Raw genomic sequence first — 121896 nt, 5'->3', positions numbered from 1 at the left:
AGCTAGACAGCCAGATACGTAGGTTGTATGTGCAATCTCTATACACATGCATATGCCCACATATGTCTTAACTGACATCCATATAAATGTATGGTAAGTATGTCTGTGCGTGTGTTGACCTACAAATGAATGTGTATGAGTGCACACACTCAGACCAGATGTAGCATGAACATTTTCAACCTGTTCGTATGTGGTCAAACTTGTGGAAGCTGCTGCCATTGCTCCACCTGTACGCTCAGGTGCATACCACTCCTTTTTTGTCTATGAGAACACCCTGTGTGTGCTCTGTGGGAAATACATTCCAGAGGATGCTGCTTGTGGTGAAACGCTTAAGCGGTTATTTGCCTGCTTCTTTGACTCCAAGTCTTTTTCCCATTCGCACAAACCTGGAGATGCAAACTTATTTGACCCTGTCAATCACAAAACAGCTCAGAGGTGCTTTTCTGAAAATACACAATATCTGCAGTTTATTTTTCAGTTTGGTATGAGGGGCAGGGGTTGTTCAAGCACAGGCTTTTTTCTTAGACATGCATCCCATGGACGACTCAGGGCAGAGAGTCTCTAGTCCTTCACCAGCCGGTAGATGTGATGCTGGGCACCATGGTCACTAGTTGACACCTCAAAAACATATGCTATGCACAGCAAGGTCTCCTGTGTGTCCCTGTTTGTCACAACCTAGACAGAAAAGGAGAAGAAGCTGAGATGGCAACTGCTGTTCCTCTGCTTACATATTCCAACACATTTAACATAGGGCAAAAAGTCCGTAACAGGCAAAGAACAGAGAAGTACAGAACGATACACAGCTCAGCCACCGCAACCCTCAGTCTGTGTGCCCACACACCCAAGAAAAACACTTTCACAGCATTGGGACTACAATGCAGTGAAGAGACAAGGAGGTGCGCAGAGTCCACTGTGAAGAAAAGAAAGCTGTGACCAAGCAATGACCACCTAAGTGGAAGCAGGTCCACTAGGTCCTCTATTCCTCACCCCCTGGTGTTGCAGATTTCAGCAGAGAGAAGGTGCTTCACAGAAAATCTGTTTTTGCTCTGTTTGTTGGGTATAGACAGGCCACCTGTGGTACATCCACTCCTGCTTACGTATCTGTTGATGTATCACAGCCGTAAACAGTTCTTTCCCTCCATCTGCTCCTGCTTGTCAGTGGCAGACACAGACCAGAGGATTATAGAGTATAACTCATTTCACAGGAGACTTATAGGTTTGACTCCATTACGCCTCCCATTCCATACACTGTAGATGTTGGGAGAAGGATGGCTGCTACACCCATGCATTCTTACAGAAGCTCCTTTTTTTCCATTTCTTTTTCTATGGGCCTTCAGGAACCTTAGCTTCTCTCCAATATGACTCAGTGTCACCAAGCATGGTGATGAACAGTGTTGTCCTAGTTTCAGAAGCGTGCACTGCCTACACTACACGGCAGGGACAAGCGAAATGTTGCACCCAGAGCTCCTAGCTCCTTCCCTCTCTCTGTCACTGCACAACTTTGCACATTCTTGTCATCTGAGTTTGTGCTATAGCTAAAGCTTCAAGCCGTTCTCCCCTGCTGGAGGAGATACATTTTTATCAGCAGTAGCACCAGCTCAATTACAGAAGAAAAACATACCAGCTGGAGGCTTGAACTGTACCAAAGCCCAACTGTTCTTGTGAAAACAGAAATAAAATAGCGGTTTTCAAACTTGCTTATTAATTTTAGCAGCCTGATTTTGGTCTATTCTGTTTTCTTTTCTTACTTCTTGATTGGGTTTGCAGCTGAACTAACCCTTCTTTCTTCTGCAGGCCATTGTGCGTTATACACATCCAGGTGTGGCAAGGCACCACAGCCTTTTCTGGAAAATGGGCTGTGAAATCTTGGAGGGCTAGATCCAGAGCAACGTGCAAAGCAAGATAAATCATGCTTGTGAGATTAGGGGTATCTAAGCTCATGAAAGGGTCTAGAAAAAAATGTAATCAGACTTGCCTCAGAAGTTGGTAGTGGGGACTGAGGACTAGCAGCACCCCTTGCATTAAGCATGATCATTTTTCAGCTCCCCCGTGGGGAGCGGGGGGTGGAAGATGCTCAGTCTGCTGCTCAGGGAGCAGGACTGCAAGGCAATACGTAAAAGGCTGTGCCAGTACCCACATGAGACATGCCTCTCTGTGACAGGAGGTAAGGGAAGGACATGAGATTACTCAAAACATAAAGCTCCAGAGGAAGTATAACTATATGACAACTTTGTTCGTAAAATTTATAGCAAGCGCGGGCCTGACTGAGGAATGAAACACACAGAAAGTAGTTACAGTGTTCTTCAGTATGGATTACAGCACACAGGCCTTCCACCTCTCTGCCCCTGCCTCCTTCATGCTTTTGCTCATCTAAAAAACCTCTTAGCATTTATACTCCTCTTTTCTTCCAGATGCTAAAGATCTCAGTATAAACATGAAAGAGTAAAGCCCTGTGAGGTATACTATTAACCTTGTGTTTTACAGCTGAGGTACCTGAGCCACAGAGCAGTGAAATGAGTTGCCTGAAGTCCCTCAAGATCTCTAGAGAATGGAATGAAGACCACTTGATTTCCATTCTTTCATACAGCTGCTAGCATCTCTTCTGCTTACCCAACCTCAGGTTCTTTGGGCAAAGATCTGTGACGCATCTTGTAGAGGCGAGCACAGAACTCAGTCCATTAGGAAAATCCACCTTTTAAGCTGTCTGTCCTCTTCCCAAATTTCGGCTGCATCCGAGCCTGTAAACGCTCCTGGTATGACATATAGACACTAATGCAAATCTAGTTGCTGTAAGCCGTGTCGTATTGCCCTACCTAGAGGTTGCAGTGATTCATGAAGGTGTCATAGAGCTTCCCCCAACATGCCCCTTCCTTTATGTGCCTCCGTATTCTTTCCAGGTTCAGGAGGATGGTCCTGAGGAAAAAAACTTTTTTTTTTTTTTTTTTTTTTTTTTTTTTCTCCCTCTTACCTGGCCAGTGGAGAACTCTTCCCATGACAAAATTAACAGTGCCACTTAACAGTGCTCTTGGTTTTTTTTACCTTGCAAAAAGGGCCAGGGCACAGAATGGACCCCAACATTTGTCCAATAGTGGAATGAGCATTTCCTTCACTGACTTTTGCATCCTTCTCCTTCCTTTATCTCTCTGCCTCATGAGTTCTCCCTTTATCTTTCTTTTTTTCTCTCTTACTCACGTCTCTCAAATTCTTCTGCTGCTTCTCTGCATGAGTTACTATCTCTAGAGCTCCATAAATGGTCTTGATGAGCAAGACACGCGAGAGATACCAAGTTCAATTACATGCTGAGCTGTAAAAGGAGATCTGCTTTGACTCACAACAGTGAACTCCTGTATGGGGCTCACATGTTTCCAAGCTCCAACGAAAACAGTTGAAAGTCCCACCTGTAAGATAGTAAAGTTCTCCAGCACACTGTTCATCATATACTTCTCAGGAAGGTGCTTGAGTTTATGAATGAAGTTTATCATGTATTCACAGAGAGGGGAACGGTGAATACGATAGGAATAGTGTCCATTTTCGTAGCGTGCATACTCTGTCTGCAATGCAAAACACAAAAGGGGCACATGGGATAATGTTGTCACATTAGTAGCATTAATCACATAAAGGGATTCAGAACAGAAAAATTACAATGGCATTTTCAAGTCATTTTTCTAACAGTAATGAGCTGATTAATCATTCTTCTACAGTACTTCGCACCAAGGTCAGTCTCCTTGAGCCCTCTAATTTCTTCAGCTTGATTTTTTTTTACTTTAGAGCAGTGGGTTCCAGCTTACAAGCAGCAAACTGCCAAGGAGCTGTGAAAGGTAACTAAGAGGAGCAGACCAATTGTCAGCTATACTACGGTCTGCAACGCTACTGGAAAAATATTAGGTGTGAATAAACTGAACAAGTTAAAACTACTGCTTTAGCAAGACCAGGAAGCTCCTAGTAATGATGGTAATCATATGCTCAGGATACTTCACAGCTGGAAAGGACTAACGCCTTCTGGTACCTGTGAGAGAAAGAATGTAGTATCTCTGCTCCCCCTTAGGAGACGGTCTGGCCAGTGTTGCACAGAGGGATTTATTTTGTTCACATTCACATCTTAGCTGCTGTATATTTCATCTGCCTTTGAACAGAAGCTGAGGCTGGATTCTATCATTTCACAGCAGACCCTTAATTGCCTGTTACCTCCTTTCACCACCAAAAGCTTGGTTTCCTTTCATGTGCACCATGACACCTTTCTTTGGCCTATCTATCCCATCATGCAAATACACAACCAAACTTCAGGCATGTCTGTCATATGACTGGAGACGAGTCTTGGGGAAGGATGTAACTTGAACTGACTGCTGACAGGAGAACGACTGGTGTTCTGCACGCAGGCACCCCTCCTGCACCTAAAGGCTCCTTGAGAAAGAGAGCAGCAGGAAACAGGTCAGAGCAGCTCTCTTTGCAGCTGAATGTGGCATCAGAATTTCTTCGTTCTCAGATACATGCATAATTATGCAGCTCCAGGGTTGCTCAAGATGTAAGTGTACAAGCACTAAATAAAGCCCCACAAAACCATAAGACTATAGCCTGTAAATTATCACAGTCTATTAATTAATAGCTGTAGTCTATAAATGATCTGTTTAAAAACACTGATGAGAGTGAGGTGTTGCCTATTTGTCTTCACCTTTCTGGACTACAAAACAAGGGTCCAGGTTTCCTAGCTTTTCTTTGCTCCCCAAAAAAACCCCGAGAATCACCAGAGCTGAGAGTCTTACATATTCACATGTCTTCAGAAACTGAGATTTAAGGAAACAATAGCAAACACTACCGGATCTTTAATGAAGTCCTGAGACAAGGCCATTTTGCAGGCTGGAGCAATCTTATACTGTGTATCTCAGAAATAATAATCTATGGCATCCATCTCCCTGACAACAAGCATGGGATATATTTTGCCTTGAGATATATGCAGGATGCAAATACTTGAAGAGACAAAACAGCAGCCAGAGAGAACCTTGCACCCAGGTGTCTGCTCCCTACCTCCACTTTCTCCACCACCTGCTTTCCAAAGGAACACACTTTGGTGGAACAGGTAATGACCATGTTTTCTGGGCTCTCATATTGGCTGGAAACGCCATAGAAAGACCTGGATTCATCTTCAATATTGGTGTTCAAATCAGCCTGCCAAAAAAAAGGGGGAAGAAAAATAGATGGTTATCAATAGGTGGTTGTGGTATTTTTTCACCATTACCTTGCATAGCCAAGATTGTAAGGCACCGGAGTATCCAGAGCTCCTTAAGCAGATGAATGCGCGTCAAGCAAGCAGTGAAATCTGAAGATTATGCACTAAAAACCAGTTCCCGCTTCAGAAAATGGTGGTGGGGATTTGCATATACATTGGGGAAATCTGGTGGAATATCCTCTTAACATTAAAAACATGACACAGCCCCTTGCCTCAGCCGATATTTACCGTAACTGCACAGTGCCAGTACAGCATGGAGGTACTCACAAAGCATGTGGAGAGCAGACAGGAGGGCACTGTAGAGACAGAGCAATGCAACAGACAGGCTAGACGGAGCTGCCTCACTAAGGTGGAAAAATAAAGGTACAGCAACTGTAATAAAGCTTTTCCACGCTGAATTCATAGGTAAGGGGAAAGAGACAGAGCAGAGAGAAGGCGTGTGTGAGTACACACACGCATTAGGCTCGGGTACTATGCTATGAAGAATGTAAGTAGACAGGATTGCAATGTAAGGAATATAGGTTGCTGATGGATCCAGCCCAGTTCCATGTGAATACAAACCCATCTCCATTAGCAGCCACAGTTTTCAAATGTGGGTGCCTAAGGTTGGCCAACTGAAGCCTCACGTTGGGACGCAACTCCTAAAACTCCTGGTTGTCTGAAGTTCCCACCAGGGGTCATTCAAACCCCGCGCAGAAAAAGAAGAGGTGGCTGCCTTAAGCTCGAAAACACAACAGGGGTGTGGGAATGCCCAGCTCAGCTTCCTCCCTTTCAAAACTAAAAGGGTAGAGCTGCTCTGTACTCCACAAGCCCAGGTGCTAGCTTACATCAGCAGAAAAGCCATGACCAGTTCCCATAGGCTACTTCAGACTATTGCATTCTTCCTGCTGAACTGAGGGAAACAGGAAACTGAACAAAGCATATTCCTGCTATAGTGGATACGGTGTGAGTAGGACTGCATTAGATGCCATTCCAGCATGGTTTTCTTAGCCGATGTCAGGGAAAGTTTTTTATTCGAGATCTAGAGCAGCGCTTGGGACAAGCAATGCTAGCCTTGGAACTGGACCACTCAATATTGAATCCCCCTTTTCTTTGCCATACAAAACACCTGTCTCTGCCATGGGATAATACTGTTAGCTTACTTCTCTTAAGTAGCAATTTCACAAGAGGTTTAAGTCAACCTAGAAAGTGCCAGTCCAGCCTTCTCTCCATCCGTAGCCATACAAGCTTGCTGCTGCCTTTGTGCCACCATTAGCCATTGCACGACTCTGTGGTTAGCCAGATGAGAGAGCTGATCCCATCCAAGACAAATTTTATTGTGGTTTTGGTGAGTTAGTTTTCAGTCAGACAAGAAAGCTCACTTGGATCTCCACAAAGCTGCAGGGGCTGGAAGAGGTGAGAGCACACACAAAAGCTGAGGGCACAAAGACTGCCTACTTTGATGGCAACACATGCTCAGGTTGGCTTGAGCCTCTTGGGAAAATGCACCTCCAAGTTGTAGTTTGATAACACCAGGCTGGTCCTGACACCAAGAGAGAGCAGTCTCACTGTCCCAGAGCAGTTTGTGCCTCCCCATTCCTCCTGTACTGACACAGATGTTTCTGTAGCTGTACTACAAGACTCGCTGAGGAATTGCTCAGCTGGTTCTCGGTGGGATTGGCTCCCTGACCTGATTCAGAAGCACTTGTGTGTGTTCAGACAAAAAACATGTGTTGGGAGGATGGGCAGCAATAGGGAAACCAGAAGGCAGGATTGCTGCTTCTAGTGAATTCTGGGTTTGAGTAACTACAGCTGTAACTAGGAACCTGCTAGAAGCCACACTTTGTTGTCGTTCTTTCAAGTTGAAAAGTTTTTCCCCTGGAGAGTTAGGCTGAGCCATCTCTGTACCACAACACTCACCAGCACCTCCCATTGCACAGAGCTGTTGTCACAGAAGAATTCATCATTTTGCCAACAGCGATGCCAAAAGCACTAGCAGGAAAAGCAGCTGTGTAATAATGTGCAGTGTTTCCATTCAATCCAGTTCCCATGGCTGTTAACTTGCCACTTGAGGTGTGTGAAGGAGGACGTGGTAAAGGACATAAAATAAACCATCCTCCCGTTTGTTTCAGAAAATTCAGTTCCATTTTCCACTTAGCACAACACTCGGGCATTGCTGCCACTGTGCCATTGTGCACACATACTTCCACCTAGAGAAAAACTACCATCTGCATTAAATGATGCCACAGAAGATCCAAGCAAACGAACCAATAACATCCAATTACCATGATTTTTTTAATACTACAAACTCAGAAGCAAGTGAAAGACAGATTTAGGGTAGGTTTTTCATGAAGTACAGTGGGCAGTGCATCTCCTGGGCTATCTCCTAGACTAGCAGTTGTAGCATTCAGATAATTCTAGCGGGACAAAGATTCAGTCCAGGCAAGATGACAGAATGCTCCAATGTTCACATCATTACTGGCAGCATTAGGGATGGACATACAGCTTTCACTCTGCCCTTAAGGGACAGCATAACAGCATGATATTTAAATACATGACCACTCCTCAAAATGACTGTGTTGTTTCACACAGTTTCTACAAAAATCCTTAACAGTTGTAACATTTTCACCACAGATTATGGATGAAAGATCCATTTGTCAGAATGGCTTGCCTTCTCTACGACTCCTCCTCTTAAGCAGAATCCCTCCCTCTGAATTAGTCACAGATCTTCAACCCTTGTGAATATGCTTGGCCCTACATGCATACTACATTCATACCAATTTACACCAGCTGTGCACTCATACCTCTATGTTTTCCTAAATTTGTCATCTCCTGCATACTATATATTCAAGAGCATCCTCTGATTTATCAGGAGATAGTCATACAAAGCCGGCAATTATTTTATTCTCATGTTTGCTCCTCCTCAGAAATAGCTTCACAAAACAATTTATCCAGCTGAATAGGTTCCTGATTTCTCTTAACAACTTATCCCTTTTTGCCCCTATAGTTTTCTGCCTCCTCACTGAGTTGAAAACAAATTTGGACACACATGTTAAAATATATGAGTAAACCAATTTGGATTTAAAACTTCTTTAAAAATTATTTTACATCATTCACATTTACACCACTGAGGTAGTGATAACTTTTGCACACGACTTGGAAACAACAGCTGGAGGAAGATTGGAAGCTTTTACATTGTCATGACCATCTAAATGACTGTAACGCAGTGTTATGATCTGACGGTTTGTCTATACCGGAGTAGCATATGTAGGCAAATCCAGGCTACTTTAACCTGACAGCACAGGTATTAATAGGAACAAGGCACAGGCATTACAGACTTAATAATAATTCATGTTGCCAAGTGAATTATTATGGTCATGCTGAAGTCCTTGCTATCAAATTTTCCCCGCTATAGCTATGCAGCTACTTTGTTTGCCCCACAAATGGACATGTATTAGAGAGTAGCAATGCTACTCTGTTTGGGTTTAGTTTTTTATTGAGTTACTGTAATAGTCATTTACATGTCAATGCAACTAACTGTATTGTTTATTTGACCCATACTCCAGCTGTCTGAATAAACATTAATTCCTTCCCCTCTCCAAAGAGGAACTAGACCAGGAGTCCTTCACAATATTGTTCAGCTATTTCCCTTGGGGGTGATAAACACAATGTATGGACCCAGTTCCGCTTTTCCAAAGAAATTGTCCCACTGAGTCAAAAGAACAAAGGGTCAAGGCTACTGAAGCTTGGTTGGATCACTGCTACATAAACATAGCAGAGGTTCTCACTGCAGAACCAGGCAAACATTTTCAGGGTCTCACTAGTAAAGTTAAGGTTACACTCCCCTGAACACTTAATGGCAAATTAAGAAATAAGTGCAGTCAATATGAGGCAAAGGAGAAAGGTGCTAGTTCCACTTCATGAGAAAAGCTTCACTAGCCCTAAGAAGCCACTCTAGGGTGCCTCCACAATTTGGCAAGTCTCCCGTCAAAAGAGCAGACTAGAATTTCACAGCTAGTTAACATCTAATTAATCAACATTAAACTATTTGGCAGTAGGCAAAATTACGGTAACACTGTTTGAATTAAGCAGTCATTGCCATTCACTAACATTATGTGCAATCAGGTTCCTGGAAGCCCTGCTGCAGTGAAGCAATGGGGTCATGTTGGAACTCCCTGACATTTACACTGCACTTTTTATTCGAAAGTATGTCCCATATTATGGGCTAGGACTGTCAGACATGTCTTAGGGTGGTCAGTCAACAAGAGCTGTGCACCACCTCCTGTCACCTCTGAAAATCTCAGCCCATAAACATACATACATGGAATTTCAGCAGCTCCAGGGAATGACACTAGCAGCTAGCTGAGGGCTCCAGTTCACATTTGCAGGACAATGGAGCTGCAGCACCTCAGACAGATACTGCTGGCCTTACAGTTACAGCTTATTTTCTTACTTAAAGCTGCTGGTTCCCATCCTCTCGTGGAAGTTACTGCCCCCATACCAGAGATTATTTAGCACACACATATCTGCTCTTGAATTATTTGCAATCTGGTTTGTTCATGTCAACTGAAAATGGCAATGGTGTACATGAATACGAGACCAAAGAACTGCTCAGGAGTGGAACTCCAACCTGTTCGCTTTCCCCGCTATGGAGATAGATTACCTCCTGAAGGGAGACAAGGCAGAAAATTGAGGAAGAACACTGTTAGCTGCCATAGCCAAATTAACTTCTAAACATCAACTGGACAGTGAGGTAAATCACTAATGGTTGCAGTTATGCTTCCCAGGACTGCACCAGGACAAAATCATACTGCACATCATGGGGTCTCTAATGACCAAAAGAGCTACTGCTTTTAACTTAACATCTAAAAATGCTACGGCCTCCATATCTAGATTCCTATGAGCTCCTCAAAACACCTAGACCACACTGCGGCTTTAGGGAAAGGACTCTTTCTTTCTCTTCACTGTCTGAGTTTCCTTCTCTAAAGAAAACCTTGTGCCAAAGCACACCCAATCCCAGGGTGAGCAGCCAAGGTGAGCAGAGAAAGGTCTGCTTTACTCTGTCCACTACTTTCCAACTCTCAAAGATACAAGGGAATAATAGTGACTATGACTTAAAGGAAATTCATCTCCCCAGCACTTCATCAAGTAGGAAGGCTAGTCTTCACTTTATAGTCCGGGAATGCATGGACTTGTTGAATACGTAACTGAATGCGATTCTGACCTGGAGACTAGAGCCTAGGTGCCTCAGGTCCTCACTGGCAAATGTACTAGTATGTCCAACAACAAGTGAGATAACTCTTGAATACGTTCCTTACCCTAGCCTAGGCAGGCAAAGGAGTCATAGTCAGGATTTAGGAAAGTCCATAGTCAGCAGGCTGAGTTGCCTTGCCCCCCAGGCTCCTACTAGCCACATGGCCTTAAATGCCATGAGAAACTACAGCTTGCAGATATCTTGCACTCAGGTCCCACGTGGTCCATGGAAAGGCATATGCTGAACAATTCTTCAAGAGCAGTCCAAAACTTGTGCTACTGCAGCTTCAGCCTCCAAGAAAGGGAGAAGGGGAGAGTTTCTGAGCTAACCAAAGATAGCAGAAGGCCTTGCCAGCAGTACGGGGAGCTGCAACTTAGCTAGCCCCCCAGGATTGTGTTATTTTGACACCTAGCAGACAGATTCCTCAGCAATTCAGTCTTTCAATCTGCTTTTTGCTGTCAACAATCTCTATACTGTTGAACACTGCGGGGAGTAACTTTGGTGAAAGAAGTGCCATTGACAGAGTCTCCTTACATAAGGTAGCAACTGGTAGGAGGTGGTACTGGTGACTGCAGGTGAAATTAATGGGCTGTCAGATCCATTCTAGGAAAAAATGTGCAAAGATCATAAAAATCTCTGTTGCTAGCTGCTGTCTTGTTTGCTGCCTCAGAAGAGGTGCCAAGGACAGAATGGACATGGAGACCAAATTACCATCTCCTTGCTCTCCAAGCAGTTTTTCCCAGGTCAGGCTTGAAAGCATACAGTGGGCAGGGCAGGGTGCCGAGGAGAATTTGCGCGGCTGCTGTTTTGACTGGATTTGCTTGGGACAGGAGAGAAGCCAAGTGCAGGACAGCGGTCTCCAGCCCACCCCTTCAGCCCCTTCCACAAAACTATAATTCACTTACTAGAAAGAAAACACTCAGTGATTTCACTGGTTCAGCTTGCCTATCACCACGGAGAAGAAATTAATACATATATTCATCATTTGCAGGATAGGTCTCCCAAACAATTCTCCTGATCCACCCCTCTGCAGATGGCTGCTCTGGACAAAGTACTGCCTGTCCTGAATTCCCAGTTTGTAATTTTTCTTCTATCTTCCACCCAGAGTCTCACAACTTCTGAAAGCTTTAAGATGCAAGTGCACCATCCTACTAATGTGCAAAGCCCTGAAAACGCCTCTTCCCCAAACTATTAATAACGATGCATATAGGAGGAGTTCATGGGGAGAACCAAGTAACAGGTGGTAGAGATAATATTACACTGGAAAAGAGCAGAGCTGCCACTGCCCATGTGTTGGGAGGCTAATGTCTCACATTCATTGTCGTGTGGTAGAATGCACTTGGAGCACTGAGAAATGTCACACAGATGTCATACACAACCTGCCAATCCAAGTCAAAGAATTAGTTCATTGTACCAAACTCCCAATGCCAATATCAAGGAAGAATTGCAAACACTGCCTATGTTTCAAAACCATAAACTTTTAACTCTTAGCTGTGGTGCAAGTAATTTAAAGCACCATTGAACAAACATGAACATCTCTTTCTCAGTCACACTAGGTCCTAAGTGCTGTCAGTGATGTCAAGAAACCCCAACCCTGGTGTTTAAAGTCAGGCGTCTGGTGCACAACAGATCATCTGGTATAGTCAATGCTTAGTACAGTAATGGCAGGTTCCTGCCTCAGGTTCTTCAAGCTTAAAACTACATATATACAAAACTGACTTATTCAATGCCTTGATTTTTTAAGTCTTTGTCACCTGCAACCACCACTTCAATTCAGAACCTTTGAAAATTCAATCATATCTTCATGTCTCAAAACACCCCTTCAAGTATTTAACTCTACTCACCAAGTTTAAGGTTATTGGTAATTTGCTTTTGGATAATACTTTTATCCTAAAATGATGCTACAAATTCAACAGTGTAGTTGAATTGCTTTATCCAACATATCTTTGGACATCAACAGTATATTTGTATAGCTGTCCAGAGCCATCAGGCATCAAAATGAAAAAGCACCCTAGCATATACTGTTACAGAGGTATAAAAATGCAGAAGGGCATAAAAATCTCAGCTGAAATCTAGTTTTCTTCTGTTAAACTTTTTTTAAATCACATTGCCTTATCTGTGAGAAGTGTTTGCGGGGGGGTGGGGAGCGTTGCACTACACTACACTACATCTATTGCAATACACCAAACTTAGGAATTCCCACAACACATGTTAGCACAGGGCATTACAGGCATGGCTCACATGCTGTGTTTAAGTATAAGACTGCATTACCACAATATTTCAGGCACATTGAATACAAAGTTTTGCAACAATAAGGTTTGGAGTTTCCTCAAAAAAGTCCAAATTTTCTGGAGCAAAAGGTTTTTTTGAACTGCTTTAGTTAATATTGCCTTAGAGATCCTAGCTGAAATCTTACAAGAGGATTAACATAAGTACTCCTGTGAAACATAGCGCAAATCATAAAAGTGCCCCAATCCTTTCTTATCCAGAATATGACATGAGGAATGGTGTTTTCATCCCTGCTACTGTTTACACTGAGAAACAAATACAAGACCAAATGATTCACTTAAAAGCCTTAGAAGCCTCCATTCAATCAATGACTTGACTTGTAAACTTTGCTTATTTGTAAGTGACAGCCTGTAATGTTTCCACCAATAAAACCTGATGTTAACTCCAGATGGGATTCAACAATGCAAAGCTACCAAAAAAAATATAAAAAAATCAGAAAGTCAAAATATTAAACCAAGCCCAGAAATATCACTGTCATTATAAGTGTACAGATGCACAGCCCCAGGACAGCATGTATACGTTGGTGTAAAGGTGTTTCAAATCCTATGTCACATCTCTTTATGCAAGCCGAATTTCAGTGAGTTGATACCCTTTGGACACCAGACACCTCACGTGGACCCAGACAGAGTCCAACTTAATGACATCCCACCCCGTAAATCCTTCAAAAGCCTAACTTAGGTTGGTCTGACATGATACATAGGCCACACTTACCCTTCTGATATTAAAACCCAAACACACACAATCCCCAAACCCAACCCTACAAGCGCAAATGCACACTAACAGTTTCGATAAATAAAATCACAGTTGCACTAGATCACAATTCCATTATGATTTCTCTCTCCTTAATTCAAGGAATTCAGTGTTTTATTCTCTCTGCGTAACATCTCCCTCTAAGCTCTTCCTTTTGGGTCCTGAAACTCCCAAAGCACTTCAGAGTGACAGCACACAGGAGCCAGTGCTCTTCACCAGGATGTGAATTCTTTCCCGAGATCCCCACCCCACAGCAGGAAGCAGATCTCGCAGCTCCTACTTTTCCAAGGACCATTTCTTAGAAGCTATCCCCTCTTCCTCTTTTTCCATTCTTTTGTCACATCAGCCTTCTGTTTCCTTTTCCAGACAGTTCTTAGGGCAATCAATACCCAGCTTTTGTCAAAGGATACCCTTCTCAGCAAGGTGCTGCTGTCACTCCCAAGTATTTCTTTTCCACCCGGAACAGGGCTGCTCTTTTACGTTTTGTTTCAACTTTCCCCAACAGGCTTTGTTGTACCCTGACAGAGGCGAATCCCATGAGAAGCCTAGCTCAGTAGCACACAGTCTGCAGGTAGTAAAATTATGTGTCTCCAAGAATCGCCAGCAACTAACTAACTCTAAGCACCAGACACTTGAACAGCAGACTCCCAGCCAACATTCTCCAACTTAGTTCTGGAAAGGCTAGCCTTGGGACAGCTGGGAAGTTGCACCTCAAGGCACTTAGGTGAACTCCTCCTGAAAGCACCAGTTGAGAGGCTTTCTACTGCCAGTTTGTAGGAAGAGTAAGAGATATGAAAGCTCATTTCTCATCATCTCACTCCTGACCTGGGGTTGAATTATAAGTGGTAAACTCAAAGTGAAAGGCTCCAAATCCCATTACACATTCCCTCAGCCATCTAGTGTGCAACGGCCCCAAGCTGCTATTATTTTTAATCTTGTAATACCTCTGACAATATCGATCACCAAAACTATTTTGTTTGTACCCTGAAGCACAATGGCACAGTTTTTGCAAATTTCAGCTAACTCACAAAAATCCAAATTGAGTGAGGAGGCTTTTGCCAGACTGATTTTGCCAACTTACCAGAAGTCATTTCAGTAATATATTATCAGCATAATCCAATTTCATTATATGTCTCTCTTATCTTTTGTCTGTCCTTGTGCCTCCAGTAAATATGCATCTGTAAATTATTAGTACTCGGATAACACAAAATGCAGCTAATGAGATAGGAGAAGAGATGGAAAAATGTTGCCTCTGACTGAGAAGTTACTCAACACCAAGAAAAGTGAACACACATAAGAGTACACAGAGAATAATTTCCTCTGAATTCTTCTCTTATACATAAATAAAAAAGGGCCCAAGTCACCAGTAGCAAATAAAATCTCCAGACGCTAGTCAAGAACAACTCTACAGATGACACTGTGAAAGATACATCTTGCTCCAGGCCAGAATGAGTGCTTTGTGCAGTCAAGAAAAGATCTCCAGTGACAGTCGTGGCTGTATTAAGTTGCCTGCACAGGGAAAATTTGTTGGGAGGCAGCAGTCTTTTAACAGCTCGCAAGGCCACTGCTTTTAAAGTGAGAACTCCATAGCAAATAGGTACCCTACAAAGGGTCCTTCCCTTACCCAGAATTTGACAAGGAAGAAGGCGTTAGCTGGCCCCCTTTCAAAGAGCTCCTTCAGGCCCCCTTTTTTCTCAGGGAACTTGTCATAGATCTGCCGGATATCCACTGCCTCGAGGTAGGGGTCATTGTAGCTGGGGCTTGACTGCCCAATGTGCACAAACAGGTGTTTGTTATACTGCAAGAAGAGGAAAAACATGGAATTAGGAAATCGTTCAGTACTGTTCAGAACATACTCAACATTCATGGTTCTTATACAGAAGACTACAGGAAGTCAGATTTGATAGCATTTTCTAAAAACGGCAGAAGTATTAGCAGAAATACCTCTGCTAATACCAGCTCATGCTGTTCTCTTTCCTATCAATACAACCATGCTTCTTGCTTCTTCTGAAACATTATTATGGGGTTTTTTCCTATATTTACTCCTAAAACATTGCCTCATGCTACTGCTATATAGTCTGAAATAACCTGAGATACAGTGTTACCTGTCGCAGGTCACTCAGTCAAACATCAACCCTCTTGTCCTATGAAGAGCTGCCTGAAATCCCATAGCAAGGTACCAGCCAAATACTATCATCTTTTCTGAACTTTCCTATCTCAGACAGAGGAAATATAACTGGCCCGTCACCAATGTATGTCTCAAGATGCAGTATCACAAGGATTAGTGAGACAGGCAAATATTACTACTCCTGCTTTATAGCACCTATGAAACCATGGAAATACATTGATAAAAATTCATCCCAGTTGCCCCCAGATTTAAGTTCCCAGCACACCAGAGAAATATGTGGCTTCGTGTGATCTTACCATCATCTGATTCTGGGTCTATCCTCCAAGGCTGAACGGGACAGATAGAATAGCCCGGCAGGGGCTGTACCACTGTCTTATCACCTCAGTGCCTTGAGCTCTGGTATGTGAACATCCATGAGCCTGGAAAGGGAGGCCAGAAGCACATGGCACAGAGCTGGCTATATCGCTATAGGCAATTCCATCCTCTAAGAGAAGGATATCTTATGTTTCCCCAAGATGGCTTTCTATTCTCAGAGCAATGAAGCAAGTATTTCCACACACATATAGTAGTATAACATATCCATGATGAACAGGAGCTACCTGAAGACCAAAAATTAATGAGGGGTGGAAGTCAGGTGTGTATCTTACTGTATCTTGGTCTTGTTGTTGTTCCAAGAATGCAGAGAATTCTAACATCCAAAGTTTGGAGCTAGCAACCCTTCGTCCTTGCCAAGCTGGTGCTGATGGGGAAGGTGAGAGGCCAGTAGGAGACTCAAACCCTAAGCACACAGGATTTATATAACAAAATTTAGAAAGAGAAAAGTTGGAAATAGTTTTCCAGTAGAGCACCTGCTGTCAAAGCTGACTAATTACATTTTCTTATGACTTCAGTCATCATGCAAAAATATCATTCACAAGGTCCTCACTCTACCTGTGCTCTAAATGGCACTGTCAGGGTTGGTAATGATGTAAAGACAATCTACCTGTTTTTGACACCAGAGAAAACACGTTCGGCAACTTTAGGAGGACCTAGATTGAGCCGTAAATGAGCAGTGAAATAAACTGCTTTAGTATCACAATGAAGCATCACCATTAACCTCTCAAAATGGGGAGACTGAGAAGAAAAAGACATTTGTTGTTCCACTTAATGAGAAACTGGAAAGGTAATCATGTTATGATGGAAAATAGTGTTCTAGTACATGCAGCATGGTGGAAGAACAGTAGAGATACATAAACTTTTATTTTCTGCTGAGCCAGGAGGAAAAGAAACCCCCAAACAACTGACCTAAAACAGGAATTTATTTTTTTTAAATAAAACAAAATTAAAAAGCTTCAGCTCTCTCATTAAAAGGATGGGAACGAGTGATAAGGGGAAATCATACAAAAATTAATTTGGGGTTCACTGCAATGTTTCAATAGGTAAAAATATTTTTTAAAATATTTTTTAATCTTCTTAAATTGTTGGCTATTTTTGAAGTTGGAATATAATTTCAAAGCAAGGAACTACATTTCCTTACCTACCTGGTAATGGCAGTGGAGGCTGTACAGCATAAGGTTGTTGAGAAAAAGGTTTCACGCTACGGAAGTACACAAAGAGAGATGGTTAACAAAAAAACAAACCAAAACAAACCAAAAAAGGGTTCTTGACCAACTGTTTGTGCAAATTAGATGAAGTTATTTCTCCTGAGGGACAAAGCGGCCTAAGTGTCTTTGGGAAATTATCTTTCGGTGTGGGCAAGGGAGTGTCATGGAGAAAAATTCAAAAAACAGTAAGGGGCCTATACTGGACTGAATAAGATTTCCCTGCAGGTGGGTCAGGAGGCTCTCTCTGCAGACTTGTTATCAAGAGATCCTTATCAGCCTGTTAATACACTGCTGCCCATCCATTTATCCTTTCCTTTCAACCACAGATAGATTTAAATTTATGCAAGTGGATATACGTCTGGTCTGGATACCTCTGAAGACTTTTAGGCCCGGATTCAGAGATGTTCAACACCCACAACTGAACCTAGGTTTCAAGACAGCTCAGCTCCATTTTAACACCACTGTAAGAAAAATCAGGATCTGGAGACATAATCTGACATCAGGAGTGGCAGATACTTCAAGCTTCTAAAAGAAGCTCTCATATTGATGCTTCCTCATTTACTGTCAAGCTAAAGGCATAAAATCTACTTTTTATTTCTCCTAGGATGGCTTCCATTCTTTTACTAGCCATTTTTTCCCACAAGATATTTTAATAGCATCTGTTCCCTGATCTGCTCCACAAACATTAGCCATAGCACCAGAAGAGAGCAGGAAAACATGGCTTGGGTGGAGAACATACACCCTTCCAGCTGCTAGTCCTTAAATTGGCTTAAATTGCTCCTGTTAGGTTACGTGATTGATAAAAAGCGTGTCTCCATACAAACAAAAGGAGCACAGAGGAACAATGGCAGGTGGAACAACCTGAATAATACCCTGACACAACTACACCCAGGGCCATCCCTGGTGAACTGGTGATCAGCCCATCAAAGGCTCACCTCCCCCCTGGGGCAGGGGAGCCCCAGTAAGCCATCAGAGAAACAGAGCCCCTGCCCCAGCCCCTCCCAGGGCTGTCCCACAGGAGCCATCAGCCCCACCGTCCAGGTGTGACACCGACCCAGTGAGCCAGCTAGGGAGGCTTACAAACCAGTCACCTTACAAATTCAGGGGGTTACTGCCTAGACCGTATGGGACATCTTATGGAATGCAAGGGAAGAGCATTTTAGGACTGCACAAGAGCAGTTTAGGGGATATTTAGGGAGAATATGGCGATAAAAGGTGCCAGTCATGTGTAAGAAGGTCAGTACAGTTATCCGTCCCCGCCCTGCATCTTGTCGGTGCAGCCTGTCCTATCTCCTCACTAAATTCGACTTCTACTTGTTTTCCTGCATGAGGAGCTCTCAGTTCTGCGTGTGTGTGTTTGTTTCTGGAGTGCCAGCAGCAAGCGGGGTGTGATCGCTAGCGCATATCAAGCTAGACTAACCAGCAAGTAGGCGGTTTGGGAGCCAGCCATGTGTCTCCAGGGTTAAGGATGCTTTCCGAGGGACCGAGAGGTTCAGGCCAAATGACAAAGGGACTGTGGAGTCTGGAAGTCGACTGAAAGATGAGGAAAGTGAAGATCCAGCTACTGGGTGGACTGTGTATCTAAGCCCAGTTACTGGAGAGATTTACTCTGTGTGTGTTTGTGCACGCGCGTGTGAGGCCTGCACCAGCAACTAGAGCGGGGCTGTAGCCTCAGGGGCTCACCTGCCTAGGTGCCAGCACACCGGCAGACACGGGATCCATCCCTGGGCAGCTACTGGGTGGATCTGCAGTGCACGAGGGTTTCCTACTGGGTGGATCTGCAGCACACGAGGTTTCCCACTAACGCACCTTCACCCTCAGCAGCCAGAGAGGGGTACAGGATGAGGCTACTGGTGCCGTTTGTATTTGTGCAAGTGCCGAGTGTTGTCTGTCTTTGCTGTTCTGTATGGCCAGCTGTGTGCATATGTGTGTACGTGCAATGTATGTATGCATATTTGTGTGTGTGCCTACTGGGAATAGATGCTCAGCCTCGCTACTGGTTGAACCTGGGAGCACAAAGCTGCAGCAGCCTTGCCTCCATCAGGCTGCTAGATTCAGCAGCTCCCTAAAATAACCCATATTAGGCTGCTTGAGTCACGGGACACAGTAAAGGAGTGTAATCCATCTTGAAGGTACCATACAAAGACACAGGGTTTTATCTATTTAAGATTCTCTCATGACTCTCAGTTTGTCTTCAACTGTGGGCCTTAAGTTTCAGATCCATGGACAGGGAATCTGTCTGAGAGCAAAGACTACGTTATCTTAGCATTTTATAAATCTTGTAATAGCTAATGGTGTTCCTCGGGCAGCATAGTGGAAGCAGCAGAAGCACCTCCTTTGGATGCTCACATGAAGGAATACTCACTCTTGGGAAGATCCGGCTTGGCCTGGCAAAGCTCCTTGCCAAAACTGCAAAAGAACAACATACAGGCAAAAGTCACCACTCTTAGGACAGAGATGAAAAGCAAGGCTTGCTCCTTTCTGAGGAAAGAAACTGCAAGCTCACAGACTTCTAACAATGTCACTGAGTTATATCTCTTCTTTCTACAGTCCTGGTTTCATCTTTGTGGAGGTGCTGACAACACACTACTACTAGTGACATACAAGCGACTGGCCCAACGGTGTTTTTTAATGTTAAATACTATGAATGCACCTTGTGCCTCCGTCTCCAAAGCTTTAATGATGCTCCCTCTCCTGGAGGGACCATTTTCCCCAGGAGAGCTGCAGGGCAGTATTTTGGCAGAAATCAATGCTCAGCAAAAGCTCACTAGGCCCTGCTCAATGGTTGGGGGATGCTGACAGGCCTCGTCTCTTAAGGATTTTATATACGGGCCATCAGTGTGTGATCTAAGCACTCGGGATGAGCTTGGGAATGATAAGCTTGAGAAAGGGTCAGGATGGCCCAAACGGTTTTAATTCAACAAGATCCTGGACTAAGAAAGTGATACCTACACCTACAAATATTTCAGGCAGCTGAAAACCCAAAGGATCTGATTGTTCTCTCACTTGTGTCACTTAAAAAAAAAGCATATAGTGAAACTTTATTGTTTTACATCAGTGTTAGCAAAGCATCAGACCCAAACAGTTGAACCACATGACAGATTTGTTCTACAAAGACAATGCCTTTTGGCCCACTCTTTCTGATGTTCCCGGGATTTTCCTCAGCAGGTCTCAACACCCTTTCAAATACTCAAGTGTCTTCAGCCCAACTGCACCAAGACTCTGATTCACTCACCCCAGAAACTGCAGGATAGGCTGGTCGTGGGAGACCAGGCAAGGCCATTTTACTATGGAAGGCAGTTGCAGAGATAATCTGTGCAGATGACATTGTAGCCATACTCTGCATGGCTTTATCTTTAGCTGCCTGATCCTACGGGCAAGAGGAGAGACAGAAAAACCAGAATTATTATAACGATAAAGAACTTGCCTGGTCTAATGCTGCATAACCAGGATTCTTATCAGCTTCTTTGTAGGGAACAAGCACCTCTGAAAACCTGAGCAGCAGACTCACCAGTAACTGTCCTAAAAACTCTTCAAAGCATGTAAGTCTTTCACCCATTGCTGTAGCTTCAGATGTGACTAATCATCCTTTCTGAAATGCTGGGATCACTGGCTTAGAGACTGCTAAGTATTTATTCTTTCTGTCTGAAGGCTTTCAGCTGCACAGCTGAAATGTTTTGTAACGGAAAGTACAACCCTAATTGACTCTTGTGTTTTAATGATTGATAAGAATATTCAATGGGAACGACTCTTGCTTATGGGTTTTTTTAACCCTGTAAAAAGAAGCTCACAAAAGGAGTTTGTCATCATAACTGCAAAAAGACTACCTCAATCTGGGACTGCATTAGTCTCAGGTAGAAATGATCATTTTATTCTCATCCCTGGGGAAACAGGAAATCTTAATAATCTCTCAGGGCACATATGCAAGGATGTACCTCTTTTTATTTTAACAGGGCTGTGGAATTGCACACATTTTTACAGGCAATGACAGTGCAACAACTAGGGGGTCTGATGTATGATTAAGACAAATAGCATTCTTCATTTCTTCTTCCAAGGAATACACAGACAACCAGAAGTACTTCCTCACATTCTGCCTTTCCTCCTATATCCCCTACAATTAAACTCCATCCTTCAAACACTCCACATTTATCTGTGACATTGTAATTATAATAGCAATGCACAGATGAATTCACGACTTGGAGAAACTGCTGAAAGAGGTAAGCTCTTACTGTCATCTTCAGGAATTCTCACTTCCCGCTTGCATTCATTGAACTGCAGTAAGCTCTCACCCTTGGGTCTCCATTCTCTCTAACTCCTCCACTTTCTCTAAGGTTTTCTAATGTTTCAAAGCCCAGGAATCCTGACGTGTCTAACACAAAAACATTTGGAGGAGGCATAACAAAAGCTCCAGAATAAATGATAACATTTAAGTGGAATGATCAGTAGGAATGGGCAACACTTACGTATCTTCTTTTTTACAGTATCTGTGACTCCTGTTAGTACCATTCAAGTAAATGGAGGGGAAACATTTTAATTGCTGAGAAAGTTCCTAATCTTCTCCAAAGCTATGGGAAAGTTTTTCAGAATCCAGTTTAAATGATGCTTTAGGGAATACTTTAACGATTACCTACAACATGTTTTAAGGGTAAGGATTCTTTTCTGTTTTTTCATGACATACATAAGGACCATTACCCAGTTGTCATTGCAGAACCAGATTTTTTTCCTCCCCTTACTTTCTCACTGGAAAAATCATATTTCTCTACCTGAGTTTATACATGAGTTTATGGGGAAGAAGCATTTACTTGTGGAAGTATTAAAGTAATAAAAAGAAATGAACAATTAAGAAAAGTTTTTATCTGTTAATCCCTGTTGTGTTTTTCTGTTTTGTTTAAATGCCTGACAGACTGCTGGAAAAAGCACGTTTTTGTAAAAGACATCTCCTTCCTCTTTCAGCTAACAGTTCTGTATTCATTTGTATCATGTTTCCAGTTAAAAAAAAAAAAAAAGGCAACAAAAACTTTTACCAAACATTTTCAATGTTTGTATTTTCTTTTATTATTCTCAAAATGAATAATAATACCACCACAATTTTCCTGTTTTTTCCTTAGTACAGGTGATACCTGTTAGCCACCCAGGACATGGAAAACTACTGACTTCTGGGAAGAGATTTGTCTCCAAGCTTTACCCTACCTCGATCTGTTATAGCCACAGTGCACACTTAGAGAAGACACCCCAATTTGTGTGGAGACAGTAGTATTTTAGTAATCACTCTGAAAAGTCAGCGTGTAGCTGCTCTGATCTCTAAGATACAAATATGAAAACGTATATTCTCTACGGAAAATGAACACTGATAGAAGAGCACACAGCTATCAGCAGGAACTTGGAAGAAGGGCAGCAGCTTTTGCGATTTCATTTCCTTGCTCTATGAAAATGACTAGCAAAAGCAAAGAAGTAAATGAGTTGAATCAGTGCTACAGACTTGCCTCTGCAGGCAGAAAGGAACAGTCTGCTACTGGGGAACGGTTCACTGCAGGCAGCTGGGCAGAGCTCACAGCATGGCCTGGGGTGGTGTAAAAGGAGAACAACCAATGGCTCCGTGGAGCTCCCCGAGACACCTTCGTTCCCAGAGAACAAAACCGGCCAGCTCCTGTGTGCTAAGTGGAAACAGGCTCGGCTGACTGGCTTTTCAATCATGCCAAATCCCAGAGCTGTGACATGCAAGGAACGGAATCAAGGTTACAGATATAAGAAGCAGTAAATCTTTTAACACCCCGGGCAGTTGTTGTTTCCTACTCGCTCTAACTTGTCTCTCAAGCAGGCCTCCACCTGAATTGACCACTTAACAACACCACAGGTTTCAAGCTTAGGCAGCCCTACCCAGAAGCGCTGAATTAGATAGATAGAATTAGAAGTGGCTCCTTCTCTTTATCAGAGCAGCTGGAAACACAACAGGCTAATGACAGACACACCATTTTCTAAAAAGGAGCTGGGGGTGGGATGTGGGGGATGCAGTCATGACTTAGAGGTAATCACTGTTTGCAATAGAGTTGCATGCACTCCAGCTCCGGTCAAGACGGAGTGCCAACAGTTCACTCACAGACAGTCTGCTTCTCCTGGTGCCCAGCGAGGAGTTGCCCAGACAGCCAAGAGGAAGCACATACTAAGAGCCATCCACTCAACAGTCAGGGCTGGATTGGGCTGTCAAGATCCTCACCATCACCTGAAGCACGGAAGATCAGGGAAGCAAACACACTTCCCTCCAGATCACTTATTGCCGTACCAAATCGGGAAGGTCAGCATGCACCTTCCTCCTCCGGCTGTCTCAGTGATACGTAACAAGGACCGGACCTCGCATCCTGCTCGGCAAGCCCTTCCTGGATGGCTCACATTCTAACAGGGGATACCCTCTTGTGCAACTGTCACCATAAACTTGATCTTCTTGACATTTCTGGCAATTCAGTCTGAGCACATGAACCATCTCCCTGCTTCAAATCTGAGTGGAAATAAATGTCAAGAGGTACCAGTCCATTAGCATGATCTTACAGCTCTTCCTATGGAAAGGAAAACACAGATTTGCTTAAGCTAGTAGTCAACCATGTTCTTTCTCATTAGCCCAGGCCTCTTCAAATCAGGTCTGAATTAATCAAGGGGCAAAGTCTATTCAGCTGGCACCATTTTACCTGAGAAGATGCCAGCTGTCTTTGTTGCTTCCTCTTAATGGTTATGCCAACTCAGAACACTTCCCACAGACAACTCCACATCACTACCACACGTGGAGGTGGAACTAGCACTGCAGTAACTGTAAGGCTACCCTTTCCCAAGGTCACTACAACACCAGAGACTGATTACTGGTCAGCATTTGTAACCATAAACCCCTCCTTCTCAGTGAAACACTCTTTGCAACTCCCAAGTCTAAGGGTCTTTCAGACTTGGATGACAGCAGCATAAACCAGAGGTAGAAATCAGACACATAAAATGTAAAGTTATTGTTTCTTTATTCTTTAAATAGAGTTGCTCCAGACGTCACAGAGCTACAACAATACAAGTAAGTGTTTGCACGACACTTCCTGGGAAGTACCTTTTCCTCCCCAGCTTACTACAGTTCAGTGGCTAATCTCATCCATTTTTAAGGCTATTCAAAGAGGGAATGGATGAGGGAATGGCTGACTCAGGGGGCTTGTGTGATATGTTAAAGGATACCCATCATACCTTGAGCTTGGCTTGAATCTCTCTAGCTTTCCGCCTTGCCAGGACCTGGATGTGACTAGATACCTGCATTGAAAGACAAAAATCCATCTTGATTCCAGTGGAGTACTTGGTAGCTGCTTGCAGAAGTAAACATACTTTAGGCACGTTGTGCAATAGGGAGTTATTTAGGGTTGGGGGAGAGGTGGCTGAGGTAGCAATGAGATGCTTTTCTGAACATAACTTAAGTGTCATGAAGTGAGGTGGGGGACCAGCAAAGATGGGCCATTTAAGGCCTTTTCCAATTCAAATGGCTTTATCAAGCCAGAGACCTCCTCTAAAACTAAAGAGCCCATCCTTAAATCTGAGAGTTCTCGTCTCTTTGCCCCCCCATCTTGGTCTCCTCTTGTGAGAAGGGAAACCCATGTTCCATATCCCTGGCCACTACATAATGACTCTCAGAACTTCCCCATATCTAATGTGGGCCAAAACGCATCATAGAATAATTTGGGCTAGAAGGAACTTCTGGATGTTATCCACCAACCCCTGACCCAAAGCAGGTCTAGGTTGCTCAGTGCTTTGTCCAGCACAGCCTGGACTATCATTCCCAAATTACAAAGATTCCTTTTTCATCCCATGCACCAGGCATTTTCAAAATCACCATTGGTGTCCATCTGTCTGGGCTGAACAAGGAATCTTCATATGGAGGACCACTGATGTCCACCAAAACGTTCATTAGTAGACCAAACAAATAAAATCACACAGTAGAAAAATTTGCGTGTCACAATGTGGTTGGGAGACATGAGCATTATAATCCTACTGTAAAATGCCTGAGCTGACTCTTCCTGTCATCCTTATTAACCAGCTCAGCACAACAATGTCTTTCCAGCAAAGCCAGAAATTAATAGCAAGTGAACAGCAAGTGAGTTGTTCTCATAACACCTCATCATGTCTAGTGATAGAAAGAAGCTAATGTTTACAGGGAAAACTTTACACTTACCTGTTTCCTTGTGCGTGTTTTCCCTGTTCTCAGCTTAATATAGCGTGCAATCAGCTCATTTCGGCCTGGAACAGAGAAATAATGCAAATACAAGTTTAGAAAGCTATGACCCCAGGGAAAAGATGCACAATGGAATTATCTATCTATAGCGATCAGCAGTGGGATGACACTGTCACACTATTTTCTATCTTAGAAAAGTACTTGTTAGTTCACACAGTAGAGGTCTGAGTTTCAGGAGCAGAACTTTGGGCTGCAAATTCTATTTCCCAGCTTGCATCTGTATAGCTTAAAACTACCAATAAAAAGGAGAATCATATGCTTTGCTTAATAATTACATTACCATAGCGTGTAGAAGCTGTAAACAAGGATCAAGATAGCCAGTGCAAAGAAGGAAAGCCACTCACCCTAAAACATTCAGAAAGGCAAGAAGGAAGATCCAGGAAATAACAGGCCAGTCAGCCTCACCTCAATCCCTGGGAGGTGACGGAGCATGTAATCCTGGAAACCATTTCCAGATACATGAAGGACAAGAAGGGGATTGGAAGTAGTCCACATCAATTTACAAATGGGAAATCATACTTAACCAACCTGATAGTTTCTCCACGTGAAGTGACTAGCTTGGTGGATGAGTACAGAGCTGTATACGTTGGGACTCTAGTAAGGCTTTTGACTCCACCTCCCACAACATCCTCATACGCAACCTGATAAAGTATGGGTTAGATAGGGCGGACAAGGAGGTGGATTGAAAACTGGCTGAATGGATGGGGTCCTGCTTGACAACATGCTGACAACAAGCCAGCAATGCACTCCAGTGGCAAAGGCAGCCAACAGCATCCCAGGCTGCATTAGGAGGAATGTTGCCAGCAGGTCAAGGGAGGTGGATCCTTCATCTCTACTCAGCACTGCTGAGGCAACATCTGGAGTCCTGGGTCGAGTTCTGGGCTCCTCAGCACAAGAAAGTTGTGGACGTATGGGAGCGAGTCCAGCAAAAGGTCCACAAAAATGATTAAGGGGCTGGAGAATCTTTCATATGGGGAGAGGCTTAGACAGCTGGGACCGTTCAGCCTGGAGAAGACTCAAGGGGAGTTTTTATCAATGCATATAAATACATGACGGGAGGCTATGAAGAAGCGGGAGCCGGCCTCCTCTCAACAGTGCCCAGTGATAGGACAAGAAATAATGGGCTCAAACTAAAACACGTTAAATTCCATATGAAATCAAGAAAAATTTTAAAACAAAAACCAAAAAAACCCAAAGAAAACAAAAAAACCCCAAACCAACTCATTTACTGTAAAGGTAGTCAAACAGTGGCACAAGCTGCCCAGAAAGGTTGTAGACTCTCCATCCTTGGAGGATACTCAAAACCCAACTGGACACTACAATCCTGGGCAACCTGCTGTAGGTTACACTGCTTGAGCAGTAGGACCAGACTAGACAATATGAAGAGATCCCTTCCAACCTAAATGAGTCTGTCATTCTGTGAATCTAAGTACAAGAAAATAAACAACAATGGGGAAGTACATGGTAACAGTTACACAGAATTTATCAGTGGGACGTGATACAGTGAATTAGAAGTGCTTTCAGGCTCTTGCAGGCATCCTCAAAAAAGGAATATTCTTCAGAAGAGAGATAGAGAAGGAAGCTTAGCTTTGTGGAAGGGTACGGGGAGCTCCCATAAACAGGAAGGTGGGGCACTGGCTGGGAGAGGTGAAGGGATCTTTGTCCAATTATGGAACAAGCACACATTGCAGGCACTGAAGACAGTTACATTTTACGTCTTGATTTTAAGAGATGACAGCGAGATTATGCCCTTCAGGGCCAAGGGAAATGAAGACAAGCAGCTTTATGTTCAATGTGAGAGGAGAGGCCAGTGCAGAGATACAAAGAAACGATGGTCACGATGACAGATGAGGGAAATGGTATTAACAGTAACATGAATGAAATGGCTATGAAACGTGAAGCTACAGGGTCACTGGTACAGAATTTAAAATTGCTTGGAATGAGAGCACGAAACTGCAGAAGACTCGGGTCCAGGATTTAAAAACCAGGCAGAGAAGCAGAGAAGGCTGCGCTACTGACAGCTTCAGCAGTGAACAGGAGAAGCAAGTTTAGCCCCAATTCACAGTTAACACCACAGAACTGTTTGAGAGTGGACACCAAGACATGAGGCAGACTATGCACATTCCACACACTGGCTCCCACGTGTCACATCTAAGCAGACTTTATTCTCTTCCTGGAGATGGAGGAATAAAGAGCAGAAACAGAAAAGCAGCAGCTACACATCTGAACTCCAGGCTGATTCAAGGCAGAAAACATGACAGAAAGAGCAGGCTTGGCAAAATAATACGTTTGTGGTGACCACACTAGTAGTGACATAGTACCTCAATAAAAAGTTGGGTGTGGGAAGTGCAAGGCTGTGAGACATCTTATATGGCTGCAAGTGTTTGAGGAATGAAGCAGGAATAAACTGGGAAGCAAAGCCACAGCTCTTGTAAAGTGTATTTATAAGAAAACTATAAAACCCCAGTATTTGCTATGGAAAGATTATGGGCTGAATAGAGAACTTGTACATTAGGACATCAGAGACATCAAAAAAGCATGCAGTGAAAATAGATGTTAATATTTATTCCAGTAGTTTAATATTATATGAAAGAGTTATCACTTGTTTTTATTTTAAACCCCTGTTTAACTCAACCCTGAAAAAAAATGAATGCAAGGAAAGACTATGCTAGAGATTGACCACCGACCGTTTAGGGAAGAACTGGCAAAACTCCTAATTCCATCTGTTTCTGAAACAGAAGAATGTAAATGTCCATGACTGCATTTAGGCCATGTTCATGAAACATAACCGAAGCACACGTAGGGATGGGAAGGCATTTTACATTTACGTATCTTAATCTTTTCTTAATGGTGTCATTACAGAAGCTCTCCTTATTCCCCTGGGAGAAGAATCAGGACTGTAGCTGAGAAGAAAACAGCTCCAGCTCCTCTACACACAAATTAGAAACTATTTCTGTGCCAGAAACACAATGGCCATCTTGTAACCACTGACCTCTTCAGTTCCCACAGTTTCAGCATTAGCATGGTGACATATCCAGTAGAGTTTGATAGGAGCAGATGCTGTTATGCTACCTTCCACCTGGCTGCTTTTCCAACCAGTGTAACCATTTTTACAAAGCCGAGACCAATTACTAGCAACACATACCCACAACACCTTTTTCTAGTGCCAAGAATAATATTTATGGCTTTTCAAAGCCTCCATCTGTTGGACATGGATCCAAGTTGCAAGGTAAGAAGCAACTGAAGTGATTCTTCTCACACAGATGCCGGCACATAAGAAATTTCAGAAGCACAGTTTGACACACATCAGAAGTAGGAAACGTGCAGAACAAAACAAGGTGCTGAAACCCCATTAACTATAAAGAGACAAGAAGGAAAATTTGTATACACCAAGATGACCCTTTGAGGGGCAGGGGAAAGAGTTAATGGAAGAGAGAGGAAAAACCAGCCTTGAGAAGAAGTGGATGAAGAGAATTTCAGGCAAACTTTCAAAGGGTGCATATTGGGCTATAGCGACAATTTGCACAGATGGAAACTCTTTAGATACTGGCTCAAATATGGGTCATCCTTGCAAAACTAATTTTAATGGATTCTCAACCAGACATAATAAAAGTTTAGGAGCAAATTTAGCTTCGCTGTGTTCCCATGAAAGTCAAGAAATTATACAGACTGAGCAGCCTGACAGAGCACTATTCTGCTTCAGCAGTAGAGGACTGCAGGGGTAATCTATGTGAGAGGATGCCATGAACAGTCCCCTGCCAGTCACAGTTGATTCCAGCCGTCTCCAAAATGGATGAAAACAACGATCAATCAAAACCTCAACCAGTCAGAGCAGCACAAGCTACCTTTGCTCAAACATATTTTGGAAAGGGCAATAGCCACTAGGGGCAGGAGGCACAGGAGAAGACACACAAAAGGAACCACAAAAAGGAGACATGAGGAGGCACAGAAGGAGAAATGCAAGGTATGTAAAAAGACACATTTGGAGAAAAGGAAGGAGTAAAGGAGACGTGTGGTAGGGGACATTGATGGGGACGTGGCTGGAAAAGTACTCTTGGAAAGAGGTGTTCCATGGCAGAGGAGTACACTTTGAGGCAACTGGAGCCCATGGAGGACCCATGCTAGAGCAGGGACAACCCTGAAAGGACTGCAGCCCATCGAGAACCCATGCAAGAGCAGAGGAGAAGCAAGAAGCAAGGAGCACCTGAGGAAAAACACTAACAAGCAAGGACTTGCAGGAAGAAATCTTTACACAGTGACTCCAAACTCCTGTGCCATCCAGCACTCATCAAAGGGATTAGAAGGGACTGAGCGTTATAGAGAATAAAACATGGGAGGCCAAGACTAGGAAGCACGGAGGAGAGGTAATAAACTGTAGTTGAGCCTGGGAAAGTGGGAGGTGTTTCCCTAAGTGTTTGTTTAACTGTTCGTCTTTGACAACATCAGCAAAAATTGCAAAGCTCTCTCAGGCCATGTAATTCCCTGGAGAAGACTAGAGAGAGGGGAAACTGTTGTACAAAGTGCACATATTAGAAGCTGGTATAGAAATTCTCTAGAGAGAGCATTCAGGTGTGGATCCTCAAAATTTCCAGTTCTAGAATTCGCTTCCCACTTGCCACCACCTCTGATACAGTCTTCCTCTTCCAGAAGTGTGTCCCCACAGAGCCTGGGAAAAACAGAAAGGTGGCAGGGTATACTAAACTAATAAAGATACTTGTAGCAAACCCCCCGGATCACTCTACAAAGACATTAGCATCACAGGGATTACTAAATATAGAACTATGCAAATTGCCAAGCCTAGTAAAGTGCAGCAAGAACGTATTAAATTACCATGAATCAAAACTGCACGAGAAGCAAGTCTGAAATGTCTTTTGTTTTTCTTATCAGAAGTTAGATGTAAGCAGGTATTATGCAGCTGGAAGCCTGTAGGTTCTCAGCCTCTGGAAAGCACTTTCTTTGTTTCACAACCCTGGCTGCAGGGTCAGCAAAGACTAGCACTCCTCACTTGGCTGGAACAGGCAGCGCTGTCATAAACCGTCAGATGGTTCATTTTTTAGAGCCATGTAAAGTGTCCCTCAGTAATCTGATCATATGTTGTGTTCTTAGAATAACTCCCGCTGAGGCCTGCCACGGTCACCAGAACCTGCCAACAGTTGTGCCTCCTCTGTTGAAACTGCGCATTGGGTTTCATGAAGCTCTAGCCAACATACCAACTGCAGCACAGCACCCAAAAGCTCTTTATCCTCCCTGTAGCCTTCCCCTTGGAAGCATGGCATGAAAAAAACGGAGCAAAGAGATACTCTCTTATGTTCTTTACTTTTTGCTCCTAACAGATAAATTTCCAAGGGCATCAATTTAGTTCTCACTCAGTGTTACACTAAATTGCAAAATTTTGCATTCAGTAGTTATCCAGGAGGATGTTGCTAAAAAGTTAATAAAGAGGCTTTTTGATTCTCCATGCTACACCTGTGTGCCTTTCATTGTAAGAGGAGAGAATTACCTGCCTGTAAGGAAGGGGGGAAATCAAGGGAATTCCCACAGCCATAGAAAGCATTTCCCCGTCCTACCTCAAAGCTTCGTGCTGGCTTTCTGCTAGTAATGGTATATTACTGCTTGTGCAAGAGGCAGATAAAGCATCTCTTTAAGCCTTGTACTGCCTCGCACACCTGTTGCCAAAGAAAGCAGAAGAACCAAAAGCCTCTCTTCTGTGATGGGCGAGAGCAAAGAACTCGATGATTTCTGCAAAATCCTTCCAGTGGGAAACTGCGTGAAAGTATCTGCTTCTTGGTAGAGATACCTTTTCTGTACCCAACACAAACATACACACCTACCTGTGAAGTGCAGCAAAGATAAGAGAACTACAAAAGCAACTATCCAGCTGCATCCAGTGAAAGCTTAAGCAAAGCAAGGTCAAGGAAGCCATCTCAACTATCATTTCAATCTCTTTGTGTTACTTAATGATAGCTCCTCCGACATGGCTGTCTCCTGAACTTGCTACGCATTTAGTTAGCTGTTGATTACAATCAATGTAAACATAATGAACTGCGTGCATCAGACAGCATGACAAATAAATCTAGACACAAGAGGGAATTTAAGGACACCTCAGCTGTCCACCAAATGTCAATGTTTCTCTGTGCATACAAAGCAAAACTAACCGCCGAGCAAGCCTTACCAAAATGACACTTAAGGCAAAAGCAGTGTGTGTTATGTTCACATGTGCATATAGGACTAACTGCCACTGTGGTCTGCCCCAATCCATACCTCCCTGCACATCCTTACTTTCCATCTCTCATTCCACTGCTTCCTCCTCCCAGCTACACTAAATGCCTTCCTGGGCATCACCTTTTCCAGAAACAGGGCTGCATGTGTCAAAACTCACATTTTTGTCTTTCTGATGGCTAATCCCATCTTCTCATCAGGATGCACAGCACTCAACTCTTACTGAAATAATCCTTAACATTAGTTTTAATGCTGTTATTATTAGGCTCTCCCTTCATCACAAACCATCCTTTCTTACCAAAGGCTTGGTGAGAAGATTCTGCTTGCTTCCCAATTTCCCAGCCCAGTTTTTTCAAGGCAAGAGAAAATGCAGCACATGACCTTTCCTTCTCTGGCCTTGCTTCCCTTCATCCCTTTCTATCTTCCTTAACTTTTGGCAACTGTTAATGTTGTATCTTTCTTGATTACTTAGCATGCTTCCTTTCAACTTTAAAATCTTTTTCAGGAAACTTGTTTATGAAGTTTTAGACTTTAGCCTCCATCTCCTACAGGTCCTTCTCCCCCTCTTTCTGAGCTTTGTCTTGGTATACAACTTAAATAACACAGTGATGGTGTTCAGCGCCCAAACTCTTTCAAAGGCTTAATCCTTCTCTCCCTCCCTGTTTCAGCTCCTACTTTTACTACTGTCATGGTTTAACCCCAGCCAGCAGCTAAGCACCACACAGCCGCTCACTTACTCCCCCCAGCACCCATTGGGATGGGGGAGAGAATCAGGGGGAAAAAAAAAGTAAAACTCATGGGTTGAGATAAGAACAGTTTAATAGAACAGAAAAGAAGAAATGGTAACACTAATAAAATGACAAGAGTAATAATAAAAGGACTGGAATATGCAAGTGATGCACAATGCAATTGCTCACCACTCGCTGATCGATGCCCAGTTAGTTCCTGAGCAGCAATCCCCCCAGGCCAACTCCCCCCAGTTTATATAGTGGGCATGACATCCCATGGTATGGAATACCCCCTTGACCAGTTTGGGTCAGCTGCCCTGGCTGTGTCCCTTCCCAACTTCTTGTGCCCCTCCAGCCTTCTTGCTGGCTGGGCATCAGAAGCTTAAAAATCCTTGACTTTAGACTAAACATTACTTATCGACAACTGAAAACATCAGTGTGTTATCAACATTCTTCTCATACTTAACTCAAAAACATAGCACTGTACCAGCTACTAGGGAGACAATTAACTCTATCCCAGCCAAAACCAAGATAACTATTAAATTCCACTATGAGAGCTGAGGCTGTCCCCAAAGTCAATAAAAATTCTGCAATAACCATCTCCCTATTCATCCCTATCTTTCCACCTCTCCTTGGGAACTTCCACCCTCACTCCTCCACCATTAATCTCTAAACTCTGTTGTTTGCTCTTCACTGGTCTTCAGGTTTTGTTGGCACCTATGAACTAAACATACTGAGCAAGTAATTCAGCGTGGTGTCCTGTTTTTCCCATTTATCTGGACTGCAACTGTGGCAAATCCCTGTGGGAAGCAGCCCCAACAGCAGTGGACAATCTCAAGAGCAGCATGTTTATTTTTACTTAGGAGCTGGAGATAACCCTTTAAATGATACTTTAATAGCAATGAAGTTCACTCTGATCAAGCTCCTTTCGAGGCTTTTTTTAACAACCTGTATTTTTATTCCCAACTTCTACACTGAATCCAGAGAACTGTATTCAGGAGGCAATAAATGAACTTAATACACCACTATGACCACTATACTAGGATCGCTTCCCATGAAAAGAGACCATAGAAAACAATACTGCATTTTAGTGCACTGGCCTATCCTATGAAGACATCTCTCCCCTCACAAATGCAGAACTTCAGTGCTTAATAGGTTCAAGCTCCCATAGTTACACATACCAGAGAATTTTATATTCAGCTGTGAGAAGAAATTTTCCTTACTATGATCATTTATTCCATGCTTGAATTTGCTCAGTATTAACCTTCCACAAGAAGATTCCCTGAGCTCATGCAGTCCCTACAATAAGGGGATTTTGAGATGAAGACTCAAAGAAAGCTGAGCCAGTACTTCTGAAAAATATCAAAACAACCAGATCCCTGAAAAGACAAAGTGATAAGCACTACCACATCGTCAGCTTTTCCCCAACATACCCGTTTTCATCATTTGAGTGCTGAGCTTCTTCCTATTCTGAAATGAAAAAGAAGTTGAAGCTTTATTTGCCGGGCAGAATGTGCCAGTCAAGCACCTCACGTGGGGAAATGGCAGCCGAGTGACCAATCTGTCTGAGGTCAGAGAACTCGGTTGTCTCATTTGCTAACTGGTCTAACACTGAAACATCATCTTGCGTAAAAGGCCTTTTGCCGGGAAGGTTAGCATTTACTCCTCTCCTTTTCCACTGTGTAACCTAAATTCACAGCTAGAAAGCGTTATCCCCATTTAGAAACTGCTGTTTCTTGATGGCCAGTTTAAGATTCTTCATGCAAGGTACATGACTAAGGGATAATAATTACAGACCCTGCAGGTTTTGGGAAGCTTCTTATGGGTTCCAAACAAGGAGTGGAGATAAATGAAAAGTCAGTCACCGTGGGTGTAGTTACAGCAACAAATTCTTTATCAACAAAACAACCTGAAGAGGTTCCACTCTCCTCAGCTGGTCATTCCTCCTCCTGCAATATTCCATCAACTCCGTGTGCAGCTGTAGCAATTAAATTGCTGGAAGAAGGCGAGAGGGGGGGCAGGGGGGAAGGACTGAAATGTACCACTCTAAACTTATTAGCGAAAATTCAAAAATAAGCTCCCCCTCACTTGGATTTTGTTGTTGGTTTTGTTTTGCTTTTCCCAATCAGTTTATTTTTAATTGGATTGGTGAACTAGTTCATTTTGTGGCCACAGTAACCGCAGCACTGGCACAGCAGAGAGAACAGAGAAAGAATCAGGGCAGAACTTCTTAAACCAGTTTTGCCACCAGAGAAACTGTAGCCTGGAACTGTACTCCACCTAACCCTCTCCCATACAGAGGGTAAGAAAATGGGCAAGGCTCTTCCTGTGCTTGCATCATTTGTCTAAAGACTAGACAGAGTTAAAGTGCCTCCTAATTACTGCCCCAAAGGCATGTGGAATTATTCCTTGCAAAGATGAGCTTTTACTAAGGTACAACAAGGCATGCATGCAGCAATCCCTCCCCATCAACCTAATGGGAAGCTCCAGGCTACACAGCACTTCACCACCCCTCAGCCTTTAATACAGTTTTTCAGCGCATAAATTGAATGTCCTCATCAGCTGTGTTTTCCCACATTATCACCTCCGGCCATAGAAATATAAGATAATCCATCCAATAAGTACTCCTCCATATACACATTACAGGCTGCAATAGGAACAGAGCTGGGATTTGTTCTGATGCTTCCCAGAGTAAGACTGAGGTGAAACTTATAGAAATTGTTTAGATTCAGTTTGGCTGGGAAATCCCACAACCACACCAAAGCAGCTGCGTATAGTAATGAGTCCTTCATATGCCAGAGAGCATATCAGCTAACACCCAAACCAGCCAATACCCATCCTACATGGAAAGGCATGTCAAACTAAGAGCTTTCAGTCCCTGAGGACACCCGAGAATGACAACATTACACAGGCACAAACATACTTTATTCACTAAGGCCCAGGTTCAGAAAAACATGACTGTCGAGGGTAGCACTGAAACTAATGCTTAGCTGTAACAACATCTTCCAGTTCCCCAAGTCCAGGTTCTACATTACAGACCCAGATATCTACTAAATTCTTCCTTAGGTCAATAAACGTCTCATCTGCTTGTTTCAGTGACTTCCAATAGCTGCAGGGTATCTACCCTGAAAGCAACTCTCAGTAGCGCTGCAGTGATACTGCCTCAAAGGATAGCAAAAACTTCGGCACTTCTCCTCCTCCTCATTTTGTGGTCAGCTGCCTCTGCTGACACCAGTAGTACACCGTTTCTTGCAGATTTCTGCCCAAGTGCTAATCCTGTGCATGTGCCCAGACGACAGGCTGACCGAGTACTCAAAAGCTTCAGCTACCGCAGAAGCCGGAGCTGAAGGGGGCCCGTGAGATCCATGCAGCCACTTGCTGCGTGACCAGCACAGAACCATGCAGTTCTCAAGGCATCTGGCCTGGTCCGGCTTCGTCCTGTGAAGAGTTGTGACTGCTTCACTTGACACGTAAGACTACACCAGGACCCAGTCCCAGCCAACTGACTGAAAATTATGCAGCAGCTTCAAGGAAAGCAAAAGAATCCAGAGACTATTCTTGCATTATATGAATAAGTGAACACTGATTTTGTAAGTGGGATGGCTGCCAGTTCACCCATCTTCAGTTTTTGCCATTATAATTTAGAGTGCAGCCATTGTCCATGATTACCTTAAACCATCAAGTTATAGCTTCAGCTTAAACGAATGGCTGGCTACTGCTGAAAAAGTGGTTGCCTTTTTCCCCTAACTTCCTCTGGCGAGATCGTTCCAGGGGCCACTTCAACTCTCTAACCTGGCAGAAATCTGTCTGGCTCATTTTGCCCAAGTAGTTTGCTATCAGTTTAGCAATCTAAAATGGATCAGCAAGGAGTCTGCTGGAAACTGAAGTTAGCCTAAAGAGTGGGAGCACAGAACCAGGAGCAGAGCAGGGGAGCAAGGAAATGGGAGTAGCAACTCCCTCTTTTCTTCTGCAGGGAACTGTTAGGTCGTCTCACGGCTGCTGAAGGAAATAGACTCTTGGTCTCAACACAGAAGAGTTTTACACCATCCCAGCACTAGCAAAAATAGCTGTTAAAGATGTCATATTCTGTAACAGGTGAAAAGAGAATGTGGACAGAAAAGCCTAGCAGAATTGCAGGCTTCATAACTGAGTAGCTACCCAGGAACTGGTCTGGATAATGGCTGAATTCTGCCAAGCTCACAACATTTCCTTACAGCGGCTTGTGGTATTTCCCCCCTGCTCTCTTTCTGCTCCTAACACTGGAGCAATTCTGTTCCACATTCTTTAAACACCTGTTCCCTGACTGAGTTTACAGTGTAAGTCTGATAGAGAGCTGGGCAACCATGAGTCAGGCAGTGACAGGAGAGCAGGAACAAGAGGATGACAAAATTATTTAAGCTGCAGGGATACCTGAATATGCATATGGATCCAGAAGGAAATTTGCAAATATCTAGGTACTTCAACAACCTTCTAAATGAAAGCTGCTGTATCGAGAATTGTCAAATCACTTTCCTCCAATCTTAGCCATAAAGGATCAGACTAGACACAAACAGCTTAAGTAGAGCTGGCTTTGCCCCTGGGCACAGGAACAGATGAAATGACCTTTGAAGGTCCCTCCCAGCATCATTTTCTATGATTCTACAACTAAAGATGACCATGCAGTGTTCATATGCAGGAATGCTCATAATCCCCAGTCAAGGTTGAAGGCAACATTGTGCTAAATACCACACATGCACGTGTGTTTCCCTGTAATACTGTCACGCTTAGAAATAGGCGTCTGTCTACAGCACTTGCAGTCAACAACTTGGGTCATTCCTGTTGGGTTATCTCATCAAGCACTGGTTACACTCCTGGCACTCCAGTCCACAGACTCCAGTCTAAGCTCCTGAAAAGGGATTTGCAATTACTGTACAAATCGCACTCCAGAGGAAAGAAGTGTGATTCTAAAGGCACTTTACATGAAAAAGTTTCAGTGAAAACAGACTCATTTCCTGCTCAAGAAGCTGAAGAAGGAGCAAGACCGTGCCTGTACACGTGCACACAGTGAGCCTCAGAGAATTCGAAGGAGTACCCAGAAGATGGGTCACAAGTTCAAGGTGACAGCAATGAGGAACAGCTGCTGGCTCTACACCCTTCAGCAGCAGGTGTACCCAGGCCCCAGAGGTTTAAGTCAGCTCTGCCAGTGACCAACAGACTTACAAGACCATCTGTCTGGGCACAAACTGCACACAGCCTTCCCAGTTTTGCTGCCCAGATCCTCACCACACACAGACAATACAGGGCTTGTTATGGATTAGCTAATGAGCAACTGTTTAAACCAGTAGACAGTCCTAGTTCTCCTGTGCTCATTATCTGGATCCTACATGAATGAGAATACTGCCTCTTCTTTTAGCTGTAATAATGCCTTTTTTCTGATCAAGCAGCTTTCCTTCACTTTGGTGCACCTCTTAAGGTACTAGAACCTGAAAAGGTTATGTTGTCTTGTACTGGTTTTGCTTAACAGACGTATAGGGATACTTTAATAAAGTTTTGTTAAGTTATATTTCATACATGCCCTCCAGCAATAAGGCATGGCTTTGAAAGAGGCTTTAAAAGAGAGTTCATGTGATGATAGGTTTTGCTTACTTGCACTGTGGAAATAAGAAAGCTCCTTTTTTCCTATGCCAGGTCTCCACGCAATCTGCATATTGACACTTCTCAGCTCCCTCTGTGTATGTGCACCCCCTTGCTTGAGAAATGCTATCACCCTTCTCTACTCAATGTCTGACTAATCAACAGAAGACAAATTCTGAGAAAGCACTCCTAGTATTTATCTTGAAGTTTGCTGGTCCTGCTTCAGACCTAAGAAAGGGCCTCTGTGTCCCTCAGTCTAATAAACTTACTCATGTCACAAAACTACAGATAGTACACATCATAATACTAACACCTTTGACAAAAACCTGCAGATATTTACAGTGGAAAGCCACATTTGATTACCACCTAGTGCCCACTGGTCTCTGTTTCCTGTGTAAAATCGTAGCACATCTAATCTAGAATCCACCTCTCATTCATACAAAACACGTAATACACACGCGCCATTCCTTGGGACTAGTTTTACAAATACGTTCCTTATAGTTTTCACTGATACAATTTTAAAAGTCCCCAACAACAGTGTGTCCATTCTAAGTCCTTACAGAAGAGAGATCCCTCAGCACTGAGCACCATGCTGTCATGAAGCTTCTGCTGATATCCATCCTATATTCCTTCTTTCTCTCCCATTAATCCTAGTCATGCTCACATGTTCCACATAAAATCCCTCTCCCTCCTAAATGTTAACACCCTTCAAATATTTTTAGACTGTTATTATGTGTCCCCCCACCCTGCACCTTTCAGTCAACGCTTAGCCAAGCTATGTATATTTAGCTACTTTAATCTTTCCTCTTAAATCAGTCCCTTCAACTCCCAGAGCTCAATGTTAAGTCTGGTATGCTTGTTGCTCTTCTCAGAACTCACTCCATGTTTTTGAGATCTTTCTGGTAATGTGTTCACAAAAAACCTGTCCAGAAGAGAGCTTTACATGCACTTGTTTTAAAGAAAAAAGAAACCCAAGCCAGAGGACATTATTAATTTTCATTTTCCATGTCTGATTTTGTTCCCAGGTTTTGAATTCAGTCTCAAATTTTAAATATAAATAAACATTTAGTATATTTAAGAAAAGATTAGCAACTGGAAATATTTGGACCCAATTGTGAAAGAATGCAGTGTTTTTAAAAACTTAAAAACCCACTAAGGCTTTTTTACTAAACTTTTCAGAAAACAACTGGAAATGTGTAAAGGTATCCAGAAGCACAGCAGAAGCAAAACAATGACTTGCAACAAGGGAAAAGGCTGACAAATGAAACAGTCTCTCAGGTACAGGGCAGATGAGTAGATACAGCTACAAAGCATAGAGCTGGCTTACTAAACTAGAAATCAACTAAACTGTGTTATTTACAATGCAAAAAAATCAAAACAAATGCCTTGCTGACAATATACCACTACAGATCAACTCTATCTTGGAGAATTACTAAATGTTTGAAATTTAGAAATGAAAAAGTCAGAGGAAGAGCCAAAAGGGTGATGCAATGTTGATAATGAAGGAAGTTACTTGAACATGATGAAAGCTCTGCGGCTGCAGACATACATACATACACAGTGAGAAAAACATAATCCTACACAACATGCTTGATTTTAAGCCTGACAGATAAAAATGGGACTACAAAGCTGCTAAAAATCAAAAGGGACAGGCAAAAATATGTTGAAACAACAGAATAAAGCCCCCCAGAAGAAGCCACCAATAATTTTGATAACATGTAATGCACAATAAAACTGCTAATATATTACTGTTCAGTACTTGGCATGTTAAGGAAAGATGCCACAGCCAGTACTATTAACTCTATTAACTGCAACAGCAAGCAGTTTCCTGGTTGGTTGGCATTTCAAAAATGGTCAATTCCTTAATATTCAGGAAATGCTTGGAACTTGTGGAAAAATATTTCTTTTTATGTTTGCATGGGGAGAACACCAGTTAAACTGACATACAATTTAACATGAAGAACCACAAACTCAGCTTACAAAGGAGATAAAAGGAAAAATGTGACAAACTCCAGCAGAAGTTTAACCTGCTGCAAATGTCTCCAGAAATCTGGCTTCATCTAGTCAACAACAAAGAGCTAGAATACACAAAGCAAAGTTGAAAGCAGACTCAGCAAAACAAAACGTCCTTATCGAGCAACTCCAAAGACATCACACCTACCACCAGGAAGAGAGAGGAGGGAAAAGTCTGCATCCTGATCAATTGTCCATGAATCTAAGTTTTGTCTGTCTTCTAGTGTTTAAAATGGGAGATTCAATTTCGTTATCAAAACTGTGGGATAAAGGGCTGTTCTACGGTTCACTAAGTCACAATAATGGAAGGGATAGGAACTGCAGAAGTATCTCTCTGAGGGATATCACAGCTGAAATCCAAATTTTGCAATTACCTGGACCAGCCAGCTCAGTGTCAACTGAGCACATTCTCAGCATGTTCCAATTGCTTTGCCTGAAACATCATCAGGTGAGATGCTAAACTAGATATAGAAGAAAGCATCTGAAGACTGACACCTTGAAGGTTCTCATATTTGTAATAGCTGCCATGCTCCTCCCTCCCCTCAAGGACAAGAAGCGTTCATGAGCTGGGACAGGCAGTGTATGTTTTGTGCGTCTTTGGGTTTATTTGTTCAGTTTTACTTTTAGTGACTTTTTGAGGTCGGGGAAAACATTAACTGATAACATATCCCTTTGAGATCAAGGCAATATCCTGCAAAATCACCTAGTCACTTCAGAACAGGGGTGGGAGGGACCAGCTGTGACATGGTAGTTTTCGGCATCAGACTGACCTTTTCTGCAAGCTTAATTCATGTTGCAAGCTGAAGTCTTTGCAGTTCACTGCCTGCTCCAGGTTTTAACTAGTAACATGGCTAACTATCCTTCTTCTATCACTCAGCCTCTGAGCTTCAGACATCTTTGAGTATTTCCTATCAGTCATATCAGGGCTTTGACTCACAAGCTGATGGCACCAGCCTGGGAGATCGATGACGGCCCCAGCTGTCTGCCTCACCCTGCTCAGCACAGAAAAGCCTGAGTGTCCTGCTTTCAGCTGGGATAGTTAATTTTCTTCCTAGTAGCTAGTACAGTGCTATGTTTTGAGTTCGGTATGAGAAGAATGTTGATAACACACTGATGTTTTCAGTTGTCGCTAAGGAGTGTTTATACCAAGTCAAGGACCTTTCAGCTTCTGGTGCCCAGCCAGCAAGAAGGCTGGAGGGGCACAAGAAGTTGGGAGGGGACACAGCCAGGGCAGCTGACCCAAACTGGTCAAGGGGGTATTCCATACCATGGGATGTCATGCCCAGTATATAAACTGGGGGGAGTTGGCCTCGGGAGGGGATTGCTGCTCAGGAACTAACCGGGCATTGATCAGCGAGTGGCGAGCAATTGCATTGTGCATCACTTGTTTTGTATATTCCAATCCTTTTATTATAGTCATTTTATTATTGTTATCATTATCATTATTAGCTTCTTCTTTTCTGTCCTATTAAACTGTCTTTATCTCAACCCACGAGTTTTATTTTTATTTTTTTTCCCCAAATTCTCTCCCCCATCCCACTAGGCTGCAGTGGGGAGTGAGTGAGCGGCTGCACAGCACTTAGTGGCTGGCTGACTGCCTCCTACAGAACAGCAGCCTAACAAACAGCCACCAATTCTAGCTCCTCTTACAAAAAGGTGCTCCAAGCCAGATGTTTGTGCAGCAGAAGGGAACACTGGATGGCAAAGGCAGTAGCTAATTTCTTCCAAGTTCTTACATCCTCACTTGTAAATCAAGGCCCCAGCAGTGTTTTTTCAAAATAAGTATCACTTCGCTAGTTACTATTTTTTATTTATCTGTCCTCAGTAGCGTTGGGAGACCTGCTCTATTTAGCATCCCCATGCCAATCATACAAAGGTACTAAGCTTTTTTCCTCTCCTTTCTCTAGGCCAGTCCTGAAGATGCCAGGAGATACTGACCCTAACACAGAATTCTGTGATTGCTTGTTTGGTACAAATGCTACAGATATTATTTCTGGCATAGAAAAACATAGTTGGAAAATGTAAGAGACAGATTTGTAATACTGTACCCCTACAATATTCTAGCAGGCAACACTTCTAAGATTATCCTGCAGGACCTTTACTGGTACCAGAAGGCACCAGATCAGTAAGTTAGTGGTGCCCCAGACTCCCTGCTTCTCATGTCAACACAATGATTAGGAGAAAAGGTAGCACCCCCTATCAGACAAGACAGCTTTTTGTGCCTTAAGCAGGTGGTAAGCAGAGACTGCTGGAGAGGGCTTGTACAGTGAGGGCTTGTACCTGGAGCATTGCTGTGGTATGAGCTGATTCAGTCAGGATGCGCCTCCAGTAATGGAACACATCTTGGAGGGAAAAAGATAACAGAAGAAAAGAAGGCAGAAAAGGCGTCAATACACAGAGAAGAGCTCAGCTGACTTTCAGGTGAAGTGGGAATCACATCCACTCAGCAATCAGTGGAGGGTCATCTGAAGAGCTGTAAGCAGCAAGCTGACTCTGAAGAGGCTAGGGAACATGGGCACGAGGCCTGTGCGTAGGCTGAAACACACCTCTCTGTGTCATTTTAAATGTATTCAAACAAAACATTGCAAGTGCTTCATATTGGCTTGGTGCACTTTAGCTTGTTCAACATGTTTGCCAGTAAAAGCTACTAACCTGAAACTGCTAACAGGTTGCCTCACCACAGGTGAGAAGTACATAAAGTGGCCCATAGAAGAGATGCTGGGACGGGGAACGCCATGCCCAGCGGAGCAGTACCACACGAGCCGCTCCCCAGTGGGCAACAGTGAAAAGGTTCCCCTTTTGTCAGGGAAAGGGGCACAGCCCGTTCTCCCGACCACCTCGCCCCTGGTTCAGCGAGCTCTCTGCAAGCCAGCCACGGGACAGCCGAACCCCCGTCCCTCAGAGGCAGGGCCAGCTCCACAGCTTGTCCCCTTCCGTCAGCTGGCTCGTCAGCGGTGAAGATGAAATCAGGGACTATATTTATTCTCCCTGCCCGGTCATTTCTTTCTATAGATCCCAGGCTGGGCTCCGCTTCCTTGGCGTGGGTCCTGGAGACTAGTAAGCAAAGGAGGGCACAGCTCAGTGCCTCGGGTTCTGTCAGGGGCACATGGAACCCACCGGCCGCGCTGGGAACAGGTGCACCGAAGGCAAGCAGGGACACCGTCCCCTTTCGAGTAGGGGGGGAGGGCTTGCAGAAAAGCTCTCCGGTTCTTCTCCCACAGCCTTGCCTCAAGTTTTCACCCTGCAAGGGGGGTGTTTACCTGCTGCAGCTCACCGGTGCAGTTAACTAGAGACTTTCCACTAAACGCCAGACCATGCTGGGTCAGGCCCCAGGTCAGTCTCCTTGGTTGCTGTGGTGCATTCTACTTCCCTTTTACTTTTGCTCTCGCTCCTACTTCTTTTCTGGTCCATTTCACTTTCTGGTCTGACAGATTCACTCCAAAGCTGAAGTATTTCAGGGACTGTGCAGAATGACTAGTATACGAAGACAGTCTTAAAACACAACCGTAATTTTTCACCAGTAATTTTAAAAGGCACCTGTCATGAAAACTAGTGCAGACTTAACAGCAGCAAGGAGCATGTCACTAATCTATGCTTAATAACCACAGGGTGGATTTTCAAGTGATAGTTTAGTTTGAATAACATTTTAAGCAAGCCTTACTTCTGAAGGAAGCAGTCCTGTCCTCACCTCAACCACGGCTGCTCATTCCCACTCTCATCATCCCTTCTCTAAGTACCAGCACAAGCAGCTGTGCAGTGAAACAAATCAGGGGGCATATAATTTTGTCCCCGCTTTCCAGCTGTGTTAGTTTTAAGCTGGATCAGTTCCTTGGCTGGTTGCATAGCACAGCCCCAAAAATGTTTGTGCCAGCACAGAGCAGGAATTGATGTCTACATAAGAACACTGACACTTGCTGAGCCTCAGGGTGATCAGCCTTACTCAACATATACTGCTCTGTACAGATACAACGATCTACGTATCCAGTAAAACCATCCACTGTAGGTGAGGCTGTGTAAACGAGACCCCACCCAGGCCCCCCCTGTGAGAGCAATCTATTCCCTAGCTGGGGGAACAATGGCCCGATGGGTGGATGGAAACCTACAGAATGACTTGTGAAGTGCTCCATATGAAGCTTCAGGGCATGGTGCTCCCATGATGGGGCCTGCAAAGACACACGGATTCCAATGTAAAGAGAAAAAAAGCAAGCACTGACTGGGTAGGAAGAGGGCTGCCTTCCATAAGATGCTTACTAGTGCTTTGAGAAACAGTTGTTAACACCATGGGACTTTTAACCAAATATTGTGTGCTCTCAGCCTTTGCTTTGCTGTTTAGTCACAGAAGTACTTGGTGGCTTCTTCCAATAGTGAGCCACAGAATCCAACCCAGCCCAGCTTTTTTGTGAACAAAATCAAGAGAGAAATTTTAACTGTGGAATAGGTCAAAAGTCCAATTCAAAATCATGTCTACCACTTAAAAAGTTGACTTCTGCAGGCAGCTGCAAGCCAGTGCTTCTCTGCATTCAGGGCTGGGTAGCTAGCTAACTAGCTGAGAAGAACCCACAGGTGAGAGACACTCATGCCAGGGCTATAAGGCAGCAAACTACAATGAAAGGGAGCAGCCAGAGAAATCTGTTTTCTGCCCTTCTTAAGGTCTGAGAAGTGCAGCTAGTTAACAAACTGTAGGTGTTTGCACACCATCAGCAGAGCTGTTCAGGGTCTGAGCTTCTGCCCTTTACCACCAGAGACGCAGACCTTTTTTACCTGTTAGGGTAACAAGAACGATGGACACAGCAGCAAGAGATACCATAAAAGATAGACTTAGTCACACCATGAAGCCATTATATGATATCTACCCAAAGATTAGTTCAGTAGTATGCCCAGCTCTGGGATCTACCATATTGATGCTCCCTTGAAAAAGACATCTATAATTCTTTCTGATCTGTGAATGTTAAGATCTTCACTGATTTTCCTAAATAAACGACCAACTGTATCTGCTTGGGAACGCCCGAGAGAGAAGAGTTCATTCCGAACATCATTTGATACACGGCAAGCGGCCCGTGTTGTGATGCACCCTCTCTTTCTCCTTACCATACATCTTGCCTTCGTCTGACAAGATAATCTTCCGCCGTCCACATGGTGGGTAGATGGCTAGCGCTTCCTGGAAGCTCTGCTCAATGTCCGGACTCCACACACCCTCAGCGTCATTGTCAATGGGTTTGTCCAAGGCCTCGCTGCCCCCCGAGTCGTTGCTCCCCTCAGGGGAGGTGGGAGAACTCCACTCGTTGGAGGTAATGGTGCCAGCTAGAAACTCCAAGGTGCCACGTGGAGAAGCAGACTCGGAACCTGTGATGACAAACACATCCCACCTGTCAGTTAGAAATCCTCCTCTCTAGGAACATGAGGAGATACTAAAGGAAAAAAAACCAAACAACCAAACTTAAAAAACCTCAGTGAGGAGGGGTTTTACTTCAAGTTTACCTTAAATGGCAACTCAACCACGTGACTGATTTCTATTTATGTTGAGATGAAAACCTTTTCTACAAATCCTTCTGATAAAACAGTCTGCTCCCATATCTCTTTGGCTCATTAACTCTATCACTTCCCAGTTCTCCTCAGACGCTATGGCTTCTTGCCTGTGTCTGCCTCCTAATTTCTTTCTCCCTCTGCTGTCATTATCTGTGTAATTGTTATTTAACTTTCTGAAGCACACATACAGGGATTCAGTCTATGTGAAAGACTATACAAAATAAAGCAGTGATGAATTATCTAGTCATCACTGAGTACTGGGGTTGAAGTTTTCTTAGATACTGTTTCACTGGATCAAAGTTAGCAGTCAGTGTCATTTTTAACACTGACATTTCTTCTTCTCAAGGATCAGCTGTACTTCTAAAAAAGCAATTCCTGGAGCCAGACAGTTTAATGCAATGTCTCCCAAATCTCAGCGCTATATCCTGGCAGGAGCAGAAGGCACCATGAGTAAAAGGATAAAGGCACTAGGTTGCAGGTCAAGAATCCTAGGCACTTAGCCTGTTTCTACTGCTCATCTTCAGAACAACCTTGGGCAAATTCCTTCAGTTCTCTGTGCTTCTCTGCCCCCTCATCCTTTACCAGTCTCAGGCTACTAGATTTGCCACTGGGCAGGAGCAGAAATTCCTTTCTCATTGAACCTAAGCAGGCAGCTGCTAGCTCTTGAAAACTACAATTAATTATAGTCTACTTATAAACACCTACAGTAGAAGCTGAACTCATTGAGCAGAGCTGCTAAACACTCATTCAGAAAGCAGCCTCAGACCATACAGACAATTCCCAGTCAACTGTGCAGAAAACAAGTGGCTTCTAAAGACACAGACCATTCCCCTGCCTTAATCCCAAAGCTGTTTGCTTACCTTTTTAATAGTTTTGTTATCTGAGCTACAAAGAATGTTCACAAACCACCGTTTGAGAATCCAGCTAAACGAGAGAGTTCAAAACCTCCATGCCTACCACCACATTAAGCTGGGTAGCAAGAAAGTCAGAATAAGGCTTTTTTTGCAAGAACAACTAAATCATCAAACCTGTACTGAACAAGAGAGTAAGGAGAGAGCTCTGACATGCCAAGTCAGGCTAGCTCAGAAATATCACAGCAATAATACAAAGGAGGAAGGAGGAGAAATTTGGGCATGGTCTATGTCAAAAACTAGCTAGAATAAAATTTGTGCAGTTATGCCATGCCCTAGTTGGTAAATAGGAAAAGCAGGTCCATTCGTTCAACTTCAGAACTTCAAAAATGCAGGGCTCATGGCTCCAGAAACTCTTCTGACATCAACTTAAAAAACATTACATCATACACTGCTTTTCAAGTCTCTCTGGTTTCTTACCTCTTTGGATTTCATGTTTACAAAATCTTCTCCAAGACCATAATGACTAGATTTACTTTTTCTTTTTTTTTTTTTTAATAAAAGCTGAAATTCTTAAGAATTTTATCATTTTGAAAGCTGGAGTTGTAAAAGGAGTTGACAACAGTGGTTCTCAAAAGCTTTTGCTGCTCCTTAATGACTGTAGACAGCAGGAGATACCTATTTCACACATCCATAAGCCACCAAAAGCTCAGGAAACAAATAAGATAGTACTGGGCATTTGAATAATTTCTAGACACAGTATACTTCTTACACCACGGTGCAGCATTTTAACAAGCGGTTCACATAGACATTTAGAAAACCCAGCATATGACTTACTTCCTCTGAGAACGTTTGCAACACATGAACCACTGGAATGGCCTACTACTGCCCACCCATCCATTTCAGCCCCTACATTTGATTATTTCAATCCTCTTGACCCACGCTATACATTTTCAGAGCTCTAATGAACACAGGTAGAAAGAATAAAACGGGAGGCGAGGGTGGCAGAAAAGGGAACCCACACCTGGCCTTTAGTGCTAGGACAGACATCCCAAGCACACTGTGAATGGCACCAAAGCAGGCAATGTGACTTTAAGAGACCCTGAAATGAATGGTAAGAGTTGCTTCCCTCACCCAGCATCTATCACCAATACATCCCCTTTCACTGGCAGATGGTCAATAAAAAATTACACGGGTATTCAAGAGATTGCCTGGCTGGGGAAGCAGCATAGAGGAGTAAGCTTTCCACGCGGGGACTCCAACAGAGAAACAGAAGCTATCTGTTCCAGCTCTTCTTCTTTGGTATTTCCCCAAGCATCCCTAGTCCCTGGAGGCTGTCAAGACCCTCCGTATTTAATGCACATCAAAATCAACCCACAAACACAATGCACAGACTAGTTTCAACTTAGGCTGGCAGACTGAGAAATGGAGGGGTTCAGAAAGAAGCCTAAGGTGTGACAGCAAGGGTAGTCATCATACCACCTGCATTTGGAGCTGCAAGTCTCGTAACGGCCAGCAGGCCCCACAAAAAGTAAAAACAGACAGTAACTGCTCAACTGTATGACTCCCAAAGCCATGGTCACTGGAAGCTACAACCTCTGCTTTCAAGCCAAATCCCCTAGCAATGCATACCAGCAGAGAAAGTCATCTCCTAGGGAATGTATAGCCATCATAACCATAAAAAGCACCTACTTTGAATCCAGTTATTTTCATCTCCTTAATGTCCATGCAGACACAGATGAATACCTAGCAGATAATTTCAGCATGGCACACTCTTATGTTGGAAATATAGCAAATATATCTGAAGCGTAACGCCCCCCAACCCCTAGGAGTTGTTGCCTGATCATTTAATGTTTTACAAGGCTTCACATCTGCACCAAGCGCCTTTGGAGACAGAGGAAACTCTGGGTCCTTTCTGATCCAAGCTCCAGAATAAGTGGAGCAGAAAACATGCTGTATTCAGTACAATGTCAACTCCCAAGACTCTCTTCTCCAAACACGAAACAAAAAGTTGCGCCAACTTGAGCAGATGTGGACTTCCCTGAATATGCAAGTGACAAAGCAAGAGACAGAATACGTGAGCCTTATCTCATATTGGTCTAAATTAAAGGAGATGTGCAACATAAGAGCAATGAGAGAAGAAATTAAAATAAATAAATCTTGAAGTGACTAGATATTTTTTTTAATGCTTCTTACTTTTTGTGCCTTGACCAGCAATGTTAGTCCTATCCCAAGCTACAGCTAGGTCAGCAGGCACTGAAATGGGCTATCGTGGCCAACCCCAAGTTTTCTACACCTTGGGGCCTGATTCTGCTTTCCCTTCTTGGCACTAAAGCTATTCCTGAGGGATGATGAGAAAAGTGGAATTGTACAGACTATAAAATCAAGCATGTTTAGCCATCTCCAGCTGAAACCTCAGTAATCACCCAGACACTAACACAAACTGGCCTTCTTTTTGATAACTTCTGAAGAAATTCCATAGACTGAAATGACCGCAAAAATCCTTATAGCTCTTACGTCTCTCATTCTGTAAAATGCCAAGGGCTTAAAGGGCCTGCAAAGTTTTCTTATATAATGTCGCTTAAATAGTAAGCTCCATGTGCAATCCCAGGCAATACTCTGTGCTCAGAGGCAATAAAAACAGTGATGTATAGGGAGTCCTGGTCAGGTGCTATCTGGTCTGTGGGTCTCTTCTTTGGCTGAACACTTCAGACCTTCCATTTCCTGCACTGTTGATCTGAACTCTGAACTCAGTGGTGGCCAAAGTGGCTGTTGATTAAACTAAGCAAAGCAAACCATAGAGAAGCTGGGGACTAAACTCTACGGTAAATGGCTTTATTAGTATGGCAAGTTGAAAGACTGGCAGTGGAATCACTTCCCATCAAAAAAGCAATCTGGTCAAAACCAAAGCATTTTTCAGAAACGTGCTAATGTTCAATGTGTTATTTATAAGAAAGGTTTGAATAATACTTTAACAAAACACAAATGCTTCAGTTAGCATCTAGCTTTCAGTTTGCTTCTGGTTTCCCATTCAAGCAATAGTAACTATACACATACAGCTTGGTAACTTTAATGATGATTTGTATTACTGAATGTTCTAATATCACTAAATATTTTAGTACTTGCAAATTACTTTTTCTTCTCCTTTTTTTTTTTTTTTTTTTAAAAGTTCTGCCTGTGGAAGAGCTTGTAATCACAAAGCTTTCTTCTGACGTGGAGGGAATTTGATTCTGAAATCACTAAACAGACATCCCAATTCCAGGCACGCTCAGACAATTCCTTCCCCACCTGAATCCCCTTGCCAGGCACAGTTCGTAGGACCAGGAGTCAGAAGTTGTTGTCCATTTCCACAACAGGAATTTTTGCCAGAGGTCCCAGGCTTGGTGTTTGTTCTCTTCAGACTCCCCCAGTTTGAACTCAAGCTCCGCTCCTTGGCTCTCGTATTTCTGGTGTTGTACCTTACAGTTGTTCTTGTCCTGATCCCACTCTTATTTTACTGAGAGATGATTAACTACCTTTCTTCGTGGGGTCCAGTCATGGATTCTCTCCCAGGATCAAAAACACAAGCCCCTCACAGCACCTCTACCTCCTCACCACAAAATTGTCTCTATCCAAATACTGTTTCTTATTCACTCTTGGTCCCTGTTCTTCCTTCCGCATGGCCCATCTCTTAGTGAGTCACTCACAAAGGCAGGCTTTTGGGTCAGAGGAAAGCAAAACCATGGAGAAAGCACAAAAATCTTTCAGCTCCAGCAGCTTTGGTTTAATTGTTCTGATGCTGGTGATTTCAACACTAACGCTCTTTCCTTTCACACATGGTATCTCATTGAGATTCAGAAATCCTGCAGGGCCAGACAGCTGCCAAGAGCCCTTCAGCGGGGTCGCATTGACAGGGAGCACATCTTTAACAGGCTCCGTAGTCTGACACATCTGCTTTCTAATATCAATCCCTCAGTCATTACTGTTGGTAACAGCTCCCTCTTAAGCGTCTGTGGCAGCTGCTCAACACAAAATCATACTTTCCTGAGGATCTGAAAAATTGCAGCCAGCTGCCTCCAGTTGTTCAGTTTTCTTAGAGCTGCTCTGTCCAAAAGACACCCCCCCACACTCCATTGCCACCCCCTTTCCCTGCCGGAATCGGTACCGAACACCACACACGAACCAGAGCCGTCCCTGTCCGCTCACCCCGGCCAGGCGGGATCACCTGCCAGCACGGCTGTGCGGACCCTGACAGTGCGGTTCCACTCCTGCTTCCCAGCTGGCTGCACTCCGAACAAGTCACTTCACCTGACCAAAGGACGTCCCTTCATCCTTGGTCTCATTTAAGGGAACGGCAGGCTGTGGGGGCAGGGACTGCTTCCCATTACAGGTATTCCTTGATGTCATTGTAATGCAAAAAAAACAAAAAAAATCCAGTATTCGCTACTGTGGTAACATGAGCCAAATACTGCTACTATAGAGGATCTGAACCACAACATTTTAATATCTGACCAGCAGTCAAACAGAGAATTTCAACAAAGGAGGAGTTGGGCCAGCAGAGATGTCCTGCTGCTCAAACTATATCTTTAGATTAGTTTGTAACAATAAGAAAACCTGGAAACAGCAACAACCAGCTAGTTACTTCCATCCAGAACACACTAACAAATGAGCTTACACAATGCAGTCAAACCGGGAGATTTGGGTTTAGGAAAGCAACAGTTTGGAATACTACGAAACCTATTGCGCAAGGTATGACGGAAGATAGCATTCAAACTTACCAGAGGAAGAAGGCTGGGAAACTCTACAGGACACTACAATAATAGCTCAGTTCCTCTGAAAGAGAAGAATGAGTGCAATCAGTAGAGTAGCTCCAAGGGAGTACAACTCAAAAGACTGCAGGAAAAAAAACGTACTGGAAAGGGAAAAGGTGGGAAAGCAGCTATTCAACAATAACTAAGGTCTGTTAAAGCTTGCTGGCAAAAGAGGACAGAGATCACGAATGTGTCTAGAGAGTCTTTACAGAGCAAAATAAAGATGCAACTGTGGCAAGACCAGCTAGCACTGAACTGTATCTGGAAAGGGAACAGCACTTTTGCAGCAGCAGCCAGTTGCTCAGGCTCCTCAGAGGTCACGAAATCAGCCTGGAGCCAGAGCTGCTCTGAGTTTCAGCAGAAGACCAGGCAACAGCGGAGATGGGTGGGCGAAGTTCACCCAGCCTTTTGAGGGGGTTCCACTCAAGCACTCCCTAACAGCTCAGCCAAGTGGTGAGCCTGGCTACAATCTCACCTTCTGCCCTGGGCCTCCTGCAATCCCTGAGCAATGCCGGCTATTCCCTGTGAATATCCCTATCCACCCAGGACACCAGAGTAATGCTGCCTAATCCTGTGAATAAAACCAGTTAAGGTAAGTGTTCCTTGCTGTAGTTGAAGCAAAAGCTCTTAACAGGCAGCAGCACCAGGCAAAGAAGAAAGGAGAACTGAGATTTCCCTCTGTGTATCAGGCAAGGCAATATAATCATTACATCTACAGGCTGCATGGTGATATATTTGTCTCTGTCTCCCCACTGAACAAGACCGGTTTACAAAGGAACAAGCACTACTAGCCTCAGATTGTATCTAACATAAGCTTGGGCTCCAGCTGAAGGCTTATCACATTGCCTAGCACAAAATCAAGCTTGGTTTGCTTGCTACACTGAAACTGCCTGCAGCAGCTGCTGTTCAGAAGGCACCTGACTTCCTGAGCAAAGCAAAACAACACTCCTAAATTATGGCAGTAGCTAAGCTCTGGCTAAAACAGAGAGAGGATGTAGCGTCCAGCACAGTGATACAAATCAAAACAAGGAGAGATGAGAACTTCTATCAGTGCAGCCCTGGATAATGCAGTCAAACAGGATGCGATGAGATAAGGCTGTGTGTGGCCTTGCGCACCATCCAATCAGTTACAGCTGTGATAAAGGAAACAGAACACAGAGCCTTGCTGCCCTAAGGAGGGGAGGAGAAAAAAAATACACAGCCCAACAACAACAAAACCCACAGGCTGGTTCTGCTCCCACTAGCCTAGGGGTGGCCAACTTGGGGATCGATCCTGAGCCCACATACAGGCTACATCACAAGGCCACCAGCCTTGGACTGACAAAATGACGACTGCGTGATTTACATCTCAGCTGGGAGAGAAAAATGAGCCAGCAAGGGCAGCAGAGATTGACACTGCCAGGTTGCCCTGGGATTGAGCCACACACTGGGCTGGCCCCAGCCCCCAAACGAACAGTGCAATTCCTGGGGAGTCACCGTTATCTCCCATGCGGGAACTGTTCCCAGAGCTCCCATTCTCCCTGACTTTCCAAGACATGTGGCATGTGTTTCACAGCTTCCCAAAGAGATGAAGGTTGTGGCAGGGTGAAAATGGTTAGCCACTCTCGTGCTAGCAGCAGCGGTCACCAGGAGTCGCTCCCCTAACAAGCACGGAGCTGGTTAGAAAGCAATGAACCAGTAGGAAGTCCAATAATCATGTCCCTTTTCTATCGCAGAACCACCAGTAGTGATTTAAACGGGTTAGCTAACACAACTGTCCCTTCAAGTATAGACACGTGTAGATATTGACTGATTAAAATGACTCGGGTCTTACCAAACCAAGCTAGACACAGAAATAAATCATGCTTAGCATTTTCCCAAAGAGTATTATTCACTTCATCATTAAAGGATAGGGAACCTTTAATAGCAACCTAAAAAAAAGCCTTGCTCCTAAACCCACTGAAAAGTCAGTTGTCCTGAAACCCTTACCATCAGACTCAAAAGCCCCCATTTTACCTATGGCAAAAAACTATAGCACAAAGACCTAAGTGAACCACCCAATGACAAAATCAGACTGGGGACAAAATCCAGACAAGAATTTCAAGACAAGAAAAGGCGAACTTTAGAAGTGATTTGCGATTGCAAGTGGTGTAACTTCAGAAGCGCTCATGTTTAACACTGTCGGGAAATCAGGCATCTTTTGAGTCTTTCCTGACAAGTACCACAAAACCGAGAGACTCATAATGCCCATTTTATGATATCCAAATCATATTCTTATTTCCTAATCCTGCCTACTGTTCATGACATCTCTCAACCTCTTGTCTGGGACTCAAGGGTAGATGTTCCAAAAAAACCTCACAACTGCGACATACTTAGCTTCCCATGACACTAATGGCAGAATTTCACATGAACTCAGACAGGAGACAGATGTTTGCAAATCTCATCCAAAGCAGTGAAAACGTTTAGCTCCAAAACTACAGCCAGTCTCTAAGAAAAGAAATAGCTGAGTCTGGGCTAAGATACTTACAACAGAATAGACAGAAACCCTGACCACACAACCCACGAACACGGTCAGATTTCCACATCTGCAGTGCTTGCAGGTGGTCTGTGTTGCGGGCACGACCGGTCGGCCAGGGCTAAGCCCTTTACTAAAGCCTGAAGACAAAAGCAAACCACAAACAGGCAGAACACGTATATAAAATGGGACCTCAATTCAGTCAACCAATTAAGCATGTGTCTTGATTTTAGTAGTAGTTAGACGGGAGCTTAAAGATGTTCGGTACTTTTGATAAACCACTGCCCAAGTAAAGTAAAGAAAAGAGCAACCACGAAACATCTGCATCACAGGAACGAACCCTATTCAGGGCTACCAACCAAGCTGCACTCTCTTGGGGTATTCCGAAACCACCTCAGCCCAGTTTTGGAGTACATGCTCTACCTGGAACACGCAGCAGGTGAACATCCATTGCTTACAGCTAAGATGATCGTTTCTTGAGGGCTGACACTGCGGGAAGTCCAACAGATTTGTTCTTCTGTAAAAGAGCCTGAAATTTCCTAGCAGACAAATAGACGCCAGCCATTTTAGCTGGATTCCAGTTCTCCTACCAGCTTGATACAAGAGAGAGTAAAGCTGTCCTCAACTTGGACTAGCATAATTTTGAGCTCAAAACTCTTCCTTCTCAATTGTGGCATAAAGGCACTGTCATTTCCGAACTGCTGAACGTATTTCACAGAAAGCAAGTGAAAATCATGAGAATCTGTAAGTACAACCCCAACCCTCAAAAGCAGGAATCGCTAAGCAAAAAAAGAGAAAAAAGAAATGCCAAAAACCTGAAAAACACAGGTTAAACTTGCCCCCAGATATTACAGGAAAGCACAAACCTTCTGATTTATCTCTTTGCCCTTCCAGACCCTTCTCGCCAGGAAGGTCAACAGGTTATATACCTTCTGCTGGATTAATCTACAGGAGAACAAGGGCAGCTAGCCAAGCAAAACTAGATTCTTAAAGGGACACAGCCAACCACAGACTTGACTCCAGTTTTTAAAATGCGTTCTTACAAATAAAACCTGTGACCAAAAACAGTGGGAAAAGATGCTGCTCCTCTATTTTTCAGTTAGCTTACTGCATGGATGGAAACAGCAATTTACATCGTTTCCCCTGCAGAGTTATTTTCTTCTGTTCGCGTAGACCCTTCACAAACAAATGGGGGCGGGGAAGTAAATAGGATTTTATTTATTTATTTTTATAAAGATACATCAAAGACACAGTGAGTGTACTTGGAGAAGATCTTCTTATGCAAACCTCTCTTTCACACCTCTCTCTTTTTTTCTCCTAAGCTGACAAGATTTTCAAACCAAGAGAACCTCTCTAAATCCTGCTAGTCTGGTATCAGCAAGCTTTATTTCAAGGACCTGCTAGGGAGAAGTAGGTTCAGGTAAAATGAACATAAGACACATCAGCAAACCCCCCCTTTCCATTTCAATATACACAGGCTCAGTGCTCTCCTGACTTTTCCTCCTTCAGTTAACGCAGTCCTGGTTACAAGACACTAGACTTTGCCTGGACATCTGTCATCAATGGTAACCATACTGTTTGAAGGGCGGCACTTTGAGGACTATGCTAATTTATTTTCTCTTTGGCAACAGCAAAGCAGATGCTTTAAAGGCTTGTACCCAAGGCTCTGAAAGCCACTGGCACTCATGTCTCAGAAGTACAGCAAAGTAAAACACCTACCCTTTGGCAATCATATTCTAAGGAAGGTAAGAACAAGGTAATTATAAACCTACAACGGAACAGAAAAAAAGAGCCAGTGACTCAGCCAGTGGCACCGGGAACTGGAAAACGTGCCCCTCCCTAGCAGGAAAACATCTAATTCATGTGGTGTTAAAAACAAAGGGGAGTGACTGCATCATCTCCAGAAAAAGGAGGACCCAAGGGGCAGGAACAACAACAAACAACAACAAAAACCCACCAAAAAACCCAAATAACCCCCCCAAGAACCCAAAATACCACCTCCAAACCCCAGAGAACTCTTTCTAATCATCTAGTCTCAGCTCCATGCATGCAAATTCCTGACTTTTTACAAGGCTCTACAAAGGGACACGCTGGGCATTTATTTAGCATGGTGATGGGCATAATGCAGAAGTTGGGAAGAGAGGAGCATACGCTACTGTAAATCTTGATAAACTTGACTACTCTTCAAAGGAGGATAGAATTGCCGTGAAGTTAGGGAATGAAAAGAATACACCGCATGATGTAATAGGTTTAGATTTGGAATAGCATTTGCTACTCTCCAAGGAAATCATAGCTGAAAAATGACTTCAAATTGGCTTTGGAGAGTACTGCTCATGTTATTAGAAAATTGGCTAACGGCTTCAAAACAAAGTGTAATGATATATACCAATGGAACCAACAGGTACAGGGGGCATCTGCTGCGTTGATGCAGGGACCTTTGCCAGACCAGTTTTCTTTGACATCTTAATTCGAGATCTAAGACTGAATAAAGGGAATGTTAATGAAACTTGCAGGTGATACAGAATGAAGTTTACAAACAACAATGCATAGAAACAACTCGAAGGGAATCAGACAGCTCAAAAACAAACAAGAGAAGCAAGGGGGGACAAATAAGACTATGTGGAAAAAGTAACGCAAAGAAACTGAAGAAACAACAATGAAAAAACCAGAGGTAAATCAAGGAAAAAGCCCTGCCAGAACTAGGAGCGAAAGACATGCAAGAGTGAGAACGCTGAACAAGTGAGAGTTGTCTGCAAAGCAAATACTTCTACAAAATGACCAATGTAACTTTTGTCTGCCCGGGCTCAGATTATCACTTCAGGCAACAAAGGGAGATAAATCACCTCCAACCCGTGGAATATCAGATCTCATTCTGCAAAAGGAACACAAATAAATTGAAGAAAGTGAAGAGAAGAATATAAAAAACAACCATTAGACCTAGAATAATAGAAAAATATTAAAAGTTTAGCCTCATTAGTAGCTTGTAAGAACTTAGAAGGTGCAAATGCAGAGAGAGAGAGAAAGAGAATAAGCAATCATTTCACAGAAATACACACCAAGGCAAAAACTGTTGCGGTAAAAACTTTTCTGATCTTAAAGTACATTGGGTTATGGAAAAGTTGCCCAAGAAAATTACTGGAAGATCCATTACACAGCATTTATGGGAAGAAAAAAAAAAAAAAAAAAAGGCAACAAATGAACAAAGGACAAACCTGAGCCATAGGGAAGGTATAATAGATCTTTAGAAAAAGGTAATACTGAATTTTTGCTTTCTTAAGATACAGTTGTGGCCAGGTAAGACAGAAAATCATTTCGCCTGCACAGGAGCAACTGTAGACTCGGTCCAAGGAACTACTTAAGGTGGGAAAAGATGGCAATGCTGCTGAGAAAATATCCCCATTCTTCGCCCATTGCCCCCCCCCTCCAGTCATTGCACCCCCTTCTCCAGACACACCAGCATTTATGTGACCATATGATTAACCGGACTGGAGAACAGACGTGGCTGAAAACTAACTTGCTAAAAAAGAAAGTGTTACTTTTCACCTGGATCAGCCCCCTGGCCCAGGTCAGTAAACGGCAGTGCCGATACCCATGGCAGCGACAAAGGAAAGACGTGTGACGACTTAGTAGGAAAATGGACAGTATGAAGCTGTGCGGACAGGTTCTGCCTACAGCAGCGCCAGCCTAAGTCTTTGTGGACCCACCCCTTGAGTTAGGTTGTGACAGAACCAAGAGCTGAAAGTTATAATCCGAAAAAGACACGTAATACTAAGGAAGGAAAGCTGTGGATGAGTACAACGTCACTCCAAACAGATGCAAGCAGCATCTACTGGGAACGATACTTCTCAGCACCCTTCTCAAAACTCTACTTACTATATTCGAGTTCTGTGAAACAAATATGCGAGTAAGAAAACCAACAGCAACTGTGATTTTAAACCACAAGCAAGATTTGGTGCCATGGAGCCCTTTTTCTCCTCAGAGCTTGGCAGTATTTTCATACCATTTTCCCCACAGATGTTCTGTAATACACCAACATTAAAACACTCACCACAGTAATAACCGAAAATACTTCAAAGCAATCAGTAAAATTAATTAAAAAAAATCCAAAAGACGCAGCAGGAACCAAGACAGCGGAGAAATTCCTAACACCCACTCTCATGCACGCTAATTGCTCCCAAGATCACCTCGGAGAGGATATGAACAATGAGCTGATAGTCCAATTCAGAGATGATGGACTTGGTCGCATGCTCAAGTTTGAGGGAGCCATCCAGACCGGGATTTAGGAAAACCCCGTAAGGTGACTGCACCCACTGGCTGGCTGCCCTTGGCTCTGCCAACCCCGGTTCCAAAGAAAACCACCCAGTCCCTCAGCATCCAACAGCCCTAATAAAGAAGCCCCTCTGTATTCATTACAGCATGATCCAGCCTCTTGTCTGTCATGAGAAAAAGCTACCAAGACCAAAAGGTTTTAACTGCACAGGTGACAGCAGAGCAGCTTCAAGCCGGCCCCAGCACTTGTTTTATGCCCAGCCTGCTTTCCCCCTCGTTCTGTTCCTCTCGCTCCTCCCCGTTACTCTATGCCCTGTCCTGCTGCCCGCTTCCTTCTGGAGGAGGAGAACAATAAAACCTCTTACATCCACCCAGACAGATGGACAGACAGGTGAACGAATGCTCCACTCACTGTGCACAGAGACAGCGCGATCAAGTCTAGGAGAAGCCTATCTGTTCCGAGCAAAAGGAAACAAGAAAAAAACCCAAACCCCCAACCCCCAAATGTCCTTCCCTCCCACCCAGCCCCCTGCACTTGAAAAGTATTTTGCGTTGTTGTTTATTTGTAGAGGATTGGCAGAACTCAACCCTTAAGGTTAGAAAGTAACGAGAGCGTAACCCCAGGTTAAACGAAAACAAAACAAAAAAAATTGGTAGACTACTTGCGGTTAGTTTGGTTTCGTTCGGGGTTTTTTTGTTTGTTTTTTTAAACTTATATATGACCATTCACCATAAAGTACTTTACACAAGTCCTTAAAATACGTTGAGTGACACTCCTTCCCCCTTCTACAAAAAAAGACCCATCTTTAGCATCCCATGCAAGGAATTGTTCAAACGGCATTATCTACATAAGATAAAAGATTACTTGGGGAAGCATTTTGTTTGGTTTTGGTGCGTGTGTTTTTTGTTTTGGTTTGGTTTTGTCTTTTAATTTAAAACCTTTCCAGAGGCATGCCACCAAGACTCAACTGGAACTTCAGAATAACCGATCTGGGGAAACTGTATTCCCTCACCTTTTGGTAAATGCCCTGTAACACCCCACACGCCTTCTGACGGAGGGGGTTCGCTTAACCACTTTTTTGTGTTGCTTTTCCCCCCAAACATCTTCCACAATTCACCTTAAAATAAATTCCTCGCAGAAAGTACCGATCCTCCTCTCCACCCTCCCCAAGAACACCTCTACGAACGGCACAGAAACCTTTGCGGTTTGTTTGGGTTTTGGGTTTTTTTTCCCTTTCCCGCTCCAAGTGCCAGCAGTTTTCAGCCGGCGCGACGAGCGACCGAGTCTCCCCCCCCCGCGTCCCGGCGCCGGCCGCCCCTTCCCGGCGGGGGAGAAGCCTCCGGAGCCTCCATGGAGGATGTCCCCATCGCTTCCTTTGTACGCTTGTGCCTCCTCTGCCGCACACGGCCGGGCTCCCAGCCCTGCCGGTTCCCCCCCTTTTCCCCGCAGAGAGCCCCTCCGCCCCGCGCGAAAGCGACCGTGAAACTGCTCGTCCTGACCTGGGCGAGGCAAGAGCGGCTGGCGTTCCGCGGGGGCAGCGGGGACCGGCTCCAAATCCTCCTTCTGCTCCAGGACTTTCTGCCAAAAGAGCAGATGAGGGCTGTTCCCTGCCCGCCTAGCCCCCCCCCCCCCCCTCCTCCTCCCCCGGGCTCCCGCCCGATCCCCACCCCCGAGCCCGCAGGGGTGGGAGCGGGGGCTTGGACGGACGGACGGACAGAGGGACGGACGAGGGGGGTGGAGCGGGCGGGTCGGTTTCTCGCTCAGCATCGCCACCGCCAAGTGGGAGAAAAAGCAAAAAAGTTGCCGGGGAGCCGCGGCTGCCCCCGGGGCTGCTCCGGGCTGGGCCCTCGGGGCTTCCCCTTCCCCCGGTCCCGCGGCGGCGGGCACGGCGCGAACAATGCCGGGCCGGGCCGGGGTGGCCGCGGAGGGGAGCGGGCAGGGGGCGGCGGAGGGGGGGTGGGGGGCGGCGGTGTGTGTGGGGGGTGCGCAGCCCGGGCCGGCGGGACAAAGCGCCCACTCACCTGAGGAGCGCGGAGCGGCCGGCGGGACGGCGAGCCGGGGAGGGGGCGGCGGCGGCGGCCGGGCAGGAGTTTGGGAGGAAAAGGGAGGGTTTTTGATTTCCCCTGGAGTTTGAAAGGAGGAAGTGAGGAATGCGAGGAATGAGAGTTGGTATGAAATGAACGCGGCCGAGGGAGGGGACTGCCGGCTAACGCAGGGGCTGGGGAGGGGACTGGCGGGGCGCGGGGGAGGGAGGCGAGCGAGGGGGCCGAGGCGGAGTTGGGAACAAAACGCGGCGGGGCCGGGCGCTGCCCGGCCGGGGGCCGTGTGTGGCCGGGGCGGGCGGAGGGGGGGGGGGGAACGCGGGCAATGGCCGGAAGAGGGGGCCCGCGGGGGCCGGGGAGGCCGCCCCGCGCCGGGGGGGGAGCGGAGGAAGGAAACTCCGGGCGGCCGGAGGGGGGAGCGGGAGCGGCCGGGCCGCCGCCGCCGCCGCCGCCTCCTCCTCCTCCTCCTGAGGGATCGGCGGAGAAGTTGGGGGGTCCGCGGCCGGGGCGGGGGAAGAGGCCGGGCAGCGCCTGCCTGCCTGCTGCCTTCCCGGGGGCGGGACGCCTCTTCGGGACGTGGGGGGATTTCCCACCCAGCACAGCCGAGCCCCGAGCCGGCTGCCCGCGGTCGAAATTGTCCCCAGAGCGAACGCCCGGCCTAGCAGCGGCGGGGTGCCCTCGTCCCGCGGGGGAGCGGCCCTGTCCCCGCCGAGGCGCCGGTGCGAGACCCGAGACCCGCGCCGGGAGGGGGGGGAAGCCGCATCCCCAAAACAACCGCAGCGGTAGAACGGCGAGTCGAGTAAACGGAATTGCATCCGACGGGCAGCGCGGCTCCGCCGGCGGCACAAGCTTGTTCACGTCTCCCCGCAGGTGACTTCGTCCCAGGCGCCTGGCGCGCACGGAACGACCTGGCCGTAGGGTTATGGGGCAGCTGGCTTTGTTTGAAACTGCGGTAGGTTGAAGACATGGATCCAGAAAAATCTCGGTTTTCTTTAAAAGAGTTCGTAACTCTTTCGGGTTGCAGAGAGAAGACTGGAAGCAGGACCTAAAGGGGTCCTAAGGCCTCAGAAACCAGGTGGCAAAACCCACCAACTTTGTAAGCGTCACCTTGAGATTTGGAAGGCCAACTCCACTTTCTGGTTTCTTGTTTTCTTGTTTGTTTTTTTTTTTTTTTTTTAGTTGCGGTGCTGAAGATAACTGATGGGCAATCCTTTTTAAGACACAGTTACTTTTCTTTGTAAGGCAATGCAGCAATGATTTTATTTTGTGAATACTTCAGAAAAAAAGTTTCTGATACAACCGTAGGAATCAAGAGTATATACCATATAAATCAGATGAAGTTACAAAATTCAAAGAAATTATTTTGTGGGTTTTTGTTAGGTAAAGCCCAGTGATGATCTCAATTAGCCACTGTTTCTACTAAACCATATTTGTAGCTCACTTCTACTGTGAATTCTAGGCCAGGTCTTATAATTATGTGACTAATGTATTGTTTTGCTCCCATTTCCCTGCAGAATCAACGTAGCTCAAAGAGAAGGAATTGAAACCTATTCCTTCCTGTGAATCATCACACAAATTGTTTGCAGGACTCCAGTCAATTGCAGATGGAAACCCACTCAAGAGAATAGAGGTTTTCTGGTGGTGGGTTTTTTGGGTTTTGTTTTTTTTTTTTTTTTTTTTTTTTTTCTTTACTGGTGGTAATGTGGAAGCAAACTCTTCTGTTTGGAACACAAAGCAGAGGGTGTTCAGACTTAATTCCCCAAGTCTATCTGTACTCTGATTTTGATATGCAGCTTTTAAAATATAATCGTCTTTCACAGTAAAATATTAATTAAAGGGAAAGTAGCACTAAAGGGCTTAATGCAACTAAGCATAAAAAAGAATAATCCTCTGTTTTCTTCATAATTTTAAGCTGTTTTGTTGCAGACAGTGCAATGGTTCGCCTTGTTTGGAACTGTTAATTTAGTCAAAGTAAATGATCACAAATTCCATCCTCTGGAATACATTCACCTATTTATGTACTCTCTAAATTAAATGTTAAATTACCAGAACAGGTTACAGTTATAATAGCCTTTACCTTACTGCGTTTTGGTGAAGTTAGTTTGCTTCTACATTTTTCTCCTGTTTTGGGACCAAAGAAGTGACCTCCACCTTCCAGCGAAGAAAGAATAATTCCACAAAGAGCATGTTAAGGGACAGAATGAGAAGACAAAAACTCTGCAGACTGTGCAGTTCAAGAGATAGAACAGTAACAGCGGGTACAGGGCCTCTGCCTTCTTTCGTGGCAGGGCTTTCAATTCTTACCACTTCACAGTTGTAGCAGGCTGTTTCCCCTGTTAGTAAGGAAGCCTTTATACCAGTGTTGCTTTTCTACTTGTCTTCATAGCCATATGCTGGGCCAAATCTCCTGGCCCTCGGATACCTTAAGTGTCTGGGTTTCAGCTGTACTAGTTCCAAACTGCAGTTATGTAGAACTGTGGCAGAGAAGGTGAGGTTCCCGACTCTGTCAAAGAAGGTATCTGTCTGTAGTTCAGTTTCACAAAACTTCGCACAAACTCTTAGCTCTTGACCTGTAAATCACAGGGAACGATTTGCTTGTCTTCTGTACCAGAACAGGAAACCTAATTCAATGTCAACTGAGAGATTTACACAGCTGTTAATACCAGCAAGTAGAGGAGCACACTAAGTACAATAGAATTGTACACCAACAGTAACAAAACCCCCTGTCCTACTGCTACCAAATTCAGCAGCAAAACTTCAATGAGAATGGGACTGAGCCCTGAAAGAGCAAGAAATTATTCACTGTCTTTTATGTTTGTGAGCCAAGGAGCTTATGGCAGCCTAGGAGCTCTTTTAGTCTACTAGCCTGTCTTTAATATTCATATTTATCAGTTTAATATGCTTCCTTCTTTGTTTTAAGATCTCTTCAGGATTTCAAGAATGTTGCATTTGCATGTACACAGCTAATATTACCATACTAAGAACAAATGGCCAGTAGTATTTGCTGCTCAGTTTTTTCTCCCAACTAAACCTAACGTGGCCTAGATGGAAATAGTGCAAAAAAAGAGCTGCATGAAGAATAGGGCCTAGAGACTGCAAGCCATCAGTTTCTGATTATCAGAACCACCCTACCTCATCTTACTAGGGTTCCTAGATCACCCAGTGGAAACAGGAAGAAATAACCACTTCAACTTGGTGTTCCTTCCTGGCCTTGTATTACCTCAGTTCTTCATTCAGAAATACATGATATTGTACTTCAACAGTAGAAGAGGTTCAGATGGAGGGTAGGAAAATGCATAAAGAACTGTCTCAAAAGCCCGAACTGGGCACTGGGAGAAACATTAAAAACATGAGGCAAAGAAGTGCAACTAACTTAAAGAGAGAATCAAATAGAAACCACAAACTACACAGGAAGACCTGCTGATGGAGGGGTTAAAAAAAAAAAGTATTAGAGAGACTAACCTTATATTTATTCTCAGACTTCTAAGTATATGAAAAACACACCACAAAGGAAGAGAACTGAGAATTGCAAAGGAAAAGGGGGAATAAGAGAGGTGAGATACAAGAAGACAGAATGAAACTGAGGTAGTATCTAGTACAGGAGGAACAAAGAACATGCACAAGTGACAGCAAAATCCTACAAAAAACTCATTTAGAATTAAGGGTTTTTTCAATATATAAATTAGTTTATTTTCCTTTAGATATAAAAGTTATAAATACAATTCATGTAAAACAAACAGTATCTGATAAAAGAGCACTGAATCAGTTCATCTGTCTGCGTAATTTGACTGAGACCCAGAGGCCCTGACCCTGATAGGATCATTTGATGTCAACAGATAGCTTGATGAGCCCCTGCTGACAAGCCTAACTGAAGGGCTGAGTAAAGGGATGCTACTGTGGCCTTCTGAGCACAGAGAAAATAATCTTGACTTGGAAATTGGCATTCTACCTTTAGGTCACCCCAAACTAACATAAGGCAGTTTCTTTCATACAGTCCTAGTCAGAAAAATAATCAGACAGGTAACAAACTGACATAGTTTTTCTGGATGGGTAGAGGGAATGCAGAGCCATCAGCCAAGAACTCAGAAGAGCACAACTGGAAAACGCTGCCAGGTCTTGTCCCCAGCCGGATGAGCAGGAAGTACATGAAGGCACAAAAGAGATCCATGATTCAAGTTCTCTTCCTGACTGCTCTGCTGATGAGATCATCTCAAGACAATGGCTCACCAGCTAAAGCAGAATGGGCATCTGAGAGATACGGGAGCTGGAGTTCTTAGCATCAATTCATAATTTACAGTTAAATACAGAGTTTACACGATTACCATCTTTTTTTTTTTTCCTGGCAATATCAGAAAATGTCTTCATGAAGTTTCGTTATGTTGAAAGAGCAAGTGATATCTATTACTGCAAAAACGCCAGAGACCAAAAGCAATAAATCTGGCTCCTTGGAGCTTCAAACAGTTAGTCTGCTGACAATGACAATATCCAAAGCTGGAGAACACCTATTCTTGTGTCAATAGAGGGACAGACTTTTCCAGGATCATCATGAATATGCATAAGGGCCATGAAACAGGCAAGATAGTAACTGTTCTCTGCTTTAGTACACAGCAGATGTGTACACTATGAGGCTTACATGTCACAGTGTGCAGCATTTCACTCTGATGAATCAAGAGGCATTCCATGCTGTGACCTACAGTCTCCATATTGTACCTCCAGCATTAAAAATGCAACACTGGAAGGACACATTGCAAAGCCCCATGATACATTTATTAATTTTTTTTAAACTTACTGATGCCTTCGAAAACACCTGTAATCTCCTTTTGAGGTAACACCTTCTTATAACTGGGTTAACATTATTTATGTCATGACTTGATATAATCTCACGTTAAAAAAAGAAAAAGAAAATTAAATCAGTCACTAACTTATTCCTAAAAATGTAGAAAATTTTATAAACAGTGGACAAAAAAAAAATTTCTAATCAGCTTACAGTCTAGATTCAATCAACCAGAACACTGCTTTTCAGGAATAGTACTGTATATAGTTACAATACTATCTTCTGCCAAATCCAGTCAGATTCCATCATCTCTTCAGTCTCATTTTTCACATGGTTAAGAATAACAGAAACAGCAATGGGTACAATATCACCAACCAAAAAGGAAGCATTTGAGATTTTATTGTTCTTTATTTGGTAAAAAGACTGTCAAGGGATATGGAGTAATTAGAATAATGAAAGGGAACTGGACTATCAGCCTTAACAGAGAATCATCCCACAAAGTAAGAGAAAAGTGTTTTATTAGAGCCAATGTCTCATTCCAGCTCTGTATTTGTTGAACATTACCTACAGTTGCACAGAGCCATAACCTGAATCCTTCCATGTCTGACTGTTGTGACAGACAGCAAAATGCTACACAGGGCAAAAGAGAACACGTGCCAATAACGGTCCTCCTTTTTTTCTGAATTCATCATATCTGGAATTCAAGAGTTCCTCATCAGATCAGTAGCCTCATCTCCAGGGGCACTGTGGAAGTTCCAAGATACATGAACACTAAACCATTATTTTTCTAATCCTAGCTGCAAGGGGTTCCAATTAATGGGCTAAATTCCTTAGACTGCTCTTACGCGGCATCTGTTACAAAGATTCTGAAAGCAGAATCAACACCGACAACAAAAACATCACCCATCTTTCTTGTTCTTCCACAATGCATACAGAGACTGCTCAGTCTTGGGACAGTCTCCTAAAATGGTCTACTGTCAACTACTATAATGCACTGAGGCCTGGTATTTGCTTTCTAATAATCCTGCAGAAGTCTGTCCTCCAGTTCCCTTCCATCCCCAATGTGCTTTTCATTACTCCACCTGGAACTCTTACAACAAGATGCAGGGATGGCAGGGCGTTCCACGTTTCAAGTCAGTTGGTCTCTCATTCACAGGCCAATTTACTATCAAAGCTGGAGAGTCCAATAGCAAAGGCCTGAAGAGCACAGAGAGGATAATTATAGTCCAGAGTGAACACATCTTCTGCTACACGACCAAACTGCATCACAATGTAGTCAGCTGGGGAGAAAAAGATTCAGAGACAAACAATTTCACAGTGAAACAAAGGAAAAAAAAACCAAACCCACCACAAACAAAAACCCACACATCTGACAGTCCCAAATATATGCGGTTGGTGTATCTATCCATCCTTTCTCACCAGCGTGGCCTCAAAATCTGTTCTCTAGAGTGACTGTTATTCTGGAGATTACCTTTATTCTAAGAACCAAAGCTCAAACTACTCTTTTGCTGGGCTGAAAGTGCTGTATTAATCCTTTTCCTTCCCTTGAGGAGGCTTGCATTTGCCCCCTCTTTTGCTGCAGCTATGGACAGCAGTCTCTGCACCCACTCCAGAAAAAGGGAGGCCTTATATAGTTTTCTTGACAGCTGAGAAGTCCCCAGTAATCCTGAGCTGAATTCCTCCATCCAGGGTGTCCTATTCCTCCCAAACCTCATGAAATAAATTGGGTTCTCCCTGTTCGAATAAGCCCCACACACTCCACCAGGCTCTTACGGTCATTGTCATGGACAATCTGGAAGTTCTTCACTGAGGCCTGAGTGACTCTCCCATGGAAGTTCAAAACATAGGATTGAGTATCATCGTTCCAGACTGGAGCCTTGTTGTGCAACTCAATGAGGTTCTCTAAATTTTTGTTTTGCCATTTTGACAGCAGACTCTCATGTTCCTGTTCAGAAGAAATATATTTATCAGATTTGGAATGGCTCTTCTTTTGAGTACTGCCTCTCTTATGTGTGTGCACTCTGTCACTTGAAGGTCATTCCTTGTTTGATGAATCACGATGGCAGCACTTAAACTCAGTCCTACTGAAGATTTCCTGCAAGTACTAGGAAGATACTTTAATGGATTCCCAGTCCAAGCATTCCTTTCCACTCAATAAGCTATCACCATATTTCCACCCAAACAAGAAAAAAAGAGTGAGAGAGAAGGAAGTGTGTGTACAGTAAATGGAGCAATTCACAGGCCACAGATGACTGCCATCCTGCTGGCAGGAATCCTTTCTGGGTCTCATAAGCTTTCTCTGATCTTGTTGGATCCCACTTCCATTTCTAACATTCTAAACTTTGAAACAAACAAACAAATCTACAATTAACTGCATAGTGCCAGGCCCTGGGGTGCTTCAGTAGAAAGTCCAAAGGCTGCAGCGGGCTGCAAGTATGCCTTAAGTAGGTTAAATGTCATCCTATTGGGTCTAATAGGTGATGCACAATATGAAAAACAGAGATAAATAAAGCAAAAAAGATACAAAAAGGAGGTAAAGCAGCACATTAAATTTGACAAACAGAATGAATTACAAGAAGCTGCAAATAGTAGCGAGTGAAACACATGGCATGATTTAACTTTAAAAGTTCTGCAACAAATAAAATCCAAACTGAAATAATATATGCTAAAACGCCCAAGAAAAAGAATCCAAACTGAAGGTATTTAATGGGAAAAAATGATCAGAAAACAACCTATTGTCGAGGTTATAGTAACTGTTTTAGTACTGTATACAGATATGACAGTGAATTTTTGAGGCTAACCTAAATAAAACTCACTGTTCAGTTTAAACTAGTTACTTTATGTCTTTATTTTTATCTTTATTTAAAGATGCAAAAATAACTCTGAGAATTGGCACCAAAGGGCATTTAGATGCAATTTTTCCTCCTTTAAAGTGGAAGCAGTATTGCTTAATTGAAGGCATCACACTACAGAGAAGGAAGATGAAAAAAGAGTCAAACCTCTACACTGAAAGCTTTGCCAACTTTTCAGAACAGCTTTGTGTTTCAGCCTTGTCCACTGTCACTATGCTTACCTGCTAGCAAAAAAGTTGGCAAAATAGGGGGAAAAAATAAAGGCAGGGCCATGGAATCATTACTGTACTCACAGGGGAGACAGCAATACCAGTTGAAAGATGATAAAAACTGACAACCTCCAGATACAATTTTCCTGCCCATTCACAAAACTAAAACCTCTTTTCCAGGCTCTCATGACCCTGAATTTCCACTCTTGAAGATTATTTTTTTTCTCTGACCTCAACAAACACACTCTTGTCCTAGTCATATCTACTCACAACACGGTTGCAAATACCATTTTCTAGCTTAAAATATTGACCATGTCTTTCAGTTGACACCTGTCCTTTTTGCCTTTTGGTCTTCTATCACACCAAACATAAACTTCACATTAAGGGAACAGAATGATTTTCATCATACACCTTAATATATCTTCAGATACAGTTCTGTAAGCTTTTAGCTATAATGTCCCCCATATGTATAAGAAATCCTCACTAAACAGTCACCACAAAATTCCATCCTTCTCCTCATCCCACTTTCTCCTTAAAGAATCCTCCTCTTATGCAATTCCTACAGAGACTGACAATATTCTGATCAAAATGTATTTATTCTCTTGCTACTACACCAGAATACCACCTTATCTATTTATTATCTATCTGTTGTAACTCATATACTGGCTAAGCTCCCAAGAGAAGCAAGACTGTTCTGTGTTCATCCGACTCTCAGTGTAACAGGGTCCCACCCATGAGGGGTTGTAGGTGCAACAGCAACAACATACACTAGCCATTGCAATAGCTAAGTGAATAATATTTAGGCTGATTAAAGGACAAGTGAGGATACAAACACTATTCAGAAGGCTACAAATTAGGGAAAAGGCAAGAACAAATTAATCAACACCTTTAGGCTACATTATATTTACTCTCCGTGAGACTTGCTAGAGCCCTGAGTATTAACAACCTTGCTCTAAAAACCTTGATTGTCAGTAACACCCAGACCTCTACGAGAAAGTTTTAACCTCTTCCTCCAATCTGAAACACGACCAAACTCCATAACTCACATTTCGTGGACGGATTGGAATTCTCTTATGATTCATATTCATTCCTGGAATGATCACAGACATTTTTCTGGGACCCTTGAATCCTAACACATTGGTTTCCTGAAAGACAAGGAAAGACATTCTTTTAAGTAAATGAGATACTCCATCTCAAAGAAAGACAGACAGCAAAACTGAACTCGTATCCACATTTGTATTGGTTTTTAGAGATTTGCTAGCTACAACTGTAGTAGCAGTTATCTAACTGCAACTGTGTTTAATCACTGAAAACAGCTTTTTCTCCCATTTTGAGAATGTTAAAAGACATACATATTATTACCTAATTTAGAGTGCATCTGTTATCCTAATGAAACATTTAGAATGAAATCAGAGACAAGTGCAATTTCCCAGGCATAAGTTTTTGCATCTGAGGCAAAACTGTGCTAAAATCTTGCTAGTGAATGAGCCTTAAGTATGATAAATGGCAAATGTCTGTGTTATTTATATATCACCATTTAGGCTAAAATGTTTCTGAAGAATGAATAACATTCTTCTTTAGGTGCTGTTACTTGTGTTTAAGAGCATACCTACAATTTTGTCTCAAATCATGCTCTTTTATAAATCATTAAAAACAGACGCAGAAGGCAAAGTATTCAGCAAGTGTCCAAGCTTCAATCTTAAGACAAGCAGATTTTTCCAGAGTACTGCAGGAGACTACTCCAAGTGGATTGAGTATAAAAAGCAAAGGAAAAAAGTCTTGGCATTCTCAAACTATGCGTTTGATAACTTCAACCAAAATTCAAGGGCCCATTTAAAGCGTTCTGTAACAATGTCAGCAATAACCTTTAAAATTCCCAAAGACCAATTAAAAAGCCAGAATCTTTTAGAAGTACTGAATTGATTGATAGAAGTGATATAGCTTCTCCTAACAGCCTAGTGCATTTTGCAGATACAGAACATGGGTCTTTGTAGTTGCAACTTCTATTATTTCACTTCAGAAAGTCTAGGAGCACATATGAGAATGAGGGTACTGATTTTATTCATATATAAACTTTATGAACTTCTTGTAGATAAAAGTTCAAAAATCTGAAAAGCTGACTTTATATTATCTGCTGTAGTCATTTTAACACCTTGCAGCCTACAATTAGGTGGGGAACTGAAGAATAATGTATACAAAGAAAATATCCAGTGATACTTCTGTAGACAGGCTAGTACTGGAATTATCACATCAATTTTTTTCCCAAGTGCCATTAAGATCAACAGGAGGTAAAAAAAAAAAAAAAAGACCATTCTCCAGTAGGCTAATGCACCTTTAAATTTCTGCTGCTCTACCTGTGATAAAAGTAGAAATCCTTCCACTTGGCAGGCCATCATTTTGTAAAGAACCTCAAATTTTACTCAAACTTTAGGACTGGAATACAAAACAATGTGACATGAGAACCCTCACATAATTCTAGAGCATCCACAAGTGCGTCCTCACTCTAAAGCCTAGACTGAGGTGATCCGCAAGACCAGGAGAAGAAAACATCTCTGGGATAGAGCTAGCAAATCACGATTTCCCCTGGAACCATATCCTTACCAACAACAAGCTGCTACTGAAACAATACCAGCTCCTTCCTATCCACCAAAATACTTTTGGTTTTGCAAAAACCAACTCTTCTTCATAGGGTACTCCCAGCTCCTTCTTAGAGTCCACCAGATACCAGCTAGGCAAGAGGCAGTTCATGCTGTGGCTGGCTCCATGTAAAGGATATGCTGACTGGCCACATGCTGAATGATAGGCCAGGTAAGGAGGTCATCAGGATGTTAGTTTGGGTCTCTCTCCCTCCCCTGGCATTGATTTTTATTTTTTTTTTCATTAAACTTGTAAGAACTTATCTTTGAGGCCTCTGCCCTTTGTTGTATCTGGTTGAAATTGGTCAGTTGGTTCCAAAGTTAAGTGGGAGAGGCAGCCAGGTGGCATGATTTTTGTAAGCCCCATTTCCTCGGTAACCAGGGCACAAAAAAAGAAAGGGGCAAAAGGGGAGAGGCACTACTTACATAACAAATAGCTGCAAGCTCCTGTCTCGTATGAGCCTTTTCCACTAGACCTTGTGCCTTGACTGGGCTAACTCCATGGTCATAGACTGTAAATTTAGTTCCCATGAGGTTTGACCTAACATCAGGTTATGGAAAGACAGAGAAAGAGAGAGGCATCAGTGGAAAGTTTTGTCATCTTCTGAAGGTATTTGTACAGCACAGTAAAAGCACACATCTCCTGTCATCTGAATCTTCCTATTGCCAGCTCAGTAAGGAGCTTCTGCAAAGTGCCCATGGTGAACTGAGCTGTAACCTATCCTGGAAAAGCATCAAGCCTGTATTCCTTCTCTGAATTGCCACGGTGAATGGTAATGCTGAAGAAAGGTTGCCAACATGGGTGAATACAGATTACATTAAGCAGGACAATGCAAGTTCATTCTCTCTGAAGTGATACCAGATTGCTATTCAAAACCCCAACTCAACTAAAACGAAAATGCAGTCTCTCTGTAGTTTTCATCTGTGGTTCTCACCTGAGTTTTCCAATGAAACTTTCTCCTTCCCGGGATAAATCAGTTGGGTCAACTGATATGAGGTAATTGGAAGTTTTGCTCTTTTTTCGTTTTCTCCCTGCAAGGAGGAACGTCTGGAAATACAAAACTTTGATCAAGACTGGAGCTTTGCAAGAATGCAGAGGCATTGCTAGGTGTTGCTATCCAAACTGTTAACTCTCTATTTCCCAGATCCATTCCTCTTTTTGTTCTGTGCTGTAATTACCATCTCCACAATTCTGATCTCTTCCACAAGTACCCACCCTGAAATCCTATTCCTCCAATCAGCTCACTTGGCAGTCTAGATTTAACACAACTGTCCTTTCTAGTCTTCCCTCCTTTTCTTGCAGAGCAGCTCAGTCTCCCTGTTCTTCTTTATCCTTGACATTTTTATACTTTTTAAATTTCATCTTTCATTGTATTATGGCTTTTAAACCTGCCAATTCCCTCCTTAGTGCCTTAGCCAAATATAAGCTGTCCTCATCTGCATGCTGGCTCTCCTCAGCTTCTGGTTTCTTACCAGAAGTTCTCCCTTACACCAAAAATATTCTGTGGTAAGAGTACAATAGCCAAGATACTATGTGCTGCTTCCAATACCTTTCTGTTGTCATCCCTTTCCAGATGCATGTAATAAGTAGGGAAGAGGCCCCGGTCCATTCCCTTCTTATCTCTAGTGATTCGACACTTTATTGTAATACCACGGGGCGCAGGGCGTAATGCAAAATCTTCCAAGTTCTCTACTTCTCCCAGCTGTGCATCTGCCTGAGGGGATGGACTACAGGAAGCACCTGTTTCCTGTGGGAAGAACCATCATATTAGCAAATTAATATTAGATCAGAGGCTCTGGTATTCCCGAAGAAAAGAAAGGTCTGTTGAAACAGAAGATCTCATGTCTCAAGAAGGTATTCGGGAAAGGGAAGTTAAGTGAGAGACCACCTGTGTTTCTCTGAAGAAAGTGGCTGAAGACTTTTACTGTGAGGAAAGACTAGCCCTCCGAGGGGAGGGAGGAAAAAGTACCCATTAACCAGAGATGAACTACTACTAGGAAGGGGAAAATAGGATGAGACACTGTAAATATTCTAAGCAAAGAGCCTCTCTGCTTTTAGAACTTCAAACACCGTGGGGAAATAAGACAGCCTGATAGTATGGACTGGTGGATGCTGCAGTAAGATAGGATGGGATTTTTGTGACTAAAATGAGCACTGAGATAGGGTACAGTACAGAACAGGAGCGGAAACGGACTAAGCTGACAGTGGAACCACCTCAACTAAATGCTGGAAGAACTTTAGAATAACGGTGTACAGTCAGGATGCAAGTTGTGGTCACCAAAGGAACCAGAATTCTAATGGAAGTCTGGTATAAGTCATTAAAGTTACTTTTTCTTAGAGGCAGCTGAATCCTGTGGATTGTAGAACCCAGGAGATTCGCCCCTTACTGGGCCATGGAGATGAGGTTGCTGGTTTACACCCAGCAACGGACAGGGGCACACAGGAGAACACATTGACACAGAAAATAGTTAGAAATGTAGTTTTAACACCTGCGGTAAGACACACCCCAGTAATCGGGCACAAGGCTTGGACAGACAAGCATATGTCTCACAGCTGTTTACATGCATCTGGTGCTTTTTAGCCATTTTACTCTCTATTTTCCCATGCTTATCACTCCCTGATCCACCTTGACCCCTTTCTTTTCCCTCTTGAGTCCCTTTCCCTAAACACCCCATAAAAAGTTTTCTCCAATCCCAAAATTCTCTGTTCCATCCCAAAATTCTGTTCACCCTTGCATCCCACAATAAATGCTACAAACCTTCAGGCAGTGATCCCTCTTAAGTTTGCATGGCATTTCACAGTTTCTCTGAGTCATCTTAGTGGATATTACACCAGAGACAATGGCCTAATCTGTCTCCTTTGAGGGTCATAAGAGTAGCTGATTCATTGTGTTCCCATCTTCACTGATTAAGCTACTTGGGTTCCTCCGCCCACCATTGTTCCTTTAATCATTACTAGGTCTTTCTGTTTAACTCAATGGCCCTTCAGTCAGATAACCTGACAATCATGACCTTCCTCTGCCTTCAGGGAAGTAATATGCTAGCTACTGTAGTTGCAACTACTATATTTCAACCCAGTGCTCAAGGGGTGTGTACTAAAATCAAGCATGTGCCCAGCCCATATCAGAAACAGATTTCAAGACACTTACTGCAAAAGATTTCTCGCTGTTTGCAGAACTAGGCCTCTCAGATTCAGGATTCGGTGAATGAGATGCCAGTGTCTTACTAGTTTCCTCCTCTTCTGTGTCCTCCTCATCAAAATTCAAACTGCCAGAAATTCCTGTCAGAATACAGGATCAAGCAGGTAACCTCTGAAAGAAGGTGTCATGAGTTCATGGCATCACTAATTCATATATGACTCCTGCATAGCTATTCACTCTAATTTCTGTTGTTTCAACCGCTGATTTTCTTCATGTGCTATATTGCTTCCCGAGTCTTGTAATTCAAACCCCTAGTGACATTTTGCAGCTGTCACTGTGCAGATGATTAAGCAGCTGTCAGAGTTTTATTAATACTTATTTTACATGATATTACATGATGTAATGTATTGCTTAATATATGCTGTCATTGAATAAATTTTGCTTATTTTCATGCAAAAAAGCCCCCCATGTCTTGAGAACACAAAAAGGAAATGCAGATCAATATGCCAACACCTATCCTATAAGTTGGACTCTGTACAGTTTGCATCCTTTCCACTTCCCTTTAATCCTATACACACTGAAATGGAGTATGATAATTTTTCATTAAGAGCCCTCCTATTCTTACATCAGTAGCAATAACTCAGGTCTCATGAATACTGCCAATGATTTGATTTTTAAAACAGAAGCATGGACTGAGTAGTTCCAGGACTAATTTACTTCATCTTAACCTAAGCACAGTTATGTAGACATGACTGTGGGTATATAACTAAAATAACTCTGGGTAAAGACATTTTTAAAGAGCTTCCGTACACATCACTGTTTGGTGTTTCCTTCCACTTGGAACTGCATCATTTTGTTCTGTGATTCCATTCTTTAATTTGGCTGTAGAATGGAAGAAGCATGTAAAGCACTATAGAAAAAGAACACACTCAGCCTGCTAAGCTGAATTATTTTCTGAGACCCAATATTATAACAGTGCTCCAACACAGCACTGCATAGAAGAGGCACTGCTGGAAGTTCTTTGTCTCAGATGAAACAGAAAAATGTAGTCTTAACAACCTGTCAGTAAACTTCCCAAAGCACATTTGGAAAGAGGAAAGGCGTTAACCCTAGTACTCCAGCCAATTTCAAAATTCACTGTTTATATTCTACCTCCACTAATTTCCCCTGAAGTTTCTGGATATTCTCTCCTGCTTCCTTCCCTAACTCTTGCGTAATGTTGCTATCCATAGGTAAGCAGCTGTTGCATCTCAACTGAATGAAAGTATTTCTACATATGGTAGTACCTTAATACATAAAGTGTACTGGAAACATTCTGGGAGACAGGCTCTGCAAAATAAAAACAAGCTGTGTACCATATTAAACACTTGCCATTATTTTGCTGCAAAGTGTTTAGGCTGCATGCAATAAAAAAAAGGTTTCCTGTGGCACTGGCAGCAACAGAAGATACTTGGCAGACAGAGATGGACACCCTGCTGGTAAACTACTCAATGAGATATAACTATTGAATATAAAACTCTAAAACTGTTGATTGTGACAGACTCGGGAAGAACACCTTTCCTGTTAGTCTCCTAAACAGTTAAATTATGGCATTTACTGACTATAGAGGGTTCTGCTGTTTTGAAAATAGTCAAGCATCATATCCAGCTATAATACAACTGGAATAAAAGTACCCCAAACTTTAGCAAAATGTGAAGTATAGCATTTTGCACCAACTTCCTTGGAAAAGCCAGAAATTATACAGCACATTGATAAACCTTTAAAGCATAACTGGTATGTTCCAATTAATGTCAGAAGAAGGAACTGCAGTTCTGCATTTCTACACGCTGTAGAATCTACTAGCTCTGCATTTAAAAGTAATATCCTACAGATACTTCCTTCATGATTCCTCATATTTTTTAGGGTTTTTTTTAATGCTACTGAAAAAAATTATAAGAAATAGAAGAGCCCCCGAAAAAGATTTTTGCCCATTATCAATCTTACCTCGTTTCTGTAAGATTTCTTGCAGATCTGGCTTGCCTGCTGTGTCTGTTAGAGCCTCTCCATCATTTTCCTGATCTGCATTGTCTTCTGTTTTGGAAGATCCAGCAGACAGAGTTTGGAACTTGGTCCCCAAATCTTGCACTTCTGATTTCAGAAAAGCAGCTGGTCCATCAATGCCTGCAGGCCAAAATTAAACAGAATGCTAAAGTCTATTTTTTTATGGCTAAAGATGCATCCCAGGATGGTTCTTTTCCTCTTCCCTTGCTCAAGCATCCCTTTAAAGTACTGATGTATACTTGCTCAACTTTTGTCAGAAGACTTGGGAGGAGTCAGGCCTGACTGGTACAGGCCACCTATTAGTTTAAACATATCAGGCATCAGTTTCTACATTTACAAATTTAGTGATTGTATCTACTTTTTTACAAGGCCTTAAGCAATTAAAACAAGTTGTATTTGTCATGCACATTGATATCCTTCAATTTACTTATGGGCAACTACTCTATTTTCTTTTCCTTCATGTTTCTTGTTTACTCCTGTGACAATAAATGAGTGCTCTACAGTGAACATCACAAATGAATTTGATAAAAATATCTACAGCCACAGACAGCAAAAACTGTAAATGGATGCCCTTTATCTTTTTGGTAGAAATGAAATTTCCACATTTAAACACGCAACAGCTGTGCATTGCACTTCGTAATTGGTGGAGATGTCTTGATTTGGCATAATACTTAATACATGTTTGTGTAGCACTCAATATCTAAGTGTAGTTCCAGCTTTGGATTTCTTGCTTTCCCACTGTTTTCCTTCTAAAAACTTCACTGCTTTATCTAGTCATCAGATTTCTGATGTGTTTACTGCTGTTACCACTTCTTAACAGGATTTGTTTGTACTGATGATGCTTCAGAACTATGGAAACTAGTGAGGGAAAGTTAGTTTTAATTTTTCTTTCTTGTAGTTTCAGTACTACTGAAGTTTCCTAACTTGGAAGTTATATCTTTTCTCTCACTCTTTTTGACTTAAGTCTTTTAACAGAAGCTTTCTCCCACCTGATTTTAAACACATAAATGCTACCACCCACATCACTAGTCTCCTCCCCATCCTATGATCCTAAGAGACATCTGGAGAACCAAAAAAAACATTCAAAAGACAGGGGATAACAGTTCCAAATGTGATCTTCAAACTAGATAACACTGGTTTGTTTGGATTTTTAAAATTCTACTCTACACATTAATTCCCTATTAATATAACGGTGGTATTGTAACTTCCTGCAATAGCATGCATCTCAAAGCCTTAGCATGTTTCCTGTTCCTTTCTTGACAGGCTGATGGGATCCTGGCTCTCAAACTACTTCCTGACGCTTCCGCTGGAATGTAGGGGTTTCATTGCTGCTCTTTTTTCCTACCTGTGGCATGGAAGTCTTAAGGGTGTCACTACTGTATTTCTCTTAACTCCTAACAGAATGGTCACTATTTTACTGTAATGTTTTGAGACAACTGAATTATTGTCTTTGGCTCTGATATCACTTTGTGCTTGTGACTTTCTGGACTACTATAGCTTGTTTGTTATGTTTCAGTTGTCTCCCTGAAGCCCACAGAAAACAATAGATTAGGTAAAAACCAGCAAGAACCTAATTCAGTATTCTTAAGACTTGGTTTTGCTGTTGTCTACTTTATCATTCAGTCATACAGAATCTTGACATGGAGTACACTATGAAGAAAAGTACAAGCAGACACTACTGGATCATTTCCTTTTCTTTATCCTACAGCTTCAGAAGACTCTCTTACTTTGAATTTGTATCTTGCTACCTTTATAGGAGTTCCTAATCCATTTCTACAGTTCTTCTTAGCCTAACATAAGGGAGAGATTACTTAAAGGCACATGAAGATTCTCAGCTGTCACAAAATTCAAGGTAAGTTTTTTGTTTGTTTTTACAGTTCAGTATTGCTCAACCATACTGTACTACAATTCTACTTTTGTACATAGAAAGGTATGTAATCAATCTTGTTTATCACTTGACCACTGTTGTAAGGTGCCTATCTATGACATAAAAGGCATGCACTGGCATTTTGGGGAACATTGTTGCAATCGGGTTGATTACTTACCATGTAAAATAACATCACTGTGGAAAGGGGTAGGAGTTTCTACTAAAGGAGTCTGCTCCTCACACCCTTTGGGCTTTGACCTACGCAGCTTTGCCTCAGGATTTGGCTGTACCATCAAGGGATCAAGACGTTTCTTCCTCTGCTTCTTCTCTAGAAGAGCTCTCTGTGAAATAAAGAAAAAGCATGAAATAAGGATAAATAACCACATCCAGAGAGGCAGAAACCATGCCCCAGCCATTGGCAATGACATGTCACTGATCAGAATCTCCAGTAAACCTGAAATCCTCTTGTAATCTCTTAGAAAAATCCTAGACACAGGTATCACTGTATCTTTGGAGTGAGACACTGCCTTTAACTCTCTGTCAGTGGTTGATGGGTGTTATGGACACTTGCTTATTTTCTCATCTATCCTGAGACCATCAGCAGGTTATTTCACCTCCTTTCAGCTAGTCTAAACTGCAGCAATCCTTAATATAAATAGACAAACTCAGCAGTCATTTATAATCCAATATGAAACAGGACTTGCAAAGGAAAAGGTTTTTATCTCAAAAGCTATCTTACAGGGAGAACTCAAAACAAATAGTTCCCAGAAACCAATGTTGAGAGATTAGACTTAGATGGGGAAATAAAAAAAAAAATTTAAAAATTACAGTCATTAAAATAGGACTGATCCAGTAAAAGGAAAATTGATCTACCTTGCAAAATTTTTCTATGTAATTCAGGATTGAAAGGAAAGAATGGTAAATCCAAATGTTAAAAAATAAAACATTGATTTTCCAAGATACATATACATTTGATGTTTATGATTTCCTACTAAATGAGAACAGAAACAACTTCTAGACTTAAATCAAGGCAAATGAGAACATTGCACCATTTTAAAGACAGCCACACTTAATTCTTAAAAGTTAAGGTGATGCATGAAGAAGAAGGAAAAATCATATTCTAATATTCTGTAATGCACCACTATACAAATGATGTGCAAGGCCCTTGCTATAGATGCAGATTATCCATGCCTGCTTCTTAGGTGCCTTAACACCCCCTGAAAGTTGTTCTTCATCATAGAAACCCTTTCTCCATCAAATTCTTTTCAGTAACCAAGGATCCATCAGACAAACAGTACCAACAATTCAATCCACTTGAGACAGATGTCTTTGGAACCCTTTCCTCTTCTGTTATGTTTTTTTCTTTCTCTTGTTGGTCCTTTCCTACCCTATTAGGCTTTTTATCTCAAGTGAGGTTAGTTTCTCAGGCAACCTCTCCTTGAGGAATTCCAACACAACTCAGCCCTTGGTAATTTATTCTTTCTGCTTTTTAAGCACTTGTCAAAAAAACCAAACCAAACCCCCCCCCAAACAACCCCCCCCAAACCCCACAACCAACCCCTCTCCCCAAAACACCCCCCCAAACCCCAAACCAACAAAAAAAACCCAAACCCAAACAATCTTTTTTATTTAAACTCATAATTATACTTTGAAGTCTGGACTGCAATACAGGTAGTATTGTAATACTGCACTATTGTACAGGTAGTGCAGTAATACTGCAGAATTATTTGCAAGGATTGTCCTGCAGGGCAAAAATTACATAGAATTCCAAAGACATTATCACATTGGTCTAGAAAAAGAAAAGAAAAATAAGCAGAAGTCAAATTCTTAGAAAATTATGATTACAGATAAAATTTGTGTTCTAGAGACTCTAGAGAGTCAGACCCTCCAGAAGAATTTACATTAGTTTGTGCTGTTTGTTTGTTTTTTAAATTAATGCTGAAATAAAAAAAATCATGATAGTTTATAAATCTCCAGTAGTTTAAATAAAAGGAGAGAGGGAAAACAAGAATCAAAACATTATACTCAGAATAAGGATTTGAGAAGAATTTTTAGTAAGGTTTCTCTACCTGACAAATAGACTGACAAGAAAAAACAACCAGACACATCCTAAAGGCAGTAAGAAAGTACACAGCTACTGCTAGAACTGGAATTTGAATTTGGGATCACTATAGGATATAACAACTTTAAGAGCTACTTAACTGATTATTCTATTAGATGAGCTTTTTTAAACATTTCATTGCTCACCAGTCTAAATTTTTTTTTCTTATTATAATAAATTGTTTCATCAAAGAGTTTCTAGGACTCACCAATCCATTGGGATCACATTGGTTTATATTGCAACCTACTTTATTGCTGATAGATGTGACTGACCTTCTTGCAAGAACTTCAGGATAACCAAAGTGACAAAACTTGATAGTAATTTAATTTGTTTTAAAAAGGCTTCTCTCTACCACTTTGCTTACTGAGAATGGAAAAAATCTACAAGCCCACTGACAGGATACATAGCAGCAGTTCATTTTCTCTACATAAGGTGGCAGACCAGCCTTACTTTCAGTACTATGTATCTTCACTCCACTAAGATGAAGTAGAAGAAATGAGACTGAATTTTGTTTCATTTTGTCTATTAACTAGTCTTTTCCTCCAGCTCTATGTTATAGTAAAAATTGATATAATATTACAACGAAAAATTTAGATAGTTCATGAACAGGACACCAGAACATATAATCCATTAGATAAATAACAGATACAGATTATCATGATTTGTTCAGGATTATTTAATACACAGAGTTCACAAACTTTCAGAAACATTTTCTTTGCACCACAGAAAAGCATAACATCAGAATACAGGATGATTAAAGGATCACAAACCACCAACTCTGGTTCTAATGAGTTTCCAACAAGCTAAGAAGTCAGATGTGTCAATGAATATATCATAGCAGACTAATAAGAAAACTACTTTAGTATTCTTTCTACAACTGTGACAAACGGGAAGATGGTATACAGAAAGGTTCCAAGCACTCCACTCTTGAAGGTGCAATACCATACTAATTATTTGGCACGGCCCTACCTTAGTAGGCCATGCAGGATGGACCCTAGCTCTGAAACACCCTCTCCACTCTTCCAGCTCCTCCTCAGTTCATGCTGAGGTAGCAGTGACAATGCTAGTGATGATGGCATTAATGAAACTTCGTGTCAAGAGTGAGTACCATCTCGGGTACATTCAGAAATATGCCTTCAGCTTCACGCTCTCCACCCACAGGGAGATGGCAATATTGCACTTAGAGCTGCAGGTGCCTCAAAAGACACAGGAACACCTTCTACTGCTGGGGAAGTAAGCACTGCCTGAACAGCCACACACTCTCTCCCCAAGGAAAAGGCAGTAGTCTAGATAAATCTAATCATCCTGGCAGGCAGAGCCGGCCCACAGATGGAACTTGATGTCATGCATTATTACAAATAATATTTTACTGAAATTACGGTGTTTCCAAACCCATCATAAAGATGGATGGCAGGCATATGTCTTTGCTGTGGCAAATGCTTATTCCAGATTCTCTGTATGGCCAGAAGTTCTAAACACGATCCTGCTGGATTAAAACATTTTACATCTTTTATCCCAATTCCTATAAATGTTTAGGACAAATTAATCAAGCGGGGCATCAGCTACAACCAGCAATGAGTCCATTAGGTCTGATAGTGATCTCCTATTGACCTCTATTTCTTCAGAAGGCATAGTATTATTCATGTAAAAGTTAAAGCAGACTTTAAAAGTTAACATTCAAACCTAAATATACAATCCTAAATTAAAGACTGTTAGCATTTCTCAACAAATCTCACTTGCAAGGAGGCAGGGTGTGTTAAAATGTATTTTAGTGAAATTTTCTAGCTGTTGGCTTTACAGATGATTGCAATCTCAACCAAATCCAAGAAATCCTGAAACAAAATTGCAGAAGGGTGTGAGTTCTTTAAACTCACCTCTTCATGACTCGACTGACAGCTGCTCTGAGGGAATTTCACCCAGCCCGAAAGCTTTGTTTTGGTGGAAGAGCAACGCATCCCCATGGCGAGCTCTGAAACTAGGCATACATTGACCATAGCGCCTAGCGCTAGGAGCCAGTGATTACTACCAGCTTATGACCCAAGACAACAGTCCTAAAACAGACACTGAGGTTCATCGCCAAGCAGTCAGACCATCCTTAGTTTTGGAACTTCTTACTATGTGGCATTTGGCACTAAATGCTCTTTTACTGATTACTTGAACTAATGTGGGACTTTTTTTGGAGGGGGGTGGGTGTGGGTGGGTGTGTTTTGTTTTTTCAGAAACAAGTGTTACTGGATAGCCTACAGGTAAAAGGATTATCCTAACTTCCACAAATATGACCAAACCTAAATTTTACTCCTTGACTCTGAAGTGTTTTAGATAAGCGCCTATATAAACACAGATAAAGCTGGTAATAAATCCACCGTCTGAAGTCAAAGCTAAGCAAACTCAGACTAGAAATAATGAACAAGTTCTGGTAAAGAGGGTTATTATCTGCTGCTGCAACAGTTCCTTGAAGACTGTTATGTCTGGATTTAAAGATCCTCAGCTGAGACTGCTTTTCTAAAAAAGATACTTTAATTTGAACACAGATGATTTTAATGCAAGACAATGATTTGTGGTCCCTGTGAAATGGCCAGCTAAAGAATCATAACAATCTCACATCTTCTAAACTATTTATAAGCATTTAAAATTTCACAGAGGAAGAATATTAGGGATGGATACTTTATGGCTTTGAAGAATATGGTGATGTAAGCATCCAGCAAACAGCATTTTAAAAACTGAGACCTATAACCTAGTATTTGACAAATGCTTGGCTGTATGTTTTCTCTGTAGGAAATAAAAAAAAAGTCAAAAGATGCTGGAAATACTTCTCCATAGCAGTGTTAAGGAGATTTTTCAATAGCTCAGGGAAACTTTTTCTTTTCCTTTGATGCTTAAAATGGATAACTCCCTGCAGTCTTCCTCTCTTTTGATTCATTCCTGCATTGTGGTGACTCAATCCCAATGAAATGAGGGGATATATGAAAAATAAACGTATCAAAGCAATTAAGCCTACAAACCATAGCAAGGTTGACTTAAACTAAGGAAAGCCATGAAAATCTTTAAAGAAAAATGTTAGCAATGAGTTCTTGTTTGTATTCTTTAGACCAAGCATTTTTAGCACTTCAGCCCCATTTCTCAAGTCTCTAGATGGCTAACGTTTGTTTTCCTATACTTATTTTTACCAGCTTCAGCACTATCATTTACCTGATTCTCTAGTTTCAGCTGTCGTAGCTTCATGCTTTCATCCTCAAAGATGCTGGAAAAGAGAAAGAAACAAATTAATTATTGCTAGCAAATAATTTGCATTATAAGAGCACAAGATATTCACAGACTACGACTTCACCATCAAGACTTTAAAACAACTGTAAGATATAACTTCTACCCCGTGAGAAGACCAAGTTACAAGGCATTAAAAAACCAAAACATACTTCATATTCTGCCATAAATAGGACCAAATGGTAATTTAATCACCTTAGTAAACTGTTCTGAAAACATTTTGTAAGCAGAAAAGGCTTTGTTACCGATGGATGGATTATGAGCCACTATTGAAGTGGGCTATGAGAGAATTCATATCCGACGGCTTAGCACAGTTCAAACCAATTCAGTAAAGTCCCTGTTCCTTCATAAAATACCCAATTCCAAATTAACTCAGAATTTTAAGTTTTATCTTGGAGTCAAACCTACACCATTTTCTCATCCTGCCAGACTTCCCAGAACTACTGTTAATACCTGAGAGAATCTGTATTTACAACAGCTGATATTAATTCCTAGAGAAGAAAAAATAATTATTTCACTAAGTGTTTTATAGATAACTTTAATAAGAACTTTAGTTTTTCATTCTAAGTTGTGTTCCATATAGACTGCCCATTTTGTTTTGCACAATAATGAATTATTACATAAAGTGCAATTTAGAGCAGTTATACACAGCTTTGACAAAGACCTCTCTGGATGTGAGAAAGCATCAGGAAAACGACACTTAATACAAGAAACAGACAAACATTACATATTTTATTGATGGCAGGCAGAAAAGCAGGGCTAACCAAAATTTCCATTTAAACAGGAAATTCTCTGTCTGGTCTAGGTATGCAGAAATGTCCAATGACATGAAGTCACAAGCTGGCAGACAGTGCTGAATATAACCCTAACAAGGAAAATCAGAGAGATGGAGAGAGGTGGGGGTGGGGTTTCTGCAAAACACATGCCATGGAAATTGGATCACAGCATGTCGAGCTGACAAGAGGAGAAAGGGCTCGGAGTCCCCTTAACCCCTAGTAAATCCACATTTGACTCAACTTCCAGGCAAGCAGATGACAGATCAGAGGTCCTTACAGACCACCCTAGCCAACACAGGCCCTGTTCTGGAGGGCTGAAATGTGTAGGAAAAAAGTTTCGTATACACATATCAAACATAAGTTTATATACTCTAAAATTGATGCTTACTGCCCAACTAATAGTACTTTAAAACAAGTTACCACTGCCATTGTTTTTTTACTTTGCAGTTTTCTTATTTCTATAATTTTTTTGCAATGTATTTCAAATATCATCACATAACAGGTAGAGGACCTTGAAAACACCTTGCTTCTAAAAACTGATGCTACTCCTCACATAGACCAGAAATACGTAGCACCTTGGATTCAAAGGCAATGGAGGGTCTGGAAAAATTAATGTTTTTCTTGAAGAGGAATGGAAAGCTATTGCGTGTCCCCACAGCAACAGTTACAGTAATACAGTTGTCTCCACCTGAAAACATCCACAATTTAAGAAAACATGCAGAGACATATCTACTGAATGCAGCAAGGTATACATTATCTGCCACATGAAACTTCAACATAATGTTAAAATGTGACATGCTTTTTATTTAAAGCATAGGTGATAGAAAAGGCTATCTGGCAAAGTCTGAAAAATGCTTGAAAGCTCCAGTTAAAATATTCATGACCAAAAAAGGGGGGGTGGGGGGAATATTCATTTTCATATGCCTACTGACTTAAGAAATAGATGATATTTGTTAACTGCAGTCAAGAGTTTGTTCTAAAGCAATATATGTAGCTCTGGTCAATATTAGATTTACGGACACATTCTTATGTCATTAAAAAGAACTACAAAGATGTCTTGTGTAGATACTAACTACTGTCTGTGGTTTTGTTGCTTTTCCTAATAGAAAATATATCCCCAACAATTTGAATCTCTTCTTCAGAAAATAAAAGGAAATAAAAAACACTACCACATTTGGAAATAAGTTTCCAGGTTTTCCTTTTTATCTGGAAGATAGAAAAATACTGAAATATTAGGACTTGCATACACACCTTGCAGAAACCCTCAATAAAAATTATTTACTTTGTATTTTTAAATTATTGCCTACCCACATTGGAATAAAGTTATGTAATGTCAAAAGACAGGCCTGAAGACTGTTGGAACAGGACCATAATGCAGACTACACAATGCCTCACCTCCAACTGCTTAACTGAGACTCAAACATGGTTGAAATACATAAAGACTCTAAGAGATCACAGAGCTTGATAAAGCAAAAAGATAACAAGAGTGTTCTCTTACAGTTTACTACTAAACAGACCAAAATCACCTCGTAGCAGGCCACAACATGAAAGCTGCCATTAATCCTTCTCATTATAAAGTGCATGGATTCACGCAAGGAGCAAAATAAAAAAAACAAAACAATTAAAGCCACGAGCAATCTGGCACTGTAAATAGCGCTAAAAGAAAAAATTTATACTATTTTTATTTACTCCTCCTGCAACCTTCCACCCAGCACTTGGTCAACATTAATGTGTAAGAATAACCAGACAAAAAAGAGCTCCCCACGCATACACACACTTCAAACTTTTTTCCACCTACCACAGCAGGGTTGGTGTTATTACAGACCTTACAGGAAAAGGCTGTGCCAGTCACTCCCACAGCTCACCACTAAGGAATGCAAGTAGTGTGCTAATACAGCTGCAGGCTTCAACCACGAATCCTCCTTCAGATGGACTGACTACACAGACCAGTACATCTAAGTGCTCTTCGTACATGCCCATGCAAAACCACTATGCTCTTCGCTATGCTTTTCTATTTGAAGGGTTTGCATGCAATAAGAGGAATTAAATATCCAGTAGGAACAGGAAAAATAAGCAGCATTTGCATAGCTACAACACCACAGTTCAAAACAGGGGAAAAAAAACCCCAAAACCAACACAACCACCAAACCAGCCACCCATTTACCTTTGATAAATAAGAACTGAAAACATTCAAGTAGCCTGTCACCATCCTCCTCTTCCCAGCCACTGCAGCAGAGCAGACTGTACAAGACCCTGCCCACCAACTCCTCTGCTACATTTACCAGAACCCACTAACTCTCCTACCAAAGCTGCATGATGGTTAATGGACTGGCCACAGGGAAAGGAAATGTAACACAGAAGTAAAGACTAATGATTATCCAGGATACAGAATTAAAAAGAGTGGGAAAGCAACTATTTAACAAAAGCACTCAACTGAGAAGGTACAACGGCATGCCTGAATATGGGAGAAGACAGCAAAATGTAAAGGGGTTCACAGTTCCATTCCTCCTCGCCAATCCATTTCCAAAGTCAACACAGAAGCAAAATGTTTTAGTTTTAACTGATACAACCTCAAATTATGGCTGAAATCAAAATTAGCTTTGTTTGCATATCATAAGCAGAAATTAAAGTGTTGTAACAGGAATATGAACAACAAATTTATTATATATGTGTTTATTTGGTCTTCTCTAACCATTTTCAGAATATTAAACTAACTAACCACAACGAAGACATAACTCACAAGTTATTTAACAGATGTTCATATATGCAATTAAAGCTTCATTTTTATGCAGTTCATTTTCATTTCTGTAAAAGGGCATACTACATCTATTGACACTTCTTTCAGAACAGATGTATCATTTCTCAATAACACACTGCAACTTTGGAATTACAATGTTGTAAAGCATACATATGGACAGGCAGAGTTAACCTTCTTGTTTTCATTGCAACTTCTCTGTGTTCCTGAATATACTGTGCTTAAAAAAATCCCAAATCGCTACATTCTAAGCACTTGGCAATAATTACCATTAAATCAGCCAAATACAAACTCACAGTACAATACAAGTCTGAGAATAATGAAAAACCCTGATATTAAAGCAGGACACCATAGAAAACAGGGCAAGAAAGAAATCCACCAGTCTGAAAATAGTCTTCCCATTCTGTCCGAGGTCCACACAAGAGAAAAGACCCTGAAGAACTGAAGAAGGTTCTGCAGAAAGCTGAACAAGTTGACCAAGGACTGGAAAATGTACCTCTTAACAAGATTTGAATACATCCTGCAGTTTATTCAAGAGAAAATTAATCAATACGCTCCACTGTATTCCATGGATTTGAGGCCACAAATGACTATTGATGAGAGAGGAGAAGATAACGAAGTCCAGTCATATATAACTGAAGCTAAACAAATTCAGGCTGCAAATAAAATTTTTATTTAACACTGTGACTAATTAATCACTGGCATACATCATGGAGCTATGGATTTTCAACAGAAAACAACAGGTTTTAATCAAGGTTGAATACTATTATGCTAAAAACTGCTGTTAGGGAGTAAGGCTATGGTCCACCTCAGATTTCAGGCATGGTTATCGCAGATAGGAGAGCTAAGCATTCTGCTTTCAAGTTATATCAAGGGACCAATTAAGTCCCCTTTATATACTGACTGTTGAAGCTGTAAAGAGGCAAATAAAAGTTGCCTTTATTATGGACTAGTTTTGCAAGGAACTGACTGGTTGCAGCTGTGAGTGAGAGGCAACAAGCAGAGGAAGTAAAAAAAAGCCACAGCAAGAGCAGCCTGTGGAGACAAAATGTTCTGCATGATCCAGAATTCACTGGAAAGACAGATTTGAAATATGTTAAACAAAGGAAAAAACCACTTCATGATGGTTTTTCCCACATTCAGCAAAATAGGTACATTCCTCATATGTCCACTACAGAAATACTCAGTTTTTCCTCCTGAACAAGCAATGGAGCAAGGCCTTGCAGATTTAAAAGTTTCCCAGATAGCTAAAGCTATTCTGCAATTCAAGTAGTTACAGGTTTGATAAATAAAGAGTAAGGTTCTCTGGCCTCTTTTAAGCAGAAGGTCAGACTAGCTGACAGAAACAGATCCCGCCCCAACCTTAAAACAAAATCTGATCCAAGAGAAGGAAAGATAGCTTGTTTTCACTGTTCTAAGCTTCTTTAGAGCATATATTAACACTGTATATGCACTGAATTCTTGGTGTGGGAAATTCAGGAAGTATCACCTGTTTATGCACAGCTCTAGGGAAGGTACTAAAAATTCAGATACTCCTTAACTTGGCAGAGAGATTCAGGGAAAGTGTCCAGGAGAAACTTTTAGCTTAAAGTGGACTAGATTTTGAGTTTACTGCACCTTATCACAAACAAGCTTGATATTTTATAACAGTCTGACACATAAATCCTTAACAAACACAATCTTTCAATATTGATGGGAATATGAACCTACACATTAACAATCAAGATCCTTAAATTTTTAGCCGTTTCCATTGCTCTACTTCCTTTAAAGGAACTCCAAGGCACAATAAACTAACACCATTTTCATCCACAAATGTCCCAGAATTCCCAACATCTTATGTTCCATTTCTCACTTCACAGAGGGCTGCTTCCATTAGGAGTCTAACAAAGCTCACATAACTCCTTTTTTCTTTGCAGGACAGTTTGTTAATGTGGTAGCAGCAGTTATGCCTCTGAGCAATACTCCCAGAGCTTAAGAATCAGGGAATGAGAAGAATGTGGCTTCTGGCACATATTTTTGACGACTAGATTTTATTTTTAAATGTAGAAGCGCAAGTAAAAGCAACTTCAGTATGAAATGTGGAGTCACCTAGTATGAAAAGGTTTTCACTCTTAACTCTCCAAAGAACTTTCCTAGGAATTGTTGTCCTCATCTGAACTACAGCTATGAAGGAAAACAGAAACTGTAGAAAAGAGATCATTTGAAGAAGGATTCTTATCTTTTTTAAAAGATATATTCCAAACAAAAATTGCAATACTTGCTCTGGAAACTGGTTGAAGAATAAAATTTATCTTTAATGCACCTTCCAATCCACAAAAGGGAGGAGTCCCATCTGCTTTCCTTGCAACTGACACAATTGTAATTGTTCATTTCTGGGAAAATGCATAACATAGCATCCACAGGAGTGAGGATTATCAAATTTTTCTGCCTTCCCCAAGGCAGAAGAGTGGGGGTTTTTGGCAAACATGGGATATTCTTTCCTTCATAATTAACTGCCAGTAAGTCTTCCAAGGTAAACTGGATCTGCTGCAAATCAGCCATAAAACACCACACCCATTTCTAAGTGACACAGCTCAGTTTGCATCAACATTTCAGTTATAAGTTATTTTCAAGCAGTTGATTATTTCAACAAGGGCAAGTTTTAGCCTCTGTCTGGCTTTTTTACAAAAAGAATCCTTTCTCCAGTGAAATCAGTTTTACCTTTGATTTCTCTCCACCCTCCAAGAAACACGCACAGATTTCTAATGCCAAGAGCATACTGTTTTGAGACAGGTTTCACAAAGCTTCTTTGGCAAGTTTTTCACCTTCTTAACATATTATGGGAACAATGACATGGCAATAGTGAACACTTAATTTTGGAAGCAATTCTGAATGAGTGAATATATTACCATGAATAAAGACTGTCTTGGATATGCTTTAATACACAAATTATGTTCCACATGATAAAGATTGAATAAGACTTACCTCAGAATATTTGAAAAGTATACAATGAACTAATAAGAACAATAAAGTCAACTGTGAGACCAGGGTGGGGTGTGGGAAGCAGAAAGACAAGCATCTAGATCTGTATGTCCTACTCCACTTTAAAATACACCTGAATCCTTTAGGCATTGCATGTTCCTGTCAATAACTTGCAGCAACTATCTGAACGATTTACAACTTACTAAAGAAGATCCTGAAGAAACACCAAGGCAAATTAGTTCTTTAAAACTGGCTTCTACCTACCTCTGAGTTTAAAAAAATGGCACTTCACTGTGGAATTATCAAGTACTTTAAAGTCACACGGACTAGAAGCATGCCAAAAGCACCCAAACCAAAACACCCCCCTCCCTACCCCAAACTGAAAAAGCTAATGCTCTGAAGAATATATATGGATATGTTTTGCCTTTATTGTGGCAAAACAGCTGCCCCAACAGCTCAGAGCTATAGGAAAACTGTGCTGAAGAAAGGAATTAAAGAGAAAACAATCCGAGATACACAAGTGCTACAGAAAAATCTTTTGTTATAAAACATGAACAGGTTAATAATTATTTTTGTTGGCTAAAACTAAGAAAGTGGTGAATTTAATCCAAACCTATCTTTGCAGCACCATGTCCTCCATACTTGCATAATGCAATAATGCCATTAAATGCACAATGCCCTAATAGTAAGTGAAGTGTACCTGAAAGTAACAGGCTGTTTGGGTTAAAACAGCTCAGCAAGAACACAGTACATTTGGCCTAAAGGAGTTCCTTTGAAAACATATGCATTTTGAGGTGACTGCTCACATGCCAAATGTAACTAGGTAAATCGTGATGCAGTCTAGTCCTGACTGACTGCAGCAAAGTTAATGAAGAAAAGAGTATTTATCAGTACAGGAGACACAAAATTTTGTTTACAGTACTTGTTCCAGCAATTTTGTAAGGTAAAATGAAACGGTGTAGGCAAGGTGAAATGACCACTCAGAAGAATCACCCCCATCTTCAGTTTCAAAATGGTATCCATGGAAGCACAAAACCCTAGTATAAAATTATAATCTCACAAATGCAACAGGATACACTCTGCATTATTACATACCTACACAAACACATCTTGAAATAGGAAGAACTGATGTAGCAGGGGATTGTGAGGCGAACTGAACAGGAACCTGCTAGTAAAGAACAGAACATTGAGAAATGAAGATTCTGTGGGAGACAAGTTGAATTACGGTGAAACAAAGAATAAAGCATAATGCAGTCTGATGAGATTCCTTTTTCAGAAATGGATTGATACTGTCTTGGTGGACAACAAGTTGACCATGAGCCAGCAATGCACCCTCAAGGCAAAGGTGGCTAACAGCATCCTGGGCTGCATTAGGAAAAGCACTGCCAGCAGGTCAAGGGAGGTGACCCTACCCCTCTGCTCAGTACTGGTGAAGCCAGACATGAATTGCTGTGTCCGGTTCTGGGCTCCTTGGCACAAGAAAGATATGGACATACCGGAGCAAGTCCATCAAAGGGCCACAAAGATGATTAAGGGGCTAGAGTATCTTTCACAGAAGTAAGGCTCAGAGAACTGGGATGGTTCAGCCTGGAGAAGCAAAGGCTCAGAGGGGATCTTATCCATGTGTATGGATGGGAGGGTGTAAAGGAGATAAAGCCAGTAGTGCCTACTGACAGGGCAAGAGGCAATGGACACAACCCAAACCACATGAAATTCTATGCAAATGCAAGAAAAAACTTTTACTGAGAGAGTGGTCAAACACTGGAACAGGTTGTCCAGGAAGGTTGTAGAGTCTCTGTCTTTGGAGATATTCAAAACCTGACTGGACATTGTCCTGTGCAGCCTGCTCCAGCTGATCCTGCTTGAGCAGTGGGGTTGGACCAGATGATCTCAAGAAGCCTCTTTCAACCTCCATCATTCTGCGATTCTGTCTGTTTGGGTTCTGGAGATCACAAGATAAATGGAGATAGCTTAGAGCTCGAGTCTGAGAGAACAAACTGGATGACAATAAAGAATACAGGCTGTTACAAGAAAATGAAACAGGAACACAAGCATCATGAAAAGGCTAAATTCGGAGCTCAAAACTATTTTGACTGCTGTACTGCTTAGTGTTTCATATGCCATCCAAAAACTAACTCACCAGATACCAAAGATTAGCTCCTCCTACTTGGAACATGGGAACAGAGCACTGAAAATAAAGCAACACTCTCTGGACAGAAGCTAGTAGAACTTCTATCTGGACTATAAAGAAGAACGCAAACAAAAGCCTGTGTCATTCTCTACTATACTATACTGGGAGAACAAAAAGTAGAATCTGGTTTTCATTAGACAGAAAAGTCTCAAGGAATTAATCACAGCGTGCCTAAAGTGAAAGGAGTATTCTTTTCCTGGAAGGAAGGCCAAGAGAAGCCAGAAATCCACGCAGGCCATGAACCATTAAAGCCATCACGGATGCTGGGAAGGTGGCACAGAGGAAGACAACCATAAGAATAAGAATAAGCACATAAGTTAATCTTTAAGTGTGAAGCCAAACAGGACATTTTAAACTGGTGGTTTATTACAGTATTTGTAAGAAAAAGGAAACAAGGAATCTCCTGCCAGGCACATTCCTTTGAGAGTTCACAGCTAGTGACTCCTTGAGTAAGGACTTTTCAGCTCTTACCCACCAATACAACTGCAAAATGGCGTGCTTCCAAAATTATGTTTATTCAGGTAAATTGAAAGAAACTGAGGTTTCTGCTAAGGCAAAGAAAGAGATATTTATTCCATATGCAGAACACCAGCTTTCTATTTAATATCCTCTCAACTACACACTCCAAAATCCCAGGGTCATTTAATTTATAGAAATTGCTCTACCAAGGAAAGAGCAAAGCAAGATCCATGGGGCCTTACAATTCTGACTCCTATGATCTTCTGTTCATGAATTATTAAACCTTGCCTGTCACTTTTGTTGAGGTCATACCCCATTACAACATGAAACCAGTGAAATGTAAAGCTGTTGCTAGGAGAGAATAGCAACCAAGTCAGCAGTTAAATAGCACACAGTATGCTTAAACCAGACTAGGTAACAAAACTCAAAGTTCCCCGAAAATAACTGTATCACACTTCATGCCACGAATTGCACTTGTTTTATAGTCTTTCAAACTCAAAATGGGGGAAGGAACATAAATGAAATTTTCTGAACTGACACTGTAGAACTGATAGTGGACCTTTAGTCTCAGTCTGGGGGGGGGGGTTATTTTTAAAAGATTGAAAGGGGAAGCCACTAAACAGATAGAAACAGCAAAATCTAATTACCATCCTAAACTAGGTGACTCGGCAAGTTACTGCTGCTAGATTTAGATTCTTGTTCTTTTTTTGCGTCAGATTTCACATAAGAATGCTAAATGGGAAAGGAGTGCAGAAGTGACCACAGACTTCTAAAACAATAACACAGGCAGTTAGAGTTCTAACACCCCACAGAATATATGTTTTAAACAACATTAGGAAGAAGGGTAAGTGTTCTTGCAGTAGTCCAAGACAACAGTTCTAGGCATATCAGCAAATCCACTTCAAAGTGAATTCATCCCATCACCCAGTTACAACACAATCAAGTTTTATTTTGGATATCACCCAACTGTGCCTCAGTGACAAAACAAGAGTCTGGAGCTATCCCAGTGCAAGTCTGGTTGCAGAAAGTTTTCACACATACAAAGTCATAATTATGTTGAAATCAGGGCACTTGTCCCTCCTACAGATGCCATACCAACAGTGGTTAAGAAAAAAAAAAAGGCAGGAGAAGAGAAAAATAATGGTTGTGGTTGACCCATAAAGATGGGTCATCAGTAACCTAAATTCTAAATTGTAAGAGATGGGAGAAGAACCTATTAGAATCTGAAGAGACAATTCAAACAAGGTTCAACTTTAAGACAATTCTTTCATTGTTCTAACAATTGCAGTTACCAAGTGCATTTCAAGTTGTAATTGGAAATTTTAGTGACAGATGTAACAGTGTTGCTACTTTTTCTCTCTTGCCACTGCTGTCTACACTATAGAAGTGAGGCGATTCCTTTTTCATTCACACCAAGCACAGCGGCACCAAATTGCAGTCGCAAAAGGTTTTCTTTTCTTTCTAAACCATACTCCTAGGAGTACATCTCAGCCACATTTATAAAATATTTACAGATTTATCTCATTTTGGAGAGATTTCTTTGTTATAATGTTCAGACTTGAAAGGGATGAAGCAAACAAGATACTAAACCAGTCCTCTTATCTAAGGATAAGATTTGCAGAATTATAAATCCTGAAATTTACAAAACAGTGCTTGTTAATTTCAAGAAGCTCACCCGTGGCCAAATAAAAATAACCAAGGACTAACAGAGATGCTGATAGACTTTTAAAAGGAAATTTAAACTTCTCTGTCTTCTCTGAATTACAAGTATAGCTAAAATCATTAGCAAAGTATTTTGTCTTTTTTTCCCAAAATTATAATTCAGGTGCAATCTATACAAACCAGTCAAGCCCAGCAGCCACTAAGATTCCCAACAATCTCAACTACACTAAGGTTTTTGAAATATTGAAAGGGCTTTTGGCTGGACAACAATACATGAAATGACTTTTGAACCTTGTTCGGTCCATGGGCTCATAATCTTTCGAAAATTGAGCTTATTGACAGGCCCTTTTTCTTCATTAATTTTTGAAGACACTGAGGAAGTGTCCCAGAGTTCCTAGGTTCACAGGCTGAAAACCACTAACTCATGCATGTCTAGTCACCCAAGCATCCAAATTACGGGAGGGACCGCTGTAGCTGACACCCAGTTTTGTAGTTTCTGTAGACTCAGTCAAGATTTTTGCACCTTGAAATAATGTTCTTTATACATGACATCTGCAAGTCAGAAACTGAAACATGTTTGGAAGGCAGCATGTGGGAAGCTTTAAGTATTCCTGTATACTGTGTGATTAGTATGCAAAAAGCTGAAGTTCAACAGTCTCCCTGATACTAAAATACATACTACTGTTAAAAAGCCAAATTCCCTCCTCAATATTTTAGAAGCTTACAATGACTTAGAATTACGTTTATCTGAATGCTTCTACTGTATTCAACATTATTAATTTCATGTTACGTCTCAAAACGGACTTCCCCAAATGAAGAGAGAAGGTATAGCACTTATCAAAACTATGAAACAGCACTATGAACCTTATCATTTTCTAAAGCATTAAGACAGTTGCACCATACCTACTAGAAAGTCAATCAGACTTTAAAATGAACTTGAGTAATTTCAGTTGCAGCCACCTCAAATGGAAGATAGGTCAACACAACGCCATAGTTTCAAGGGACAGCCTGTTCAGAGATGGCCTAAAGCCACGTTCTCAGCTGTCTATCCATCACCAAGTATCCCACAGCACATATACAAAACTGTATGCATTTATTTCTGACTTGTTCCCTTCACTTCTGTCCACCAGAAATAAAATACTTTTTATATCTTAATGTGTATTTTACATATTGCTCAATAGTAAAGGTATTCCACCTCAGGAGGAGGAAAAAAAAAAAAAAAAGCTGCCAACTGGTTCCCAGGTACAGCTTTTTTAAACTTTACAGGTAGTATCTCCATTGCTATGAACTACCAGTTATTATGTATCACATTTACTCGTTCTATACAAACCATTGTATGGACAACTGACAATTATTTTACCAAACAAGAGTTCTAATAACTACATTAGTGATTTATGGACAATTTTACTATTCTCTTCTTAGAAAAAGAAGATCCTTCTTAAGAATACAATCTTTTACCTTCCTGCAATTTATTATAGTGCTGCTGAACATTCTAAGTTCAGAGTCAGACCCCTAAAAATAATAGGCCTGAAGGATCTATTTAAAAATTATGTACCTTCATTTAGGTTCATGTATTCTCGTTTTCGTCCTTTAACCATAGAGACCAAGAAAGTTAAGGAAATAGATTGTTTGTTTAATAAACTGAGGGTGGGAAGGAAACAGCTATCACATGAACTGACATTACTGCTAGGCTGTTTCTGTGAGGCCCCCAGAGAAGTATGCAAAACAAGTTTCTTAGCAGAAAGAAATTATACTAGTACAACTGTTACCAGAAAAGTAGCACCATTTCCCGTAGCTTCAACTCTGTCAAATTTAAGTGTCTAATATCTATGCAAGGAAATTTATGCGTGTCTGGTCATCGTTTTTTCAAAAACTGTTTCCAGAATCAGTATACAAACCTCAGCCTTTAGAATCTGCATAAAGAAGCCATCTTCTAATGTTCCACAGCATATTTGGTGGACCCAAGCAGTCACAGGACCCCTCCTAAGCCTATTGCCTCTTTTCACCCTCAACTAAAATTACCAAGCGTATGTCGTAAATAAATACTGTTTCTCCTCTCCACTGTGTTCATTATAGCTCAACTACTGGAAGTTCAGGTTTCTCTCTCTACTTGCTTTTCCTTTACCCATCCCCCCATCAGAGGCACAAAAGCTATTTTTTCCTGTGTTTTCACAATCACACTAATTCTGTCAAAACCCATTTTCCCTGCCTGCCCGTATCCTCACGTTTAGTTTCCAACGATTCCGGTTTTGAGCTATTCAAGTGCCACAGGCACAACCTCTTTCCAAGATCTCTTCTCCGAAGTCCGCAGTCATTTTTCCTATTACATCAGTGACGTTCCTTCAGTTATTCTCCCCTGCTTCTCGCAACGGCGTACCGAGAGCTCTGCCATATACCCCCAAGAGCTTCACTAGGAACAGAAGAGCAGAATAACACCGCAAAATCAACCCGAGCGGGCCGAGACCCCGCAAAACCAGCTTAACCCAGGCGCATCGAGACGATGCACACCGGGGAACGAGGGACCCTCAAGCGCGCAGAGCGCGGCGGGGCGTTCCGCGGCTGTTAGGAGGGCAGCGACGCCTCAGCGCCCGGCCGAGCGGAGCGGCGGGTGCCCGTACGGGCACGCCGTTAGCCGTTACCGGCTGCGGTGACGGCGGACAGGCGCCACCGGCTCTGCCCGGCCCGGCCCCGGCGGGGCCGCCTCCCCGAAACCGCGCCCGCCCGCCCGTCGGGAGCGGGAAACGCCGCCCCGGGCCGCCCTCGCCGAGGCGCGGGGCCGGGCCCGAGGCAGCCCCGCAGCGCCCGGGCCGTGCGGTGGCGCGGTCCCGCCGCCCCTCACCTGCCGCCGGCGGGGCCGCCTCGGCCCCTGGCGCTCTCCATCCCCGGCCCCGCCGTTGCTACGGGGCCCCGGCCTCCCCGCTACCCTTAGCGACGGAACTCGGCACTGAAGCGCCGCGCCATTGGCCGAAGGCGCAGCACGCCGCCCGCCCATTGGCCACCCCGCCCCTCCGCGGGGAGGGGCGAGCCCCGCACATGCGCGGAGCCAGGTCCGCCGAGCCCAGGCCCGCCCTCTCCCTTCCCTCCGCCGCCCCGGGGCTGGAGGAACGGCCCCCGGCAGGAGGCTCGCTCTCTTCCGAGCCACCCCGCTCTCCCCCAGGACCCCCGGCCCGACGTACCCCCAGCCCCAAGAGAACACCCCCCCACCCCCCCCGCGCCGTGGCGGCGTTTCCCGGGAGGACCAGCCGGCCGCAGCGCTGGGCTGTGGCGTAAATCACCTCCCCTCTTCGTTCCCGGAGGCGACGTCGTCTACTCGGACGTGTCTCTGCCCCTGCGGGGGTTAGGGCTGCCGCCGAGCCAGACGGGGAGCTCGGGGCTCGCCTTCACCAGGATGTCGGCGGCGCTCAGCTTCCCCCTCTCCCGCAGGTATTGCATTAGGCGAGGCCGCCGCCTCCAGGTAACCCTTAGTCCGTACTCGTGCTCGGGAGTGTCGGTAACCAGCACGGCTCCCGACTCCCCGCTCCCGCAGGGATCAACTCCAAATGCCAGATCTTTTTCTGGATGCCAGGCACGGCGGCTGCTTGGCGGCAGAGCGCCGCTGCTGCGTCTCCGGTTCCTCACAGAAGGCGCCGGTGGAGTCTCCACATCTGGTGGACTCGAGAGTTCTGGCTCCACAGGCAACAAAGGTGTTTCTCTACAGTTCTCCGGACTGTTCGCCTGGATGTCGGCCTTTGCTGCTGTCCCTTTCTTGGGCTGGCTGCGAGAGTACTGTGTGTTCTTCCTCACGCGATTCGGACAATCCGAGGGGTGGACTGCATATCCTTCTGGAGTCTCAAAAGTTAAAGGAGGAAATTTGCAGGCTATAGCTCTTCGGCAAGCTCCCCCTGCGTGAAGCAAACCGGGGCTGGCATCCTGATTCTGGGGTTTGTGAGGACCACGATGCTTCTTCTGGCACGCTGGCAACACCACTGACTTAGTCGTTTCAAATTGTGGGCGCACCTGAAAGGAAAGACATAATAGTAAGAAAAAACCCAACAGTTCTTTCCAGATGAAAGATTGCCAACCTGATTCTTCTCCCCCACCTATCCCATCTTTTTTCAGTGTGTTCATTGAGCAGGTAATCTGGTCTGCAGCAAAGCAGATCAGTCCCTAACCAGGGTACTAAGCAGGACATACCTCTGAACTTCAACGTCATCTTCTGCCACTCTTCTCCGAAAAGTGACTGGGGTGCGAGTGAGCTATTCTCTGGTGACTTAAAAAGAACTCGAGATGTGGCTTTTAAAGAAAAGCCTAACTGGTGTCTACTCCTGTAACTCCTGCAGGTTCAAAACAGTTCAGACCTAGATCCTGTTTCTTTCTGTGTCTTGGCATAACTCTGAATAGATTCAATGAACTACGTCCTCAGTCTCCCTGAACGGGTAGAGGTTGAACTGAGAGCAATACAAAATTATTAAAAGGATGCCCACTTAGCTCCATCACCTTAGATTACGTTAATATGGCTTTCACAATATTCCCCCAAAACATCTGTACTCCAAAACATAGTTAATCTCTGTATTCTGGAATAACATATCACCCAAAAGCCACTTCTAAAATCATCTTTCTATAGAAGATGGTCAAAGCTCAACAATCTATATTTCATTGAAAGATTCTGGAAACCTGGAAGTCCTTCCATTACGGTATTCCTTATCTCAGTTGCCACTGAAACAAGTTGACAGAAACTCTGCAGAGGGTGCTTCAAGAAGTTACAAACCTACCAGGATTTTCAAATGGAAAAATATCTAACAGTTTCAGTGCTGATCACTTCAAACAGAATTTAGAATCATTGTAGGTTTGGAATCAAAGGGCTAAGTACCAGTGTGGATATGCCCACCTCTTGCAAACAGAAAGAATGCTTATTCACAGCAGTTATTTTACTTAGCGTTTCAGAAGCCATAGAGCTAACTGCCTCAAGCATATTAAAAAAAAATTAAAGAGGAAAAATTTGAACATGTTCTACTTCAAGGTTAAGGCATCACAAAAATAACTCCATGTCACCAAGAACAAAGAAATGTTTTATGCGGGTTTGAAACCATGCTTCCTGAGCCTGCCTTGTGAAAAGCAGAGTATTGAGCAGCAATAATGCTTAAACAGAGCTCCCCCAGGTGATGACTGTTGTTATATAGGAACAGTCTGTCTTTGCAGCACTTGTTTGCTTAAAAAAAATAAATCTTTACATTACATGATATGAAGAGTATCTTAGGTCACTGCAAACAGTCCCTGGAATATTTTTTTTTCCCAGACCAGAAAAGGAGCCCATCAGAAGAGTGATATAGAGAGAAACTATTCAAAACACACAGAATGGAAAAGAGGGCAGGTTAGAACAAATAGTCCTGAAGTGAAAGCCTATGTTCTCTAAATTTAGCAGCATCAAATTTAGAGCAAAACACCTAGTACTTTTAACATGTAACGTTTACAGTTCAGCAGTTATTTCAAGCAGCAAGCCAATAAAGTTCCCCCTAATGTTTATTATGTGCCTGATTTTCAGTTGCCATAGAAAACAGCGTTTTCCTGATGGGAATTAGTTTTTCAGAAGACAAATAGTCATATCAATCAGTCCACTCTGCACACAGTTTTATGCCTTCAAATAACCAAGACCTCAGTGGCTGCAGTTATGACGTGAGGCAACTCGAGAGCACTTACTTATGCTTTAAGCAGCAACAATGAATTCAGGTCTGTGCTACTAAATTTTAGTATCCAGAACTGGTAGCTTTCTGTTGAGACCTATGGGAGAAAGGATAATCTGTACCAACCCAGGCAGCAGAGGTGGTGTGGTCTACAGGTTTCGTAGGAACACGTCTTGGATTCTCGGCCGAAGGTAGCAGCGTTTCATAGCAATGGACGGGTCCCTCTCGCGGCCTCTCAAGGAATACCAGCTCTCCCTTCCTGGCCTTGTGGGTAGGTTTCTTCTTCGGAGGCATCAAAAGGTAAGGTAACACCACTTAGAAACCTCATGATGCTTCCTAGAGCCAACTGGAGAAAAAGGAAAGCACCCCCAGGAGATGCCCAAGTGCTCTCAAATCTGTGGAAGGCAAATAAATGGACTTGAAGACAAACTTGTTTGGAAACCTCAGATCTAGTTTTTAACAAAAGTGAAACATTTCTGCAACAGTACTGCCTACACATCTCTATGCAGGCTTTTTCCCACCAGTAGTTTTTGAACCTTCTGTTGAATTTCAGGCAGATTTAGAAACATGCAACAGAATAAATAAACGCTCCAAAGCTTTATAGAAGCCGATAACCAAATACATCAGGGGAAGACAGAGATGCAAACAAACCAAGTGTCCCAGCTTCAAAAGGAGTTCTGAACTGGCCTTTGGGCAAGACACAACATTACTGGAAAAATTAGTTTCTTATGAAAATACATATTTTAAATATACAAGACAGGCAAACTCACATAGGCATTTTTCTTCATAAAAATATTTTAGAAGTAATTTGAAAGACATCTTTCTATGATAAGGCCCGACTAAAATACTGAAATACGGAACCAACTCTATTTAGAACAGGCTTGGTTACTGAAATTGTAAGGAAATTCAAGGTGCTGGGAGAGAAGAAAAAAAATTGGAATGGAAGTAGCTGACCTACTGAACCAGCTGTGTCAAGTCAGCTGTCAAAAAAAAATCAAATAATTTTTTCACATTAGCTCAATACCTAGCCTAGTCACAGAGAAAGAATGGTTTAGGAATTGAAAGTCAGAAAAAGTTGGCTTCTTGTTTCAATTTAATCCCTAATACTGGTTTGTAATGCCAGGATATACTGTAGGGCTGAGATAAGCAGAAGTCCTTCCGTTCCTAGTTGCCAGCTACCTATGCTTTTTAGTTTCAGCGGTTTTTAAATACAGAACATACTTGACGTTTCCCTCCTGTGCTCTACATACCTTGCACGATTTTTTTTTCTTTTTTTTTTTTACCTAGTGAACAACTTTTAGTTGAAAAGACATCGAATTCCCTTTTCCATCCCAAAGCAGACAAGCACAGACAAGGAATCTCAAAGCGAACCTTTTTTCAGAGAAACGCATTCTCTTACCAAACGCGTAAGCCCGCAACAGCCTGACCGCTTCCCGAACGCCCAGCCTCCTCGGGGGGTCCTGCGACCCCCCCCCCTCCCCTTCCCCACCCCCGTGTGCCGTAACACCCCTTGGACGGTGAAACTCCGCGGCTCTTCACGAGGGCTCGCCGGGGCCCAGCGACCGGCGCCAAGGGCTGCCTGCCCGGCGGCCGGTGCCCGGGCACACGGCGGGGCTCCCGGCCCGAGGGGCGGAAGCGGGGCCCGCGCCTCAGCCCCCGGCGGAGCAGAGGCCCGGTAGAAAGGCCCGCACCACCCCCGGGCGCGGGCGGCCTACCGGCACATCCTTATCCCCCGCCGCCGCCGCCGATTGGCCCGATCCGCCCCGCCCTTGCCACACCTCATTGGGCCAGGCCGGCACGTGATGCCAACGAGTCGCCGGGCGCCAAATTCAAACCGGGAAACGACCTCCGCTGCGAGCGGCGGCGGCGGAGCCCGGAAGCGCCCGGCGTTGCCGCCTCCCTCCGTACCCCCCGCCCGCCCGGGGAGGTGGTGAGTCGCGACCCGTGCCCGGTCACCCCCGTCCCCGCCGCGGCCTCTGGCTCCCCGCTGTGTCCCCGCGGGGGGGCTGGAGGCAGGGGGCCCGCAACCCCGCCAAGACACCGCGCTCGGAGCGTCGGGCGCCTGGGAGAGGGAAACGCCTAGGCCCGGGCCGGGCCGCGGGGGGGGTGCCTGGGGGAGCAGACCGACTTACCGGCGATCTGGGCGGGGCTGAGGCTGGAGCGGGTGAAGAGGGAGCGGGGAGCCCTTTAGCGCTTCCCCCCCCCCCCCCCCCCGTACCCCCACGCCACCCCCGGGGCCGTGCGAACGTGGGGTTGCTCCTGGGCCTTTGCTGGTGGCAGCAGCTCCAGGCTTTCTTAGGAAGGGGCTCGGTCCTGCAGGGAACGCAGCCTTCTGGAGACCGGCTGAAGGTTGCTCTTCTGCCGTTGCCTTGCGGGGATCTCTCCGGAAAGGAACGCAGCAGAGCGCAAAGGGCCGTCCGTGTGTGCGCCCGGGTGCTGCAGCCCCTGGGAGACGCAGGGCATCAACTCCGCTTATGGCCTGCCGGACCCTTTCCCGCTTGTATCTATGTAGGTGATCCCTGCTGAGAATTTTCTTGTTTACTAGCTGGCCCAGTCGAATCTACCGATGAGAAAGGCCTCTTTTTTTGTTGTTGTTATTTGTTTCTATTCTGCCTGCCATCCCTAATGATAAACAATAAGTACAATTTGTGTATTCTTGTGCTGCTATAGTTTGCTGCAAGAGACAGCCTCCACCTAATTCTTGAATGGCATGGTGTTTATAAGCGGTGTTCTCCGAAGGGACGCACTGTATCTTACCCTGAAAGCAGTATCTCTAAATTTTACCTCCTCTGCTTTATAATCTAAATTGCCTGTTGTCCAAAAGTTTGACGTTTAAATTGTATGCTGCCCAACGATGGATTTATTCGGTTCTTGACAAATTTACGGAAGGAATGACTAAAGCATTTACATTACATTTATTTTAATGCACCTAACTTCTGCTGCATTTACTGTGTGCCTTTGCAGTGTTTGGGACAATCTCTGCTTCCCAGATCCTAAACCACCTCTTAAATGCCCTTTTCTCTCAGGTCGTGTGATCTGCTGGTTACAGCAATGAGATGTAAGAACAAGGACTGCTCTTCCTATGTTCTAGCTTCTCTTTCCTCCAGCTTGCTGGCTGATGCTGGCCAAGTCACTTTACAGCTAAGTCTTAGTCTCCCTTTCTGTAAAGCACATGTACATACTTTCCTCATTATTATGTACTCTGTGGCTCCCAACTTGTGATGCAAATTACCTACTCTGCAAATATTTCTCCTGTCCTGCTTACACAAGGTGTGTATAAAGGAGGTACAGTACTATTTTCCAATAGCCTTGTCAACCTTATTAAATGCTTTCATTTTTTATTTTCCTTTCTTGTTTCTAGCTTTGTAGCAATTGCTGAGAATGTGTGCTCTGTGGGAGGCCTGTGGTGATTTGCTGCTCCTTTTCTAGCTGTTCCTGCCATCTGCACTCTTATGTTGTATCTTTTGTTTTGCAGGATTTATTCTTCTCCTTTCAATGGAGAGTGACTGTATAGATCAATAATGAGGACCAGCCCTCGCAGGCCCTTAATTCTCAAAAGACGGAAACTGACCCTCCCACAGAAGGATGCATCCAGTACTTCAACAAGAGATGAGAACAGTGGACAGGACGGAAAGACTCCTAAGCAGGAGCACAGCCAGGAGGACCAACACAACAGCCAACCCAGAGACAAAATGGACTGTGGCCTGCAGAAATTCCCAGCAGGAATAAAGATAATTGACCATCCCACCATGCCCAATACACAAGTGGTGGCCATCCCTACGAATGCTGATATCCAGAGCATCATAGAGGCACTGACAGCAAAAGGAAAAGAATGTGGCAACAATGGGCCCAACAAGTTCATTCTCATTAGCAGTGGGGGCACGTCACGTTCAGCAGGTCCAACACCATCACAGCATCTCCCATCAGAGAAGAAACCCTGTGCAGCAACCAAGGCTGCGGATGGTCAAGAGAGAGAGAAGAATGTTACACAGACACCTAGTCTTGCAGGCGGGACAACGGTCTGGCATTCAGGAACTGATTCTGCAGTTGGACAGGAACAGGAGAGCAACAGTACGTAATCTTAACCTTTTTATTTTTTTTTTTAGTCCTGACAGATAGACAGAGATGTAAAGTGGACCAATGAGTGCGGTGCTTGGATCTCAGTATGCATTAATGAAAAATATTTTGTTAATTGCAAAAGAGCTATGGATTTGATTCTAATAATACATAGCTATGCATATGCAGTGAAATCTGAAGGATCTTAGTGGATAGATTTTTGCTGGAAGAGATGGCATATAAAGGTGTATAGCAAAGCAAAATTTTAGTGCTGGGGAAAAAAGAAGGACTGGCTTGAGGAAATCAAGTCTAGAAGAACAAAAGTTTCATTTAGCAAAAGGGTTATGCCTGAATTCAGGACTAACACAGAGTACCCTAGTTGTGACAAACTGTAAGGTCCTAGAGCTCTGAAAAAGAAATGATTCCTATTCTTTAATAACTAAGTGGCAAGTCTGTTTCCTCCTTGGTGTCTCATGAAGCTGCTGAATAAATGTTAGAACTTACTTTGAAACACTGCTGAGATCAAATTTGTGTTTGCAACTTCAAATAGCTATGTAGCTCTTGGGCTGTAGTAAATCTTATCCCACAGTATAGTACTGACAGGAACCCACAGACAGCTGCAATAGCTGTATTGCTGCAATCAACCGCACCAGAAGTAACAAAACTGTGTTAGTTTTCGTTGCTGCAGTTCAAAAACCTGGAGACATCTGAGCTTCTGACTGGGGTCTTATGCTAGGTCTTTCAGGTGGAGTTTGTCACCACCTTCCTTGACCTCTGCTTACTAGACTCATCCTCTGGCTAAAAATACTTGAATTCTTGAAGTACTGGATCAACATTGTCCTGTTTTGGTTGAGAGCAATAGTCTGGTTTGAATGTTTGTTTTTAAGGCTGCAATTTTTTTCAGAAATTGGGCAGATTCACATGAAATCAGGAATTCAAGGTTGAATTCCTTCCACAAGAAAAGTTAGCATTGCAACACCATCTTGTCCCTATCCTGAGACAGGGATACCTCTTTCAGAACCGTGACTAGTTCCTTCCTTTTGGCACTTGAGATGAAGGGGGAAGAGGGTTACGTGTGAGTAAGCAGAGCTATGGGCTTGTTATCCCAACAGGCAGTGGCGAGACAATGAGCTCTGTGTTGGACAATAGTCTAACTAACATCCAGTGGCTGGGGAAGATGAGATCTGATGGTCTAAGTCCCTCTTCTGTGAAGAAAGACACGGAGAAAGAGAACCAGATGCCGCTGCAGGAAAGAATTAAGGTAAGTAGGAGAAGATGACAGAGCATGTGCTAAAACTTTTGAAAGGGAAGTAATCTATGTGGATCGGAAGACCTGCAAGAACTAGGTCTCACCATCTCGAAGTAACCTGAGTTTGGCCCTTACTGATTTCAACAGCAGAACCTGGAGGATCCAGGGATGTTCCAGGGCCTTTCTTGTCAACTTTATGAGCACTCATGCATCGTTCCTTCTGTCCCTCAGACTGAAGAAGATTCTGCTGCTGCTGCTATTCCTACCGCTGCCACCGCCTCCTCATGGCAGGATTCAGTATCAGAACGACCTCCTTACTCCTACATGGCTATGATCCAGTTTGCCATCAACAGCACTGAGAAGAAGCGTATGACTCTGAAGGACATCTACACCTGGATTGAAGATCATTTCCCGTATTTTAAACATGTGGCTAAGCCAGGTTGGAAGGTAACAAGCAGGCTCTCAAGTTGCTGTGGGCCACAGGCTGACATTATAAGCGTGCTGGATGAAAATGAAAAGTTGTTCCCCAGCCTGCAGAGCAACATGGACATTAATTTAAACACCACACCCCAAATACTCTCTCATTCCAGGTGTTCCCTCTTCTACTTCTTGTATCCCTTTTCTCATTTCCCTTAGGCAAGATTGATGGGATGTTTAATCACTGGAGTAAGAATAGAGGTCTCGGGTAAACTGATGGGTTGGCTGGGTATGCAGTGAAAATAAAGGTACATGTTGTCTACACTTTGGAATGTAACCCCTCTGCCAGGGCAGTCATGTCTGAGTTAGGCCTTGCTGTGCTGGTAAGAAAACTACTGCTTTTCAACCTCCCCCTCACTCCTTTCTCCCCAGAACTCCATTCGGCACAACCTGTCCCTTCATGATATGTTTGTCCGTGAGACCTCTGCTAATGGTAAAATCTCATTCTGGACTATTCACCCTGATGCAAACCGTTGCCTAACTTTGGACCAGGTATTTAAGGTGAGTGCCTCATGCAAAGAAAATGGGACAGGCTGTACAGTTCCTAAATGCCACACTAGCCAGGTGAACCTTATTTTAACAGGAAAGTTAAGCTGCTTTGACATCAACCTTTTTGTAGAAGCTGGATTCAGTCACTTCTCTTGACAAATAGTCGAGCTCTGTATTTGAAAGAAAGGTGCTGTGGCTGTGCATATGAACTGGAGCTTCTGTGGGATGTGTTTATTCTTCAGGTGGTGTGCCAAATGTAATAGTGAGCTTGTTCAACTTCTTTCTATGGGCCTGATTCAAATTCCTAGCAAGAAGCTCTCCACTGAAATCAACCAGGAGTTCCTATGCTGTTTGATTAGACAGTCATAGGATGGAAGTGCCCTATCCCAGCTAGGTATTTTTGGAAGTGTACCATTCTGTGGGAGAAACAGAGCTTGTGAGTCTGGTATAGGTGTGTTTAGATTATTCTGTGTTTTCTGCAGAGGGTGGGCAGATTGACTCTTGTTTGCTCAGATTATACAAGCTTAAAATATCCCGTTTGTTGCCCCTTTGGTTGATAACTTCATCTCATTTTTCTTCCTCTCAATGCCTTGCTGCCACCAGCCGCTGGACTTGGGGTCACCAACATCGCCTGAGCACTCTGAATCAGTAAGACTTACCCTCTGGCTCGGGGCTTGGGCTTCCATTCTCCTCTTGCCAGTCACTGAAGGAGAGGAGAAGAGGCTTGGGGAGGGGGACTGTTGTCACTGCTGCACCTAGTCATACAGCTCCATGCACACCCTTTCTGGGGAAAGGAGTCAAGCCAAAGGTTAATTGCCTTCAGATGATACACTCTCTCTACAGCTGTAGGGCTGTACAGCTTTGAGTAACTAGAAGTCTAGTGCTGAAGTAGGCTGTGATGGGCACCAACAGGCTTCAGAGGACAAGCCCAGACAGATTTCTGGCAAAATCCTCACCTCCATGGCAGCAGTCCCAGCCTGTTCTGGGGCTCAGATCCAGAGAGAACAGGATCTCTGCGTGCTCCTTTTTCATTTTGGAACCCAGCAGCATTGTGAATCTCAGAAGGATGAACCTGTTTGCTGCCTCTCTTGCATTCAGCAGTTTTGACAATGACAGATTTGCAAGCAGCCAGTCAAATACTTTTCTGTCACAGCTACAGCCCTGGCCTTCTTTCCATCTGCTTAGACTTCCGATTCCTCTGTTGTCTCTGCTGTTCCACTTGAACACCTCTCTGGTCTATGGTTTGTATAGAGATCCAATATACAATAAAGCTATCCTATTCGCCTTTCCTCAGGCACTGAGGACACCGAAACCAGGTCACTTCTGCAGTAGGGTCCGCAGCCGGAGCAGCTCTGTCATGCCATCTCTTTTTCTACACAGCTTTTGGTTGGCAGCTGGCTTTGAGGTGGCGTGGCTGCAAAACAACAAGTGGCACAGAGATAGAGCTGGCATAAGTGCTGGGTGCTAACAGCTGCTCTCTCTGTATTAGCGCAGCACAGGCTTCTGGATTCACAGTTCTGAATGAGGCGACGGAATAAAAATGGATTCTTCTCTTTAAATCTCTGTCTTTTCTCCTTCTCCTCTTTCTTATTTCACAATGACTGCAGCACCAAAAGAAACATCTTCCAGATCCCCAGAAGAACACGGGAAGCAATGGCAGCAGCAAAACTGAACCCCAGAATGCACGTGAGTGTCTACATCAGCCTAGGCCAAAAAGAATCAGCCCCATAAATCTGGGGCACTCTCCCAGATTCCCTTAGGAATAAAGGTGGAAATTGTTTAGGCTTTTAGGTTTCCTACTGTCAGGTTTAGAGCTGAGGCAGTGTCTGACAGGATAAGATGGTGAGATGGAGGGGATTAGGTACTCAAATGGAATGAGAGCAGAGCTTGCCCAAACTGGAGGGCTAGGATCTATATGAAGGACTATTGCTCATCAGGCTTTCTGGCTTGGAGTTTGCAGCCTCAAAATTAGCAGAGAAGGCAAGTGAGCCTATCTCTGATCAGATGTTTACTTTGGGGTATTTAGAAGGACATTCTGTTAGATACCTGAGTTTCAAGAGGCAGTAGAGGAAGAGCAAGAGGCTAGCAAGTCCATTCTTTTCCCTTCCAGGCCGAAAGATGAAGCCTTTGCTTCCTCGCATCAACTCCTACCTGGTTCCGATCCAGTTTCCTTTGAGTCAGCCTCTTGTCTTGCAGCCTTCTATGAAGGTTCCTCTATCCATGGCACAGGGAGCATCCCTCAACAGCTCAGAGACTTTCCGGAGCAATAAGCGTGTGCGCATTGCTCCAAAGGTTGGTTTCTTGCTTTCTGACTTCTTTTTTCCTTTGGCTTTTTTTTTTTTTTTTGGGGGGGGGGGGGGTGGTTTGTTGGGTTTTGGGGTTTTTTTTCCTATAGCTCTTGCCTTCTATGGACCGTGTTCTTCATATGATTCCTTTGTGCATCTTTGCTAAGTGCTCTGACACTCTAAGCTCATATTAAGGAACTAGCCAGTGACAATCCTTGCTGTCTTCTTCTGTCTCTAGGGTGACTATTACCTGCTAGTTGACTTGCTGTAAGGATGTTACTATAATTCACTAGAGGAGGAGGCTCTATGGATTAGTCAAGAAAATTTTTCCCTACTGCTTGGGTGTGAAGAAATAAGAATGGGAGAAATGGCTTTGTTCTGCCTCTAAAACATTCAGATTTTTGATAGCTCTGAAGAGACACATAACACAGCAAACTCCTGAAAGAGCATTTATTTGCATGTAGTCTCTTCCCAGAGGTTTTCAGTACCTGCTGTTTGCTAATTCTGTGGAGTTCCCAGTTATTCTGGGCTCAAGCAAAACAGCTATTAAACAGGTATTTCTCATGGCATCTCACTGACTTGGATGCTTAGATGTTGCAAAGCTTTAACTTCTTCCATCCTGTCTAACCATAATCCTGTTTTCCTTTGTGTGCCTGCTGCTCTATGTTCTGTCCTGCTATGATTTATCTTTCCCCTGTGCTCTTTTTCTTTTGATATCCTCATTTTTTTTCTTTTCATTTTCCTTGGTTTATGGGAAAGCTGTCCTCATTCATTTTCTTATTTCACATGTAGATAGTGTAAGAAGGAATCAAAGGGGTTATACTTTTCCAGAAATATTCAGCTCTCCTTCTGCCTGTACTCCTAGAGGTTCCTCATAGCAGAAGTGCTCTGAAGGACATGACTTCTAGTCACTTAGCTAAAATCCTTCCCATGTGGTCTCTGGGCTTCTTTGTATCAACTTCACACAGAGATCAATCTCTAGCTGTTGTTATAATTACTATTTTCTGAAGAGCCTCCTCTTGGCTGTTCTGCTGTCCTTAAGTGCCAGCCTTTCTTTTCTTCCTTCCACTGCCATTTGGATTTGGGGTGGGTTAGATATCCTTGCTTACTGATGGCATATTGCTTGTGTTTCTTTGTAGACGTCACTCTCTACAGAAGAGTCACCCTCTTTACCCATGGCTGCTGTCAAGGAGGAGAGTCAATGTGATGAAGGTTTATTTTCCCCAACCCATTCCATAAAGGAGAGCAGCTCTCTGCCTGGTGAGGAATCAGCTTCTTTCCCTGAGAGTGTCTGTATAAAGGAGGAAGAAGGCTCTCAACTGGATGACTGGCTGTCCCCATTTGCCTCAACCCTAATGGTAAAGGAGGAGCCAGGCTTGTTCCTCCCTGTCTCATCCACAAAGGAGAAGAAACAATTCACCACACTGAAGTCACCACCTAAGGGTGTTTCTGACACGCTAGTTATAAAGAGGCGGGAAAGGCGGGAAATGGGCAGATCCAGAAGGAAACAACGCCTAGCACTGCCTCGCTCAGAAGAGCCTGTCCTTGTTTTGCCAGAAAGCAACGGCTTTGACCCTTTCCGGTTAGGGGCAGACCGCCCCTTCCTCCAGGAAGGCCAGCCTCTTGAGAATGTATCGCAGCTCAGCTGCTCGCAGGGGGAAGAGGGGCCCTTTAAAACACCAGTCAAGGACATGTTCAGCAAGTTGCCTGTTTCTTCCACTCCCAGCAAGGTCTCAGCAACTACTACCCCGCCACTAGGGGCCCTTGACCCCTGGAAGTCTGCATCCTTAGCCAAGGGCAGTCACGAGCTGGACTTCAGTCCGGTGAGAACCCTTCAGTTGCCATTCACACCCTTCCAGGAGAACCAGGACTTGCTGGGTTTTAACAGCACACCCTTTAAAAATCCCCTTTTTGAGTCCCCTCGGGAACTGCTCAATACAGAATCCAGTGACATGGTGCATGTCCCCCTCACAAGCTCTCCAGCTTTTATTCATGAGTCTACTAAGCAATCATCTGTTGAACTGCCAGCCTCTGGCTTTACTGAAAACCGATCCCTCATGGAGGGCCTTATCCTGGACACCATGAATGACAGTCTGAGCAAAATCCTTCTAGATATCAGCTTTCCTGGTCTTGAGGATGAAAACTTAGGAACGGACATTAGTTGGTCTCAGCTGATACCTGAACTGAAGTAAACTGGCCTGAGGACTGAATTTGGCTTGTTGTGATATTACAGAAAGCACTCTACTCTTCTGAGATCTGTTCACGTAGTCTAAGGAGACTGTCTGCTTTTGACTAATTCCCACATCCATGGAAACAGAGGGCATTATTGACTCCTGCTAAGCTGGGAGGAAGGCCCATTGGCTGCTATGAGCTCCCTTTATAAGCTGCAATAGACTTTCTGTGGCACAAGATGATAGAACCTTTCTAACCTTGTGCTAGAGATGAGAGTCTCTGGAGAGAGGTTATCAAGAAAACATCTAGGTAGGCCCTGAATGGCATTTGCTGCTCAAGGCATCAGAGGAAATGGATGCACTCCTCAGTTACGTACAAGAGGAAGGGGCCTAGGAACCTCCTCCTAGCTCTGTCCTTACTTCCCTTTACTTTGTTTTCCTATTACTTAATATCTTCTATGTAGTTTTAATGGCTGTAAATACTGTACATTCCTTAAATTAGCTCTTAATAATAATAATAATAATAATTTTATTCTTGTAGGGTTATGGGAATATTTGGGCTGGTAAAGGGTTTGGCTTAGTGTTGTCCATACGTTCCACATCTCCTGTATTCTTCTACCCTAGGTGGGAGCCCAAAATACTTTTCTTTCCTTCTTTGACTTCAGAAACACATTGGTCTAGGCTGTTCTGAAGGTTGCTGGGGCAAACATCTGAAAAATCACCTCTGTGTGACTCAAGTCAAACTGAAACAGGTTATCTGGATTGCAGCATAAAATCTTGGTTTGGCTTCCTTTTCCCAGGCTGAAACGGAGATCAAGCTGTATAGCTCTTCTGCTTCCAGAGTCCTATTATTATGTACCTAGAGGACTAGGTAGAGTCACTATTGCAGTAAGATGGACTTCTATTGAATGGTTAAAGCTGCCTTCATTACAATCATCAGTTGAAAATGTAAAAAAGAACCTATAAAGCAAATGCTGATATTTCCACTGAAAAGTGACCTCTGGAAACACAAGGTATGTTTCTCTTGGTGCAATAGGACAACTCAACCCAGTTCTCTAGCACTCCTGTCAAAAAAGGAAATTGCCATGGAAAAGACCTGATCCTTCTGCTAACGGACAAGTGATGGCGCACGTATCTACGTACTCAATAAAGCTTCTGTGGGAACACAGCTGAGTATCGTCTTTACTGCTTTCAGTCTTAGCAGTGTGCTCAGGCTAGGCCATAGCACAAACAACCGATTTTTGCTTGTCTAATGTGTGTGTTTTCTGTGATCGCTAAGTGATCATTAGGACTTTTTCAGTATTTCTCAGGCCATGTTGGCCATATCACATGAGACTTGGTTACTCAACCCCTTGCTTCATATAATATAGTTTTTCCTGCTGTTCATAGGCGAATCCTGACTTTACAAGTCAGAAACATACTAACTTAGTCTAAAACATCAGAATACCACCAGCAGACTAGTTTCTGTATTTTGTAAATGCAAAATAAGTCTCACTCAAAAATCTGTATTTCTGCCTTCCCCTATGTTGTGGTTTAACCCCAGCTGGCAGCTAAGCCCTACGCAGCTGCTCGCTCACCTCCATCACAGTGGGACGGGGGGGAGAATCAGAAGGGTAAAAGTGAGAAAACTCATGGGCTGAGATAAAGACAGTTTAACAGGTAAAGCAACAGCCGTACATGCAAGCAAAGCAAAACAAGGAATTCGTTCACCACTTTCCATGGGCAGGGAGGTGTTCAGCCATCTCCAGGAAAGCTGGGCTTCAGCATGCGTAACGGTGACTTGGGAAGACAAACACCGTCACTCCGAATGTCCCCCCGCTTCCTTCTTCCCCCAGCTTTACACGCTGAGCATGACGTCCTATGGTCTGGAATATCCCTTGGGTCAGTCGGGGTCAGCTGTCCCAGCTGTGTCCCCTCCCAATTCCTTGTGCACCCCCAGCCGCCTCCCTGGGGGGGTGGGGTGAGAAGCAGAAAAGGCCTCCACTCTGTAGAGCACTGCTCAACAGTAATGAAAGTGTCTCAGCATTATCAACACTGGTTTTGGCACAAATCCAAAATGTAGCCCCATACTAGCTACTATGAAGAAAATTAACCCTATCAGCAGCCAAGCCCAGCACACCCTATAAACACAAAAGCAGATTTGGATGTGTGTGGTTTTCAGAACTGCAGTTCTCTCCTGTGCTTATTAGAGGTTATTTGCCCTCAGAAGCTGTTTCAAGCACTTTGAGATGATGATGATTATTCCAGTTTTTCTGGGGAGGAATTTTGGACTCCCTGATCTGCATTTCTGTCTGCCTAGCACAAATGACTGCTCGGCTTGAGGCCAACAGTGAAAAATGTTTTACTAGGCTGCCATGTGAATTTCAGTACAGAAGATTTTTGTCAGTGATTAGAAGTTGAAGTTCCACCCCTTCTGATTGACTCTCAGGGTTTCCCTGCCTCTAAACAGGAAATAAAGACAGGACTTCAGAAAGCTTTAGGACTACAAACTGTTGGGTGCCAGTAGTGTCTTAATTGTATTTTGTTTAGGATCAATTTGCCAATACTGCCTGTGAGGGCAGGAGGTCATGATTCCTTCTTCTCTGCAGATGTCCTCTAGTAAGTAGTTCATGTCCTCCAGCCTGGATTGAAATCATCATTCTCTGATCAGGAAATCCTAACAGACTGCTGTGAACACTGATCAAGGCTACACGGCACATCTCCTCTTCAGGGAGAGGAGCTGAAGGGAAAGCCATAAACCTAGATCGAGGCCCAGGGGGAAGGAAAGATGCAGACAGAAGACAATATCATGGTCATAAGGCTGCAGAAGAGGCCCACTTTGTGGCTCGTGGTACACTTTCTGCTAGTACATGTTACACAGTTGTCAACACCCTACTTGGGTTTCTCAAGACATCCTATCTCCCTTTTACATCACTTCTTGCTCCTGAAAGGATGTGTGCACACAAGTGACATCCAAGAGCCAGCTAACTAGGGATCATGTCTCCAGCAAATTATGAAATGCTCTTGTGCTTGGGATGATGGGATGGTGTCAATTCCAGGCGGGTGATCCCTTGCTGTGCCTGTTAGCTGAGGTGCTTTGATGGCCACCTCACATTATATTTGGAATATAGTAGTCCCAAAGACTAGTTTCCCTTCCTGCTAAGTATTCTGGTGGGAGCCCCGCTAGAGGGCAGTTATATAAAAAAAGGTGGGGGGAACAACAGAAAAAAATCCCCTTAAGCAGTCCTACCTACTGCTCCCACAGCAGATTTCCCAGTGTTTTGCCCAACCTAATTCAAAGCCCCGCTTGGTGAGGATTTCATCACAACCCTCACAAAGACTACTTTATTTCTCTCCATCTGTAAGTGTTTGTCTGATATTCTGCCTGGATCCTTTCCTTAATTTCATCCTGTTATGTTCACCACTGTCAAGTTGTACAAAAAGCTATAAAGATATCACACCAGTGTCTGAGTGACTGCAGCCAGCTTGTTGAAAATTGTAAGTCTTAGCTTCTCCTTCTGGTCTTTCTCTGCTGGTATTTATATGCCACTATTTACGGGAATGAGTTGTTGCAGGACGTAAACTACTATGAAGGGAAGTTGTTCGAGTTGTAGAAGTCACGGATATTTGCATCTTTAGCAGTAAGAAGTTTCACATCTCTGTTGTCACAAAGGGAGAAGGACACTTACTCTTAATATCCCAGGCCTAGCCCACAGAAGACCTGCAAGATTAAATGTGATCAGGTGTTGGAAGGCAGATAAGCATGGCATGAGGCAGAGAAGCGGGGAGCTGTGTTTCCAATCGCTCAGCAAAGCAGCTGTTTAGATTAAACTGGCAGAGTTTGTTGCCAGAGGTCATTGCTTAGGTACCCTATATTTGAGCAACTGGACTGGTCAAGGGTGCCATTGCTCAGGAGAGAAGTGACAAGACAGCTGGAACTCAAGCACTTGGTACTTTTGGGTAAGTGCTTAGAGGCGTATGCAGTGAGGTCATAGTGGGAAGAGTGGAAGCGGGGCTGCAGGGTAGGAGTATCATGTTTTGAAAATGTTTGTTGTGAGTGAAAGGCTAGAACAACAAGATGATGGAGCTGCCAGGCAGAAGTAAAACACTGTGTGAGAAACAAAACCAAAGGCATTATTTTGGACCATGGGGAGTCAATTATTGAACTTGAGGGACATGGGAGTTGATTGAGCAGGACAGAAATTCTTCTGCAGTCAGGTTAGATGTGTAGTAGAAAACTTCTTGAGCACAAGCCCCTCCATTATGCAAAAGCATACATTCAGTGCTCAGAGCTGTCAGCCTCTGTTCTGCAGGAATTAGCTGATTCAAAGAAAGACAGAGAAGCACACCTGTCTGAGAACAGAACGCTCTGAACTGTCCTTCCATTTGGACAGACACAGCCTCCAAACAGCAAGAACCAGCCTGCAATCACCCTGTGTTAAGCTCAGCCCAGTTGAACCTGCCCTGAAGGACTTCTGGCCCTGGTCTTGCCCCAGTCCTCATCCCCATCATCAGGAGACAGCATTGAGACTTACCTTGAGGGAGGACAGTTGCCTTCTGTCAGGAGCTGATGAAAACAATATAGGAGCAGAGTATACACTGAAGCTTAGGGAGTTTGGGGCACTGTATACTGGGAACTCAGACAGGTGGAAGCATATAGGTAATTGTGTCATGGGATAGAAAGTTCCCCCCAGCTCTTGGCATGGATGGAACAGGTAACACAGCAGCAGCATCCAATAATAAAGATTATTGATAACCTTCTCCAGAAAAGACATGCTCCTGTTATGCCTCTGTTTTAAAGCAGCACAGCTCTTGGGCAACACTACAACAGCAGCAGCATTTCCATAGGAAAAAGCCATGCTTTTTGCCAGTGTCTCCCTCTGCAACCTTTTTCAGTCAGTAACTACATTTTGAAATCAGAGGTTCTCTGGAATTTGTACAGGACCATCTACCCCCTCTTCCTGCTTGTGAGCAGGTGAAGGTGCAGGGCTTACAACCAGCCCCAACCAAAAGAATTCCGATGCCCTCCCTGCAGTAGCTTTACCCCATACCTCCATCCCTACTGCTGATCTGGGGTGCTCACTTGAAGCTTTAGTCTGGCTTGGGAATAAGATGGGACATATCAAGTCACGCTTGCTCAGCAAGTGACAGCAACGAAGCAGTTTGACAGTGCTGTCAAAAAGAGTGTCTCTCAAAAGAGATCTATGGTTGTAACCAGGTCAAAGGCTTGGCTGCCACACGACAGTAATAGCAGGAAGGAAAAAGAAGTATTTTGTAAAGAAGAATGGGGAACATGGTTAAAGCTTTGTGAATAAAGATCTTACTTCAGGCATTCGGGATAGGGGTGTCAGGGCAGTGTCAAGCTGGCAGTTCACAGGAAACAGAAGGTCTGCATAGCATAGGGAGTTGTGACCTATCAAAGAATTGAAGAGTTGTATGTTTGAGAGTAGGCTCAGAACACAGGAGATATATAGAGGGAGAAAAAAAGCCAGAAGGCAGGTATCACTGGTTCCTCTACAGGCTCAGTATTTGGATTACAGTGTATAGGTGTGATCTTATAAGATGGTGGATGCCTCTGTCCATCCTCCTTCAGTAAGAGCAGAGCTGTGCTTCTTGTCTTCTCATGGACCTCTTGTGGGTCAAGAGCAGGTAGGCACAGTTCTTCACACCCTTTGTGTAGCATTCCCCAGGTCTTCTCCGGGAAATGTGCAGGAGCATCCCAAGACTGTCCTTAAGTTCTGGTAACAGAGCAGGCTGTTTAATACCTAGCCAGTGAAAAAAATCCATTACGATATAATTTTCAAAGTATCTGGGACGCACAAAGCTACAGGGAGCCAGCCAGTGCTGTGGATCCTCCGCTCCTCTGAAAATTCTGCTCTATACCTGGCAAGAAGCATGACAAATGCAAAGAGGTTGAGTGGGGCTCCTCCTACTCCATTTTGTCAGCTGAAAAGGACTGGACGCCCCTGGACAAGTGGTCAGTACAGATGACCAGCATCTTTTTGCTTTTGCAACCTGGCTGGTGGAGGAAGAACTCAAGCCCTTCCCCATATGGAAGAAAGAGACCCTGGTTTACAACCCAGCAATCTTTTTGTGAGGGTGTCAGGCCTCCATTTCTACCAGAGGGCAGACTAGCTCTGAACAAAGGTGGAAATTTCTTTTTTAGTAAAATCCTAACTTCCTTTTTAAAATGCATAATGGATTCAGAGAGCAAAATGACAGGCTTGAAAAGTGTGAGCTTGTTCCTGGACAGAAACAGCTTTCCTCCACCCCCTCCCCATTTTCCAGAGGTGATTAAGAAGAAAGCATCCTGCTTCACTAGTCATCTCAGACTGGTTTCTTGCTTTGATACAAGCAGAGTTTTAGAACATAAAGGCCCTGAATCTGAATTGCTGATGCCGTTCAAATGGCACATTTGTCCTTGAGTTTCAGTTACAACTTTTCTTGGAATAATAAAGATGGTAAATATCCTGATACACAGTTTACCAATACAGGCAAAAGATTATGCAAAGCAGATTCTATTCCACACGTCAAAATCTGTGGGAAGTCATTACAAAGAGCACACTGGTAAACTGCTTGCATAGAAGATATATCATCAGAATTATTTATCCTCCATGTTTGCTTCCCTTTTTTTTGATGTATCCTATTTAAAATAGAAACATTTAATGACATTATTTAAGAAAGTCAAGCAAAACAGTCAGCACAAATGATTATTAAACTAGTCAGACATGGATGGCTTAAGTTCCCTGCTGTTGGTCTCTATCACCTTCTCAAGGACAGATAGGAGGTTGCTGCCAATAGGACCTTTGTTTATTTAGTAATGTAATTTATAGATGGTAAGTTTTGTTATATTCCTCTGTGGTTACAAACAACAGACTGGCTTATTAGAACCAGGACTGTTTGAAAAATGGATAGATCAATTTTCCAACAGGACAAAACCCCCTCATCTTCACTGGACTTCAGAAGAATCTCTTAATATTGCTGACTTTTTCTATAGAATACTTTTTTTCACTCTCAAGATTGTATCTTTTCTTGGTGTACTCTTTACATTTTATGTATTTTGGTGTAAATTTAAATAAAGTCAAAGTTTTGGATAATATCATTATACAACAGGCCAGAACATCCCATCTCAACTCTATGCTTTTCTCATGGAGTAACATGTTTAGATTACCTAATTTTTTTTTATTCTGAATTCTGAGATTACATGTTTGTCTATGCTCAAAGTTATTTTGGATTGTGGAACGGTATGAAATTCCAGCTGCCGTTTTTATTCTGGATAATGTATGTGTATTGTTAAGCCCTGAAACACTCGACTTGGGGGTAGTTATATGGCTCTTGTGGTATAATCTGTCCTGAATTATCAACATGTATTTTCCACTTTAAGTGTCACTTCAGAAAACCTTTTGTTTGGGGCAGCTGAAGCCTTGCCTGCTTAGCTGTTGCTACACACAGAGTGGTAACTAGAGGAGGAGTTGCTTCAGGCGTTGTCAAGTCAACAGTACATGAAACTTTAATAAGAATATTGGTTGTCAAGAACTCCGTCATCCTCTTAGGGCTACTTCTTGTAGGCTGGAAGTGCCCATATGTAATCTGTGCTACTGCTATATCTCCATTTAGACACTCTCAGTTCTCTATTTCTCAGGTTCCCCATGACCACAGCCTATTTCATCTTTGCTCCATATGCAGTGTCTGTCTTCTCCTTTACTTCTCCCTCTCTTGGCAGGGGCCATGTTTCATGTTAGGACTCGGATGCTGGGAAAAACCATGGTGCTCCATGTGTCAGGCCTTCCATAGTCCTGCCGGGCCTCTGAATAGGGCATTCATGTTTGCAAAGTTTCTGTTGGAAATAGTCTTCCAGGACAGCAGGTGTCTCTACATTTCCCTCCACAACCCCAAGTCTTTACGTGCAGACCAGGATGATCCCCAAGCTCCAAACCCCCACCCCGCCATAATTTTGGTGCATATACGCATGCTCTCTGTAGGCCTTTACGCACTCCCTCTCAGCCCTTCCTCTCATTTTCTACATGTCTTAATCATTCACTTTTTCTGCTTCAAAGGCCACTTGGGACCCTTGTCATTCCTTTAGGAATTCAAGTCACAGTGTAGCCTTAAAATTTTGGACAACTAACAGTGTTTGATGTATTTAACATCCAATGATAGGAGGGGTAGAAAGGTCAGGAATGCAGCAGAACTGACACCATAAAGCGCATCGCTTGCAACTTGTGGGATGGGATCACTGGAGATGCTTTCAGCATCAATATGCTTTTCCAAGTATTTGCAAATAATGATATCGATGCCACAGAATGGTCCGAACTCAGGAGCTCCACCCTGTAGCTAATTAGGGCTTGACAGTCTGCACTCTGCTATGCATACCCATGGGACTGGCATACTACAACGATAAGACCTGTTTTGCAGTTTCCCATAGCAGAATCTCAGTTTTGATTGTTTGCTGTTTTCATTAAAATCTTGATTGCTGGAGTCAGGAGATCATGAGATAATCTCAGTTGTCATTCCAGTCATGCCAAAGCCTAGCTATCAAGAATGCAAAGAGCTGCTGATACAATGTATGACTGCGGCCTAAAAGCTAAGAAATGAAAGAAACCCAGTATTTATAATTTAAAATAAAATTACTTTGTTAAACCATCATTGTTATTCATCAAATCCTTGGGGTGATTATACAACCCTCCATCTTCCTGCCACTGTATGTGCATTGTGTACACAAAGCTGTTTCTGTTCTAGCAGTATTCCTGTGCTGCTGATTCCATCATAAAATCCTGAATTGTTTGAGCAGAAAATACCCATACTGAGTATCAGTCTCAGGTAGAATTATTCTACTGGGGAGGGAAAGGGCAGGGAACAGAGGGAATTCAGTTCAAATGGCCCAATTGCTTCTCTAAGTGACAGCACAAGAATGTTTTGCTCAAGTTAAAAAAAAATATTTCATAGCAAACCTTTTGTTGAAAAGACCTAGGGCTTCCCTGCTGTGGAGGGAGTTTGTCAGGGTGTCCTTCTCAGCTTTGATGTATTCCTTTTTATGAGCTGAAGGAAAAATTTCCAATTTTTGGCTGTTACAAACATTCTTTAAAAATTCTATTTCACATCCTTAGCAGAGACACAGTTGGCAACTAAAACCTGAGAAGAGATTTGCTCAGTACAGAGTGTGCTCCAGCACAAACTTGCTGAAGTGTATGGAGATTTCTGTCTGAACTTGCTCTTCATGACTGCCAGCAGCTGAGCATTGGAACATGAGCTCTTTTGTGTCCTAGCGACTTCTACTGGGCTTCAGGGAGTGGATGATGGGGAGGAAGATCTGGATGAGGAGAGGGTGACTCAAAGGGCCAAATGGAGACAGGGGTCAGAAGACATAGACTTGTTTACGTTGGAAAGGCCCTTTAAGATCATCAAGTCCAATCATTAACCTAGCACTGCCAAGTCCACCTCTAAACCATGTCCCTAAGCGCCACATCTACATGTCTTTCAAATACCTCCAGGCATGGTGACTCAACCACTTCCCTGGGCAGCCTGTTCCAATGCTTGACATCCCTTTCAGTGAGGAAATTTTTCCTAATACCCAATCTAAACCTCTCCTGGTGCAATTTGAGGCTGTTTGAGAGAATAAAGAATGGGAGAAGGTTGGACAAGGACCATCATAGTTACAGGTTCAACAGTTCTCAGGTTTAAGGCTGGGGCAAAATGATCAGGTACCGCAGAAAAGCATGAGAGATGTGAAACACTTTTCAGGGCTTGGGTGTGACTGTTCTACAAGGGATGAGCCCCGTGCCTTGCACCTACCAACAAGGAGAAAACACAATGTGGAAAAGGTGCTGATTCACTAAAGCAGGGCTGAGGCATTTTTCCTGAAGAACCATCCACAACAGGAGCATGTCTTTAAAGATTTAACCAGCGAGCACTGAAGCTCGAATTGCTATATTTATAAATAAAAGTCTGCCTGAACAAGAGAGCATAGGTGGGCTGCAGAACCCTTCAGAGTCACTGACTCCCCCCAGAACTGAGTGTGAGTGTCAGAGTAGCCCTGCTACAGTAGAACTGCTCCAGTCAAGGTGCTCACAGAGCATCTCATTGCAGCAACCAGAAACATGCTACAGGCAGTAATATACATGGCTTAGACTGTGTATACTGACAAATATACCTAGTTAAAGCGACTACAGTTAATTTCAGCCAGTTGTACTACTGACTGATGAAGAATTTGACTGATCTCGGTTGCTTTAAGATACAAAGCAAGCCATTTACAAATAAACATGACAGGAAACATCGCAGTACACCTAGCAAGTGCTGATAGGAATGTTTTCCACAGCATCTGTTGGAGGACTTTAAAACCAATCCCCAAAGGAAAGGAGATTGGAGGCAAGGACAGCCAACGGAGAGATCCTTTACCTTTTGAGAACTACATCCAGGCTTCATTTTGAGCAAAACGAGATCTACTCTGATTCTACAGCTAGGTAGGCACAGGCAAAAAGTGTATAGGTGGTCGCCTTATTTCTTTGCTTCTGTTGGTGTTGTTTTGTATGAAAAAATAAAAGTTTTGACAGAAATCTATAGACAGCCACTCAAAGCCACCTTGCCAAGACTCTGTAAGTGCTTTTAGTAATAAGCCCACGCATATGGGTACCAAATTAAGCTTTTTGAGGCAACTCCAACAGCACTGGGTTTTACTGTTTGAATATTCAGCTTTGAGGGCATCCTTTGAAAGGAGACTTAACCATGTAAAATTTTCATTATTATTACAGCAGGACATAGAGACTCAAAATAATTGTCTGTGTTAGGGACAAGTGCATTCTTAGCCTCGAGCTAAGTGGATAATGGAAATGCTGTTCTCCCTACAGATAGGAAGTGGAGGGACAGTGAAATGAAAGCAACCACCCAGAGACACACACAGGAGACATCTCTGAGACTGCACATTTCCAAGTACTGTGCTATTGGCCTTAAATACACATCTGTCCTTCATCTCAGACTCTTAAATACTTTTATTGGTAAGCATATTCCTACTAGAAATTATTCTCCACTTTAAATGTCTTCATAAGCACAGAGAAGCTTTAGCATGAGTAAGATCATTGTCATTGCTATGTGCATTAGCACTCTGTAATAAAAGTGGATATTCTTTCCCCTTTTGAAAACAGAGCCAAAGTCACCTAGTGTAACTCATGCAGCCATGTAATGGAAGGGGGAATTTTGCATTGCCTGCTGCATGATCAGCAACTGTTCTGTGGTAATGCTAACTATTCTAACCAAAAAGAAAAGGCCCCTTTGTATGCAGCTTAGCTCAAGCAGTGAAATCAATACAGACAGGACACAAATCATTACAAGCAATATTTATACAGCAGGGGGAATCATATTGGACAACATTGTTCCAAGTTTGCCACAGTGTTTTCATAAACCTGGCCCCTGTGACAGATGACTACAGAGACTTGACCCTAAATTACCTGATCAAACTATTCTTTCTGACTGACCTTATTGGCAGGGTGCACTTTGCTGTCCAGCAGCTGAGCTAAAACATTATGTACATCTGAGAGGACATTTATCTCAAGGAAACTTGCCAGACATATTCACAGATATAAATACTGTAACCAGTTACTTATTATTTGAAGAATATTTTATTGTCCAAATAGACAAATTGGAAGGAATTCAAAGCAGAGGAAGCTTTTTTTTTCAATTTTTTTTTTTCAGAGATGGCAGGGGAGAGAGAAGCATGCATAGTTTGACTGAGTAAGGTTTGTCCTCTCATCCCTCCTCTGCACCATCTGTGCATCCACAGACTCTGCACAGGCTGTAAGAATGCAAGAGGATGAGCAGAAAGTTGTCTCAGAGTGATCCTGCACTGGGCCGCCAC

General features: G+C 43.1%; 3 protein-coding genes across 6 annotated transcripts; 1 reads left to right on the top strand and 2 right to left on the bottom strand.

Annotated features, from left to right (window-relative positions):
• Positions 1 to 293: 293 nt before the first annotated feature.
• Positions 294 to 60813, bottom strand: TEAD4 (TEA domain transcription factor 4). Its single transcript, XM_049822285.1, has 14 exons — positions 60592 to 60813; positions 59978 to 60394; positions 59456 to 59534; positions 45114 to 45368; positions 25393 to 25457; positions 24417 to 24479; positions 20443 to 20577; positions 19573 to 19616; positions 17145 to 17200; positions 16272 to 16402; positions 15121 to 15294; positions 5023 to 5163; positions 3399 to 3551; positions 294 to 675 (listed from the first exon to the last, which is right to left on the bottom strand). Exons 1-14 carry the CDS (start codon positions 60811 to 60813, stop codon positions 562 to 564), a joined length of 2049 nt encoding a protein of 682 aa, XP_049678242.1. The 3' UTR covers positions 294 to 561.
• A 2876-nt stretch (positions 60814 to 63689) lies between these two features.
• TULP3 (TUB like protein 3) lies at positions 63690 to 97093 on the bottom strand. 4 transcript variants are annotated; one of them, XM_049822056.1, is made up of 12 exons: positions 96522 to 96554; positions 95908 to 96092; positions 82807 to 82858; positions 77695 to 77857; positions 75593 to 75769; positions 73619 to 73749; positions 72020 to 72217; positions 71405 to 71517; positions 70896 to 71010; positions 68880 to 68978; positions 66546 to 66717; positions 63690 to 66052 (listed from the first exon to the last, which is right to left on the bottom strand). In XM_049822056.1, the coding sequence occupies exons 3-12, from the start codon at positions 82837 to 82839 to the stop codon at positions 65919 to 65921; spliced, it is 1335 nt and encodes a 444-aa protein (XP_049678013.1). In that variant the 5' UTR covers positions 82840 to 82858; positions 95908 to 96092; positions 96522 to 96554; the 3' UTR covers positions 63690 to 65918. The 4 variants fall into 4 exon arrangements, with proteins under 4 accessions (XP_049678013.1, XP_049678009.1, XP_049678012.1 ...); XM_049822052.1 differs by lacking the exons at positions 95908 to 96092; positions 96522 to 96554 and adding exons at positions 90466 to 90535; positions 91114 to 91296; XM_049822055.1 differs by lacking the exons at positions 95908 to 96092; positions 96522 to 96554 and adding an exon at positions 96958 to 97093.
• A 4043-nt stretch (positions 97094 to 101136) lies between these two features.
• Positions 101137 to 110537, top strand: FOXM1 (forkhead box M1). Its single transcript, XM_049821815.1, has 9 exons — positions 101137 to 101272; positions 102818 to 103413; positions 104511 to 104659; positions 104879 to 105094; positions 105497 to 105625; positions 106217 to 106261; positions 107221 to 107299; positions 107724 to 107905; positions 109038 to 110537. The coding sequence occupies exons 2-9, from the start codon at positions 102864 to 102866 to the stop codon at positions 110088 to 110090; spliced, it is 2403 nt and encodes an 800-aa protein (XP_049677772.1). The 5' UTR covers positions 101137 to 101272; positions 102818 to 102863; the 3' UTR covers positions 110091 to 110537.
• Positions 110538 to 121896: the final 11359 nt, after the last annotated feature.

This window comes from Accipiter gentilis, chromosome 18 (genome assembly GCF_929443795.1).
Source record: "Accipiter gentilis chromosome 18, bAccGen1.1, whole genome shotgun sequence".
Classification (NCBI taxonomy): Eukaryota; Metazoa; Chordata; class Aves; order Accipitriformes; family Accipitridae; genus Astur; species Astur gentilis.
This window is presented reverse-complemented; position numbering and strand designations above follow the sequence as displayed.

Coding starts and splice junctions, on each gene's coding strand:
- TEAD4 (XM_049822285.1), bottom strand. CDS start 60,813: ATGCAATTCCGTTTACTCGACTCGCCGTTCTACCGCTGCGGTTGTTTT. Junction 59,535..59,977: donor GGCCGCTCCGCGCTCCTCAG/GTGAGTGGGCGC, acceptor CTCTTTTGGCAG/AAAGTCCTGGAGCAGAAGGA. Junction 15,295..16,271: donor AACAACAAGACCAAGATACA/GTAAGATACACA, acceptor CTCTTCTTGCAG/TATAACAAACACCTGTTTGT.
- TULP3 (XM_049822052.1), bottom strand. CDS start 91,288: ATGATGGAGGTTGAAAGAGGCTTCTTGAGATCATCTGGTCCAACCCCA. Junction 72,218..73,618: donor ACAGCGAGAAATCTTTTGCA/GTAAGTGTCTTG, acceptor TTCTTCCCACAG/GAAACAGGTGCTTCCTGTAG. Junction 68,979..70,895: donor AGCTTGCAGCTATTTGTTAT/GTAAGTAGTGCC, acceptor CTTGTCTTTCAG/GAAACCAATGTGTTAGGATT.
- FOXM1 (XM_049821815.1), top strand. CDS start 102,864: ATGAGGACCAGCCCTCGCAGGCCCTTAATTCTCAAAAGACGGAAACTG. Junction 104,660..104,878: donor CGCTGCAGGAAAGAATTAAG/GTAAGTAGGAGA, acceptor TCTGTCCCTCAG/ACTGAAGAAGATTCTGCTGC. Junction 105,626..106,216: donor CTTTGGACCAGGTATTTAAG/GTGAGTGCCTCA, acceptor TGCTGCCACCAG/CCGCTGGACTTGGGGTCACC.